Source organism: Silene latifolia, chromosome Y, assembly GCF_048544455.1.
Source record: "Silene latifolia isolate original U9 population chromosome Y, ASM4854445v1, whole genome shotgun sequence".
Lineage (NCBI taxonomy): Eukaryota > Viridiplantae > Streptophyta > Magnoliopsida > Caryophyllales > Caryophyllaceae > Silene > Silene latifolia.
The window spans coordinates 132,512,489-132,656,667 of NC_133538.1; the positions used below are offsets into that span (position 1 = coordinate 132,512,489).

The 144,179-nt window shown below is 35.7% G+C and overlaps 3 protein-coding genes and 1 non-coding gene across 5 annotated transcripts; 2 read left to right on the forward strand and 2 right to left on the reverse strand.

The window, feature by feature from the left end:
- Nucleotides 1-21,186: 21,186 nt before the first annotated feature.
- LOC141628942 (uncharacterized) lies at nt 21,187-21,666 on the reverse strand. The gene has a single exon (XM_074442025.1). It carries the CDS (start codon nt 21,664-21,666, stop codon nt 21,187-21,189), a length of 480 nt encoding a protein of 159 aa, XP_074298126.1.
- Nucleotides 21,667-25,077: 3,411 nt separating this feature from the next.
- Nucleotides 25,078-87,026, forward strand: LOC141633090 (protein FORGETTER 1-like). 2 transcript variants are annotated; one of them, XM_074445575.1, is made up of 32 exons: nt 25,078-25,731; nt 26,694-26,759; nt 26,863-27,036; nt 27,117-27,247; nt 27,451-27,527; nt 29,454-29,638; nt 29,730-29,807; nt 33,411-33,543; nt 35,339-35,399; nt 35,489-35,570; nt 53,119-53,247; nt 53,357-53,500; nt 53,781-53,880; nt 53,958-54,092; nt 56,975-57,045; nt 57,117-57,286; nt 57,949-58,042; nt 61,328-61,425; nt 61,950-62,085; nt 62,960-63,066; nt 64,649-64,744; nt 64,817-64,904; nt 64,997-65,117; nt 65,529-65,640; nt 65,723-65,846; nt 66,508-66,585; nt 66,662-66,780; nt 67,435-67,488; nt 67,572-67,674; nt 67,995-68,123; nt 85,813-85,924; nt 86,636-87,026. In XM_074445575.1, the coding sequence occupies exons 1-32, from the start codon at nt 25,258-25,260 to the stop codon at nt 86,665-86,667; spliced, it is 3,813 nt and encodes a 1,270-aa protein (XP_074301676.1). In that variant the 5' UTR covers nt 25,078-25,257; the 3' UTR covers nt 86,668-87,026. The 2 variants fall into 2 exon arrangements, with proteins under 2 accessions (XP_074301676.1, XP_074301677.1); XM_074445576.1 differs by having other exon boundaries at nt 33,411-33,504.
- A 26,078-nt stretch (nt 87,027-113,104) lies between these two features.
- LOC141628943 (protein FAR1-RELATED SEQUENCE 5-like) lies at nt 113,105-114,358 on the reverse strand. Its single transcript, XM_074442026.1, has one exon. It carries the CDS (start codon nt 114,356-114,358, stop codon nt 113,105-113,107), a length of 1,254 nt encoding a protein of 417 aa, XP_074298127.1.
- Nucleotides 114,359-135,368: 21,010 nt separating this feature from the next.
- Nucleotides 135,369-135,475, forward strand: LOC141635541 (small nucleolar RNA R71). Its single transcript, XR_012540221.1, has one exon. It is a non-coding gene; the product is annotated as a small nucleolar RNA R71 (small nucleolar RNA).
- The last annotated feature ends 8,704 nt before the right edge of the window (nt 135,476-144,179 follow it).

The window sequence follows — 144,179 nt, forward strand, 5'->3', positions numbered from 1 at the left end:
TGTGGTAAATCGTTTCTGGAATCCTCAGGTGTGAACAACTTGGTTTTCTTCAAATCTAGGTGGTTTGATTCAATTTTAGGGGTGCATGATTGGATTGTTCATGTTTTTGTGTGTCTGCTTTGTTGGTTTTTAAAGGTCGTCACTTAACTTTATCTATTTTGTGTGCCTCATTTTTGTTTGCCGAATCTTATGCCAATCTATGGTTCTTAGTTTGTCTGTGTTTAGTTTTAGAGGGTTGTTTGTTTTCATGCCCCTACTTTGTGTGAGTGCTTTGTGTTGCGTTTATTGGATTTCTTTTAACCTAACATGTTTGAAGGCCCTTTGCCAAATCTTATGCCGGTCTATGGTTCTTATCCCAAATCTTTGGCCGATTTATGGTTCTTATCCCAAATCTTAGGCATCTTATGCCGATCTATGGTTCTTATCCCGAGTTTTAAGCAATTCCAATTTGTTTTATTTCTGCATTTTGTTTGCTTTCTTTCTTTCATACGAGGCTGACTACAGGTGCAGCTGTAATGGTGAGTTTATTTCGTGGTTTATTCAGCCATGTCCTACCTTGTTTCGGCCCTTAAAACATCCGTGAAGGTGATTCTGCCCATGAAACATACTCATGTCGGCTTAAGTAACCCTGGCTTTGTGATATCTGGTATTCTGTAAGGGCCAATTTACAATTAGGGTGACTCTGATCGCCGTAACTAATTTATGCCTTTGTGTGTGTGCGCTTTAATCAGATGGTTGTGATTGCAGGTGTTGTTGCTGTAGTTGTTGAGGGCAACGGAAATCGGCCATAAGTTCAGGTTCTAGATTCACCTTTTTTGAGTTTTAATTGGTATACTTGTCAATTGTGTTCTAGGTTCTATGTTTGTTGTAAATATTCATAGTTCTAAGATATGTTAGTGATAGGATTTGTGTAGTTAACTTAGTAGGTCACATGTAGATAACTTAGGAAACAAATGTTGGCAATGAAGATGTATAAATACTATAGGTGTTTAAGTGAAATAGAGATTCTTGTGATGATTAGACATTAGTATCATCACCATTTCCTTCATTTCTACTTTTGACAGGTTTGAGATTTTGAGTCGATGTCTATGTCGGTTTTAAGCCAAATAGTGGGCAATAATGAGCAGTTATGGTCCAAGTTAATTCGTGTTTCAGGTTATAAGGATTTGTTTGAAATCCTGTTTATAACGTGTTGCAAAGGTTTTGTTTGGGTTGGGTCAACTCTGCTATCAATTATTTTCGGGATAGGTCTCTCCCTAGAGTCCAGATTGCTTGTGTAATTTTGTGTAATATGCAGTGGCCGCAATCGCTGAAATCGCTGATGGTTTACAGGATTACATGTGTGGGAAATCCTAAAAAAGCGACATAGTAACATAGATCTCGTATTGACTAAATTGGATTTGCCTTCAATATCTTGATATGCACTCCTCACATTGATTATGAACATGATGCTTGCAAGCATATTCCTTTTATAAGTGAGTCTCTTGATGGAAATTTTTTACTTAACATGCTTTGACATTGAGGTTATCTGTTGATATCACAACAAACATTTTTCTTTCTTTTTTCGTCTGTGGAGCTAATGAAGAATTATTTTTCTATCATCCAGAGATGTCATCTCAAGAATCTATTAGCATGTTATTGAAGTACATGTTAAAGGCTGCAGCTAACTTTCTTATAAAGCATATAAGAAAAAATGCTGAAAAACCTGTGGCGTTATGTTTAGGGAAGGCTTACTGTGAGTGTTTCCCCTAATACTTATTTTTTCATATTTCTCGCTATCTTGAGTTGTAATTATGTATCTAACCCTTGCTTTTCTTCTTCCTTATTTTATTCACAGATTATATACCTTACTTTTAAATTTTTGCCATTTATTTCACGGGTGGCGAAAAAAGCTACTGATGCTTAAGAGAGGTTCTCTATTTGGTTTTGTTTATGATTGGTGTATACCGACTCGATTGTCATGGATTCTCAAGGGAGATAGGTGGAAAAGGAGGAGGGAGGTATAAAGAGGTTGCGCTTGGTTTTGGTCAAGTAGACTTGGTCCTTTGTTTTGTTCAGATTTAGAGGGATGGAGAGGGATACGTGAGGGAGAGCGTCTCTATTTGGAGTTGTTCAGATTGTTTCCCCATGATCGGTATCTGACTTGCACGACATGGATTCTTGAGGGAGGGAGAGAGGGACAGTGTATGTGCTTGGTTTAGTTAAAATTTTCTTCTCATGTTTGGTGTATACGTCATTGATTCTTGCTTAACGAGATGGATGGGGGACGGAGGCACAAGGCATATAGAGGGAGATTGATGGAGGGGGAGAGGTAGGGAGGCATACAGGTATAAGGAATTTGTGTTTGATTAGGATTGAGATTGAGCTTACTCTATCGTCATGAGAGGGAAGGAGGGAGAACGTATTTGCTTGGTTCTGTTCAGATTGTTTTCTCATGTGTGGTGTCCTCGTCTTAAAGAGATGGAAGGGGAGGGGGGGCACAAGGCATGGGAAGGGGGTACAGAGAGGGGAGAGGCAGATCATAGGATTCACAGAATATAAATTAAAAGTGGGATTTTGTTTCTTTAATGAATTTTGGCTCAATAGTTCTTTATCAGATTGCTCTCAACCCTTAAATTCGATTGCGTAGCATATAGTCAACTTGATTTGTAATATTTATACTTGCTGCAGCTTTATTCGAAGAGAAGAAGAAAAATGGGGTACGGAGAGGGGAGAGGCAGATCATAGGATTCACATAATATAAATTAAAAGTGAGATTTTGTTTCTTTAATGAATTTTGGCTCAATAGTTCTTTATCAGATTGCTCTCAACCCTTAAATTTGATTGCGTAGCACATAGTCAACTTGATTTGTAATATTTATACTTGTTGCAGCTTTATTCGAAGAGAAGAAGAAAAAGGGGCTACAGAGAGGGGAGAGGCAGATCATAGGATTCACAGAATATAATTAAAAGTGGGATTTTGGTTCTTTAATGAATTTTGGCTCAGTAGTTCTTTATCATATTGCTCTCAACCCTTAAATTCGATTGCGTAGCACATAGTCAACTTGATTTGTAATATTTATACTTGCTGCAGCTTTATTCGAAGAGAAAGGGTGCAACTTGTCAAAGGAGTTAAAGAGAGTATCGGAGTTGGAAGAGGCGAAGAAGGATCTAAGGAACTGTCGCAGCATACTTGGAAAGCGGACACTGACAGGACAAAAAGGATACAAGTACCCAATAATCCGAGTCTGCTCCAAAAGAGTTTAGATATAGATAAGTTGGAGATTACTGAAATGCTTAAGAAGGCAAGACAGTGGAAGAGGAAGGTTAATTGCCGGCGAGTAAGGTTTGTTATTGAGTTCTTTGAACTGAAGTTTAAGTCCCTACTACTACTTTATGATGTAAATGTTATTTATCAACAGGTGGGTCATTCGATAGTAGAAACCTTTGGACATGGTGGTAGACAAGTGACACGCTTAAAACGTCGCAATAAAAGACGGCCAAATTAACAATTTATAACCACAATACGTACTAATTAATACTAATTCTAAACTAGTAAAGTAGTAAGCAAAGGATCGAACTCAAGAGAAGATGGGTTTTGCAATAGTGAAATTAAAAGAGCAATTAGAACAATTGTGACAAAGTAACAACAAATATGTAAAAAGGGGGGTATTTGGTTGAGTTTTCAAGGACAATTAAAGGAAATTCAAACAAGAGTAAGCAACAAGTAATCAAACAAACAAGTGAGTTTTAGGATGGAAATTAATCAATTTGAGAGAGACTTAATTCGACCCAAAGTTAGGCACTTTAGTTGATAAAACCACTCAATCAATCCTTCTAATTAATATTATTGTCTTATTAGTGAGATTAAATCTCCAAATTTCCTTAATTAGAAGTCAATCACAAGAAAATCACACTTAATAATTGACCCAACTTATCAACTCTTCTAGTGGAAATCACACACAGATTAATTAACAAGAAGATAAAGCAATAGGAATCTAATAGGTGTAATTACTCACAATGAAATCACAATTAATGAGCAATCATGATGTATCACTTTCATATATACTTTTATAGCTCCCTTTACATCATATTTCATACCGTTTCGTGCCTATTATATCATTTATATGCTTTATTTCAATGAATTGTCGATACTGCCGCTATTTTGTGTTTTGATGCAGAAATGACTCGTTATGAGTATGATCAAGCTAAGATTAGCATGGCGGAGACGGCATAGAAGAATACACGAAGCATGGCACGGGAAACGAGGAATCATGAAGACTAGAAGTAAAAGAAGAGAAGAAAGAACCTGTGAAGAAGTTCCTCGATCGAGTCATCACGACTCGATCGAGCGGTATCCTCGATCGAGTCACCTCTGACTCGATCGAGGATCCTCTCTGGCGGGTTTATTTCCGGAATTTCCTAAAACGTTAATCTTTTGTTATAAATTAAAGACTCGTGTTTTATTAAGAACGGACGTTATATTTTGCTAAGTATTGTTGGAAAACTCTCTTAAGAACCCTAATCTTCCTTTTGTATGGTACTAATCTTTCCTCTTTAATTAAATCATTGTTTTATGTTCTTCAATTATTGTTTTCATCTTGCAATTATGTTTGTTGTTGTTATTATAATCATGAGTAGCTAATCCCCTCATCTAGGATGAAGGGGATCTAGGTTAATTAAGAAGGGAAAATCAATTAGTTGCTATTGATATCGTCAAAGTTGTTGTTTGATTGTTGTAATTCTTCTAGTTAATCACTTAAGGCCTGAGTTATTAATTAGTGTAGCGAATCGATCCTATCGCCGACCGGGTTAGAATTGATATAGGCTGCGATAATCAAATAGAAAGTATCTAATCATAGCGACCGCATGTTAGAATCGATCTAAAGGGCATAATGGAGTCGACCGATCTTATGACCTTAAACAACTTGATAGATTTAGTAATTGATTGATAATCCCCGACTGATTGACCTAGTGAACCTAATTCCTAGACTTTTAATAATATTGTTATTCATCCTTTATTTATTGCAATTAGTTTGTTAGAAGCAACTCAAAACAAAACCCCGAAATTGGTTACTTCTAGACAGTTTAAATACTCTTAGACTAGCTTTTACCGCCTCCCTGTGGATTCGATACCTGTCTTATCACTAGCTATTCTTGTTAGTCCTGAGATAGTTTTACTTTGATTTGGTAATACGACTTTAGCCACATCAAATTTGGCGCCGTTGCCGGGGAGGCAACAATTGTTTAGTCTTTTTGTGTTTATTTTGTCTTTTTGTCTCAGGGAACCCAGTTCCTTGAGACCGTTCTCACACTTTCTTGTTAGTTCTGTTTATGCCCAGGTCTAATAGGTCCGAGATTATTCCTTTTGATCCTGAACCTGAGAAGACTTTTCGCTACAGACGGAAATTTAATCAAGAAGTGAGTCAAGTAGAAGACTTGAGTATACTTGACGTCGAAACGGCGAGCCCTACGAGAGAGTACCGATCGGTCCTACGAAGAGGAAGAGGAAGAAATTCCTATCTCTGATATTCCTATTCTGAAACTCCTTCTCCGAAAATATCATCATGTCTACCCTAGCCTAGTCACTACGAGCCAACCTTAGATTCTATTCCACAAGGTTTCAAGCTGCCCACTTCTACCAATGGAACATTCGAGATTCGGCCATCTTACATTAATTTGGTGGAACGAAACATGTTTGGAGGGACATTCTTGAGGACCCCGCAACGCATATGGAAAAGTTTGTCACTTACTGCTGTTCAATCCCATTAACAGTTGGAGTGACACAAGATCAAGTTAGCGGTGCTCTTTCCTTTCTCTCGAAAGATGGAGTGCTTTGAGTGGTTAAGAGATATGGATATGGATACGAAGGAGTTCTTTGGAATTCCTTGGCTCTTGCTTTCTACAAGAGGTACTTCCCACCTCGGAAGACTAATGCTTTGAGGAATCAAATTACTAGTTTCAAGCAAGCGACCATGAAGATTTGAACGAAGCTTGGACTCGCTTCAAGCGTTTAGTTCGATCGTTCCCATCATGGTTTCCCAAAGTGGTTTATTTGCAACCGTTTTATAACGGGTTGTTTGACGATCATCGTGCCCTTTTGGATTCATTTGCTAATGGGAGGTTTCAAGATAACACACTAGATGGTGACGCGTGGAAGTTGATCGATCAGATTGCTACCCATACCGCGAGGTATGGAAATCCTAGGGAAGCACGCGAGGTGCGGGGTTGATAGTGCTTTGGCGGCACGGTGGAGGCTATTTTTGCCCAGATTCTTTGAGATGAAGACTACCCAATCATTGGGTAGTAAAGAGAGAGTTCATGCTATGAGTCCGCAAGTAGAGGAGACTTGTGCTAGATGCGGTTTAGATGGTCATGGTGCAGGTGATTGTATGAGCACATTTGAGCGGGTTAACGCCTTTCGGGCTTACGGACAAGGTGCACAAGGTACACCTTTCTCTAATTTCTATAATGAAAGAACGAAGGAGCATCCATTCCTTCAATGGTCTAGCCAGAATGTGCAAAACCCCAGCGATCACAACCGTTAAAAAGAATCCTTATATCCCTCCTAACAATCGCGGTAATCAACAACAAGGGGGATATCAAAGGCAAAATCAAGGAGGAGGCAGCAGTTCAACAATCAATATCGTGACCTCCTCAAAGCAAACTCCTCAACAAATTCCTCAACAAGCTCCGAATAATGATATGGCAGAGTTGCGCAATCTTTTGCAACAAACTTTGTCAACGTGAGGCGAGACGGCTCGGATTTCGAGTTGATTGCCCATAACAAGATGCTAGATAATCAAGTGGCTCGGATGGCACTTCAAAACCCATCAAAACAGGCCGTAGGTCTTCCTCCTCAAGGTAAGCAAGCTCATGAGCAAGCTAATGTTATTCGGTGAGGAGCGGTACTTCTTATACGAATCCCGACCGCAAAGTCTTGAGAATGAAGTGCCCATTCTTGTTGATGAAGTCCCTTACATGCATCCCAAAGGATTGGGTAATTTGGAGCTTAGTGATGATGAGAAAGAGCCTGACGAAGTTGAAACACGAGCTGACGATAAAAGTAAAAAAGACGAAAAAGTGAACTCGCAAAGGTTCTCGACCGAGTCACGGGCGACTCGATCGAGGATCCACTGACTCGATCGAGTCACCCCCGACTCGATCGAGGATCCCAAATTGTCAGCAGACGGTGTTTCAAAAGTTATTTCTAAAGAGAAGCAAGCCGAGCCCATAACCATTGCACTACCTTTTCCTCACCGACAACAAAAATCCAAGCTGGATAAGCAGTTCGGTAAGTTTATGGAGGTCGTGAAGAATCTACAGGTAAGTGTCCCTTTTACTGAACTAATTACTCAAGTGTCGGCTTATGCAAAGTTCATGAAGGAGATTTTGACAAGGAAGAGATCCTTTGACGCGGTAGAAACTATTGCTTACACTCAGAAGTGCAGTGCCATGTTGCCAATTAACTCACCACCGAAATTAAAGGATCCAGGAAGTTTTTCTATCCCTTGTCAAATTGGTCAGCTCTCTATTAGTAAAGCTCTTTGTGATTTGGGAGCTAGTGTCAGTGTTATGCCGTATTCTATCTGTAAAAAGTTAAATATGGGTCCGTTGTGATTACTAATATGAAGCTGCAGATGGCCGATAGAATCGTTAAACACCCTCTGGGGGTGTTAGAGGATGTTCCGTTCGAATAGGGAAGTTTTTCATTCCGTTGATTTTGTTGTCATGGACATGGTCAAGACAACCAAATCCCTATCATCTTGGGCAGACCGTTCTTACATCTGCGGGGCGGTCATAGATGTTAGGCAAGGAGATTGACCTTAGGCTGTGGGGATGACACGATTATTTTCAACTTAGAAAAAGCATTGAAAAACCCCATGATAGAAGAGACTTGTCATAGTATAGATGTTGTTGATTTTACTATTGATGAGTGTCTTCCTATGTGTTTTGACAGGATCCTCACGGAGATTGCCCTGGTTTCGATCCGGTGATCGAGACGAGGTTCATGGAGTCCAGAAGTTCATCGAATTGAGAAGCTTCTAACTGGAGAGGAATGCCCACATCAGAAGGTATACAGTTTGGGTGTCACACCTAAGGTAAGCGAGGTAAAGAAACCTGAATTGAAACCCCTTCCCTCTCATCTCAAATATTAATTTCTTGATGGTGTGAGATGAACCCGGTGATTGTCAATGCTAACCTAATGAAGGTCAACTATACGCTTTGTTGATTTGTTTTGAGAACTCATAAAAAGGCAATTGGGTATAGCATTGACGATCTCAAAGGTATTAGTCCCGACTTTTGTATGCATAGAATTCACTTGGAAGAAGGCCACAAGCCTAGTGCACAAGGTCAGAGACGATTAAATCCTCCTATGCAGGAGGTGGTAAGAAAAGAGGTTCAGAAATTACTTGATCTTTGGTATTATTTTCTCTATTTCGATTCTAAATGGGTCGATCTGTCCAAGTTGTACCCAAGAAGGGGGTACTACGGTAGTAAAGAATGATAAAAATGAATTGATTGCTACTAGACTTGTCACGGGATGGAGGATGTGCATTGACTATAGGAAGTTGAACACGGCCACTAAAAAGGACCATTTCCCACTTCCTTACATTGACCAAATGTTAGAGAGATTAGCATGTCATAGTTATTTCTGTTACCTAGATGGCTACTCCGGTTTCTTTGGATACCCATTCATCCCGAGGATCGGGAAAAGACCACTTTCACTTGTCCATATGGTGTATTTGCTTATAGGAGGATGCCCTTTGGTTTATGTAACGCTCCTGCTACCTTCCAGCGTTGTATGATGGCCATATTTTCTGATTACATAGAGTCTATCATGGAAGTCTTTATGGATGATTTCAGTGTATATGGTACTGATTTTGATGTTTGCTTGAGAAACTTGACTAAGGTTTTGCAGCGTTGTGAGGAGAGCAACCTTGTTCTCAATCGGGAAAAGTGCCACTTCATGGTTCTTGAAGGAGTGGTACTTGGTCATTTGGTGTCAGGTAAGGGCATTCAAGTGGATAAAGCTAAGGTTGAGGTAATTGAGCAACTCCCGTACCCGGTTAATGTTAAAAGTGTGCGTAGTTTTCTTGGTCATGCAGGGTTATATCGCCGCTTTATAAAGGATTTTTCTAAAATTGCTCAACCTCTAACTCAGCTTCTCCATAAAGATGCCCCTTTTGTGTTTACTGACAAGTGTGTTCAAGCCTTTGACAGGATCAAACAAGCACTTATCTCAGCTCCTATTATCCGATCTCCGGATTGGAGCCTTCCTTTTGAGATTATGTGCGATGCCAGTGACTATGCGGTTGGAGCTGTTTTGGGGCAGCGCAAGGACAAGGTGTTACATGCCATTTATTATGCAAGCAAGACTCTCGACGATGCACAAATCAACTATGCTACTACAGAGAAGGAGCTTCTTGCAGTTGTCTATTCTTTAGACAAATTTAGAGCTTATCTTGTTGGTTCTAAAGTTATTGTACACACTGACCATGCAGCTTTAAAATATCTTTTAACCAAACAAGAGGCTAAACCTAGACTTATTAGATGGATTTTATTATTGCAAGAATTTGATTTGGAAATCCGTGATAAGTCCGGTCTTTGAAAATGTTGTTGCGAGATCATTTGTCCAGATTGAGATTCTCGGGAAGAGAGATTTTGCCCATCGATGATTCTTTTCCGACGACCATCTTTCTAGTTTGTAGCCGCAAATACCCCATGGTTTGCAGATTATGCCAATTATTTGGTAGGAGGTACGCTTCCTCTTGACTTATCTTATCGCGAGAAGAAGAGGTTCATGCATGATGTGAAGAGGTACTTCTGGGACGATCCCTATCATGCTCCGAGAGTGTCTTTGATGGTATATACAGACGATGTATCCCGAGAGGGTGAGGTACGTGCCATCCTTTCTCATTGTCACTCTTCTTCATATGGTGGTCATCATGGTCCTTCTAGGACATTTGCTAAGGTAATGCAATCGGGTTTTTATTGGCCTACTATCCTTAAGGATGCTACTAACTTTGTCCGTTCTTGTGATGCTTGTCAAAGAACTGGCAATATCTCGCAAAGGCATGAGATGCCTCAAACTGGAATCTCAGAGGTGGAGATTTTTGATGTTTGGGGCATTGATTACCAAGGGCCGTTCCCTACATCTTTTGGGAACCAATACATATTAGTGATAGATTATGTTTCTAAATGGGTGGAGGCAATTGCCACCCCCACTTGTGATGCTAAATCTGTTGTTAAGTTGTTTCAGAAGACTATCTTTCCACGGTTTGGAGTGCCTCGCGCAGTGATTAGTGATGGAGGCACGCACTTCAATGAGCGTCATCTCAATTCCCTCATGAAGAAGTATGGCGTTACACACCGAAGAGGACTGGCTTATCATCCTCAAACCAGTGGACAAGTTGAAGTTTCCAACAGAGAGCTGAAACAGATCTTGAAAAAGGTGGTAAGCAAGAATAGAAAGGATTGGAGTCGGAAGCTCGATGATACTTTGTGGGCTTACCGTACTGCCTTCAAAACGCCGATTGGCACCTCACCTTACCGACTTGTCTATGGCAAGTCCTATCATTTACCTGTGGAGCTTGAGTATAGGGCTATGTGGGCCATCAAGGAGCTGAATATGGATCCCTCACTGGCGGGTGAGAAACGACTGATGCGATTGAATGAGCTAGATGAATTTATTTGCATGCCTATGATAGTGCTCAAGTATACAAGGAGCGAACGAAGAAGTGGCATGACAAGCATATCTTGCAAAGAGAATTTCATGTTGGTGAGAAAGTTCTCTTGTTTAACTCTCGTTTGCGCTTGTTTCCAGGTAAATTGAAGAGTAGATGGTCTGGACCGTTCATTCTTGATGTGAACAAATTTGGGTCAGTTACACTGCATTCTGACACAGGAAAGACCTTCAAAGTGAATGGGCAACGCTTGAAAACGTACTATGAAGGTGCTTTCGTGGGGATCATAGAGGCTCTTGACCTCTTCCCCATTGATTCTTCTCACTGATGAAGAATTACGGTCGTGCGGGACCGCAAAAACCAGCGCTACCGAGAGGCAGCTCGGATTTTGTAAATCATTAGTTTGTAATTAGGATTTAAATTCACGTATTGCTTTTGTTTTTATGTTTCTTTGAACTTTGAGAGGCGAGGAGAGGGTACTTGATATGTTTTCAAGTGTCTTTTGCAGGAATTTTGACGGGATTTGAAGCTATGAGTAACAAACGACGAAGAAAGGAGCCCCAGACTACTTCCTCGATCGAGTCAGCAGCGACTCGATCGAGGAACCTATTTGCTCGATCGAGTCAGCTGCGACTCGATCGAGGAACCTGTGCTGAATTTAAAAAAGTTTAAAACGAGAGTTGGGTATTTCTTAAATTGGTTCCTTGACCGAGTCACATGCGACTCGATCGAGGATCCAAAACAGACCGGGTTCCGCGTTTTTCTTCAGCCGGTTTTATGCTCTAACTACTCTACTTTCTTTCACTTTCCTTCTTCTATTTGAGACCAATTCCTGCATACTTCCTCCTCTATCACTCTTTCTCTCTTGATTCTTCATCAATCATCATCAAAACTCACTTACAATTTGTGCTTTCTTGCTTATTACTTGATTGAATCATTCTCTTGTGCTTATTTTCTCCATTCTATTGCTTAAACTACCAAGGTAAGTCACGTTTTGGTCTTCACTTGTCTCGAAAATTCTGATTTTTCATGCTTAAATCTTGAGTTTATTGTATTAAATCTTCCCTTGCTAGTATACAATTGCTATTTCCTTGCTTTCTAGCCCCTTACTTGTTGAAATTCATGCCTAATTTGCTAATTTGGGAATTAGGGTTCTTCAAAATCCGGGTAGAAATTTTGCATTAAATTGGTTAGAATTGTATTCTATTGCTTGGAATCTTCAATATTTGATATATACTCATGTTCCCCTAAGTTTTTGGATGCTTTCATTGTCATTTGGAGTCTTAAAAATTGATTTTTCGGACCCATAAGTGCCAAAACCGGGAATTTATTTTTGTGACATTGTTGGAGTTTAATTTTCTACTTGTTCTTATGTAGATAATGTCGACTTCCAGGCAAGGAAATAAGCGGTCTAGAGAAAGGAGAGCACCGGTTCAACAACCCGAAGTAATTCCTGAGGAGGTTGTGTCTTCAGAGGATGATTTGTCTCCCTTAGACGATTATCCGTTTATCGAATTTCGTGACAAAGTGCTGAAGGACAGGTTTTGTATATCGTTATCCAAGTCTATGAGTGCCACTCGATGTGTTGATAGGAAAATTTTGCGCACTTTGAAGATAGACGACATTATGTTTGGCATGTTTAATGAAATCGGGTTGCAGGGTCTTTTCACGCTCCACGAGTTATCTTACCCCGCCCTAACTCTTGAATTTCGAGCTCTTATACTTATTTCCCCGGTGATCACCTAATCGATTTCGTTTGCTTAATGTTGAACGGTCTTTAACCTTTGGCCGTATTTCTGAAATCTTGGAGTTGGATAAGCATCTTGAAGGGGACTTGTATGGTGTTGGTGGGTTGTCGCGTTCGTTATTTTCCATTGTTTCTTGGTTATATGGATGCGGACGTTAGTGCTATGGCTTTGTTAGATGTCCAACACGTTTGCCTTCGTATGTTTTTGAGGTATCCGAGTTATTTCTTTGTATGGTCGGGTGATAAGAGCAAGACCTCCACTATTGAGGTCTTAATACTTGCTAGTTACCTGAATCCTTTTAGGGAGGAGACATTCCAATTCTCTCCCCCTGCTCTTGTCTGCTCCGCATTTGATAGGGCGATTGGGCGGTACGGGAACCTTGATTGTGGTGCTCTTGTCACCAAAATTGCTAGGGTTGTTTGTGACTTTGAGGGTGATGACCCATATGAGCCCATGGTCGACTATGAGCCACTTGTTGATGATGACCACCTTCGCTATGATATTTCCTATATTGATATTAAGAATGGGAAGGACCATTCTTTGGAGGGTCCGAGGTGAGTCGTACATGCTTCTTCCTTGCGCCCGTTTGCCTCTTGTTGACCCCCTCGAGGAGAGTACGGTGTGGAGCGACCCCCACCCGTTACTTATCGATTCCCGAGGATCTTTTGGTTACTTTTCCGGGTCTAGTACTACCACCACCACCGGCGGGCGCCGGAGACGTCGTGCACCCACTACCCATCTGTAGGGCTCCTACCGGCCGCTCCTCCTCCTCCACCTCCTTGACCTATTCCACTTCGAGGCTATGCTCCAGGTTACCATTTTGATCCCGTCGTTGAACGGGAAGTGAGGATGCATGCGGCATCAACACCGCTTTGACAGAGAGGAGGATGTGGGAACAGATGGAGGCTATGACTTTAGCTTCCTGGGGGACGGTATGGCGGTGTGTCACCTTCTTAATACACTACTCCCGGTGACGACAGTAGTGTGTTTCATCTTTACGGAGTGACTCCTCTGAGTTTGGACAGTTTAGCACCGAGTTTGGTGCATTAGGCCGTCCCTTCTACACTCCGTCCGCCCCTCTCGGCCTACTACATTTCGGGGGGAGGACAAGCATCCCTTGTTCCCAGAGAGGCCCATTCGGCCGATTTGTTGCTTCTACTTCCACCTTTGCGCTCATTGGAGGCACTCGTGGTCGCAGCCGTGTTCGGAGACCCACTCGTGGTAGAGGCCGTGGCCGCTTGGCGCCGTTCGATCCCGAGCTTATGTCCTTATATGCCGATATTGATGGTTTTGATGATGGTTCGGAGCCCGAATGTTTGGTCACTACATCCCTCTTTTTCCATTTGGTTTGGGGAGGCTCTGCATTACAATTTGGTATTATCTTTCTTTTTATTTTTATTGCATTTCCTTTTTACCCTCTTTCCTTTATTAGTAGTGTCCTATAGGTTCTTTGGATTTCGTGTGTGGTGATATCTTGTAGGCGTCACAATGAGGACACTGTGACATTTAGGTTTGGGGGAGTGTGTTTATTTCTGTTGTGTGCTTTTATTTATTGTTGTGTGAAAAAAAAAAAAAATCAATCAAAATTCCAAAAAAAAAAAATTTGAAAAAAATTATAAAATCCAAAAACATGTCTTTTGTTTATTTTGAGTCGAGTCTTGGTGAATTGTATAGCAATGATGATAACCTGCTTTGTCTTTGCATTTGAGTCTCATCTAGTTGTCCATGTACATTGTTTTGACCTGTTAGCTATGATGAACAAAGCTCTTTACTCAAGTCTTGACCGTCACAATATGTCTTATGCCGAGTAGACTTGACTTTATTTTGTTGGTAAACCACTTAAATTTCTGAGGTCTTTAGAGCTTCCTAGGCCGGGAACATTAATAAACCGGTCTCATTGTTATTTAGGCTAATGAGTGTGGTCTCCTTGTGGTATATGTAATATCAAACTGCATAAGTGTGACATTAGTTTCTTAGCTTTTGCGCGTTCATTTGATTAAGTACATGTGGATAGGCGATTCTTACCGTTCAAATAAGCCTTACATCACCCAGTTTTGTTAGCCCGTTTGAACCATGTAGCCATTTTATATCCTATTTCTTAGCTACATTCTAGAATTTGCCTACCTTTTCGGGACAGTCGCAATTGTTTGAGCCTTATTGTCATAGCTACTTTGGTTGGGTTGGGACTTTTATTGTCATGTGGGTAGTAGCTATTCTTTTTGTAACAATTGTGTGACCTCCTATGTTGAAAAAGAGAAGTATTATGAAGCAGCTAAAAAAAAAATGAAAGTCTCGAAAGAAAGAAAAGAGAAAAGAGAAAAGAAAAAGAAAAAGAAGAAAAAGAGAAAGAGAAAAAAAAAAGAAAGAAGTTTCGAAAAAAAAAAAGATTCAGAAAAAGAAAGAAAAAGAAAAAATGTATGCTTCATTCAGTTTTGTTAGGAGGTCGTGTGTGGTAATTACTGGAGTCTAATGCACATTTGGAGAGCCTTTACATTTCTCTCATATGTTGTCAAAGTTGAGATTATTTCTCCAGTTGGATGTTTGATTTATTACTTATTAGTTTTGGCTATTGGTGTCAGAGGCTGCGACTACCGTCCGAGTCTCACATACCCATACGTGCTTTTGCACAAGCCACTTCTATACCCATGCCACTTTACCACCATTCTGTCCTTGATACATGTACTTGGTCCGTTTCGTGAATGCGTATTAGGCATTTGGAGGATCTCTTATCACATTAGATTGCATGCATATCTCATAAGTTGAGTGAGTGTCTTATTTCTTTCTATCTTGCATAAATCACCCATTATGAGTGCATGAGTGAAACCGCGAGAATCCGACAAAATGGTCTTGCAAGGTTGAAAAGTGTTTGGTTGAGTCTTGGTATCATGTCACATCTTGAGTAAGAGCTGCGTGAGTCTATTACCCGTGCTTTTGAATTTGTTTTATTAGCACAACTTCGGTCATTACTTTGTTATAGATATGGACAGCTGAGTCTTGTATGTGCCTAGACATTTGCTCTGAGTTATTCATTCACCATATGTTTGTTGTCCTTTGTTTTGGTCTGATTGCTTTGCTTGAGGACAAGCAAAGGTTTGGTTTGGGGGAGTTTGATGTATCACTTTCATATATACTTTTATAGCTCCCTTTACATCATATTTCATACCGTTTCGTGCCTATTATATCATTTATATGCTTTATTTCAATGAATTGTCGATCATCTGCCGCTATTTTGTGTTTTGATGCGAAATGACTCGTTATGAGTATGATCAAGCTAAGATTAGCATGGCGGAGACGGCATAGAAGAATACACGAAGCATGGCACGGGAAACGAGGAATCATGAAGACTAGAAGTAAAAGAAGAGAAGAAAGAACCTGTGAAGAAGTTCCTCGATCGAGTCACTGCTGACTCGATCGAGCAGCTGTCCTCGATCGAGTCACTCCCGACTCGATCGAGGATCCTCTCTGGCGGGTTTATTTCCGGAATTTCCTAAAACGTTAATCTTTTGTTATAAATTAAAGACTCGTGTTTTATTAAGAACGGACGTTATATTTTGCTAAGTATTGTTGGAAAACTCTCTTAAGAACCCTAATCTTCCTTTTGTATGGTACTAATCTTTCCTCTTTAATTAAATCATTGTTTTATGTTCTTCAATTATTATTTTCATCTTGCAATTATGTTTGTTGTTGTTATTATAATCATGAGTAGCTAATCCCCTCATCTAGGATGAAGGGGATCTAGGTTAATTAAGAAGGGAAAATCAATTAGTTGCTATTGATATCGTCAAAGTTGTTGTTTGATTGTTGTAATTCTTCTAGTTAATCACTTAAGGCCTGAGTTATTAATTAGTGTAGCGAATCGATCCTATCGCCGATAGGGTTAGAATTGATATAGGTGCGATAATCAAATAGAAAGTATCTAATCATAGCGACCGCATGTTAGAATCGATCTAAAGGGCATAATGGAGTCGACCGATCTTATGACCTTAAACAACTTGATAGATTTAGTAATTGATTGATAATCCCCGACTGATTGACCTAGTGAACCTAATTCCTAGACTTTTAATAATATTGTTATTCATCCTTTATTTATTGCAATTAGTTTGTTAGAATCAACTCAAAACAAAACCCCCGAAATTGGTTACTTCTAGACAGTTTAAATACTTTTAGACTAGCTTTTACCGCCTCCCTGTGGATTCGATACCTGTCTTATCACTAGCTATTCTTGTTAGTCCTGAGATAGTTTTACTTTGATTTGGTAATACGACTTTAGCCACATCAAATCACAACTTAATCTCTCTAATCTTGATTAAACCAAGAAGAAATCACATTCATTAGTCTAATAACAAGTTGTTGCAACATGGGATTACAAGGAAATCACACTTAATAAACCCAACAACATATAAATTAAGAAACTAGGAAATCACACTTAATCACAATAATCTAACAAGGATTCCAAAATTAAGCAATTAAACAAAAGAGATTAAGAACAACAATAATAATTAAGGAAATATTAAGGAGTCTTACAACCAAAGATTAAGCCTTTGCGTCGGATTAATAAAGGGAGATTAGTTCTCCATGCTTAGATCTAAACCCAATTCAAAAAGATGAAAATATTCCCAAATTACAACTTGATTAATTAAAAGTGGCATAAGATAAAGCATAAGATAATGAATCCCTAATGGCATTCACCTATATATAGTCCTAGGTTAAAGAAGAAATGATGGGCTTAAGTTGGAAGGAGCCCGTAATCAAAAACGCATAAAAATCCAGTTAGGGCGCACGGTGCGCCCAATGGTATAAGGAGGGGCGCACGGACTGCTGGACTCGCGCTTCAACTTTGTCCTTTGCTTCTCCTCTTGGATGGTTCTTCCCTTGTTCTCTTGTAGCTTGCTTCCTTGCATCACTTGTGACTTAGAACTACCCCGAGCTTCCTCCAAAACCAATCAAAACCTCCATAACAACTCTACACTCGGAATTGGTTAATAAAGACATAAGTCAAGCAAAAACCGCTTCCTAGTGTTGCTTATTGTGCATAAAACATGGTAAATAGATGGTAAATATATGAGCTTATCAACCACCCCACACTTGAGCCTTTGCTCGTCTCAAGCAAACTATCCAAAACCAAATCATCAATGTAGAGACTCATAAGAAAAGCATGAGGAAGCTCACATGGATGTGCCCTCTTCTCTCGCACCCCTTCCTTCTTATATCACCCTCTTCTTATCACTTCATGGTCACTAGTACATCACAACATGTTCCTCAATAAGTCAAGTGACCCAAATCCTCCATAAAGAGTCGCTCTTCTCTCACGCGCCCTCCTTATACCTTCCCTCTTCTAATAATGTTCCTAAATCCACCGATACAATTCTCACAATTCACTCACAACTCATCACCATTCTCCTTATTGCTCCCCCTTATCACTCCACTTGGTTCAAAACAAAGTCACCATATTCATTCTAAGCTTCTCTTAATTCAACAAGTAGGCAACCTCAATTCCTCCTCATCTCAACAATTCAAAAACAACAAGTGATCACTCAATTCCTCACCAACAACCATGCATAAATCAAACCTAACAAGTCCCACTCCAAACAACAAGTATGCCAAGCATTAGTATCAAAGTAAGCTTCCACAACCCCCCTTCTAATCTTGGCATACCACTAGCCTACCCTTCCAACCTTCTTAACACTTCCACTTATGTCACCAATACATGTAGGAAATAGTAAAACATGTGACAAGAATTGAGAATTTCATTATCTTTCTTTTCCTAGCTCTCTCATTTTGCCTAAACCGTCGCCCTTGCGGGTTTTCGGTTTAGCATTCTCCTCACTTCTACTCTCGTGGCTCGCACTCATTTTTTCTTTTTGCCCGGAGCGCCCTTTCGGATTTTCACTCCGACCTCGGCCACTTTCCCATTTTTGCCTAGGATTCCCTTTCGGGTTTTCATCTTAGCCGGGTTTTTCTTTTCTTTCTCTTTTTTCTTTTTTTTTTTTCCTTCTTTTCTCTCTCTTTTTTTTTTTTTAATAATAAATACAGTGCATGATGTGAATTGAAATATATTACAAGATGTTACAATTTCCCAACTCGTACCCACCCCACACTATGTTCTTCACTTTGTCCTCAAAGTGGAAGTGAGCACCCAATCTTATCTCAAGAATGTGAACTAGAGGCACCCCCACTTCCCGGGTGCCCTCCTCTTCTTCCTTGTCTTCGGGATGAGAACCGTGCCATGGTGACATTGTTTTCATCCACGCGAGTTTTATCATAGCCATGATAAGTGTTAGGAAAGCTTTGAATGTGGAAATTATTAAGAGCCACCAACATGTCATAGTTAGCATTTTGGACAAAGCGTTGTTCTTCCATGTCCTCTTGATAATATTGGTGGCGTTGCTCTAGAATGTTCCACCTTGCATTGGCATCCTCCCTCACTTGGTTGACATTTTGATGAATGGTGGTTAATTGAGAATCAACCCCCATTCTCCATTGATGAAAATCAAAAGGCATTTCTGGTGGAAAGGAAGAGAAAGGAGGTGGTGGGTGGTGTTGTTGATCTTGTGGTACATCGAACATTGGTTGGTCAAAAGGAGGGTCACCAACGTGGGGAAATTCCATACCACCTTGTTGTTGGCCACCCTCACGCACTTCCTCGGCTTGGACAAGATAAGCTCGATCAATCCATAGGTTTGCAAACTCATCATCCGGGAGCATATAGAAATCGGCGGCTCCTCCCCACCCCAAAGGAGAGTCAAGGGGGCGGGGGAGATACATGTAGTGCTTGGCGTTAGAGCCGCCACCCATTTTCCATATGACTCGGAGGGAGTGTTCTTCGATAACCTCAAGCATACCCGTTCCCCTTAAACATTTGTGATCCATTCCACTATTCCCCAAAAGAGCCGACATGCCCTCCTCAAGGGGGATATCTAATGCACTCACTAGCTTCTCAATCATCCCACCAATGTAGATGGTGTCCGTGGGATTCTTTTGAAGCTCCAAACATCCATCAATGAACATCCCGGCCCAATCCGGAATCCCCTTCCCCTCCGGAGTCATTGCCCATAAACAACCCAAATTTTTTTCATTCATTTTTGTGGGTTCGGTTTGTACAAGGTAGTTCGTGTTTATGTGCCGACTCACGGTCCAAAGGACGGGGTGGGGAAGGTTGGTGTTTTTGCTATTTCGGTCTCTTGCATCGCCGGTGATAGCGAGCCAAAAAGCACTCACTCCGGCTAGGTCAATGGGAACGGGTTTGGGGACTTTAGTGATGTGAAGGGCTTGTCGTATTTGGTCAAATGTCATTGTGTGGAGTGTCCTGCAAGCCCGGAATTTGATTCCTGGAACTTTGTCCCTTCCCAATGTAACCTTCTCTAAGGAGGCAAGAAATCAAGAGTGGTGCTCCTCTTTGTGACAACTTCCTCATCAATACAAGTATCTAAACCCACCTTCTCCAATAAAAGTCTAGTCAATGGCAACATACCCAATCTTTCAAGAGTAAAAGAGCAAAGAAACTTAGTGGTCACAACCGAGGATTTAGCATCAAACTTTTTGAAATTGGCAAGGGTCGTGCCCGACAATGCCTCTCGGCCTAAATACTCTTGAGTTGGTTGAGAAGGGGCGGCTCTCTTCTTCCCCTTTGATGAAGAAGCCGCGGTTTCCTTGGTCTTTGCCATAGTAACTCGAAATTCTCAGAAAACACAAGTTTTTTGAAAAAAATTTGGGTGGGGACTTTCAACAAACACTTGGTGCCTACTTGAGTGTAGTGGTATACTAACCATTTGTTGAAGTAAAAATCACCCCACAAGTTAAGAAAATGGCCATGGACAATTAACAACTAATGAAAGCACAAAAAAAACCCGAAATTAAGCAAGTAATTTCGAATTTTTCGGACTAATAATGGACAAGGATAAGAATAAGGTGTTATACCTCCCTTTGATCCTTGTAATTGTTGTTTGATGAGGATTGTGATGCAAGAATGACCAAAGACGTCCCTTAACCCAATAGCAATTCAAAATTTGTCCCAAAATTTGATGAATTCGAAACCCTAAGTTGAATTTCGCGGCACCAACAGCGAGTTTCAGCACCTTGCTCGCGAAAATTGCAGTGGAAACAAACTTGTTGATGCTTAATGATGATTTTGCAATTGATTTTGTTGAATTTGATCAAGATTTGAGGAAGTTAGGAGAATTGGAATTGGGTTTTTGAGTTAGGGAAGATGAGCAAATGAAGAATTAGGGGAAATATGCAGCAAAGTCGGGTGGTGTGTTTTTTTTTACGGAGTGTTTGAGGGGTAGGCGCACGATGCGCCCTTTTGGGGTGAGGAAGGCGCACGGTGCGCCCTACCTGCTGGAATCGTGACTTCCTCATCTCCAATCCTCCCTTTTTCGGCCGATTTTTCTAGCTCGCATACTTCCATTCTTCACGTATTCACCTTAGATTAGAAACCTTCACACTCAAACACACATTAACCCACTCTAAAATGACATGAACGGTAATTTAAAATGCATGCAACATGAAATTAGAAGGAAATTAATTCAACAATGCAATTGCGGAATTAAGATGCAATGTGAAATGTAAATATGCAAATAATGCAAACATGCTAAATATGAAAACAATATGAAACGAGATATGAAATTAATCATGCAAATAATTTAAACATGCTAAAACGGAAGTAAAAATGAAAAATGAAGTGCAAAAATATAATCATGCAAGGGAAAGAAATATGTACAAAGGGTTGTCGTTTATTTAACGTCGATGGCTCGACAAGGTTGCACTTTCCATTAAGCCTCGTAAATGGGATCAATAAGGTGTAGTGTTTCCACTTCACCCGCTTCAATGCCTTCATAATAATGCTTAAGTCGTTGTCCATTCACTTTCAAGACTTTCCCGGTCTTTAAACACTTGATTTCTATTGCTCCATGTTGAAAAACTTTCACCACTTCATATGGTCCCATCCATCGAGACCTCAATTTCCCGGAGAAAAGTCTAAGCCTATTTTGAAAAAGCAAGACTTTCTCTCCCATTTGAAAAACTCTTCTTGAAATCATATTATCGTGCCATGCCCTTGTCCTAACCTTATAGATGGATGCATTCTCATAAGCCTCATTCCTAATCTCTTCTAATTCATGAAGTTGAAGCTTCCTATGAAGTCCCGCTTCATCCATTTGCAAATTGAAGGATTTAACCGCCCAATAGGCCCTATGTTCAATCTCTACGGGTAGATGACATGGTTTTCCAAAAAGTAGTCGGTACGGTGACATCTTAATCAGTGTCTTGTAAGTCGTGCGATAGGCCCACAAGGCATCATCCAATCTCAAGCTCCAATCTTTGCGATTGGGATTTACCGCTTTCTCAAGGATGACCTTTATCTCCCTATTGGAAACCTCGGCTTGGCCGTTGGTTGTCTTGTGAGTTCATACTAAGTATATGTCTTACACTTGTTGAGTCGGTCAATATGAGTTGGTTGACTTGGTTGCTCCATGCCCTTGATTGCATGTTTATTCTAGCATGTCATGCCTATTCTATTAAGGAAGTATTATGCCTGTCTCATCATGATTCTCATTATATCTTCTTGTCCTTCATTATCTACATGTGATGCATGACTAATATGTTCAATTAAGTGTTTGTTACTTGCATTTCGACATATTGTGGCTGGGAGAACCTTGAGTTACTCCCCACTGACTGTGGCGTTCATGTTTACATGAATGACAGGTGGTGAAGATGCTTACGTGGGGAAGACGTGTGGGCTAGCGAGAACTAAATCCTTGGACCTTAGTTTCTAGTTTAGAAACCCCTTATATGTTTATTCGTGGGATATCTTTTCCCCGCTTTCTAGACTTGGGTTGTAATAACCTATATTGGTCTATTTTAGCATTTGTTTCATTTAGTTTTTGGCACCCGCGTTTTAATCCTTAACTTATAACAAAAAGTTTTTAAAAATCTCACAATTTCCGCTTTAATTTATTAGTTATATTTTCCGCTTTATCGCGGGGTGTCACACCGCCACCTCACATTCTCACCACAACTTCTTCACCGTACCCACCTGACCACCACCCTCCGCATCGCCATCTGATAGTAATGTATTGTGTCGGTCTAAGAGGGTGATTTTATCACCCTCGTGTCTTTTAATATGGGTCTTTTGGTACACTTTTCCTAGCATTTGGCAATTGGTTATGTGGTGGTAACTTGTGCACTTTACCTCGGTTGGACACTTCATTTTAATGCATGGAACCCGAGAGGCAATGGAGCACCTTTCAAAGGTCAAGACAAGGCACGAAAGGATCACTTGTAACCCGGAAACCAGTTGGGAGAAGTAGGAATGAAGACTAGAAGAAATGAAGGCAATTGAAGAGGTCTAACTCGTGGAAAATAGAAGTCCAAGAATGCGAGCCTGTGCAAACAGGGTGCGCAGGCAAGAATAGTGGTTGCGCAGCCTGCGCAGCTCTGCTTTACGGGTTTTCTAATCTTCTTTTTGGGCTTCTTAAGTGGAAATCTTTCTAGGTTTTCGTGAAGCCCTATAAATACCCGAGAGTTTGAAGACCTAAAGCATTAACCTACCATCCTTTCATCTCATCTAATCTCATTTTTAGGGTTCTAATCTTGTAATAATTGAGAGACTATTTCCATTCAAAGTTGTAATCTTTCCTTATTTTTTTGGGTTTTGAAGACTATGGAAGGCTAAATCCTTCCCTTCTTGGTGTAGTTCATCCAAAGTCTCCAACTTTGGTATTGTAAGACTCTTTTAATCTCCTCTTATTTATCTAATGATCTTTCCTTATGCTAAATCTTCATGTTGAATGAGTTTATGTTTGGGTTGGCCATCCATGCTTCTTATTTGTTCAACTATTGCAAATTCTAGAGAAATGGTTTAATCTATCTAGGATTGTTTGGAGCAAGCTTGTTGTATGTTGATTTGGTTTAAAGGATTCATGCAATAAGTAGAAAATTTCATATCTTTTCTCATTTGTATGGTTTAATCTTGTGAGAATTGATCTTAGCTTCTTGTCTTGGCACAACTCTTAATGCTCATGTTTTATTTACACTCATGGTTTAATGAATTGTTGATTAAACTTGGAGGACATGCATAGATGGTTTAATTTGTGCATGTTATTATCTTGACTTGAAAGTATTGGGTAGAAATTAGGAGGAGAATTATTTAAGAGTTAAACTTTACCATTGTTGGTTACAAAGGAAGAATTGCACCAAGTTCTCTTAATTATTGAATCATCTTACTCACCAAGTGTTTGTTATATTGCTTGTTAGACTAAGATTGCAAATTTTACTTTGTTTCATGTCACCAATCAACTCAAAAACCCCCTTTTCATGTCTCTCTATTGTTTGCCATTGTGAATAACCATTGTTTGTTTATAATCTTGCCTCTAGTAGTCAATAGTTTACAATTCAAGTATTTAGCTTAAAAGACCTTCTCTTGGGACCGACCTTTACTTGCACTATATTACTTTATCATTTAGAGTAGTCTAGAGTATAGTTTGGCTTATAAATTGTTAATTTGGTAGCTTAATTCTAGTATTTTACGACACCTAGTTTTGTCCTTACCACCATCCTAGACATACCGTTTCATCGCACCACCAGATTTGCCACCTTTCTCACCACGACCTCCAACTTATCGTCACTATCACCCGAACCCACAAAATCCCCTCCCCTCCCACGAAAACCCAAGATCTATTAATTTTGTGGGTGGTGGAGACGCTTTCAAATACGGGTGATGGATGAAGAGTTAACTTATTCCCAATCCAGCCATCTATATTCTCCTCTTCACTATTCTTAGCCGTTTATGGCGGAGAATTGATGGGTTACCTCAACAAATCCGTGCCACGATATTCTTGACGACTAATATTTTTAACAGTGCAGATTGAGCGTTGGCGGTGTCGATAAGGTTGGTGGAAATTAACAAAAGATGGTAGGATAAGGTTGATTATAATGATGATGATGATGATGATGATGATGATGAAAAGCCATACTAATTTATTGTGCTATTAGTGTGTTTGTGCTGCAAACATTTCTTAGGTTTCTTTTAATTTTGGGGGTTTTGTGTTGCAATTCAGTAATTCACAGCTTTTCTTTTTGGGTTTTTGTTTGGAGGATGAAGGTACTGATGATGAATGAATTATAGGGGTGTTTGTGATGGATGAAGGAGTTTATCTTTTAATTTAGTGGTTTTGAGTGAATAAAGTAAGAGTATTTTAGTCATTTAATAGCTTATTAAACTTAACGAGTCGGGACTTAAGTAAATTGATGATCGGGAATGAAATACGGTGGTAAATGGGATATATATCGTGTAATGTAGGTGGTAAATTGTAATAAATAAAATATACTCCCTCCAATTTCCTATTATCTTCCCTCTTTCCTTTTTCACACAAGTTTGATTATCTTCCCTCTTTCCTTTTTTGGTAAGTTTCATTCATTTTTTATTAATTTCTCTCTCCTAAAAAATCAACAACTCTTATTACTTTATGTATTCTTTATTCATCATTCATTCTTTATTATTTTCTCTCACCTATAAATTTCACAACTTACAATACTTTATTCTACTTTATTCCTTCTTTCTACTCCTTTCTTAATTTTTGTACCAAAAAAAGGGGAAGATATAAGGAAATAGAAGGGAGTAGGATGATAGTTTGTAAAATACTAAATATTGGGTGGTAATTGACAGTTTTCACCAAAAATAAAAATTAAAAAATTAAAAAAACCCAAGCTTGCTCACGTTCTGTCTCCCCTTTCTCCCCATCCGACCTTCCGACGTGAGCATTTGACACAAATCCTCCAAAATTATCTGATTTCCTTCCGCAATCCTCGAACCTCTCTTGAATCTTGTGCTTGACACTTCCAAAATGTCTCTCCCAACTCAATCAAACGGCGCCGCAGCCGCAGCAGTTGGTTGTCAAGTGAGGTGCGCCGGTTGTCGTCTCATCTTAACTGTTGCATCTGGTGTTGCTGAGTTTGTCTGTCCCAAATGCCGCCTTCCTCAAATGCTTCCTCCTGAACTACTTAAGAATTTTCGACCTATTCCTCCGCCGCTTCCTCCTCCTTCTACCGTTAACCCTAACCCTAATTTGACCACCACCACCACCCCTCCTCTTCCTCTTCTTCTTCCGCCTCCGCCAACTCCTCCGCTGCAGCAGGTTCAAGCTCAGGGGATCGATCCCACCAAGATGCAGCTCCCTTGTGCTAATTGTAAAGCTATACTCAATGTTCCTCATGGTCTTGCTAGGTTTAAGTGCCCTCAGTGCGCTATTGATCTTGCTGTTGACGTTTCTAAAATTAATCAGGTCATCCCTCCGCCTCCTGTTGAAGAAGTCAATGAGGTTCGTTCGCCGCTCCCGTCTTCGTCTTCTACTTTCCCGCTTTTTCTACCTCAATTTTAACTTCTACACTTATTTTCTTTACGATTGGAAATGTTGTGCTTATCAATACTTCTTCCGTCCCAATCATTTTTTTTAACCTTTGATTTAAATACCTCTCACAAAGAATAAGAAAGGTAAATAAATGATTGGGACAATGGGAGTATGCATTTATTGCCATGGATGCTTGGTTACATGCATTTGCTTAGAAAATTAATTTCAATGTTTTGGTAGCTGGAACATGGAAATGTAAGGGGAACTGCAATTGAATTTGCATGCCTGGCTTTAGCTCTTAATGAAGTTATACAGCAACCGGATAATCTTATGGTCAAGTGCAAAGATTGCGAGCAGGAAAAACATATCGTTCAAAAGTTTCCATCATATATGACTAATTCAGTCGCTTAAGTCTTGAAACAAGCATGGACATAAATGGACATAAATACAAGGTGTACGACAATAAAGAAACTACGGAGTACTACATTTGTTTAGGGATCGCCTACATAAACCCGTCGTAAGTAGAAGTCAAGATGGTTCATAATGTTAGCACTTCCACCAAAAGTTGTACATAAGGTTTTGAGATAGAAACCTAAACACTCTAACTTGTCCACGATAATGCCTTATGTGTATCATTAGGTTGATTTTAGAAATTTACTCCCTCCGTCCCGGTCATTTGTTGTCCTTTGGTTTTGGCACAAAGACCAAGGAAAGGGAAAAGAGGCAAATTACTAAATGACAAGTGGATAAATTGAGTGTGAATGATGAAATTACTCATCAAATTCATTCTTAAAATAGAAAGGACAACAAATGAGTGAGACACCCCAAAATGGAAAAGGACAACAAATGACCGGGACAAAGGGAGTACAATGTAAGAGCCTATATTATCTTTTTCATTCTTTCGGTAGCATAAGAATTTGGCTTTTGTTCAGGTAGCTATCGAAGTTGAGCAAGAAGAAGGTGAAGGTGGAACGACAGGAGAAACGTTTACCGATTATGTGAGTGTTAGCTTGGACTTTATTTTCTTTTTGTTTATGAATATGTATATATTATTGGTGTCTTTGTTATATTGATCTTAACTTAAACATGATCATTATGCAGCGCCCTCCTAAATTGTCTATAGGACCTCCTCATCCTGACCCGATTGTGGAGACATCATCCTTGTCTGCTGTGCAGCCACCTGAACCAACATATGATTTGGAGATAAGAGACGAAATTGAGCAAACGGAGGCATTATCTTGCTTGCAGATTGAAACATTAATCTATGCTTCTCAGGTCACGCTTACAATCACATTTTATTTCCAGTTTATCTTGAGATGCTCATTTGCTGATTGGATAACTTTCGGACCTTACAGAGACATCTGCAGCATCTTCCAAATGGTCACAGGGCAGGGTTTTTTGTTGGAGATGGTGCAGGAGTGGGGAAAGGTCGTACTATTGCGGGCTTAATATGGGAGAATTGGCAACATGGAAGGAGGAAAGCATTGTATGTTTTGGAGTAATTTATATGATTGTTTGAAAGTTAAATTGTCGTTATGGGGCCCTTTTATAGGTGGGTTGGTATTATGGTACCAAGAGTCTTGTGCTGTGTGCATCACTATGCTTCATGGATTGGTTTATATTTTGAAAACATAACTCTCAAATTCTACTTCTGTCATAGTTGTTCTCTTTTTAATCGACCTTGTGTAGGTGGATATCTATTGGTTCAGACTTGAAGTTTGATGCGCGAAGAGACCTGGACGATGTAGGTGCCGCATCCGTGCAAGGTAAAATGCTAATATATTGCTTCTGCTAGCTGCTTGGTTGATGTGTCTTTCTTTTACATTCCTTTTAAACATTTTATTCTTAAATTTGTTTAATGGAGACCTACAAATGAATTATATAGTAAAAAAAATGACATTCAAATGCTCTGCATAATTAGTTAGCAGTCACGTTACCTCAATCATTTCTGTTTTCACTTTATAAATTAATAGCAGATTAAAGTATATAAAGGGGTTGGCGCCTTTGTTCAAAGAGACACAACGGGTGACATAGATTTTGATGCGTAAGCTTATAAGATCTCATGTATCTTATCTACTAAGAGAAGAGAAGCCAAGTTCCGGTGAGGGGGAAACTTGACTCCCAACCACAAAACAGCTTCATAAAGCAGAGTTTAAACTCTTGAATATGTGTACTTTATGCGTTAATGCATCAGAGCTTGAAACTGTTTTTGGCAATACTAAGGATAGAAAGGATATGGACAACCAAAGTTGATTTGCTCTTGATTGTTGGACTAGGATATGAACAAGTGCGTCCAGATTTCCTCATATTTGAACTCGATTAAAGTATTAAACCTTAGACAACCTATCTAATCCTAAGTCTAGAATCTGAATCAAAGCTAGAAACAACTTGGAATCAAGATATCTCTATGGCTCATAAAAAACACAAACACCAATAAGTTTAACCTGAAACATTGTTAGAAAAAACTCTCAATTTTTATCCATCAAATCTTTCGTACACGACTGGTTTGCTCCTGTTGATACTAAATTCTACGAGTATCTCTTATCCCAAACAAGTTGTCTTGCTTTCCAATTAGCTTAGGCACACTGTTCAATTAAAGGCCGCAAATGTGTTCCATTTATTGTTGTATCATAGATTTGACCATAGTTATTCCGACATGGCACATTGCCGGCGTGTCACAAGTCGACACTACATGTGGGACGATACATGACACATGTTCGATTCAACTCGCCTGACAATTTGACACACACATGGTGAAGACGGAAGGGATATGGATGGAACTTGGTGAAGAAGGGAGGGAAGATCTCATGGGTGGAAAGATGAGAACGTGGGGAGTGAGGTGAGAACATGGTGGCAAATGAGGCGAGAAAGCATTATTGCACTTTCAACCATGCTATAAAGTGTGATGTGCGAACTCTTTTGCTGGATTTTTGGAATGATATAACAGTGTGCGATGTGTAAATGTCTGAGATATTAGGTTTTAGTGGGTGGTTCGTATCAACACTCTTCGTTCTGTTTTTGTTAAATAACTTTTATCATCTATCCCTTAGAAAATGATGAGATTATTTGTCGGTTTGATAAATTAAATACTTTTGTTTTTTTGCTAAAAGGCAAGCTTATCTCAATCTCAAATAATTAGCTACTTCACATAACTGACAGTCACTTCAGTTTCGAAATGGAAGTTCAATCTCTATATCCTCTGTAACTTATCCAAAAAAAAAAAAATCATATTTGTGACATGCTAAGGATTTTGAGTGTTTAAAAAATAGACGTGAACACTTTCTTCGTGGCTATTTGACGCATGGTGCACTTGTGATTCATCATTTTTGCACACAATCCCCTTCTCCACCAAAACCCTAATTGTAAAAATCCTAATGAATTCGATAAAAAACAACAAATATTGCAAAAGTAATCATGAAAACGGATTTATTACTTGTTCGATATGAGAATTAAAATTCATAATTAAAGAATTGGGAGTAGCTTGATTAAGTTTTGAGAGAAAGAGAAAAAGAGAGAATTTTTTTTTGAGGGGAAGGGTATTTTATGATAATACTTGTGGAATAATGTACATGATTGAGTAAAACATGTACATGAAAGAGCAATTCTGTTTTTTTTTTTTGTTTTTGTTTTTGTTTTTTCCTTACAACTTCTTCATATGGATGTTGAAAAGTCACTCTTTCTTGGTTTTGCAGTACACGCACTGAATAAACTGCCATATGGCAAGCTTGATTCAAGATCAGTTGGGATAAAGGAGGGTGTTGTGTTTTTGACTTATAGCAGTCTTATCGCCTCTTCTGAAAAGGGGAAGTCTCGGTTGAACCAGCTTGTTCAGTGGTGTGGTGGGCGGGCTTTCGATGGTCTTGTCATATTTGATGAGGTGTCAGTCTTTGTTCCTTTCCAAAGCAGCACTGGCTTGAGGAATCTGATTAACAAAATGTTTAGTTTCTGAAAATGTTTCATGTCAACAGTGTCACAAAGCCAAAAATTTGATACCTGAAGCAGGAGGGCAGCCTACACGAACAGGAGAAGCAGTTCTTGATCTTCAGGTGTGTTATTGATTAGTAATTTAGTACCGCTAAAGATTAAAGTTCATAGCAAAAGTTGTCTGCAGTGTCTTGAGATGAAGAATGAACTAAAATGAATGGACTCAGAAATCATTTCTATCTCATTAAAGTTGTTTCATACACAACCCGTGTATTTGCTGAGGTCTTGTTAATTGTACATTACTCTGCTCACATAAATTTTTTAGTAAAAACTCATCCAAATTCTAATAAAATAAAATCTATTGTAAACTCATCCAAATTCTAATAGTCCTTTACCTTTAATTTAATTAAAGAGAATGTACATATTACAATAACAAAAACAACAAAGGCTTAGTCCCCAATAGGGGTGTTAACGAGACGAGCAAAGCTCGAGCTTGGCCTTGCTCGGCTTGTGCTCAAGAACCAAAACCCGAGCTCGAGCCGATCTCAAGCTTACCCAAGTTTGAAAAAAATGTGCTCGTTATCAAGCTTGCGCGAGCTCAAGCCAAACTCGAGCCTATATATAATTGTTAATTTTTTGATTTTTTTTTTCTTCCGATATTTTCAATCTCAAGAGGTTATATGTAAAAATATTTGGCAAATCAGTGAGACATTTGATATTTTGATATGTGCGATACAAAGATATAATCATGATAAAATATTTTTATAAAATATGAACAATATCTTATCTAATCACACAAGTTTGAGCCGCTCTCGAGTTTTTCGAGTCAAGCCAGTGTTTGCTCGGCTTGACTCGCTAAGCTCGTACGAGCTAAGCTTTGACCGAGCCGATCTCGAGTTGCTCGCTTGCTGTCTCGTCTCATTATCACCCCCTAGTTCCTAACAACAAAATAGGTTTTTATAATAATACCCTCTCCCATAGACACCAACGGTAACATGGGCTTTGACTAAAGTTTTAATGAAAAGTGGAAAAGGTAAGGGTAATTGTGTCAACTAAGGAGACTTAGTTCCACTTGCAAACAAAGTAAAAACATAATGGCATAGGGTGTAAATAAGGAGGGTGTACGAGGAGTCTTTGGTAAAAAATTTAACCAAAAAGGAATGGGTAGTTTGGTTTGGATGGACCAAATAAGGCAAGTGTTACCTTTGGTGTAGATGGAAGGGAGTAGGATTTAAAAAAAAATGTTATTTAATTAAAATGGTAAAAAAGTAAGTAAAGATCTAGAGCTCAAACTACATCTTCAACGTGAATTCTTTTTCTCCTCAATGAATTCATGAAATTCATTGAAGATGTACTTATTGTGTTCGATAAATGCTTAGTAATTCGTACTTGGCTCGAGAGCTGCTATCATCTATAACGTTTAGGTAAATGCAATGTCTATTCTTGAAAAGCGCATAATTCAATTCTTGGAACTTTCAATTAACACTTCTCTTCACCTCTCTCTTATGGTTTTAATGTGTTAAAGGCGGTTTGTTGCTGTCGACTACCTCCATGATGCAAAATCATTGTTATAAAACTTTTTTTGGATGTGATTTTGTTTCTTATTCGAGTATTGGAGTTTATATTTGCTTATGTTCCTACTTGTTGCTTCACGCCAAACCAATCAGGAAAATATATGTAAATAAGTAAATTGCATAGGTAGTGACACGTTCTATCACAAGGTGAAAACGAGTCGTTTTTGCTCTTACTCGTCTTGTGCTCATGAAACAGAAAAATTGAACTCATTACCATGCTCGTGAGCTTTAACCCGAGCTTGAGCTCAACTCGAGCCTATGTATAATTATTTAACTATCTTTTTTTTTCTTTTGATATTTTGAATAACAAGGTTCAAAGGTTATATATAAAAATATTAAGCAAATTAATTAGAACATTTGATATGGTTATACAAAGATATAATCATGATAAATATTTTTATAAAATAAGAGCAAGATATTATTTTATCACATAAGTTCGAGTTGCTCGCGAGCTTTTCGAGCCGAGCCAACGTTAGCTCGACTTAGACTTGTTAAGTGATTGAGTCAAACCCAAGCTCGAGCACAAGCATGCACGTGCCGAGCTTTACGAGCGGTCTCGTCTCATTATCACCCTCTAATCACAACAAACAAAATATGTCCACTAAAATAAGATAGACAATGTGAAACACTTGAATTTACTTTGGTCACCACTTTTGAGAAAACGGAAGACATTAATGCTTCTAAAAAGATGACCACTTAGTAAGGAGCATGGACTTAATTGTTCTTATGAACTTACTAGCATAGACCCTCTACACTACACGATATATATAGAAAATTACTTTTTAATTAAATAAATACAACAACATTATAGCCTTAATCCCAAAATGATTTGGGGTCGGCTGACATGAATCATCCTTTAGAACCGTCCATGGATGATCGCACACCTCAAAAAACGAAAATATAGAAAAGGAAAAGTGAAAAACAAAAGGGGAGTGAAACATAATACAAAAGTCATTTCTCATTCTTGTGTTTTGATCTGATAAAATAAGTTGATACTAATCAAAATAATTAAGGAATGTCATATATGTACTCCGTATTTTAATAAAATGTTACCTCTGTTTTTTATTCTCACATTTTGAGACACCCACTACTCTTTTTAATATCTCTCAAAATTTGATAAATAAATAGTGTGAAATGTATACTCATATTAAAGCTCTTTTCATAAGAAATTTAGATTTATAGTTTTTATAATTTTGAAACTAATATGTTTTTTCTGATTACTCTCCGAAGATTAATATTTCATAGGTGAGGTTTACTCGAGATTCCTTTAGAATCTTCATCAACACTTCAGTACTTTTAACACTTTTATACGGCAAATTTCTCTTATTCGAGATTTCTGAAAATACGATATATTATTATAAGTTATTACTCCGTGACAATTACTGTATCTTGTCTAGTTTATCATTTATTTTTGTTATATTTTTAGAATATATTGGTACGTTGTGAGAGTATAGAGTAAGAATATGTCGAGAGCCATCTTCTTATATGTATAGAACAGACTCAAACATTATTTCTAATGCATAAGAGCCTTGTGTTAGGGACCTCAAATATTAGGCCCAATCTCTGGGCTATAGTGATTTGAGCAGAAAATTTTAGCTTTTCATATTCTCTGAATATATAGGGATGTTAAGGATATTTTTCTGATGATCCTTGATGAGAAATGTAGTGCTGTTTGATGCTGTACAATGAGTTCACTATACTAAATAGTGAGCGTTTTACTCCTGGAAATGAAAAATAGTGTAAACATGACATTTTCCTTTTCTATTGAAGGGGGTTTAAGTATGTTGTCTACTTATCTCCATTTAAATTTTGTGTCCTTAGCTGGCTAATCTCTGATTCTCTGTGACATCAAAGAGTAAATTGGTTACGACAACAGGAGTCCAAATGAATTTAGTTTGTTTACCGAGGTTCATAGTTCAAGCGAACGCCTCTGTAAAAGAATAAATGAGAGCTTATGTGAAGTACTAAATTCTGTATAATAACAGGCAGCTTTATACAAATGAACAGAAAGATTTACAGTAAAAAGAGAATTGTATATTTTTTGGTAGAATGGATGATTATAAGAGCGCATAGAGCAATGACAATGTGTGTTAGTGTAGTTATCAGTGATGGATCTAATAGTTATGAGCTGTTTCGTTGTAATTTTTTCAGGACAAGCTTCCTGGAGGACGTGTAGTTTACTGTTCAGCTACTGGTGCATCAGAACCACGCAATTTGGGTTACATGGTTCGCCTTGGTCTTTGGGGTGATGGCACATCTTTTTTGAATTTTCGTGATTTTCTAGGTTGGTATTAATGGACTAGTTTTTTTAGTCATATATGCTTGTTGTCCCCATTTTTTGTAAGAAGTTAACTGAATTTCGAATGCCTAACCCAAAACCTATCTAATAAATAGAAATAGTGAATTTCGCCTTGTGATACTTCCACTAGCTAAATCAATGAATAATTCTTGACTTGTAGGCTCATGGTTAAGTTCCACCTTCTCTTATTAGATTGCGATCTTGAAACTTGGTATTGGTACCCTAAGTTCTCTTTTGTACGCCAAAATGAACTTTTTTTTTTTTCCGTAAAAATATTAAATGGTTACAGAAAAGAACAACTAGGATGTTGTCATGTCATCTACAATTTATAAGCTCATTTATATGTTTGTAGATCATTTTTTTAAGCAGCCCGGTGCACGATGGCGTCCCCGCTAGGCGAGGGTCCAGGGAAAGGTCCCACCACAAGGGTGCAATTGGGGCAAGCCTTTCTTTGCCATTTTGGCAAGAGGCCGCTCCAAGGACTTGAACCCGTGACCTCACGGTCACAAAGCAACACCTTAACCGGTGCGCCAAGGCTCCTTTGTTAAAAAAAATATGCAGAAGATCTATGGGGACTAGTCAATATTCTTATATGGTTAGAGGTGGCAATCGGGTCGGGTTTGAGTCGGGTCACGTCGGGTCGGGTCATATCGGGTTCGGGTCATTTCGGTCAGCATACCCTTTCGGGCCGAGTCGGGTCGGGTTTGGGTCGTTATCGGGTCGGGTCATTCGGGTCAAATGATGTATCGGATCGGGTCAGGTTTGGGTCGGGTCATTATCAGGTCCGGTAACTTAATCGCATTGCTATAATTTTTTACCATTAAATTTAGTTTTTAACCTAATATTTGGTTTAGTTACTTCATTACTAAGTCAAACATATCAATCTAAACACAAAATCACTTTCATTTTGATCAAAATTAAGCTTAATAATTGTCGGGTCAACAATTTAATCGGGTCAGCATCGGGTTGGGTCAATATCGGGTTCGAGTCATTGATAATCGGGTCGTGTCGGGTTACAAGTTGTTATCGGGTCGGGTCGTTTCGGGTCGCAATATTTCCGGGTTCTGTCGGTTCGGGTCGGGTCAGACTTGCCAGCTCTAAATTGGTGATTCTTGTCTATGAAGGGCATGCTAGTCTAGAGGGAAGGTTTAATCGTTTCACACTTTTAACAGTTAGGTCCATAGCTCAAAAAAAATGTTTGGACTTGTTATACCCAGATTCTAACACTATACTATACAGCCTATGATATGGTATTTCATTCTCTTGTTCAATAAAATCATTTGGGATTAAAGGCTCTGTTGTATTGTTATCATTATTTTTTTATTTTCTGTAAGCAGAGCTGGTGCTTTCTGTACGTCAAGTGTTGTGCACATTCTGCCTGAGATGACAATGCGTTCATGTTTCATGAGCACTGTAAATTTTGCTTCACACTCCATGTGCTTCTTGTACTGTAGAGGTGTAGTTGGGTGAAGCAATTCTCAATGAAATTGTTATTACCTTTAATTCAGAAACAGCCTATTGGTGTTTTCTAACATAGGGGGTGCAGCGATTATCTGACCCCCTTTGTTGTGCTGTAATTATATGCCCATAATATACGATTTCTCCTAACAAGGAGAAAATTTGAACTACCGTAGGAACTCTTGGCAAGTCTGTTTTTTTATACTACTTATAATTTATGGGAAGTCTTTTGAACTTATAAACTGGAAAATGTATCTGTGATTCTGTGGCTGTGAAATCTACAAATGCAACCTAGCTGATTTCAAATTACATGCTATTGCAGGTGCACTAGAAAAAGGTGGTGTTGGAGCTTTAGAACTTGTGGCTATGGACATGAAAGCTAGGTAGTGATTTCTGTTTTTCTTTTATATTTTTTAATTATTTTTGTTCCTTTGTCCTTTGAGTAATGCTAAAATTGGCAATGGGTTTGCAGGGGGATGTTTGTTTGCCGGACACTCAGTTACAATGGAGCTGAGTTTGAAGTAGTTGAGGCACCATTGGATGTTAAAATGACGGTACACTATTTGATTACAGTTTATTTACACTGACTTTCTTTGTTTCCTTTATAAAGCATTTTCCAGTTTTTGACTTTGTGTGTGTTTGTGTGTTTCTTCCTAGTCACAGTCTGGCAGTCAGCACATAGCAAGTTCTTTGATATAGCACATATAGAATGATATATTGCTCTTACGTAGTATTTAAGACAGTTTGGCTTCTTTTAATTTATAAAATATAAATGTTTTTGCTTCTTTAGTGGATAATGGACCTGTTTGGTAAATAGCATGTTGGATACAAATGAGTAGAGTCAGGGTAAAAAGTAGATTAACCAATCAACCTTCTAATTAAGTGTTGTATGGTAAATATAACTTCTTCCTAGTCACAGTCAGGAAGTCGGCACTTAGCAAGTTCTTTGATATCGCAAATATAGAATGATAGGTTGAGCTTACGTGATGTGTTTTTTTTGGACAGTTTGGCTTCTTTTAATTTATAAGATATAAATGTTTTTGCTTCTTCAATCTTCAGTGGATAATGGACCTGTTTGGTAAATAGAATGTTGGATACAAATTAGTAGATTAAGGGTAAAAACTAAAAAGTAAATTACCCAATCAACCTTCTAATTAAGTTTAGTTTGGTAAATATGGAGTAGTAGTTTTTGATAGTAGATTGAAATAGCATATTCAACAATATTTTGGGTTAAATATCATGATATCTTCTATCTACCAAACACATTCTTTTAATTCGACTAATAAAATGACTAAGTCAAACCTGCTAATTAAAGTCTACTAATCATAATCTCTCTGACGTTTTTCAGTCTCAACAAACAATCTAGTACTAGTTAAATCACCAAAGTATAAATCACCAAAGTAGCTTAAGAATTAAGTCAGAAAGATCCGACCTAACCTGATATTTCTATTTGATAGAAAGTTCAAACTGACATGATGCTTATTCAACCCAGTTATGAGTTATGACTCGATGCTGTAAAGTACCTACAGTAACTTATATGAACAGGAATCTGACCAGATTAATTTCGGTAAGCTAGTGATTCAATATTTCTTTTTTTTCCTTTCATAGTAAAGTGGAATGAATAGTGAGCAGATAAATAAGCAAAGAAATGATTTATTTCTCTATTAGTTTCTGTCTTTTATGTTATCTACTAGATTTCATGCCCGTGCGATGCACGGTAATTAAATAATGTGTTTCAAATAGTAAGTTGTAAAGAACTACAAAAATACTCGTCGTACATTGTTTTGTTGACACAAATTACACAAGATAAGAGTGTTTATGAATATGATTATTACAAAATAAGAAAAGTTGGTTACATAACATTGTCTCGATCACCTTTTTCAAGAGGGAATTTGGATATGCCTTTTTATAATAGTGGGGCGGATATGAATTTTAAAAGTTGGGTTTGGATGATTTTTTTTTTTTTTCGGGTCTATTCGGTGTTGGATCGATTTCGGTCTCAATTGCTATCATAAGCATGAGTGAACATAAAGTTGGCTCCCGAACTTTCTAACACCAAATGTTCAAATAGATATTTTTCGGCTACGAACACCGGATTCTTGTTATCATAGGCTGTGTCTGGTGGACCAAGCTAGTGAACAAAGATATGGCAAGTAAGGGTATGGCTTTGGCTGGATAGTGGCTTTTACGCTTGTCGGGATAGATAGGTAGGTTGGTTGGATTAATGAGAGGCAGAGGACTGCCCTCTTCTTAAGAAAGTGGCGAGCATGTTAGAAAGAGTCAGTCTTCCTAGGTAGGATGCCAGCATGTGGTTCAGGACGAGCCCTAAGCTAAGGCCCAACTCTGATTAGACTTTATGAACATCATTTTATAGATTTCATTCTAGTACTCCTATACAGCAAATCATATTAATCATAGGGTCACAAAGTCTTTAACTTGAATGGTCAAATTTTTTGCTATTGTAAAATCAAACACGGTTAATTGTAAGATCAATACTAAAGTTCAACAACAACAACAACAACATCAGAGCCTTAATCCCAAAATGATTTCATTCAATATATTTCATACTATGATATATAATTGATGAGCGGTATTTTAATTAAAGACAAACAAATGATTGGGATAGAGGGAATAGTTTAAGTTAATTTAAATTCTTAATCTATTCCTTTGTGATTTGTGTGAGATATGTCTGAGAGCATCCACATAATACCATCCAAACCCAGTTGTTTAAAATCTATATCCGGTCTATTATTTAAAAACTTATATTCAAACTCACTATTAAAAACCGAATCCGATACGAATCTATTCATGACCGAAACTAATCGGTTCAAATAGGAACAAAGATAAATATACTTGCATACTATTATTATTTAGCTCTTCTATGTACCTTACCCGATATTACCCCGAATAACTTGGGACTTTAAGAGACCCTCATATTTAAACCTCCGTACGTTGTCGCATTTGAGTAAGAGTAGTCCCTTTTTTATTTAGATTTGTTAACTTATAAGCTAATAAGTAACCAATGAAATTTTGTAACCCGGTATTGATTTCATTCGATAGTTCTATTCGTTACATATCACCTTAACATATTAGCATCATAATTAATATGTTAACCTATTTAGATCGATTTTTTTAGTAAATCTTATTTGGGGGTATTTTTACTCATACGCATTATTTTACCATGTGAGTAATGTGACCCTATCATTATTACTTGCCCGATTTCTCCTCTTAATATTTGTTCCACTCTCTTATTAAATGACACTATAATATTGAAAGTATTTATCTTTTTTTATTGAATGTCATCTACTCATCTACATGTTTTTAAGAGGCAATGATGATTAAAATGCATGACAAATTGGCAACACATTGACTTTCTTTGAGACAGAATATCGCATATGGTATATCTTTAAAAGTAATCCCATCAAATATGGGTTCTTTTATTTACGAATTCGTCTCTTCATTAAAATATTGAAGATAAGACCATTTTTCCCCTAAATCCGCAATTTTATTTCTAAGCTTGTTCATGAATTTCATAATATATACTGTCACACCGTCATCCAATTTTTTCATGGACTTTATTGGTCGTTGATGGTGGAGCACCCGATACACCGAACAATTTCTATATACTTTGTTTAATAAACTTGTCTCGTAGATACATAAGTAAAGTAGACTAAAACCCAATCACATAATACGAATATGTCGAAAATAATAAGATTTTTGTAGCGGATTTGGCTAAAGACTCCGATCATATAAATATCTAAGGTCGTGCGTGAATTTACCTTAATTACCTTGAATAAGTATTTGATTAATCCTCTTAAGCATTCAATCTAGTTCCTGCAGAACCATAAATATAGTACATCAATCTTTTAAGAATATCGTAATTAAAGGGATACAAAAACATGCAATAATACACACATATAGGTTATGTAAACTCAATATTATCAAAGCCAAGATGCAACTAGGCAAGAGAGTTGACTAATTAAAGCAAATGAGCAACGTAAATTATAAAGGGGTAGAAAGTTTATAGCCCAAATAGTAATACACATATTTGGCTGCGTTTTATTTTTGCATGTGTTTATATACTCTAATGTTTGTATAAGAGTTCTAGATGTACTATAATTTCAATAAACATTCTACTTCGACAGTGAAACTCTATCTTCATAAATAAATTACACAGTTAAACTCTATTTTATAAATAAATTTAACTTATCTTAACTTTGTTGTATAATTATCTTTACCTTCAAATATTATCAAGATTAAAAAGTATTTAAATAGGTAGTTTAAAAAACTTGGAGACTACCACGTGCTTTGAAAAAAGCCTCTTTTATATATATACTAGATTTAATGCATCGCACGGGCCACTGGTTAGAATCTTTTGTATTTTTATTATGTTTTAAACATTATTGTTTATCTAAACTTTGAGAATGATTTAATTCCTACAAAGTGTCATTTTGTAAGATCGTCCGTTATAATCTCTATTATACTTAAATTGATAAAAACGAACAAATTATATGGTTCTTTCCTAACTGTATGTGCCAAAAAGATACAAAGAAAGAGTACATACACTATTGTATAATAGATGATGTAGGCCTAACTAAAACCGACCCTTCTTTGCATTCATAAGAGATTAGTCTTAAAAGCTTTATAATTTGATGTTTAATATACAATGACCATGTATCTGACTGAGGAAACCTTAATAATCACAATGGCGTACCATATAATATGCCAGTGTCTTGTTTTCATAGCCCGAACTATCTCATTCTTCCTCCTTCCCGAAGAGAATTTATTCTATTTCCGTTTTGGAGTGGATTAGTCAATTGTTATCTATTTGTGTTTTTACGGACCTTTTCATGTACAACTGGGAAATTGGTGATTTGTGTGATCAAAAATCTTGATCGAGATGAAAGGAGTTATAATATATAATATTATGGGAGTATAATGAAAAATATAAGTGATTACAACTTATTTGGAAAAGCAAAAATAGTAGATTCATCTTCTTGGTGGCACAATAGGTATGAATTACAACCTAATAAGACGAAATTTTATTTCACCATCATAGATTAAATTAAAAACAAAATATCAAGTGATCACACTTAAATTGCAATCATACAAATTAGATCTTAAACGTAAATTTCAAAAATAATTTTATAAATTGAAGAATACCTTATTTCATCCTAAAACCAATTGGTTATAGGGGTAGTTCCTTGATTATAAAGTGGTACAATCTATCTTTCTCTAAGAATGTGGGGCACTCACATGCAGATTTATACACCAACATTACAAAAATTTCAGAAAGACAATATCTCAATAGCGTTATTGAGAGACCTCTCACATAATGGAGTAAAATAGATTTTACTTCTTAAAAGGGGTTTATTCACAAGTTACTTTTTGGAAAAGTTTTGGTTGTTTGGCCATACTTTTGTAAAAGCGGTTTATAGAAAATGTATGTGTTTGGCCTAACTACTTTCATACCACTTTTGTTTTTCTTTTTTGGTTGTTTATGTGAAAAGTAGAAGTAGAAGTAGAAGTAGAAAATATCTACTTCTACTTTTGGGGGTGATTAATTAGTTTTTGACTTTTTAAAAGTAGTTTTAAAACTCCTAATTTAGCTTGTTTGGCCAAGCTACTACTTTTTCAGTTACAAAAACACTTTTAAAGCTTGGCCAAACAGCACCTATGTCTCTCACATTAGTGTACATTAATGAATTTCATATGTATAGTGAATTTCCTTACGAATATCATTTTTAAACCAAATGCTAATCAAGAATATTAATGTATATATAAACACACTCTACAAAAAAAAATTGCATAGTTAGGCATAACAATTCAAGTAAGAGCAAACTTTATACTCCCTTCAATTTCATTTATTGTTCCCTCTTTCCTTTTTTGGACAACTTTGTGTGGTACAAAATCAATTTGATGTGGGGTCATGTATATTGTGTGGTCTAAATTGATTCCCTTATTTCTTATGTCAAAAAGAAAGGGGAATTATAAATGAAATTGGAGGGAGTATTAGTTACTCCGTAGTATACTTGTACAGTTGTACGTGTACCATAGTATAAAATAATTAATTAGTGATTGTTCATTATTGTCTAAACTTCTTTCCCACATTTTATTATTCTATTAACTTCTTCGGTTAACAAAATAAAGTAAATAGAAATTATTGACTAAGACAGAGGAAGTAATCAATACAATAAGGCTGAATGAATTTCATTATTATGACGATTAACTTCAGTTACTTCGATTAAACCAATTCTATATTCAAGTATTACCTTGAATTCATGGTTCTAATTTTAATAAGTTGACTTTAAAGTATGAAATTTTACTCATTTGTTTACTTAGCAAACTTTGAAATCTGAATGAACACTAAGCTTGTTATATACTTATATACTAAATACTCTATGAATTACCTTATCAATATTTTAAATGACCTCTCCATAACACATTAACACTCAATGACTCAATTAACTAAAAATCTATAGTGTTATCTAAGTTGTCTTTATATTTGATAGGTGAGATGAGAAAAGGATAGTATTTTACCTCTTTGTGCACGTCAAATGCAGTTTTCTTAATTTCTTCGTTAAAATTCAAACCAAGACCTAAACAACCAAAAATCAAGTTGGCAAAAAAGTAAGACTGAAATAATCCGCTGATGAAGGAATCTTAAACCCACAAAAAAAAAGGTATAAAATGGCAATGATCGAAACGATTAATTGATGTCGAGAGGAATTGGGAAGCAAGTACCAACTCGTATAATCGGCGTACCCAAGTAACAAATTTCGCTAATTACAGAGAATTTTATGAGATTGATAGCAAACATAGGTTAATCATAAGATTCACTTAAAAGAATGGCAAAGTTTAGAAATTAAAGAGGTAGAGAGTATCAAAATATCAGTAAAAGACTATATTAATATAAGTATATGATCGAATGTAAGCCGTATGCTTGACGTATGTACAAAACCATGCCAACTATCATATGCAAAAACCCAAACTTAAAGAGATAATAATCGACAATATAGAGCAAATCATACAAAACATTCATAATAATCACATTGATCATAAAATTAACATTAATTTTGTATAAGAAGAAGCAAGTTTCGCAAGTTTATCGAAACTATATTTATACTCTGGAAAGGAGCGAAAGTATATCGTTGTAGAATTTGATTAGCTTTACACTTGATATCCGGTTGGCTATGACTTTAATGAGATAAAATATTGTCTTTTCCTATTTCTAATTTCTAATTATATACTGGGTAGCCAGTATACGGTTGGCTTAGGACTTTAATGTGATAAAATATTATCTCTGCTATTATCTCTAAACATATTTTTGTTAAAAATTATTTTGCGTATTTTAAAAAAGTTATTCATAAAACATGGACTCTCTGTAATCGCTCGAAAAAAGCTTCCTTTATTAATATAGATAGATATACTAGATTTAATGCCCGGGCAATGCTCGGGCCGATTTGTAATATCTTATGATAATGTACTTATACTCTAAATCCCTGTTTTTATGTAATATTATAGCTGGAAAGTCTTTCGCATAGGTTGGAGACTCTATAATCGCTCGAAAAAAGCTTCCTTTAATAATATAGATAGATATACTAGATTTAATGCCCGTGCAATGCACGGGCCTATTTGTAGTATTCTATCGTGTACTGTATTATATGGAAATTGAAAGTTGTGAACGTGTACTCCCTCGCCTCAGTTAACTCTTTATGTTTGCTTTTTGCAAATATGAACGGATTCATGCTTTATGAAATACAAAAGTAAAATGACAACTTGCAAATAAAAAAAATGTCATAAATTAATAACTAAGACACCCAAATAAGGAAAACGTAAATAATCGTCTGGGACAAAAGAAGTATGATAAAAAAATTCCTGTAAATGAATTTTTAAGTTTTAATATATTCTCACATATTCTGAAAAATGTAACAATTTCAACGAATAGTAATTGATTATTAATCGAAGTCAAAAAATTGTTCTCAATTTCAGATTTTGTAATTGCCTTGGCAAGATAGTCTTGATGCATTCTATAGTGTGTTAGAGTTTGCAAAATGTAATTTCTATTCTCATGAAATGAAATGATAATTTTTTGCAAACAAAATAAAAAATAAAAAGTCAAAAAATCATATGGTACCTCTGATATTTGCATATTTGTAGTCTATATCATGTATAATGTAGGATTTCTAAATTTTAAAGGTCATAATATAAATTTTTCTTTTTAACCTTTTCTTAAATGAATTCATACTCCTTAGGTCATCAACATATTTTTCTAGTAAAAAATAAAATAAATATTTTTTTATATCCAGCACTTCTTCTGGAAACTGATTGAGATATCTAAATATTTTGAAAATTAAACTCCTAATAAAGGCAATTAAAAAATTATTTCGTTAAGAAACACATCAATTATTAATTAACCCGCATTAAAATAAGTTAATATAATACTATGCCATTGTAATTTTTAGAAAGTACTTTGTCATCGTATAAAATTCTACTATTGCATCATGCAACAATTGGCTCAATAAGTTATTTTTACTATAAGTCCTACTCTTTACAAACTTCATATCAAATTAATAAATTATAGTTGCTTCTATCTTCCTGTACTAAAATGGTGAGGATGAATGAGTAAATCTTTCTGTATCTTCCTGTTCTAAAATGGTGAGGGCGCATGTTAGAAGAACCGGTGTTCTTATACTCATTTTAAGTCAATCATAAAATTTTCTTCATATACATTTGTATTCGTAAAGGACAATTCAAATATTTATTTTATTTCTTCTCTTACATATTTTTGATATGTCAAATTGTGTGGGAACGTAAAACTCTTGAAATTAATAATAAAAAAACCAACATAATTCTTAACTTCTTGTTAAGTGTAATTTAGATTTAAATGAACTTTTGATTAATTTCTAAATTAATAAATCTAAACTAATAAGTAAACCATGTATTTAGCAAATTGAAGCTACTACAAATCCATGTGTAAGAGGATTACAAACCTATAAGTGATATTCTTTGATGTTAAATTGGTGATACAATTTTAAAAGTTTACGTAATTATATTATAGCAAAATTTTAAATCTATTCAAGGTAAACAAATAATTAGAGACAGAGGGTGTATTATGTTTCGTAAACAACTAATTTATATTATGAGATGATAATTTCTCACGGAAAGGAAACGGTATCGGGCTATCGGCCTCATGATAAATAAGATGATGACCACCTCATACTCTCGTATGCCCTGATTTACATACACAGAACTTGTTTGTTTGGGAGGATCTATTCCTTCCGCCTCAATCATATGTTTACCTTTGATTAAAATACCCATATAAAAATAACAAAGTTAAACAAATAAGCGAGATGAAGTGCGTAGTATTTCACTTTACCTATAGACAATGAGACGTGAATGAAAAGCAGTATAAAAATATGGTAGATTTAATAAATAATACTCCACAGTAAACATCAAAGAGAAGGGAGAAACCTACCTTAAATTATCCTACTCAAACACAAACATAAGGAAGCTTTCACATGAAGAAACCTATACGAAAACAACAAAGTTATTTACTTACCATTTGTTTACTTTAAAATATCTCTTATAAAGAATAAAAAGGTAAATAAGACAGAGATGAATGATTTTATGTTAACTCAAAATTAGCTCCATAACTCCAGAAATTGTAAAACGATATGCATAGGTTATTGAGCATATACCTTTTTCCAGTTGAACTATTGGAAGATTTTTTTCGTTATGAATTTAACGGCAATGTTATACCCTCGACCATATAAGGTACCTGAAATAATCGAGCACTTATACACTCAATCTCATATTGTATGTACCTGAAATTACAAACCAAATTGCACTATTAGTACTTTAGATAGATCTATAATAAAAATATAAGACATTATAAGCAATAAGCAAACAATAATCACATTGTATATAAAAACAAATAATATGAACAATCAATAGCACAACAAAGTTTATCCTACATCAAAGAAAATAAGCCATAAAATTACTAAGAGGAAGATGACGGGGGTAACGCTGAATTTGTTTGTCCCTGCTTAATAGCTTTATATATATATTTACGCCTATATTTATTGTCGTATACATGTTTTAAGTTGCTGAATAACTATAAAACTCTATCTGTGCGTAAAATTGCAAACTTATAATTTCATTCCAATACAAACACCACTGTGTGTGATCTTATGTTAGCATGATCACATTGTATTTTCTATTTTATTTATAACTTAGAGTTTTATAAAGGTTGGACTCTTTGTAGTCGCTCGAAAAAAGCTTTCTTTAATAATATAGACTAGATTTGCACGGGCCATTTTGTAATATCCTATAATATGATCTAATAATACTCTAAGTACCAATATATGTGACCTTGGTGACTTTAAAAATCACTCTACACTTTTATTCATAGAGTCACAGTGCAACTTGACTCAAATACATAGCTTCGACCTATCGTCAATCTATAACTTATACGCCTACACTTTTGGGATTTGAGAACTTGTAAATGCTTATATTTATACCTAAACGTGATAACTATTTGCATGCTATAATTTATAGTTCGCAGTTGACCATTGTTGTACTTTGAAATAGATATATAGAATGAGAAAAACCGTAGAAATATGTTTCTAATTTATTTAGATAAATTATCGTTATCTATTACTATTTCTGTCTCAATTATTTGTTTATCGTTATCTATTACTATTTTTGTCTCAATTATTTGTTTACCTTTTATGTTCAGTGTGAAGGGTTTTTAATCTTTTATGTTCAGTGTGAAGGGTATTTTAATTAAAGGTAAACAAATGATTTAAATGGAGGGGTAGAATTCATTTAATATTGCATTTTACTCGAGACTATTTCAAGATATACTTAGTTATTTAGTCGTGATTTGTCTTTATTTATGAATGTAAAAAGTCTTAGAATTCTACCAGGAGTATTAGTGAAGCATATTATAGAAATATAAGAAAAAATCCATATAAGAAATATAAGAATCCTCCATGAATGAGAAATTTCCACTATTATTCTTCACTTTCCAACCTGTTGTCTATACACGGTAAATATCTCTGATCTTGACTCTGATCTTGACTCAGGGAAATTGTAGGATGGTAGTCGATAATTGATGCCGATTGCAATATTCAAAACTTAACTTACACCGTGCAGATTTTGCCAATATATATCATCCCCAAACATTCATGATTCATCTATTGTATTTTATACTACCTGAGGAAGAAGCTCATTAACCTTGATTAGGAACTCAAGTTGCTAGTGAGCTCACATAAACCTAAAAAAACAAAAAATAAAATTATTACTCGTATCATTAGTTAACTAAAAAAGATAATTATTTGTTTCTACCTATTGACCAGCCACCATCTAAAATTATTTTACAAAGATAGGTAATGAAAACTAAAGAGTCGTCTAATTTACATATTTTTGGCGTGTGAGAGGTGGTTAAAGAAGCTCACCATCACGTTGATGAAAGCATCTAAGTTAATTATAATACTCGATCTTCTGATAATTATTGTATGGTATCACATGGTCTTTACTCCTACAATTTCAAGATCATTCGATTCTCATTGGTAAAAAAATATACATGCGGACGGAGGGAGTACTTTGTACTTTGTACTTATTTTGTGAGGGAGAAATCAAGCAAGTGTAAAGAATTGATTGAAACGGAGGGAGTACAAATTAGCAAGGTTAATAATACTTATAAACTTTATGAAGAATAGCATACTTATACATATCTCGAAACAATAGAAAACAATCCCTTAATTAGAATTAATACCAAAGATTCATAAGTCATAACACACCTATATTAACATAGAAACTTCATCATCTTATATTAATAATAGAAAACTTAATCATCATATATTAATTGTCTCATGATTAGATAGGGGAGGGTTGGGCGTTTAAATAATGATGGGGTGTAGTAAAAAGGAGTATAAATAGAGGATTAAAAAGTAAATAAGAATTTATGTTTCATCAATTTGAAGTCTTCACATGAGGTATAAGCTTACAATAATTTAATTAGTTCTCAACTTGCGATTTAACTTGCGCTAATTGGAGTTGTAAACTACATAGAAGATTAGAAGGCATATAGCTTGTCCAATTACAATGCTAACGTGATTTTACTAATTTTTTTATCAATTACCTCTCATGACTTTAATGTGCTCGTACTCCGTATACAACCTTAATTTGATGCCAGCATCACGTTGTTTTCTCAATAATACCTGAACAATTATTACAAAAGGCTTGCATGCATTAGCAACAATGAAATAAAAATAATGATAAACAAAAATAGATCAGCGTTCATATAACATGAAAATTAAATAATATGCACATATATAGAAATCCATTGAAAAATGTCTCAAACCAGTCATTATGTGCGCGTACTCCATATACAACCTGGATTTGATATGGTATTTACATTTCCCGTTTTTCAATAATATCTGAACATTGATTATTGGAGGTTAGGGCATCAATTAGAAACAACGAAAAAAAAAACGATAAACAAAATAGATTATAGCTAGTCGTACAACATAAAAGTTCATACAGATAAATTAGTAACAATATAATAAAACTCGTGAATCATAATATCAAAAATAGCTAAGCTAACGTAATTTAAAAACTTGGCTATGGTCCTAAATAACACTAATAAAGAATCATGGATGAGAGGTATAAAAAGAATTATGTTTGGGAAAAATATAGCCATGCGGCATATTATATAGGCATATGCATTAAGAATTAGAGTCCTACATAACTACATTAATTTAATGCTTATCAATCTCTATCTTCTATGGAGTAACTGTAATTGTTTATCTTTTTTGGTCTTTCAGTAGCATAAACACTCTCTAGTTCAATAGTTAGACAAATTGTAGAGTCCTTTTAGCTCTTACCTAAATTGTATTTGTAATTTAAGTAATTTATTAACACATTTTTAAAGGTTTAATTAAAAAGTATTTCGAGAAACTTGGACTCTGTGTAATCACTCGAAAAAAGCTTCCTTTATTAATATAGATAGATAGATAGATACTAGACTAGATTTAATGCCCGTGCATCGCACGGGCCACCTCGTAGAATCTATTGTAATATTTTAGTTTATTGTAATCAAATATTTCAAACGCGAGATCGAATGCTTATTGCAAAGAAAAGTCATTCGTTTAGTCAAATTGCAGAAAGTGTTTTAACACATAAAGTTCACTCCTAGATATAGGAAATCACTCAAAGCAAGTCTTACACAAGTTCATATGCCTAAAAGAATTATAGCTACTGATCTTATGTATGATTGAGATAATAATTTAATACTGACCCTTAATAAGGTTACGTATAAGTTAATTATATTGCAGTAAAATAAGAGAATAACGACTCGTCATGCATAACATATACAACTAATAACAACATTCAAACATTGATAAGAATTTAAGATCAATTTTGCCTAAACATATTAACAAATGAGGCATCATAACTAACATGCAGTAGTAAAAAATTACAGAACACCTAAATGATGTAAATCGACTAAATACCCTAGAATAAAAGCCACCAATGAAGCAGAATACTTGACCACCTTTATAAATGTGTAGTTACTTAAATCTAGTACTTGCCTTTGGAACTAAGTCTTGCATATCTTAGTCAATCATGCATCTTGATCTCACTGTCGGATCATCTCTCTTTTTAAGACCTCAAGAGACTAATACACAATTCATAACCTAAGACATATCTAGAGTCCCTTATTTAAGACAATTTATTACTCCCTTCATCTTATTTTTATTGCCCCCTTTCCATATTGGAAGAATTTAAGGAAAATAATGAACTATCAACTTCACCCCTTAATTAAGGAAGAGTTCAGATCTTAATTTTATAGAGGTTATGGTGATAATTAGTTATCTAGGGACAATATTGGATAATTAAAATTTTTCTGTACCAAATTTGGAAAAAGGGGACAAAAATTATGGAATAAATTTTGGAATATTTACTATGAATTATGCGACCATAAGGCTAATACGTGCAGAATTATAGTTCTACACAAGGTTCGTGAAAGGTGGACAGATGATAAAACGATTCACGTGAATTTCTGCTTTGTTACGGTTTACCCGTTTTTCTTCCTCATATTTTTCCTGAAAAGAAAAAGAAACAAAACCACTCAAAAGCACGAACCTGTACGACAACGGTAATCAATACGCAAAATATGAAATTGGAAATATGAAATGAACCAATGTCAAACTCACTTACGTTCCAATATAAAAAATTACACACAAAAACATGGAATAAATGGTCTCCGATTCTCACTAAGTTGTTGAGATACTACTATTTCATACCTATTTATGTGTTTTGCGTTGCCGTTCTATAGTTGTGTCGTTGACGATGATGTACCTGATCGATGACAAAGGAAACAGATATATAAACAACAGTGTAAAAAGTAAAATAATGAACAAATTACAAAGCTTATTGAGAATCAAGCAATACCCATTAAAGTATTAAACATTAACAATTTAACATGAAATTATACGGTAGTAGTACACCGATTGCAAGGTCATACCCGGGGAAAGTGCCGCAACACAACATAGACTAGTGGTTCTTGATTTTCGAGGTAAGAGAGACTTGAGGAAGAGAAAGATAATCGGTGAGGCACGGATCAAGTGGTGGAAGCTACAAGGGGGAAACCAACAAGCGTTTTTGGATAAGGTTGGAAGTAGCGATATTTGGTCGGATTGTGAGGAGAAAGATATTGATGCAACGTGGGATAAATTGGAGCATGTTGTAAAGGAGTTAAGCGAGGAGGTATTAGGGGAATCTAAAGGGAATAGACCATCAGTAAGGACACATCTTGGTGGAACGATGTGGTGAGACAAGCGATAAAGACTAAACGTGAATGCTATAAGGTTTTGGGGAAATGCATGAGTGATGAGAACTTTGAAAAGTACAAGGAAGCTAGACGAGCCGCTAAAAAGGCCGTACGGGATGCGAGGGCAAAAGTTAACCAAGAAGTGTATGCCAGGTTGGACACGAGAGAAGGAGAGAAGGATATCTATAAACGTGCTCGCATAAGAGACCGAAGGACGAGAGATATTGGGAGAGTTAGGTGTGTGAAAGATATGGACGACAAGGTTAAGTTCGGGATAACGAGATAAAGGCTAGATGGAGTTCTTACTTTGATAATTTATTCAATGGACATCGGGAACAAGGTTTTGGGGATGTAGAGGTAACACCAAGCATGGTTAACCGGGAATTTGTGCGTAGAATACAAAAGAGTGAAGTTAGAAAGGCGTTAAGGAAGATGGGGTCAAAGAAAGCGGAGGGACCGGATGGTATACCCATAGAAGTTTGGAGGTGCTTCGGGGAGAGAGGGATTGAATGGGTAACCATGCTCTTCAACAAGATTTGGAGGAGCAACAAGATGCCATCGGCTTGGAGGAAAAGCACTCTTGTCCCTTTGTACAAGAACAAAGGTGATGTCCAAGAGTGTTCCAATTATCGGGAAATTAAACTTATGAGTCATACAATGAAGTTATGGGAGCGGGTAATCGAGCAAAGGCTTAGGAGATATGTAGACATCTCGGAAAACCAATTTGGATTTATGCCCGGGAGATCGACTATGGATGCGATTTTTATCATGAGACAGTTGATGGAATACCATCGGGACAAGAAGAAGGATTTGCATATGGTTTTTATTGACTTGGAAAAGGCATATGATAGGGTACCAAGAGAAGTACTTTGGTGGGCTTTGGCGAGAAAGGGTGTGTCGCGAAAATATATTGACCTCATAAAGGACATGTATGAGGGGCTAGTGCAAGTGTTCGCACTAATGTTGGGAGAACGGAAGAATTTCCTATTACCATCGGGGTGCATCAAGGTTCCGCACTTAGTCCTTTTCTCTTTGCTATAGTTATGGATGAGTTGACAAGGGATATTGAGGACGACATCCCTTGGTGTATGATGTTTGTTGACGATATTGTGTTGATTGATGAGACAAAAGAGGGGGTGGAGAGAAAGTTGGAATTGTGGAGGCGGACTTTAGAGACTCGTGGGTTCAGTGAGCGGGAGTAAGGCGAGTATTTGAGGTGTCGGTTCACTAAGGTGGCGGGGTTGAGATCGACAGAGGCGGGGAGTATTATTTTCGATGGGAATGTTGTTGAGGGTTGGATTTCTTGGATATCTAGGATCTATTATTCAAAAAGATGGGGAGTTAGACGGAGATGTGGCTCGCAGAATTAAAGCGGGATGGTTGAAATGGAAGAGTGCTTCGGGGTTTCTATGCGATAAAGATATGCCCCAAAGATTAAAGGGAAAATTTTATCGCACGGCAATTAGGCTTGCCCTACTTTACGGCTCCGAGTGTTGGGCCGTGAAACATTGCCACATTCAAAAGATGAGTGTGGCGGAGATGCGCATGTTGAGGTGGATGTGCGGACATACAAGGAAAGATCGGCTAAGGAATGAGGTGATTAGGGAAAAGGTTAAAGTGGCGCCAATAGAGGACAAGATGATGGAAAACCGACTAAGATGGTTTGGCCATGTGAGAAGGAGACCTATGGGACGCACCGGATTAGAAGGTGGAGACTTGGAGAACGAGAAAAAAGGTCCCTAGAGGCGAGAGGAAGACCGAGACAGACATGGTTGAGAGTGATAGAGCATGATATGAGAGTTCTGGGGCTTGAGGAGAGTATGGTGACGGAGAGGGCACAATGGAGGGAAAGGATACATGTGGATTTTTAGTATTTGATGTTTTTTGATAGATTTAGTGCTTTTTTATTTATTTAATTTAAAGAAATTAATTTATTTATTTTTCTCCCCTTTATTACACACTTTTTCAACAACCACTTTCTTATAGATTTTACCTGGTTCATTCCGGATCCTTAACTCTATTTCGGTTTTTAAAAATCGTTTTAATCTTTTCTCTCGATTTAAATTTTAAGTTTTTATAAAAGAAAGACGGAATTCGATTTTAAAACCCCTAAGTTCACCTTGACTTTCCATTACATTTTCGTTCTCCCTTTTGTTTTTTATCTTCCCTTTTTTTATTCGCATTTTGAGGCGTGCGTGCACCCATGGACGGTTCGAAAGGATGATTCATGTCAGCCGACCCCAAATCATTTTGGGATTAAGGCTCTGATGTTGTTGTTGTTGTTGTAGTAGTACTGACAATGACCAATGTAATCATTCTCATAAACTCAAAGAATACTTAAGTACTACAATAATCAAGAGAACAAAAATATCGGCTAATAAGGGGATTGAAATACGAAAACAGAGAACAAGGCACTTATTTTCCTTTATCCCTCGTATAGTCATATAGCCACCACCTGCACAGACCACATTACACTTCGACTTAGGGAGCAAAAGCTGGCTGTACCGGTGATGATACCATAGAGGAGAGAGCGGTGCTAGGCAGGATGGATGGAAGTGATCGGAGCTTAGGAGACATGAGAAACAAAGCTTGGAAGTTACGTTAAGAGAAGAGTAAATTAATGGCTGTCGGAGGGGCTTGTGGTGGGAGGAGTGAGAGAGATAACTAGTGGAGGAATGTTGCTAGTGGTCGTTGTGGGGTTGGTCAGCCGTCTGTCATCAGCATAAAGTCAGCGTAGGGAAAAGAAAGGGTGGCTGGTGGTTGGAGGAGAGATGCCGATAGGGTTAAGGTTAGTGGAGGTTAAGGTTGGTGGATCGAGGTAGATTGGGCTATTAGGTTATATAATGAAACAAAATAAGAAACTAAAATACATTGAGTGTGGTATCACTTTTAATTATAGGTTTGCTAACAGGGTAATATGGCTATTTCACCTACAAAAACTTTCTTTAATAGGCAAAAAAAGAAATGGGAACAAAGTTAAGCACCATGGGTAGAACATTATTTATGGAAGGAGTACCTATTATGGTTGTTTTTGGTGGATTTTCTCTCGTCTGAAATCTCTACCCTTCTACTTGTTTTGATGAGGGAGATTTTTTTATGCTGCAATGTGTCTACCCTTTTGCTCGATACGATGTGATGTATTAACTACTTTCAGAGAAGTATCTGTGGGTTATCTTTTCAAATATACTTCTGTTCTTTGACGGTGGATCGCACTTGATTTCTTTTTTCCCGTCAATTTTTTGCTCATTATATAATAATTCCAGGAAATGTATAAGAAGGCAGCTGAATTTTGGGCTGAATTGCGTGTAGAATTACTGTCAGCTAGTACTTTTCTTCCTGATGAGAAACCTGCTTCCAGTCAGCTGTGGCGATTATATTGGGCCAGCCATCAGGTTTGGAGGCTCTATTTGCATAGCGTCTGATTTTTTTATTTCCAATACTTTCACATTTTACATTGGTTTTTTGGCTGTCTTATTTTGATGTTCATTACGGCTGCTACAGCGATTTTTCAGACACCTATGTATGTCAGCTAAAGTCCCAAAACTGGTAGAACTTGCTAAGCAAGCATTAATGGACTGTAAATGTGTTGTCATCGGCCTCCAGAGTACCGGTGAGGCACGTACTGAGGAAGCTATATCAAAATACGTGAGTAATTGTGTGGAGTTTTCTCCTGTTCAGCTGATTTACCACATTCATCCTTAAATTTAGTGTTCCCATTTGACTTTCGTGGTCCATTGATATCAACTTTGACCTTCTATTTTCTTGTAAAGAAACAATGGAATTTTGACATGTTTGATGTATCATATCAAAACATTTATAGGTCAAAGTCATTTGAACAACAAAGTCAATTGGGGACAATATTTGATGTGATGAACGGAGTATTTGTTAAATAAATAACTGAACTTCGTATATCTGTCTCGAATAGGGCCTTGAACTTGATGACTTCGTTTCTGGGCCTCGTGAGCTGTTGCTCAAATTTGTTGAAGAAAACTATCCTTTGCCTGAGAAGCCCGAACCACTTTCAGGTCCTGCTCTTTTACTGCTGCTTCACGCTTTATGTTTTCTGTGAGATTAGGCTTTTATTCTCTTAATAATTCGACAGGTGATGATGATGATGTAAAGGAGCTGCCTCGGAAGAGACGTTCAGCAGATCCTGATATTTCTTTTAAAGGAAGAGTTAGGAAAGTTGCCAAGTGGAAGGGTGAAAGTGATGACGAAAGCTATGAACAGTCTGAATGTGAGCATTTGAAACTGGTTTTTGTTCTCTTCTATATTTGTTAGATGTTAGAGTATCAACCTTAGACTTTTCTCATTGCAGTTTTTTTTTTTTTTTTGTTCGACTCAACCACTCAGTTGTGTTATTCTTTGTAGATATATTTAGAGTGCAAGTTGGCCTCTTTGAAGAACAAAAAACTTTTAAAATAATTCAGTGATGACCTTTCCTTTCTTTGATATGACCAATAACTCGAATTTTTTTATACTTTTTCCGTTGATCATTTTAGAAGTTGTAGTTCAATAAAGTCTGATTTCGTCTACTGTATGATTGTAGAGGGTATGGTGAAGTATATATGGTTTTGGGCCTTTGGAGGTCTTTGGATTGACATTCATCTGTCAAATCTTGGTGTAGACACCAAAAATTTTATGGTTTACAAATTGGCACGCCCGGTAGGATGAAATTTTTATAGTTTAGTAGCTTGGAGGGTAAAACAATAATAAAATATATTCTGTAGTATCTTAAGATATTATCACAATCTTTTTTGATAATTATCCCTAATACTAAAAATACCATAAATTAAATACGGAGTATATATAAAATTTTGGTGTCTATAAATGCATCTCGAGACTGGTTGTAAAGATTTTGATGTCGGCTGCAACTTTGTCTCGAAACTTGCTACTAAACTTGATTCCATCTCTAAGGGAACAAAATAGTAATTAAACCTGCAATAATAATTAAAGAGAACAAAATAATATGGAAAACAAGATTTTTATTTTATAACTGAAAGATTGAGGGTTACAATTTTCGGGGCTCTCTTGATTCCATCTCTAAGGGATTTATGGTTTTGATAGTACTACGGGGTCTTGTCGACTTAATCCCGTGGGGAAATGATGGGGTCTTTTTTGTGGCTTATTCCATCCTACCTACAATTTGGTAGTAGGAAGACGGGGTCGTTTATTTGAGACTTAATCCATCTATGCTCCCTTAAACCCTAAACACAACAACTGTATTTATAGTTCTAGTAGCTTGGAGGATAAGACTATGAAGAAATATTCTATAATATCTCGAGATATTATCACAATCTTTTTTTGATAATTATCTCAAGATACTAAAAAATACCATATAACAGTCAGACACAAAAATATAAAATTTTGGTGTCTACACTTGGCATTTGCTTTCTATAAAATCTTAACATAGTTTGGTAAAACCCTAGGACAGCTTAGTTCTGAAGCTGATAAAATGATTTATATTGGAATAGAATAAAACATGGTATTGAAAGAGGTGAAGACGGAATTTTGTTGAAAAGCTTCATTCCTGCAAGAAGTTGATCGTTACCCTCTTAAAGTTTTGGATAACAGGTGTAGAGTCTTCTTTGTAAGAACAATGGTTGATTTTTTTTTTTGATTTGATAAGAATGCTTCATGGTCGCATGAGGGCATTATAAGTTTAGTGTTTCCTCTCTATTTGCTTATGAATCACTCCTATGTCTACTTTTATTATAATAAACAGTTATCTTTATCTTTAAGAAAATAAATAGAACTTCGTATACTATAAATAAAAGCCTTATCCCTTGTCCTTGTCTGATAATATTGTCAATGTAATGACTCAGGGTCAGGGACTAGAAGAAAGGATAGAATTTGGAAATCATTTAAGAGTACTTCAATAAGATAGACAATATGACTTTTCAAAATAAAAAAATTGACTAGATAGGATTATATGAGAGTTTTAAAGTGTCATCCACCTCGCATCATGTACACGGGAATCACATTTAGAATTTCTTTTATGTTCATAGCGGTTACCCCCATTGTGTTTTTTTTTTTTCTTTTTTCTTTTTGATGGGTGCCACTATGATATCTTTTGTACATGGGTGCTCCCCCCATTGGTGTTTAATTAATACAATAATAATCTTAATTATTAACAAGAAAACATTAAGATAGGCAATATGAAGTTTTTACTGTAGTTCTGACAAAACCGCTTTGAGGAGGTGGCTGACATTGTGTCAAATCTGGTGAAAATAATTGAAGTATTGGTGATGTTGGAGTTAAAAGCTTTAATTCTGGTTATCTGTATTAGATTCACCAAGGAAACCCACACCTTTATTGTGCTTCAATATCTTTCCCATATTTATCAAAGTAGCTGTAGGTGTATAGCAGATCTGTGAGCTATCTTGGGTCAGTGCCCTTTCTTTGAAGCGACACATGTTGACAATTTTATTTTCAGGACAGTCAGGCACCGACTGCGCTTCTCTCTCTCTCTTTTTTTTTTTTTTTTTTTTTTTTCATTCAATGGCAATTCTTGATGGAATTTTCATTTTAATGAGCTCTTTGTGCAATGCACACTGCAATCTAAGTAACAAGATATTTCATCAAATGACTGCAAAGAACTCGGTAAAATGAAAATTGCGTCAAGAAAAAATGTAGTGTGAATACTAAGTTGGAATATTCTTCCGAGTTCAGTAGGATGAAATGGCCAAGATATCTTTCGGATGCAGTCATTTTGTTGGAGTACAAAAAATGTTAGGGACTGTTGAAAATAAAGTAAAATGAAAATGAAATTCTTGATGCAGTTTTCAACAATGTAATTGCAATACAGAGAATGTAGTCTTTGCTGATGTCAACGCTATTTTCAACTGAACTATTAACGTGAATGCTTGTTGGAAAGCTAAGATTCTAAACTTTATTTTGCAGCCCCCCCCAATAAAAAAAGAAAAACATTGTAATCTGAAAGATATTACTTGTCAATTTTGAGTCTTTGACCCACAAAAATGTGAAGATATTTTTTTGATCAGGAAATTCTTCCGGATTTGTATCAGGAAATTCTTTAGTATCCTCTTTTTTCAAATGTTAATAAAATGTGACCCCTTACCAGCCCTATTAATAATTGTCTTTATTTGATATGTGCAGCTGATGTTGATGATGAATCAATTGAATCTGATGACGAATTTCAGATTTGTGACATCTGCACTGGTGAAGAGGTAATGCCCTCTGAATTTGTTGGATGATATACAGTCTCTTTATGTTTACGAAGTTGCATTTTTGGATGCAGGATAGGAAAAAATTGCTCAGGTGTTCCTGCTGTGGTCAACTAGTTCATCCTTCTTGTTTAGACCCTCCTGTATTAGATATCGCTGAGGAGTGGACATGCATTTCATGCAAGCAAAAGACAGATGAGTATCTTCAAGCGAGACGTATCTATATTGAAGAACTCACAAAGAGGTTTTCTGATTGCTGCCTCACTCACTGTGATCTTATTCTATTGTTTCGGTAACGAAGTTGTTAAAAAGTATGAGGGCTTATTGGGGTTGCCGAAATACCCTTGAAAAAATATTCTATGTTCCTGTACTTTGTTGCATGTGGCACTTTGTTAAAATAGGCTTAAGAGCACCAATCACTTGTCCATTATTACAAACTCCCGTGAGTAAACTGTCTTTGTAAATTCTGATGTGTTTTGGTGTGGAATGCGCAGTCTGTCTTCAGTTTTTATAGTTGATGTTAAAAGCAGTTGGGAATAACAAACTACTAATAACAAAGCATTTTAGGTAACCCGATTAGTTTTTTTTCCCCCTTTCTTGTCTTATATATATAATTGGAAGAATCAAAGAAACTTCGAGATAAATGGTGGACATTTTTATAGTGTTTGATTAACATTTTGCATTAACAGATTCTGATCATACATTGTCAGAGTGGTGCTTGTAGTTTCTATTTCGCAAGTGATGGGATGCTCGAACTATTTACTAATGCTATCGTGATGATTTTATGATTTTTATATATTTACCCTTCTCCGCACATGTATCAGTCGTTGTGAACTTTATAGGCGCAAATTTTGATAGGTTAAGGGGCTAGGAATTGTCCAATAAACGTTCTCTTTATTCCTGTAGGTATGAAGGAGCTATTGGGCGGAAAATGAAAATCTTGGAAATTGTTCAGTCTATGGATCTTCCTAACAATCCATTAGATGATATTATTGATCAGGTGATGCCAATATTTTAGTCCACCCTCTTGCTATTGGTTTTTATCTTTGTTGCTGTGAGTTCTACTTCCTCCGTTCCATTGAGTTGTTTACGTATTCCATTTTTGGCCGTTCCACTTGATTGTTTACGTTTCTAATTTTGGATATGTTGTAAGCCGTGGAAAGACCAAGTTACCCTTATACTAATATGCTCATTAACTTCAATTCTGGCCCACCATTATTCATTCATACATGCCTTCACCCACCTTTCCTACCATCATGATGGCATTGCCCATCTTCTTGCTCACCTCAAGTCTCATCCGCACCACCACCTACACCACCTTCAGTACCACCAAAACAAGCCAACCCCACAACCAGTCTACCACCACCATTTTTTACTCCTATTACAGCCTCGCGACAACCGCACACCGACAACCCACCCAGGTATACCTTATTCACGTGACACATACAAGATCTCCGGAGGTGGCGGTGGTGGTTCGAAGTAATTAATGGGATCTAGCGTTCAGTGGTGATAAATCAATGGCTGACCAAGAAATCCATGTAGTGAGGGAGTAGGTGACATGATTTCATCGTTGGTGATGTCGTGATTCCGACGACTAAGAAATCAATGCCTGACTAAAAAATAAATGTGATCGTCCATGGAAAGAGTGAGTTAGAAGACGTGATTCTGTCGCCGGTGAGGTCGTGAGGCAGTCAACGAGGAATCCATTGCAAAGGATGAAGAGAGAGTGGAGTAGGTGAGGTGGGTTCGCCGGAGAAATCGACGGGCGGATGAGGATGTGGGGGTGGCGGTTGACTGTCGGACTTGGTGATGGAGCTTAATTATGATGTTGGTTGTGAAATCTGGTGAAGAGGAGAGTGTGTCAGTGGTAGGGGTGACTTTTTGGAGAAGGATAGAAAAGTAATTTGCTTGTTTAATGGCCTCTCTACCCCACAGATTTTGCCTTTTCTTAAAACTTGTGCAAAAAGCAAACTTAAACAATCAAATGGAACGGAGGAAGTATTAGTTATTTGTAAGTCTAAATTCTATAGCTGAAGTGATTATTATAACCTGGATGTTCTGTTGCCTAATTTGGATCTTGTAAGATGTGCATAAAATTCGTTGAGATGCAGTAGTGATAGAATTTTTGATCCTCTTATGGCGTTGGCTTATATGGCATATTGTTATAGTTTATCCTCAGCACTCAGCAGTTACCGGAAAAATAGTTTTGGCACAGTTCAAAATCTCTGCCGAGATGTATTGTATCGGTCAAGTTGTATCGGTTTTTCACTTTACCATCACGAGATATCGCCCGCGAAATTAACGAGAATTGTCCGATTCATCCGCGACAACTGATTAAGGACTGGTTATACCTCCACCGCGACTATGACCGATACCGAAATTTTGAACCATGAGTTTTGGTCTTTGTTACCATTTCCTCGAGTTGGTGTGTTTTGTTTGCTTATCAGTTTGCATGCCCATGGCTATTAACAGGCTTCCTTAAGAGTTAGCAAAAGCTTAACTGACTTGACCCAAATCGCTTGAACCCAACAATTTGGTGAATGAGAACTGACCCAACTCAAGCCAAACCAATAAACAATATAAACTGCTTTGTCGTGACCCGTTAAGAGCAAATATCAACCCAAGGTCAAATTTTGAAAGCAGTTTAGGTCGCATGGTAACGGTATCATGAAACGTGTTTCCCATGTCACGGCTCATCCATACTTCTCTACTGCCCTGTTACCTTATTAGAACCATTACTAGTAATCCATAAGGAACCAATTTTTCACCTTGGATGTAAATGTAGTAGTACTTACATGTAGCAGCAAAGAGAGCCCTTGACTCGAAATTCGAAAGTTGGCTATGACAAAAATGCTCTTGATTTTAACCATGCTCTCAGGCCCATACTGTGCTTCCTATGCACAATGCCAATTTTAATCGTCATCTCTCTCATGGTATATCAAACAAGAGCTAAGGATTTCATATGGTTCAAAATATCATTAATATCTATTGTGTGGATCTCTAGATATGATCGTTTTAGTGCGGATAAGTCAATACGGATCAGAGGAGGTCTTGTGTTCTCTCTGATTGTTATGCTCAGATATTGTATTTTAGAGCTGCGATGGCTACCATTCAAAAGCTATTAGTTAGCTTAGATCTCAATCTTTCCATCGACATATTGATTCGTCAAATTTCATTGAGTAGAGCCTGAGATATGATGCAATGAAGATAACCATTGTTGGTTCAGAGCTCCTAGGATTTGCACTAAGCTTTTAGACTGATTCCTTGACTGCCCCTTTTGTTTGTTTTGGGGCTCCTTTGCTTTGTATTGCTGCGTTAGCCTTGAGTAAACTCATGGTAATTGTGGTAACCCTTCTTGTCGCGAAACGTAAGTTTGACCCAAACCAAGCCTTATCTGACCTGGCACAAGAATTGACCAACTTAATTACCTATCTGGTAATGATCGATCTAAACTCTTAAGTGTCATGAGGATTGATCTAACCCAGCAAAGACCCGAGATGGACGCTAGTGGTACGGAAGGTTTATATGAACTCGAAAAAACCAAACGCGAACCAAACTTCTTCCTTTTTCGTAGCTAGATAACTAAAAACTTGTGAAGTCTTAACAAAGGTAGATTTAGCTCATTTGGTAAAGTTTTTTGTAATCCTGCATTGGCTTCGATAAGTTACATTATATTTGACATCCCAATAAATGTTTTCTAAGTGATTTGCAACCGGTACTCAATGATAATACCATGCTCTAGGGAGGGACCCAATACACAAAGATAAAGCTGATGTATAACGTTTTGAATTTAGCTAGGAATAATGAATTTTGAGTTGCAGAGTACGGAGTAGGAGGAACTAATTTTGGGGGATAACGGGTTTGAGTAATATTTTTTTCCTACTTAATTTGATTCCTTTTGTTTGCTCAAACCTTTTTTTTTTCTTACTGAATCTCTTATTTTATTCATCTTTTTGTGCTAGTTTTTTCTTTCAAATTCATATACTTATTTCTCTCATTTAATTCTCTATGCAACTGTTTTTCAAAGGTTCTCACAGTTTTATGTCATTCTTTTGCCTTTTTACACGCTTTATTTTTCTTTTCTTTTACTTATATGGACTATCACTATTTTACCTTAATGTTAGCCAGCCACAAATCATTTTGGGTCCAAGGTTTTGTTGTATTTGTTGTTCCCTCATTTCCATGTTCTAATTAGCACAGATTTTTTTGGGAAAATAATAATAAATAATGGCGATTTCTGCTGCTAATAATGCTAGTCTATGTCTAATTTAGTTTATTCTAGCAGCTTGGAGGACCAGATAATGTTGCAGAAATAACAGGAAGGCGAGGCATGCTGGTTAGGGCTTCTTGTGGTAAAGGTGTCACTTATCAGGCTCGTAATACGTAAGTTTAGGCTTGATGTTTTTCATTTTATGGTGTTCCTCTTGTGCTCTATTTATCTCAAGAAGAATACTCCTTGGCCAGGAGTAACTTTCTGTTTATTACCTGTGGTGCTTGAAGAGCCTATTCAATCAAAATAGTAACTTTTTTGGATTGGATGGGGAGGAGGAAAAGAACCCCTCGGTGTGGGGGTGGGGGAAGCAAATTACAAGCCCTCTTTGACTTATGATTCATACTGTTTCTCGAAGTGAGCGAGTTCATGCTTGAAGCTATAATTTTTTCCCCTTGAAATCAAGACCACCGTTGTGCTACACCGCTGTCAATTGTTTGATATGTGTTACGATCGATCTTATTCTTAGTTTGATCGTCGGGCAGAGAGTGTTGCATTTGATGTTTGCTAGAAATCAGAAATCTGCAGTGTTAGTTCTAGCTAGATAAAGATGCTTGTGCTACATGTTGCAAATTTTGTGGATGCATTTATAGTGCCATTACTACTGCAATTATTTTCAGTTATTTATGTACTATAGGAAAGAGATTACAATGGAGATGGTTAATATGCACGAGAAGCAGTTGTTTATGGATGGTAAGAAGTTTGTGGCTATCATATCCGAAGCTGGATCAGCTGGAGTCTCTCTGCAAGCTGATAGAAGGGCTATAAATCAGGTAACAGATAAAATTTGACGGATAATTTTCTTAGGTTTTAGCAAAGTCCTGCACCTCATATGAAATGAAGCTTTTGCAACTGTTTTAAGTTTTTCTTATTTATTACTCTCCCTGGTTCTAAAGGACTTACCACTTAGACATGGACACAAAGATAATGGAGAGGATAAATAATGATGTGACAAGTGGGTTGCTTTGGTGAAAATTAACAATGATTCACCTTTTAAATGAGAAATCTGAACAATACTGGAGTGAGAATTCAAGCGAACCCAAACTTTTGAATTTAAGATGTAAAGAGCAAGTCTTAGTGAAACAATCGAAAATGAAAAAAAGTGACAAGTCTTTTGGAATTGGACCGGGGGTATTTTTTTGCATTACATTTTCGCTCTCCCTTTGTTTTTCATTTTCCCTTTTCTATTCGCATTTTGAGGTGTGCGTTCACCCATGGAAGGTTCTAAAGGATGATTCATGTCAGCCGACGCCAAATCATTTTGGGATTAAGGCTCTGATGTTGTTGTTGTATATGACACTTTCCATATTTCCAATGGAGCCAAAGACTCATTACTCTTTGGTTATGGATTATAATGGAATAAATCAAAATGACTCACTATAGTGGCTGTGCTTCTTTCTTTTGTAAAGTGGCGGTCCTTCGATGCAGTTCTCGACGCAATTTTCATCTTGGGTCATTTGGAAACAGCCTCTTTGTGTTGCTAACACAAGGGTAAGGCTGCGTACATCCGATCCCCCCCTTACCCCGCAATTTGCGGGAGCCATTGAGGCACTAGGGTAATGTTGTTGTTGTTGTATATGACACTTTCCAATTTGAGTTTTTCATGTACTAATCCTATCCTTTTGCTGTAAATAACTGTTACATCAGAGGAGGAGGGTTCACTTAACTTTAGAGCTCCCATGGAGTGCTGATAGAGCCATTCAGCAGTTTGGACGGACCCATCGGTCTAACCAAGCTTCTGCTCCTGAATACAGGCGAGTCATCTGCAACTATTCTTCACGTTATGTGTTGGCCATAGGTTAAGATTATTATATGCTTCAAAAATATCAAAAGCGAGTTCAGAAGGTACAATTTTCAACATGACTTTTTTTTGTTTGATCATAATTGTGCTTAGAATCCTAGGTCATATGAGAAACTGATGCTAGCCACACCACACTATAACAATAGAATAACAAGAAAGTGATGAGTCAGCCCAATCTCATAACATGGCTACGACGCTACGCTTAAACAGCAGAATAAAATCAGCAATCCCTCCGTCTCCAGGATCCAGTCCTGGCGGTTTGATTTGAGACCCATCGTGTCGTAGATGGATTTCCCTAAGAAAAGAGTGAAAAAGTTGGAAATAAATCAGTAAAAGTCCCAATAGTTGAGCTGGTTCGTTCCCATTGGAAAAGCCGCAAGCTTCTTAGCTTATTTTTTTTAAAGAGACAAAAGTCAAATAAGTAAAAGATAAGCGAAAAGAGAGTTAGAAAATTTGAAAGAAAAGATTTTCTTGGTATTTGAATGCTCCTGTGACCCTGTCACATTATGTAACACCCGTTATGTAAAAGAAGTCCATGCCGCTGGCTGTGTATATCATCCCAAAATACTTCAATATTTTGGCCGTGATTCAACTGATATTCCATTATATTAAAATTACTTGATTGATATTACCGCCACTTTTTTTAGACGACGATTTGAAAAATGTGTATTTGCAAATGTTGGACGTATTTGTGAAAAAAGAGGGCATAACTGCATAAGAGAGAGCAGATAAACTACAAAAGTACTAGGATTGAAAATCAACTGAAATTTGAGATCTTAAGACTGTAAAATTATGAGTGGCTGCAACTGGTTGTTACATCCTCAGTACTCCCGTTAATTTCATGACCATTATCTCTGCCTTGTTTGATACCATAGTGTAATACCATGATGGGCACACATCCACTGTAACATATGCATTTGCACCACATCCAGTATTTAAACATGGCAGTGTACTATGGCTGTACACTCATTGCCATATAATAACAGTGAAGGCCTATTGCCTCACATTAGAGTTTTCCTTCTAATACGCGAGGAATGCCAGGATTACGTAGAACCCTTCAACACACTTATATTTTGACCACACTGCTTTTATTTAACAGCCACATCTCCACCTAATTCTCCATATAGCTATTAGTCTCAATAAAAGTTCGTACCTTTCGAAACCTAGATCAATCTTCACAGCCTAAACACGCAATCTCCCCCTAAAGCATCAGGATTCCAAACTCTGCCTTCACTGTTCAAGCTCCCTTTCAATACTTCCCTTTGTAGCAATAATAAGCACAATAAACACAATACCATTTGTGAACATCATACAACGTGGACTAACATCATAAATTGTTAAATAGACTCCGATAATAATAGGAATTTCTTTTGTCTTCCAAAATTTAGTTCACACACTCGTATTAACTCCCTCATACATGTCCTTTATGATTTTAGTATATGAAGATTCACTTTGATTTGGAAGCAATCACAATTCGGTTATTTTATTACTATTAAGAGTTGGCTTCTGAGGTTTTCCCCTTATTCCTATTCCAGACTGCTTTTCACAAATCTTGGCGGTGAACGACGTTTTGCGTCTATTGTGGCAAAGAGATTAGAATCTCTTGGAGCATTAACGCAAGGGGACCGCAGGTATATGAAATGCCTACACTAATTTTTTAATTGAACTGCTCGTTCTCTTATACATTTTGGTTCGTCTTTCAGGGCGGGACCTTCTTTAAGTGCCTTCAACTATGATAGTGCTTATGGGAAAAAGGCTTTGATGGTGATGTATAGAGGAATCATGGAGCAGGTACTGAATTCTTACCTTCTTTAGTGAGATTGAGCTGTTCCTACATTATGCTTGAGTTTTCGAACATACCTTTTCTTCTCTGGATATATCAGGGTTCCTTACCGGTTGTGCCCCCTGGGTGTTCGTCTGAAAATCCGGAATCAATTCAGGAGTTTATTTCCAAGGCAAAAGCTGCTCTTGTATCTGTTGGCATTATTAGGGAATCAGTTATAGGTAATCTCTTGTAGTCAGTTGTTTTATCTTGTCTGCTTCTGCACCCCCTGCTCTATTAGTCTGTGACCCATTGTTCTCTTTGCTAATTATATGATCACCAGCGGTGGTCTAATGTTAGGACTACTGTCGGTAGTTTATTGAGAAGGTAGTGTTGCTGACTTGCTGTCATCTGCAGTCTTATAGATCAATGTTTTTTTTTCTTTGATAAAATAATAAATTAAATAGACTTTACTACTCCTGTCAGGCTGTCAGGTAGTTTATGTAAATCAATTTGATTTTGACTATTGAATTAGCTTACCGGAGTTTACAAAGAGTAAAACAAATGCTCGTATTTCTTTGTTTTGTTTTGTTTTGTTTTGTTATATGCTGTTTATGTTTCTTTTTTCTGTTTGACCATTGTTATTTTTTCAGCCAATGGCAAAGAATCTGGAAGAATATCTGGCCGTATAGTTGACTCAGACATGCATGATGTTGGCCGCTTTCTCAATCGGCTGTTAGGATTGCCTCCTGAGATCCAGAATAGGTATTTTGTTTGTCTGCTTCTGTGGCATAACCACCTTTGTTGACGGAGTTATTGATCATAAATTAAAAAATTTCAATTGCAGGCTGTTTGAATTATTTACCAGCATTCTTGATGTGATCATTCAGACTGCGCGAACTGAAGGAAATTTAGACTCTGGAATTGTCGACATAAAAGCTAACATTGTTGAATTACAAGGGAAGCCAAAGGTTTGTGCTTATCCGATTGTTTGTAGGAGAATGTAGTTTAATTCTGTGCTAAGTATTATGAGGAAAGATCGTCTCTTGCTGAGCCATTATGAAAATTTCTTGAGAATTGCATCGAACGATTCTTACTCAACAGCACTAGTAATATTGCCATTTTAGTGAGCCATTTTAATTTATCATTCCCTCGATTAGTTTCAAATCAAGCACAGTTGCTTATGACACCATTTTTACGATAGTCAAAGGTAAATAGTGGCAAGTTGCCTTGTATTCTGGCCAGTGGATGAGTCAATTTAGTGGACCCCCTTGCTTTTGTAGGGGTGTTTTGGTCTTTTCAAGGGGAATTTTCATCCATTATAGGAAATGTAGTGAACTGGTTTGAATAAACCAAAAAGATTGAATTTGACCGAATAATGGGAGTTTGTATTTATGTAATTTTTCTAATATCCCAAGTCAGAATTTTGTGTCTTTGGTTAAGTTTACGGGAGGAAGTTAAAATGAGTGTGAAATAGTATGATTTTATTAATGAGATGGTGCATTTTATCTTGTTCATATTTCATTACTTGAATACTTTCTTAGTTGTATTATTACTTATCAGTGAGATGTATTTAATCTGTTATAGCTAATTGTAATTAATAAGTTTCTCTTTTGTTTTTCTCCTTTCCAGACGGTACATGTTGATTACATGTCTGGTGCACCCACTGTGTTGTTTACATTCACTCTGGATCGTGGCATAACATGGGAGGTGTGTTTATGGGCTTGAGAATATTTCTTTTCTGGTGACTACTTTCTGGTATCTTATGTGCTTATGTTGGATGCAGTTTGCTTCTAATTTGCTTAATGAAAAGAAAAAAGGAAACGTTGGTTCAGCACATGATGGATTCTACGAGTCCAAGAGGGAGTGGCTTGGAAGACGCCATTTTCTTCTCGCTTTTGAAGGGTATGGACCTTAATGTAATTTAATGTTCATGAAGCAATGACTTCATTGACCTGGCTGCTAAAGTGATTATGAGACCATTGGGCCATCCTGGGGAAGAAAGACCAGATAACATCATTAAATTAGTTTTTTATCAGTATGATGACTGATGAGTAGGGATGCCTCGAATATGTATTCTGTGTAATCTCTTATCTGGGAGAAGCACATGAACATGTACATAAAATTTGGATCCGCATACGGGTCGAATTCTGGTTACATGTGGCCTGAAATCCGCAATAATTCAGTATCCAGGAGTTACGAAACTTAAACGGATTCCTCTTAAATCATATCAAGAAAATCTGCTTCCTGTCCTTGGACCTTTTTATATAACTGATGAATGGAAGAAAAATCTCTAATGCTTGTGTCACTTGTCAGCTATGTTGCTCAGACTCCATGAGAAGTATCCAACACGGGTGCGTGTCCAAGTGTCGGACTCGGCGATTTTTATGGAAAATATGCATATCTTGGCTTAAAATGAGGTGTCAAAGTTGTCAACCCTTGTCCGAATGTGAGTGTCGGACACGGGTACGTGGGGGAATCAAAAGAATCGGAGTAACGTAGCTTTGTCAGTAAAAGATCACATATCTTATGGTTTATCGTTTTTGCGCTCTTGTCCAGGTCTACTTCTGGGATGTTTAAAATAGTCCGTCCTGCTGTTGGGGAGGCAATAAGGTAAAAAATATGTGTGTGCTAGTCTTCTTGAAATATTGTGCACATGTAAGTATATCTCAATTGCATCTGGTTTCATTTGACAGGGAAATGCCTTTAAGTGAACTTAAAAGTAAGTATAGAAAGATGTTATCTCTGGAGAAAGCTTGCAGTGGCTGGGAAGATGAATTTGAAGTTTCATCAAAACAGGTCAACTATAACTTGTTCAAATGATTTTTAGTCTAATCGTCAAAATATAACTCAAATCTGTACCAGCTTTCAGAAAATTTGTGATCTAACTTGTTTCAAATTTGAATCCAATCATTGTAGTTTGGTGCTAGCATATTGTTTGATGCCGCAGCTGCGGTCTGGTCAATGGTTATCGTTTATTTGTACTGGCTATGGACGGGTTTATCCCTTGGTTTTGAAATTGTATTGCTTGAATGATTTCCGTTGCCAATTTGTATTTATAATAGTGTCATTATGAATTCAGAAATTGTAAAGCTTTTTAAACATTTGATTGCTTGCAGTGCATGCATGGTCCAAAATGCAAGGTTGGTAGCAGCTGCACAGTGGGTAGAAGAATCCAAGATGTAAATGTTTTGGGCGGTCTTATCCTTCCTATATGGAATGTAATCGAGAAAGCCCTATCGAAACAGGTATCTTCGACTTTATTTTGGATGTTGAAATCAGGGCTACCAGATTCTTTATACCCGGTACGAGTACATAGTAATATAATATGAATACACAAGTCGCTCTTGATAGGATTATTAAACATAATACACTAATTCTTAATTGTTAAGACTCTCGGATCTTTAAAAGATATCACAAAATATTATTTAGAAAAGTAGTTTTAATATAAAGAAAAAATAATACAGTATTAGAATCCTATTGCATACTCTCTTTGATATTATTGTGTGATAGAGTGGATGGATGTTATTCCTTTTGCATCTCCTTAGTTTTTCATATCATAAAGTAGTTAGTGGCTATGACTCACCTATCTTTCACCTTTTCAAATATATTTTTACTAGATTTCATGCCCGGGCGTTGCCCGGGTTATATCTCGCAGTGGCTTCAAAGTATTGATCATGATGTTCACCTTAAAAATGCTTATATTTTGGGTATTTTCTACAGCGTATATCAATTCGTGTAGGTGAGAATGTAAGACAATGTCAACAATCAACATAAGTAATTCATGACTATAAAAGTAAGTTTTTATATATACTAATTTATTATATGATTAAGAGTCTTTGGTTTCGTTCAACATAGGGGAAAAAATTGCTTGCTAATATAGCTTTTCGTATCAAATGACAGAATTATAATTCAAATAAACAAAGCATACGACATTGATCGATTTTTTTTGTGTGAGCTAATACTTAATAGCGAAAACTGAAAAAGGTAAATTAGAAACAGAAAAAAAATCAATTTTTCACTTTCCCTGCCCTCCTGGCTCCTACCCTGTCATTAGTTACATAAATAAGTTGTTTACTTACGATTATTTGACCTAATATAGTCTCATTGTAGTGTAGTTTAAATTAATTTTATTTAATATGGACTAAACTTTCTTTTTATTTTATTCAACATAGCATTCACCGTATCTTTTATAGATCAATGAGAGGTTCTTGAATAATTATTATTCATATTTCATAATACAATGATCGGGAAGAGGTTAGAGCAAATTCGATGTGTGTGTGTGTAGTAGCTTATACTATGTATCATGTTATCCCATGTGTAGGATAATGCTTGCAAAATCACTCAATTTGACACCTTCTCTTTTACGTAACTAATTCCCATTTGTCGGAATTACTTTTTTTACATACGGATTTTACTCTTTCACATACATTTTATCATTAAGTTTCCATCTAATATCCTTCTAACCTTAAACCTAACCAATTAAACTCTTCCTTCTACCTTTTTTCCTTCTAAAACATAATCTTATTGGTCAAAGGACTACTAATTAATTAAGTAATTCATTTGTTTATCAATCAACTACTGTTAATATTATTTGTTGCATTTTTTTTAATCAATTATTAAGAACTCTTTTATTTGTTAATCATAATTATTGAAATTAGGGTTTATAAGATAATTGTTAGAGCGGGTGGTGGTTGTGCGGGTTGCTAAAATATAAGCAAATTTGATACACACGGCATCTTGAAATCTTTGATACAAACAATTATTGCAACAAAACAAGTAGACGTGCGTGTAATTACTTGATGCCATAACATGCCATTAAGCAACTTGTAGATCAATCAATCCATTATTGCAGCCAATACACGAAATGATAAGCCACGGACCATTAAGTTATGGAACTACTCTATGGTTCAAATTTTGACAATGGATCGGAGGCCGGAGCAGGGCAGAGGACACCGGTGGTGCGGTGGAGCGGGGTTGGGGAAGGAGGGGTGCTTGAGTTCTATTAGGTTTTGAGGGAGGGAGATCAGAACAAATGATAAGGGTAAAATCGTAAAAACCGTATGTGAAAGAGTAAAGTTCGTATGTGAAAAAACACGACCCATTCTAAATGTATTCAAGACTTATCAAGATATTTAGAGGATAGGATAATATTTAGTTTATTTTTTATATATTTGTTCAATGGTGCTTTGAGAGTCTAAGCATGATTTCAACTACTCTGAAAAGAAACATTGTAAAATTTGTAGTAAACACATTCGATTTATATTTTATTTAAGATACACGTATGGTATTTAATGTACGGAGTAGCTTTTAAAAATAGAGTTATATATATACTCCCTCCCAGTCACTATAATGTTTTCTCTTTCCCGAAACGGATTATTCAACTAATGTTCCCTTTCTATTTTTAGAAACTTTTACTTTTATTTTATTCATTTCTCTCTCCTATCACCAAACCCTACACAACTCTTTTACTCCTATTTTATTACTTTCCTTTATGTTTTGGCCCTACAATTCTTTATTTAACTACTAATAATTCATTCCTCTCTCCTATCACTAACCCCATACAACTCTTTTACTCCTATTTTAATACTTTTCCTAAAGTATTGTGCCAAAACCAAAGGGGAAGATTATGATGAATGGGAGGGAGTATATATATATATATATATATATATATATATATATATATATATATATATATATATATATATATATATATATAGAGGAAGGATCAACTAAGGTCCTCTATATATTTGAGTCCATAAGTCCTATTGTGAGCCATTGGATGGAGGGAGATGGATGGCCAAGATCAACCTCCAAAAGTGTGTTTATGTACTAATATCACTCATTCTCTCCTCCTTCACTAATCCTTCTAATTAATCACTAATTCACTATAACTTCTTTTCCTCTCATCCACTTCTCTCATATATCACACAACTCATCTTCTCTCTAAAACCCCAAAAAAATAAAAACCCAAAAAATCCAAATAAATAAAAAACCCAAAACCCAAATAAATAAATAAAACCCAAAAAATCCAATTAAATCAAAAAACCCAAAAAATCCAATTAAATCAAAAAACCCAAATAAATCATTCATTCTTCTCTTCCTCATTCACCACCACCCACCACTATCCCACCCGACACCAACTCACCGCCCACCACCGCCGCCACCGCACCGCCGCCACCGCACCGCCGCCAACTTTTTTTTTTTTTTTTTTTTTTTTTTTTTTTTTTTTCGCGTTTGGTCTTTATTTTCATGTTTTGAGTTGTTTTTTCTATTCATTTTTTGTTGTTGTCTTTTATTTTCTTTTATTTTGTTACTTCTCCTTTTTTATTCATTTTCTCAAATCTCTTCTTGTTATACTTTTTTTTAAAGATTTCGGGTTTTAAATCTTGTTATTTGGTTTATTTTAGATTTCGGGTTTGGTTGGGTTGTTGGTTTTTTGGTTTTATTATTGTTATTTGGTTTTTTGTTTTTGTTATTATGAGTTTTTTTGGTTTTTGTTATTATTTTTTTTTTTTTTCATATTTTTCATATTTATTGTTTGATTTTTTAACTATTTACGACTAAAGTTATACATTTTATGACCAAAGTTATACAAAAATGCACCAAAGTTATACAAAAAATGGACTAAAGTTATACAAAAAATTGGACTAAAGTTATACAAAAATGAACCAGAGTTATACAAAAATGAACCAAAGTTATACAAGAATGAACCAAAGTTATACAAGAATGGACCAAAGTTATACAAATATGGACTAAAGTTATACAAAAAAGGAATGAAGTTATACAAAAATAGACCAAAGTTATACAAAAATGGATTAAAGTTATACAAAAATGGACCAAAGTTATACAAAAATGAACAGGAGTTATACAAAAATGAACTGAGTTATACAAAAAATGCACCAAAGTTATACAAAAAATGGACTAAAGTTATACAAAAATGCACCAGAGTTATACAAAAATGCACCAGAGTTATACAAAAATGGACCAAAGTTATACAAAAAATGGACTAAAGTTATACAAAAATGGACTTTGGTGCATGTTTGTATAACTCAGTGCATTTTTGTACAACTTTGGTGCATGTTTGTATAACTCTGGTGCATTTTTGTATAACTTTAGTCCAATTTTTGTAGAACTTTAGTCCATTTTTTTGTATAACTTTAGTCCATTTTTTGTATAACTTTGGTGCATTTTTTTATAACTCTGGTCTATTTTTGTATAACTTTGGTTCATTTTTGTATAACTTTGGTCCAATTTTTGTATAACTTTAGTCCAATTTTTGTATAACTTTAGTCCAATTTTTTTTATAACTTTAGTCCATTTTTTGTATAACTTTGGTGCATTTTTGTATAACTTTGGTTCATTTTTGTATAACTTTAGTCCAATTTTTGTATAACTTTAGTCCAATTTTTGTATAACTTTAGTCCATAATTGTATAACTCTAGTCCTTCATATGTATAACTTTAGTCCATATTTGTAAAACTTTAGTCCAAAATTGTATAACTTTAGTCATATAATGTATAACTCTATGCATATGATGTATAACTCTAGGCATATAATGTATAACTCTAGGCATTTAATGTATAACTCTAGTAAAAATATTTATAATTCTAGTCAAAAGATGTAAAACTCTAGTCACAATCAGTATAACTCTAGACATACAATGTATAACTCTAGGCATTTGATGTATAACTCTAGTCAAAAAAAAAATAACAACAAAAAAACAAAAAAAATAATATGAAAAATCTAAAACAAATCTAAAAATCTAAAAACTAGATCTAAATAAATAACAACATAATAAGTAAATAACAAAAAAAAAAAAAAAAAAAAACCAACAACCCAACCCAACCCGAAATCTGAAATAAACCAAATAACAATAAAAAAAAAAAAAAATAACAAAACCAAATTTAAATATCGTGTGTATAACTCTAATGCACATAGTGTATAACTTTAATAGACAAGATGTATAACTTTAGTCCAAAAAATCAAATAACAACAACAAGATTTAAATAACAATTAAAAAAAAACCAAATAACAAAAAAAAAAAACCAAATGTAAATATCGTGTGTATAACTCTAATGCACGCAGTGTATAACTTTAATAGACAAGATGTATAACTTTAATGTTTTAATTGTATAACTTTAGTCATAAATAGTGTAACTTTTATAAAAATCAATTAAATATGAAAAATTAAAATCAATAAGGAAAAAAAAAAACCGTTAATCTAACAAAAAAACTCGTAAATCTAAGGAAAACAAAATCAAAACAAAATAACAAAATAAAAAAAACAACAAGAATCAAAACAAAATCAAAACAAAATAACAAAATAAAAACAAAAAAGAACAAAAAAGGGACATAACAACAAAACAATAAACGCATAAACGCATAAACAATAAACGCATAAACAAAACAAAAAAAGGGTACGGTTTTGTAAACAAAACAAAACAAATCGAAAAAAGAAAGTTAAAAAAAAATTGCAGATTTGAAGGAGAGGATGGAGAAATGAGTGGTGGGCTCGGTGGTGATGGGGGAGGAAGGAGGGCGGCATGAGACGGTGGTGGCGTTTTCCGGGTAGATCTGAGACAAGAGGGAGACGACAGATGGCGGTGGTTTCGTGGTTTGTGGTGGCCGTCCGGTTTGGTGGTGGGGTCGATGGTGGATGTCCGTTTGGTGGGGGTGGTTTTCGGAGGCGGAAGGAAGGCGAGAGGCATGACGGAGGGAGAAATGCGGAGGAAGGGCGGAGAGTCATGACGGAGGGAGAAATGGTGGATGTCCGGTTTGGTGTTGGTGGGGTGGTGTTGTGGTGGCTGCAGGAGGAGGAAAGACGGAGGGGTAGAGAGCGTGTGGTGTGGTGGAGGTCGTCAGTGGTGGTATCGGCGTGCGGTGGTTGAAGCCGGGTTAGGAGATGTGGTGGATGGTTTGGTTGGTGAGCAGTGGGTGATGAGGGAGGGAGGTGGTTCTCGGTGGTGGTGGGTCTGTTGTTCTCTTGTTTTTCTTTTTTTTGGTTTTTTTTTTGTTGGTTTTTTTTTTGTTGATTTGTTTTTTTTTGATTTTTTTTTTTTGAGAGAATGAGAGAGAAAGATGAGAGAGAATGAGTGTATGAGAGAAATGTGAATGAATGAATAATGAGGATGTGAGTTGGGAGATTAGAATGGTGGTAGAGTTATACAAAATTAGGTAGAGTTATACGATTAGGGGAAGAAGATTAGGGAGGGTGAATTGTGACCCTTGATGAGATGTAATCTCATCCCTCCATCCCTTCCATCCAAAAGCCCTTATAAGGACTTAGGGACTTATATGATAAGAGGACCTTATAAGAACCACTCTCTATATATATATATATATATATATATATATAGAGAGAGAGAGAGAGAGAGAGAGAGAGAGAGAGAGAGAGAGAGAGAGAGAGAGAGAGAGAGAGAGAGAGAGAGAGAGAGAGAGAGAGAGAGAGAGAGAGAGAGAGAGAGAGAGAGAGAGAGAGAGAGAGAGAGAGAGAGAGAGAGAGAGAGAGAGAGAGAGAGAGAGAGAGAGAGAGAGAGAGAGAGAGAGAGAGAGAGAGAGAGATATATAGAGAGAGAGAGAGAGAGAGAGAGAGAGAGAGAGAGAGAGAGAGAAGAGAGAGAGAGAGAGAGAGAGAGAGAGAGAGAGAGAGAGAGAGAGAGTCCAAAGTCTATAAAGGGCCATTGGATGGACTCAATGGATGGTTGAGATGAATTTGATTAAAGACATTAAAAAGAAAAGATAAAAAATGTGGATGGTTGGATTGAGATGGGTGGTTGAGATTGAAAATTACCAAAAAAAATTACCAATAATCAAATTTCTATACACTAATTAATTTTTCTTTCTCTCTCTAGCCCCGAATTAATCAGTTTTGAGTTTCAGATTTCAGAAGTTTTCAGAAGTGTAAATGTAATGTTGTATGAGTTTTACAAGTGTAAATGTGATGTTTTAGGAGTGTAAATGTAACATTTTAAGAGTGTAAATTTGATTTTTTGTGACGGAAATTTTGAATTTATATAATTTTAACATTTTACAAGTGTAAATGTGATGTTTTACGAGTGTAAATGTAACATTTTAAGAGTGTAAATTTGATTTTTTGTGACGGAAATTTTGAATTTATATAATTTTAACATTTTACAAGTGTAAATGTGATGTTTTCCGAGTGTAAATGTAGTATTTTAAGTGTAAACTTGAAGGTTTAAGAGTGTAAATTTGGTCCTTTGAGTGTGACTTTGGTCCTTTATAAGTGTAATTTTGGTCCTTTACGAGTAAAACTTTAGTCCGACTACTAACGAAACACAACCACCAGTCGTCCTCCACCACCAACTCATATCCACAAAAATATATTAGTGCAAATCTATATAAATTTAACAAGTGTAAATGTACAAATATATGAGTGTAAATGTAAAGAAATATGAGTGTAAATGTAAAATTTATGAGTGTAAATGTAAAGAAGTACGAGTGTAATTGTAAAGAAATATGAGTGTAAATCTGAAAAATGGGTGTAAATGTAAAGAAATATAAGTGTAAATGTAAAGAAATATGAGTGTAAATGTAAAGAATTATAAGTATAAATCTGAAAAATGCGTGTAAATGTAAAGAAATATGAGTGTAAATGTAAAGAAATACAAGTGTAAATGTAAAAAAATACGAGTATAAATCTGGAACAATAACAATAACATCAACGAATAACAAAAACAGATCTTAAAAAGACCAAGTATCTATTTTATAGATCTAAAAATAAAAGTAGATCTAAAAATTTTAAAAAAGTTCTTTGAGTGTATTTATTTTGAAGATATAAAAGTATCTCACAATATAAAAGAAGACGGATTTTTAAAAGACGAGATCTAAAAATATAAAACAAGACCATAAAAAAAAACAAAAAACAAAAAAAAAAAACGTTTAAAACTGAAAACAAAACATGTAAACGCAAGATCTGAAAACCATAAACAAAAAACAAACCAAAAACCACATCCACCACCATTCAACCAAAAAAACGATGTAGAATAGTTTAAAGTAGGAGGATTTTGTCGTGGTGGTGGAGGGCAAGAGTAGCACCGCGAGCAGAGGAGGAGAGAAAGGAGCGCAAAGGGAGAGGAAGAGAAGCGGTGGCGGTGGATATGTTTGGTGGCTCGGATCGAAAAAAAAAGAAGGGCGCGGGAAGAGGTGTTTCGGGCTGTGGTCGGAGGAAGGACGGTGGCTTTTGGAACTGGCTTTTTATGGGGTTGTGTGTGGTGGTATTGGTCAGACCTGGAAGAAGCGGGAGAGAGGAGTGCGGTGGTGGGTGGGCGTTTTTCGGGAGATGCGGGAGAGAGAAGGTGGCAAAGGAGGGGAGGAGATCTGGTGTGTGGCGTTTTTGGTCGGGTCGTGTGAGTGGTGGTGACGGGTGTGCGGGGAGTGGTGGGGAGTGGTGGTGACGGGTGTGGGTAGATGGTGGGAGTGGTGGTGACGGGTGTGTGGGTGTATGGTGGTGTGTGAGTGGCCGGCAGGAGAGGTGTGTCCTGGTGGTGGCGGGTGTGTGAGTGGTGGGTGATGACTGATGAGGATAATGAGGGGGAAATTTTTTTTTTTTTTTTGATTTTTTTTGAATTATTTGGTTTTTGATTTTTGTTGGATTTTTGAGAGGAATTGAATTTTTTTGATTTTTAGAGAGATGAGAGGAATGATAATTGTGTGAGATGAGAGAGAAGTGAGTGAAAAATAAATGTTATATAGTAAAATTAGTGGTTGATTAGTGAAGGTAGTGAGGAAAAGTGATTAATTAGCTTCAATCCCCTTCATTTAGCATTAATCCCTCCCTTTTCCCCTTCAATCTCAACCCTCCATCCTATCTTTTCAATGGCCCTTAAGAGGACTTATGGACTCAATGAATTTGGGTGGACTCACTTGATCCTTCTTCTATATATATATATATATATATATATATATATATATATATATATATATATATATATATATATAAAAAAAAAATTGGGTTGAAAGCTTTGTGGATGCGCCACATGTCCTATACTGCCTTAATGACAAGCATTAATTACATTTAATCATTTAATATGAGCATAATAAATGTTGTGTAATATCACCAAAATATTCATTAGAGTTTAATAAATTTATTATACAATTATATAAAAAATTACGGTAATTTGATTCTAAATTTAGTAAAAAATTATTTTGATAAAAATTCTAAAATATAAATAATTACGTTCATTGCAAAAAATGCTTTCAATTGAGTATAATTTTGATTATATTTATTGAAATATTTTGATATTTTATATTTACGTAAAAAAATATTTTCAGAAAGTTATAAAACTTAGACCTTTAAATTCGGTAAGAATATTTGGGAGAGTCAATTGTATTTATTAAAAATAGAACTTAATGAAAACTGCTAAGAGATAAGTTTTTATAGCGTAAGAAAGAAAAAAATTATATTACGAGAAAAAAATTATATTACGAGAAATTGAATACATGTGAGATTTTGATAGGCTTAAATAGTGTGATAAGGAGTATGTATGTACACGGTAACACATTGATCGCGAGTATATTTAAATAATCAAAACAAAAGTAATGATTATTAAGTAATATAGTATTATAAACGCCATGAAAAAGTAGAAAACACGTTACATTTTTCTTTAATATCTTCAATTAAATATGTATGTGTCACGTATAAAATATTGATTATGACTAACTAAATATTACTTTTAGTTAAATATTTTATATGTTATTTTTCAAATACTTTGAAATTAAACCTCAAAAAAAAAATTGAGAAAGTTCAACCTATTTCATTTACAGGTAATTTATTGAACATCATTGTAGAAAAATAATAATATAATTGATAGTTGTTTAAAAAAACAAAAGGTGTAAATTTCTTATAAATATGTTTGACACATAGCACTTGCAGAACACAATCAAAAGAATTAAATAAGTTGAGTTTGGACGCTATATGTTTGATATATAAATGTCACACGTTGTACATAAAAAAAAATATATATTACATAAATTATGTTCACATCATTTTGAACAAATATTAACTGATTCGGGAGATAATGTATCGTTAAATAATATAATGTGAGAACTCAATGTTCATCGTTGCGTTATTTGAATAAATTTTATTTTAATTAATATGATATTAGATAAATAACAAATTTATTTATAAAACGTTTATCATGCATAATTAATTATCACTTATTAGTTTTAATAATTAAAATTGCATGTATTTTATTTTAAAACATTGAACTTGAACCTAAAAAAAGTAAATTTGAGAAAATTTTTTTTATTTTTATTTCTAAGTAAAAATATTAAAGATCATACATGGATTATATAATTTTCCTTCAAATAAAATAATAAAATTTTAAAACAGGCCGCGCGAAGCACGGGATACTACCTAGTATATTCCAAATTTCAACCAAAACTTATCTTTTATTTATCTACATTTGATATTAATACCATATTTTGATTTTTCTTATTACTATATTAAGTTATTTGACTTAAAAGATCATAAGAACTTCGAATAATTTTTAATACAATTTTCATCTTATTACTGATTAATAATTATCGAGCCATGCATAATAGTTCTCTTCCAACATTTTGTGCTACATTAAAATTTGTAATAACTACTTCACTTAAGAAAACACAAATAGTTCACAATTAAAGTCCATAAAGACATCTGAAACACAAATAGCATACACTATGATTTTTTTTTTTGGTGCGAAACACTATACACTATGATAATACGGAGTATATTACATTATTACTTCTTATGTACCAATTATTTAACATTTATTTTAAGTTTTAATAAAACTACACCTATTAATTGTTTAAACTCATAATTTGATGTTCTACCACCCAAATCATAAATACTCATTACAGTATGTATGAGTGTATGACAAAATTATTAATCCACCTTTAATAAAACAAAAGTGTTCCTTGGATATAAAAATTATTAATCCACCTTCAATTATTTATCATTTATTTACCTAATAGTTTTAAGAAAACTTCATCTTATTGAGTCCTTGTTCTCAAAACAAAGAAAAGATGTCATATTCGCTTTTACGTTCTCACCAGCATATCCATTTGACTCCCGCAAAATAACCGTCCCATTGTGAAAATGGCACAAGAATTAAGAAAGTGAGTTTAGACCACACAAAACGGATAATGGGACAGTTATGTGAATAGAGGGAAATGGAATTGAATTTGGACCACACAACACTTACCAAAAATAGACAATGGACAGTTACCCGACTAGACGGAAATAGACAATGGGACGATTATCTGGAATAGGAGGGAGTATATATATATATATTCTCATGAGTCTCTCATATTATATGAGTCCCTAAGTCCTTATAAGGGCCTTTGGATGGAAGCATGAGATTACATCTCATTGAAGGGTCACAAATCTCCCTCCATAACTCTTCCTAATCGTATAACTCCTTGCCCATTCTAATCTCCCTACTCACTTCCTCATTATTCATTCTCCCTCACTTCTCTCATCCCATTCTCTCTCATTCTCTAAAAAAAAAAACCAACCAAAAAAAACTAAAACCAAAACACAAAAAAACAAACAAAAAAAACCAAACAAAAAACCAAACACAACTTCATCAACAACACCAACCTTCCACCACCACCCTTCCACCACCACGAACCACCCCACAACTGCCATCACCTGCCACGAACCACCCTTCACGTCGTCTAGACCCACCAACACCTGCATCCACAACCGGCCTTCCCCTCGCCACCACCAAACCCGCCTGCCACCACAAACCGCGAAACCCGCCTGCACCTTCCCCTAGTCACCCTCCTCTCTACCACCCCCGCCTTCCTCCTCCCTCCACCACCGCAACAACTCCACGAATACAACAACAACAACACAGCCACGAAACCGGTTTTCGATTTGTTTTTTTGCTTGTTAATTTTTTTTGTTTCTTTTGTTTTTAGCTGATTTCGATTTGGGTGTGTGGTCTTGTAATCGTTCCTGTTAGCCGTGTATTTCAATTTTTTTTTTTTTTTTTTTTTAATTTGTAATTTTTAATTGGTGTTGTTATTGTTATTGTTGTCAGGGTGGTTGTTTTCGTTATTATTTTCAGAACCGGTTTTGTACATTTTTGTTCTTTTTTAAAATCTCATATTTTTAGATCTAGTATATTTTTTTCATATCTCTTATGTTAAATATCGTCTTATTTTATATTCTCTCATTATGTGTAGTTGTCGTAGATTTAATATAGTTGTTGTCGTTAATTTTTGATTTTAGTCTTGCTATATATTTTTATATAAAAATATGAATTAGTGTAACTTTATTTTAGATTTTAGTCTTGCTATATATTAATTTGATAATTTTTTTTTGTTTTAGAACTTTGTTGGAATTAAAGTTTTACTGTTTCCGACTAAAGTTGTATTCTTTACGATTAAAGTTATACCATTTACGATTAAAGTTATACTCTTTAAACATTAAAGTTACATTATTTACCACTAAAGTTATACTATTTAGTACTAAAGTTACACCCTTGAAATATTAAAGTTAAGAGATTTAATATTTTAAGGGTTGAATTTTAGATCTATTTTTTTTATATTTACTTTTTTTTTTAAATTGTTAATTTTTGTTGACAATATGTGCAACTACAATCGCATTATGTACAATTTTGGTTGCTATTTAATTCTTTTTTGTTAGATCTTTGTTTTTTTTTGTTTTTTATTTTATTTTAAATTTTTTTTTGGACTAAAGTTTAGATGGGTTTTTTTTTTTTTGCAATATTATTGTTTTTTTTTTTTTTTTTTTTTTTTTTTGTGTTTTTGCAATTTTCAGTGTTACAAAACTTTCAGATTTAGTTTTCAGTATTTCGGTTTTTTTATTTATATTTTTTTTTAAAGTTCCATATTTTGGACTATTATGGACTTTAATCTCATCTTCTTATTGTGTTGGTTTTAAATCTGAATTTATATTCCTAAAGTTATACAATTTTGGACTAAAGTTATACAAATTTGGACTAAAGTTATACAAAAAATGATGTTGATTGGACTATATGACTAAAACTTACACAAATTTGCCAGTGAAGTTATACGATTTTGGACTAAAGTTATACAATTTTGGACAAAATTTCTAATTACTTGTATTTCTTTGGTATTTGTGTGTCGGTGTTGGACAAATAAGGACTAAAATTATACAAAAATGGACTAAAGTTATACAAAAATCGACTAAAGTTATACAAATAAAGACTAAAATTATACAAAAATGAACTAAAGTTATACAAAAATTGACTAAAATTATACAAAAATGAACTAAAGTTATACAAAAATTGACTAAAGTTATACAAACAGTACTTATGTAAATTCAAATTTATAGTGTTGGTTTTTATTTGTTATTTTTTGTTGTTATACTTATATTTTTTTTATTTGTCAACAAAGAGAAATGAAAAAACAAAAGTTATACTTTCATTGAAATTACACACATTCCTACTGGAGTTATACATTCATTGAGTAGAAGTTACTCATATCGTTACTAGAGTTATACATTTACGAGTATAAGTTATACATTTACTAAGTGGAGTTATACGTTTAGTCCATATTTGTATAACTTTAGTCCATTTTTGTATAACTTTAGTCCATATTTGTATAACTTTAGTCCATTTTTGTACTTCCTCCATTTTTCTAAGTTTGCCCCATTTCATTAAAATATACCTCACATTTCATTATTTTATGGGGCAAACATAGGAAATTGGAGGGAGTATAACTTTAGTCCATTTTTTGTATAACTTTAGTCCACCAAACTACCACCACAAAACGAGATAATAAAGTTATTTTTTCAAAAAGATTAAAATTAACTTATTATATGAGATTTATTTTACCTAAAATCTTAAGAAAAAAAAATGTAAAAAAAAGCGAGAATTGAGAAAATAGATAAAAAGACAAGAATAAACAAAATAAAAGACAACAAAAATAACGAATGAAAAAAACACAACAAAAATAACGAATGAAAAAAACAACTAAAAACATAAAAAATAACACCAAAACGAAAGAAAAAAAATAAAATAAATAAAACGCTGCGGTGGGGTTGGCGGCGGCGGCGGCGGTTGTGAGACGGTGGGTCGTGGCGATGGGTGGTGTCGGGTGGGGTGGTGGTGTAGAGGAAGAGAAGTTTTTTATTTGTTTGGATTTTTGATTTTTTGGGTTTTTGATTTTTTTTGGGTGTTTTGGGTTTTTTTTTATTTATTTGGATTTTTGGGTTTTTTATTTATTTGGATTTTTTGATTTATTTGCGTTTTTTTTTTAGAGTTTGAGAGAAGTGAAATGTGTAAGATGAGAGAGAAATGGATGAGTGGAAAACAAATATATAGTAAATTAGTGATTAATTAGGGTGGATTAGTGAAGGAGGAGAGACATGGTGAGATTAGCTATTAAACACACTTTTTTGGGGTTGATTTTCGCCATCCATTTTCACCATCCAATGGCCTTTAATAGAACTTATGGACTCAATACATATACATTGACTTAGTTGATCTCTTCTATATATATATATAAAATTAACAATTTGACAACTTCATATACCCAAAAAAGATGAAAATAAGAAGACGCCTTTAATCACCTATGTAATATACTACAAAGTTGATAAAGAACTACTCCGTACACATTCTCCTCTCACAATTCCTTAAAATACAAATATGCTCATAAAGAAGGCTACAATAAAGAACTACTCCCTATACCTTCTCCTCTCACAATTCCTTAGAATACAAATATACTCATAAAGAAGGATTTGATAAAGAACTACTCTACTCTCTATACCTTCTCCTCTCACAAATCTTTAAAATACAAATATAGATTACGTCATCCATTTGACTTCCAACCCCACACCTAGGTAGCATCGAAACGGACACGTACACGGACACATACACGCGACACGGCATCCCATGAAATATAGGACACGGGACACGTTATTTAAATTTAATAAAATATACTCCCTCCTATTCACCATTTTCTTTCCTATTTCCTTAAACGGATTATTCAGGTTTTCTTTCCCTTTCCTTTTTTGAAAACTTTTACTCTTATTTTATTTATTCTTCTCTCCTATCATCAAATCCACCCAACTCACAATTCCTTATTTAATTCTTAATTATCCATTCCTCTCTCCTATCACCAAACCCCACCCAACTCACAATTCATTATTTAATTCCTAATTATTCATTCATCTCTCCTATCACCAAACCTCACCCAACTCACAATTCATACTTTATTCCCTCCTAAAACCTTGTGCCCACAACAAAAGGGAACAAAACGGTGAATAGGAGGGAGTATATTTTATAGTCATAAAAGTTCGATTTTTTTTTTCCATAAGTATTTGATAACAAATTTAGATAAGTGATGGTAAAACTTGGCCTTAAATACAACTCATTTTCATTTCTCACCCAAACCCAACTTCTAATCAATGTCTTTCGACAACTCATTTCTCGCCTAAATAACATCATTCACACCAAATGATGTCCAAATACCAAGGACACGGATCAGACACGTGCCCAAATACCATGGACAAACGTCGGACACATGCCCAAATAAAAGAAGGTTAGACACGTCTTTATAAGCGTTCGACACGTTTAGGCGTGTGTCTGACGAGTGTCGGACACGGGACGGCTGATTATGAGGAGTGTCCGTGCTACCTAGCCCTATATATTTATGGTTTTTTTTTTTTTGTGAAAGATTTTCAAAGTTTGACAATCTGCTAATGATATATAGTTAATAATTATCACTTTATTAACTAATGATAATTCAAGATTTAGTGGACCTAACTAAATGAATGTGTGAGTATAGTTAATTATTTGAGAAATACCTTTTGAATCATTGTCGATCACCAACTTAAATCATTATTATGTCAAACATACCATTAAACATGCACATAACTTGACATGTTTAATTAACGACAAATCAAAATAAAAAAAGACGACGTATATATAAGATTAATAATTAACGACAAATCAAAATCAAATGTGACGACGTATATATAAGATCAATAAAAAAATCGAGATATATTGCATACAAATTCATAATAACATTAATATAGCAAGAAGGATAATGTAAAACGTGCATACCACATAGCCAAGTAAGAAAGAATAGAAAGATCCAAATAATTGAATGAGCAATGTTAAATAAAAGCAATCGGGTATAAATAATCATTGTTGGATGCAATTACACTTGCAATCATGAGCAAACATGCAATTGACGACAAAACAAATATATACTACAATTTTTAGGCAAAAATTTGATTTACACTTGAGTTCTAGAAGAAACCAAATACATGTGACGTTAGCATAACAAGAATTCATTATTTTGTATTCCTTATTTAGATTTATTTCTTATATATAATTATTTTTTAAATTTATCATTTTATAATTTAAGTAGTTTGCAAAAGCTTAGACCAATGAAATTGCTCGAAAAGTTCCTCTTTTGAAGTATATATATTGATATATTATTTTGGTTATCATTTTGGACATAGTGCGTGGGTAACTGGGTATTGGGTGTTAAAAATGAATGAAAGAGCATTTGTTAGAAGGGAATCGTCGGGGACTTCCTATTGAGGATGGGTTTAGAATAAGGAATCATACCAGGGTGGTAATTTGATTCCTCATACCTTGTGTTTGTTACACTTCTGGGTGGTTAGGGGGATTGGGGTTGGAATTCGATCAAAGATAAGAAACTTTAAAATACAATATTTTAAATGATTCTTTTAAATATTATAAAATCATGCAAATAAAGATACACTCGAATAAATATATAAAATATTTCATTTAGAATATTCCATATAAGTTTTTTTTTTCCACATTTTTTAATTAACTAATTAATTTATTTTAACAAATACCCGTGGGTATCAATCTCATACCCATCCCCTCCTATGGTATGAGAAACATTTGGTATGGGTTGGGCTCATTCCAAACTCATACCTCATAATTATATTGGATAAAACAAACACCCCCCAAGCATCATATTTTTCTTTATCTACAACAATCCTAATTCACTGATTTGGATATCTTTCTAGCGAATCAGTTAGCAAATTGAGCGAATTGATTTGTAGGCTGCTTGAGTGAATCAGCTAAATCTGATTGAAATATTTGTGGGATCTCTTGGTTTGAGTAACAGTTTGCTCTGTACTTATTTTTGAGTTTTGGCAAGTCCAATAACAAGATATATGTAGCATACTAGCATATGACGGCTGCTGTGGAAGACAAGCTTTGTTAGGCATTTGTAATTTACATTCTAGTCAAATACAGCCCTTCATATAACAGACACGGAGTATATGTTTAGGACTGTAGTTAAATGCAAAATAATGCATAACGTTGTTTGGTAAACTTTCTAATGGCAGCTTTTATGGTGCTTCGACTCTGCTAATTGCCGAGTTTCCTGATATTTTAAGCTTAGAATGAAGTGCTAACTGTCCATCATAATTTCACTTTAACATTTCACTTTGGCTATAATGCTATATGTTGACGCAGCACCTTTTCTGACATGACTAGTAGAAACTATATTTACGACTAAACATGAAAATTTTATACAAATTTGCGATGTCGAAACGTCTGTCTGACGCTTTCAACCAAGTGTGACCAACATGTCCATAGTCCATACCCTAATCTATTATAGACTATTATGTTGTCTTTTGTTTAAAAGCTTTATTTAATGGTGGTGATCAGGTAAAATCGTTTTGTGATGTTTCTCCAACTTTTTAGCAATTCACAGTATCCAATGATGTGCTTATATCGTGTTTGAGTAAACAGATTCTGTGTAGGAGCTGTTAGCTACTTGAAGTGTTGCCTGAAATCGGGTTTATTTTCTTGGGATGAATATGTCGTCCAAAGTTGGATACCTTACAATCTAGCAATCAATCACCTTGTGACAACATTGTTTTAAGGCCATTCAAGCTTGCTTATATATTTTTTTTCCTTGCTTTTTCCTATGCAAATAAATTATCAGGCCCGTGAAAGCCACAGGAGGATTCGGATTGTCCGTGTTGAGACAACGACAGATAAGCAAAGTATAGTTGGGTTATTGATACCAAATGCTGCTGTTGAAGATGTCCTTCAAGGTTCTCTCTCTCTCTCTCTCTCTCTCTCATGCTGCTGTTGAACCAAAGAAACGTCAAGTTTTTAGTAGAGAAACGCACTCAGAAAATAGTTTCAAAGTTGATCAAGTATTAATTAGATGGTCACATTACAAATGGAATCAGAGACATTTTCATTAGGGCTTAAACCATTTACAATCTAAGTTGCTCGGACTCGTTTAGAAGTATCCGACACGGGTGCGTGTCCAAGTGTTGGACTCGGCCATTTTTATGAAAAATATGCATATTTTGGCTTAAAATGAGGTGTCAAAGTGTCATACCCTTGTCCGAGTGTCGGGCACGGGTATATGGGAGAATCAAAGGAGTCGGAGTAACATAGTTTACAATTGGCTATAAATATGAATTTCCTCCATGTAACTCTTAGATCTTTTTAATATACAAATATAATTCTGGATTGGCCTTTCCTCAATGACTAGATACGATTCTCAATTGGCCTGATTCATGACATTTCTGCCCTACGGGAAGTCTGCAGTCTGCAATGTGCTAGCTATCTGGATTTCTTGTTCTGATCAAACACTCTGAACAAGTGTCGTAATATCTTCACGATCTGCAATTGAGAGTATTTACAGTTTGCATTATTGGTCTAATTAATTGTGTTAAATTTTGATCATTAACAAATTGCTTATAAATATTGTTGGTTGCCAGATCTGTATATTTTTTTTTTATTGATTACAGGCTTGGCTTGGGTACAAGATATTGACGACTGAGCATATCCAAGAGGTTTTTTTTCTTCAAGTTGCAAAAGAAGAGAAGTTACAAGTCAAAGTGGTTGCTAGTCCAAAATACACCAAAAGCTAAAGGCAGTTGGGATTTCACAGTAGTATATAGGAGAGCCGTTTTGTTTTCCTACTCCTGAATCTGAATTGTATCACCATTTTTCGGCCCTTTTTTGTAAATCGCCCTTGTAATTATAGGATGTCCAGAAGAATAGTCTAGCTGATAAACTAATCCCAGCGATGTTGGTGGACAATTATTTATTAATGTTACAGCAAACAACTTCTCTTATTACTTCGTTTCATATTAAACTAGTTTTCATGAGAAATAAGAACATACATCGGATGCCTCATACCTCATTTGTTATTGAGTTTATGTGTATTTTTTCCGAGTTTTTTAAAGTTTATAAGTTACATTTTAATTTTTTGCCGTCAAAACTTAAATTTAATTGAGCTTATATGTAATGTTTTTGAGTTATATTGTAATTTGTCGAGCTTAATGTTTAAGTGAATGAACTCAAAAACTTTATAGTAAAATTCAGAAATATTAAAACAAAACTCGAAAACTTATTGAGTTTTCATGCCCGTGCGGTGCAACGGGTTAATTAACTTCGTTATAATTAGGATAAATTGATACTTATGCCTATTATAATATGTTTTTTCAAATTTTATATCTAGGATAATTTTTTTTTCAAAACTTATACCAAAAATCTCTATTTTTTAAATTCTTGATACCAAATCTTTAAACTTGACCATTTTACTCTTACTATTAACTATCATCACCCATTTCCAACCTTATTAAAGTCCTTATTTTTCTCGGCTTATTTTTTCACTCACTCTAGTTCAAATTTCAATTTCTATTGATTAATTTCGATTCAGTTTATTTATTCTATTGATTCGATTCATTTCAACTCAGCTCCATTTAGTTCAGTTCAGCTCCACTAAATTCAGCCAATTTCAATTTTGGGAATCTTAAACTTAATAGTTTTTATTAATATTATATATTTATTATTATTATTATTATTATTATTATTATTATTATTATTATTGTTATTATTGTTATTATTGTTATTATTATTATTATTATTATTATTATTATTGTTGTTATTACTGTTATTATTACTGTTATTATTATTATTATTATTATTATTATTATTATTATTATTATTATTATTATTATTAGATTTTGGATCATATGAGAATGGCACAAGCGTGAGAACGGTGAGAACGCGCGTCAGTCGTTGGATCTTGTCTGACGCGGCTAATCTAAGGGCCTATAACGCGCGCTCCTTTACCAAAACTTGAGGGCTTTGTCTTTCTTTTTCCCTGAAATTTACCTCGCGCTTCTTCGTTAACCTTTCAACCATGGATTCTGACCTTCTTTGTTAAGCTTTCAACTATTTCTCTCTCCTTATTCTCTGTAGAGTTGCATTTTCGTCTTTCTGTTGGATTTTCTCTTACCTATTTCGTCATGAAGGTATATACTGTTTAGCTTCAAGCTTTTTTCGATTTCGTCCTTAATTTATGTAACTCTACTGTAATCTAAATTAATGTTTCTTATGTTCATTTTGCCGGATTATTCATTTATTGATGAATTTTGAGTTCAGTATTGTTAAAATCGAAATTTGCTTTTTCATTTGCATGCTATCGGAATTTGTATTTGTCGCATTGTTTGTTGATTTCGTAACTTGCTTATACATTTCGATTTGTTTGTTGTTTTTTAGTTTGATCTAATTTGTGCTTTTTTGAATTTTTGTTGAATTTTAAGTACTTTTAACGTAAGTAGCATCAATTTAAGACCACATGCAAAAGGTCATAATTGCGTGCACATTATTGTTGTAGATCATGCACATTTCAATAAAACTGATAGGACATTTCTTCGTGAAACGTGTACAACACAACACAACTGATTAATATTACATGCAAAACTACTTTCAGTTATTGAAGCGCAAAGGCGATCCTGGAACTGTTACACGCCGTATTTCTCCGAGGTTGAACAACCTCAGTTCTACTGTTGATGATCCTACTCCAACGTTCTCCCGTATTAGCACCCGGATGTCACCTAAAAGTTTTGTTGATGTCCTTCGATGCCTTGATTACAATCAATGGTGTGCTCTGGAAGAGATTGGTTTTTCTTCATTGTTTTGGCTAAGGGTTACAAGGCTTCCTTTACGCCTTGGTTATTGGTTAATTGAGAACTACAACCCGTATTCGGATTTCATCATTCTACCTGATAAACAGCGCTTTCGTGTTTCTCCTTCTTGTATTCATGATGCTGTTGGCCTCCCAATTGGAGGAAAACCTGTTTTACTTTCATGCTTTAGTGATGAAGATGCAGAATGTGATGCGTTTTACGCGCATTGGAAAGCTCAATTTCATGTTGATGGTCAAGTGGATATCAAGACCCTTGCAGAGCATATTATTTGTCATGATGATTACAGTGATCAATTTAAGATTAATTTTGTGGTGCTTGCTGTGTCTTTGTTAATGCGCAACAATCAGAAGCCATTCGTCAATTACCATGTATTAAAATCGCTGAGGATTGTGTTTGCCATTGGTCAGCTTGATTGGCGTCAATTTGTCATGGAGAGTTTGCGGTATAACACAAAGGATTGGGTCAAGAAGGGGAAGAAGAATCACTTTGGTGGACCTTTCCTGTTTCTAATGGTACAAATCTTCTGGGTTACATTTATTGTTAGTTATTATGGTTTTAAAACCTGCCATTTTTCAATCATAATCCTGTTTTTACTTGCAGCTTGTTTATGTTGACCGTGTTGTCCATGAAAAACGATTCGTAGAAAGAGATTACTATACTCTTTTGAATTGGACATCTGCTGCACTTTTCTCAAGGGAAAAGCGGGAGATGGAAGTCGGTCGTTTGGTGTTGGTCGTGTAAAAGGTCGATTGATGGAAAGAATTAGATTTTCTAAACCATGCAGACAAGTGGTTGAAAAAGTGCGGAGAGTGTCGAGGGATGTTAGTACTGATACAAAATCTCCAATTCCGTACTCGTCTCCGGAGGTATATCCATTAATTCTCGAAGTATTCACTATTCCTTTTCAAGATTCACTTTGAAATATTTTCTTTGTACCTTCATAGTACTAAAGATGTACCTTCATAGTACTAAATATGTACCTTCATCTTTTGTGCCTTGTCCAGAGTTTGCGAGATGACTACACGCTTCAAAGAAAGAGAGCCATGGAAGATATGGTTGTGTTAGATGAGAAATACGCGGTTGGTTTGCAATGTTTCCAAGGTGAAGAGTGTGTTAAACAGGCCCATTCAAAGCAATCTGAGAATTTGTATATTTGACATATGGTGGTGGTACCAGAAGATATGTCGTGTGCACCGCCGTGGGAATCCGAACACTAGATGAGGATGAACAGGTTTATTCTTTGTAGCAAATGCGGTGAGAAAGCGTACAAATTGAAACTTGCTCGTGCTAAACACAGAGAACAATGTGCTAAGTGGAGAAATTCATTTGTACCATCCTTTGGTGAATTTTCGTTCGATTTAGGGTTGGAGAAAGACTTTGCTGAGAGTGAGGCAAGGTTAGCCGCAACTAAAGGGGTTAAACGGGATCGCCACATCCTTTGGTGAATCTTCTTGACTACCAAAAGGGTTCATTTCATGGCAAGTGCTTCTTATATACCTCTATCCAAAGAACAAGCAACAGTCATCTCGTTTTGATCCGCTGTTTTCCGCTATCCAAGATGACACCAATGTGTTAACACCTCTTACTGCGGTGCACCTTCAAGTGGCTGATTATGTTTTCAGTGACCGGGGCACTAACAATCGTCGTTGCAGGTAATCTAAAATGTGTACTTGCTAAATTACCATTTTGTGTATGTCATTTTCGAGTGTTTCACACGACAAGTAATTTGTTATATTTTTGCTCTAGTGACCACTTATATTCGTACAAGGCTTATTTTGCAACGCGAATGCATTTGTGGTCATTAAAGCCGTCTGAACATGTTTCGAGTGTTGTAATTGATTGTTGGTCATCATATTTGAATTGTAAAGAGGAAGAAAATAATCTTGGTACTCCGAAGCGGTTCTTTTTTACCACGCTTGTGCATGTAAGTACATTTACATACACTCTTAAATGCTGTGTGTAATATGTATTTTGGAAATATTGTTTTTCACTCTTTCGTTACTTTCCCATGCGATCGATTAGCGAAACGACCCAGGTTTAAGTGATGAAAAATTTATGAATTATTCGAGGCTCGTGCAAAAATGGAGTTGCGGCTTTTTCAGGGAATAGACATAGCTTCAATCGCACTCGTAAGTTGTTATTGTTTGCTTGACATACTTTGCAATTTTCTTTGCCATTGTTGTATTGCATTTTAAAAAAATTGAGACATACTATTATCGCATAAGTCTTTTCTTTTTTTGATTAATTCCAACTACTAAACTCATTTGAACCTCAACTTGTATATACCCATTTTATATTAAAAAAGTTCAGATTAGGCCAAATTAGGATAAATGGCCATTTAACACAATGTTAATTCTTTAATTTCTCAATGTACTTTCTAAACGTACTAAATGTACTTTTTAAACATTTACAATGTTAATGTTGTAATTTCTCAATGTGGGGAATATCTAATATGCATGAGCAGTTGCAACTATATGCACACGTTGGGAACATAGACCATGAGTCATACTATCATTCCATGTCTGCATTCTGCTTTTGTTTTATTTCAACTGCTTGAGTCAAAGGGAATTTTCTTTGCGTTAGTATTAAATAAGGTCACTTTATATTGCAATGTACTGTTCTTATTTTTTACATGTGCCTCATGATTAGTTAAAATGTACCCTTCGAAGAGTTTGACTGTACTTATGGTTGTACGTCATTTGTTTTGTAATTTCAGTTTTTTTTCCCAATTGTACACGAGAAACACTTTTTCTTATACGTGGTTGACCTGGTGAGGAAGCGTTTCGTCATTCTTGACAATTCACTCTCAGATGAAGACGCCATCAAGAAATATGGTGTATCTCCACCTTTATAATGAGTATGTTTGAATTTGACACATTTTTGTTGTTCTATTGAATTTTGACTATTAGTCACGCTTAACACTGGTTTAAAATGTTTTGTCATAGATTGATGCTCTTGGAATGTTTTTGGGTGAGAACCCAAAAACTTCTGGCTCTAGCAACGTTGTGTTGGCTATGGATCCCATTATTGCAAAGCTTAGTTGGAGAAATAACTACAATGTTGATGACTGTGGTATATACACAATGAGACACATGGAAACATTTATGGGATTAATCTCTTGGAAATGTGGCCTGATGAAAAATGATGTGAGTGTTGGTTCTTATTTTAAAGAAATTCATGTTCATTGTGTTTTGCCTATCTTGTTAATTGTTGGCTTCTGTTTTGCAGCGGAGCGTGCTTAAAGTGTTACGATACAAATATCTATGCACATTACTTATGTTCGACCACAACGATTGCCATGAAACTTTCGCTGATCATGCGAAGAAGGGTCATTTTCCTAAAGCTAGTGATTACATTTAATGTTCAAATATTATCTACGCAGTACGTTAGAATTTGTCTGATGACATCCCTGTTCATGTAGTATGATGTTTTAAATTCTAGCGTACGTTAGTATGTGTAATGATTTGTAATTGCATAAGCAAAATGTTGAATTTGTGAACCAATGTTTTGTTGCACTTAATTAAAGTACTTTTTTGTCTATTTTTGGCGTGCTATTTACTTGAACGTTATTATCTCCTTAAATAGCGACTTATGATGTACTGAATTAGCAAAATAATATAATGTACATTTCAGGCCTGCTTTTAAATCTCTTTTGTAAAACAGTACATGCACATTATGAACATACATAATGGACATTTGAATTAAATTGAAAGCACATTTATTTCTATTATACATTGAAAACAGGAAAATAGGTCTAAAATCACGTCAAAGATCTATCTATAGCGACATCATAATCTAAGTATATGAATGAACTTTTGAAATTTTCTATCTTATTAAACGATCACATGCATTACAATTTAATTAATGTTTCATGTTCTTTTTAAAATAATTTAATGTACCTTTAAATATAATATAATGTACATTTTCCAAACAGTGCTTAATGATATTTTAGTTGCACCTAATTATCAAAACATGCACATTATGAATATAGATAATGGACGTTTTAATTAAACTGTTTACATAAATTACATAATATATACAGTGTAAACAGGAAAACCTGTTTAATAAACTGTCAAAGATCTATTTTTAATCCCTTCCCAAAAAATGGATTCACTCGCCCCTTGTTGGGTGTCTTTTGGTCTTGCGGCTATACAAACCACATATAAGGGAAAGGGTTTAGAGTTGGATTAAGTGGATTCGCGGTAGCGGTCTGTCTAATGCAACCCTAAACGCTTTCCCGTCCCATTTTAGAATACCTGACCCCCTAGATTTAATCCCGTCCCCAAAAAGGGTTCAGTCGCCCCCTCTAGGGTGTCTTTTGGTCTTGCGGCCGTTCATAATCCAACCGTAAACCCTTTCCCATGCCGTTTTAGGATACTTGGCCCCCTAGTTTTAATCCCGCCCCAACAAGCGTTCACTCGGCCCCTCTAGGGTGTCTTTCGATCTTGTGGTCGTTCGTAATCCAACAACTTGAGCTAATTTGTACATTATGAATGTCGAAAAAGTACATTTAGAACTTTTAGAAAATACATTGACAAATTATACATTACCATTGTGTTAAATGGCCATATATCATAATTTGACCTAATCTGAAGTTTTTAAGTATAAAATGGGTATATAAAAGTAGAGGTTCAAATGGTTCTAGCAGTTGGAATAAACAAAAAAAGAAAAAAAAAAGAATGGACTTATGGAATTATAGTATGACCCAAATTTTTTTTAAAAAAACCGCCACTTTAAACTTATTCTCTTTAATATCTTACTACTTTTTGATAAACCTGTCAATTAAATTGTACCTGCACGTTTTCTCATTCTCAGATCGTTCACTATCGGAATGAAGGTTATACTCTTTGCCTTTAATTATTTGCTAAAAACAACTGTGTTTACTTTTCATCTACTTCGAATTTTATATAGTTTCCTTAGCTGTTAATTTTCGAAGATGTTCATTATAAATCAGTCCTAATATTATTTCTCAGGTGCATCAATATGTCGGAATTTATACGCATTGTTTCCTAATGATTTTGATGTACTTTGCTATGGCTTAATATTTTTAAATGTTTAGGATGTATTTTTTTCATGTACTTTTTTAATGTTTAGCATTTACTTTCTGGATACGTGTCCTTCATATCAATATGTCGGAATTTATACGAATTCTTTGCTAATGATTTTGATGTAGTTTTTTTACTAATGTTTAGCATTTACTTTCTGGATACCTGTGCTTCATATTAATATGTCGGAATTTGTAGGCATTATTTCCTAATAATTTTGATGTTCTTTGCTATGGCTTAATATTTAGGATGTATTTTCTTCATGTACTTTCTTAATGTTTAACATGTTCTTTCTGGATATCTGTATTTTTAATGGCTTTATGTTTCTGTCTTATATGTTTTTTTTCTTTTTATTTTAAAAAAAAAACAACATTTAAAACTGAAGAACACAGATGTCACTATGGTTGTGCAAATCAGTCTTGATTCACCTCTTTTGTTTGTCAACCTCCATCAAGATTCACCCAGACTCTTCTTTCTATTTGAGATAATTGAAGTTTCGACAGTCCTACAATAGGAGTAGTACATCATCCTAGCATTTGTCATACTTTACAAACAGTTGACAAAAAATATTCTTCTGTTGCGATAATTGATGTTCCCGACAGCCCTACAATAGAAGAGATTGTTAATCGTCCTAGAGTTCGCCGCACTTCGTGTAGCAACTTAAAAAACTCCTCTTATCCTTTGTTGATTGATGTTCCTGACAGCCCCATTGAAGATGGGATTGTTGATCCATCTTGTAATCGCCACGCATTAAACAGATTTGTGAGGGACAAACATGATATTGTTAGGGCTACCTTAGGAACAAAGTCATGCGAAGTGCCACCGATAGAAATTCTTGCTCATTTAACTGAAACACCAATTCAAACGTCATATCAAACAGACCAGGTTTTCAACAAACAACCCACTTCTGCTATCAAACACATAGCGGCTCTTGGTAAAGTGAGAAAATTAATTGCTGAGAGGAATAAGGATGCGCCTACAAACGCTGCTGTGTCATTCAGTTTAGGTGTGTTCCCAGAATATGAGGAATCTTCTGTTTATGCAACACCAGAGCGGGGTAAAAAAAAGAAAGAAACTGTCTGCTGATCGTCCACCTTTATATCCGAAAACAGGGAATCAATATCATTTTAGTAAGAGTCCTTCCTGGAACCTCTCCTTGATGCTATTGACGACACGAATCCCTTCATACCTTTGACATCAATGCAATATCAGATTTCAAATTATGTGTTCACTGGCCAGGGCTCTATGGATAACAGTTGGTAATTACATACAGAAGATTTAATATTTTTATATTCATTTACATAGTTCATCTTTACATATCTGCTGCTAATCATAATGCTATTACTATTTTTTGTGCAGTAATACGTTATTTGAGTTCAAAAATAATGTCCTTGGTTGGGATCAACTGTTGTCATTAAAACCGTATCACTATATCTCAAGCTTTGTCATAGATTCTTGGTCGGCATATCTAAACTACAAAGAAAAGGATGGGAATCCAACCAATCCCACACGATTCTTTTTTAGTACACTTACATATGTAAGTTTGGTCATTGTTTTCATATATTTCAGTTTACTATTTCCAACATTTTCACATTACTAAAATTTTATCTTCATTGTGCAGTTGTTATTAATGAAGAACACAGGTGCTTCTATTGATGATCATCATTACAAACCTTTTAAGCGTCGCATCGAAGTAGAATTAAATGAGTTTGAGTGGATTGATCTTCCATCCATTGAACTAGTGAGTCCCTTACTTCATTTAGTAATTGAAATTAAATTCAGTATTATTGTAGTAGTCTATTTGAATAGAAGTCAGTGAATGTACTGTCAAAGTTTTCAAAATGTGCTATTACTTAACATGAAATTAACCTTTACCTGTCAGTGACCTTACAATTGTTTCTTTCCCTGATGCTAGTTCTTCTTCCCTATTGCACTTGAGAATCATTTTGTGTTGTACGTTTTCGACCTGCCAAGGAAATGTCTCATTATTCTTGACAATCGCATTAGAAGGGGGAGTGTCTTAGAAGAGTATGGTGATAGTGTACTTGAACTGGTAAATTTACATTCTCCTCAACTATGAATTATTATCGTTCACTTGCATTGGTAAATTCATGTATATTATGGTTCATCTCGTCTAATTTTTATTATTGTGTTACAGGGTGATGCTTTTGCACGGTTTTTGGGTGAAAATCAATCAACTATGGAGAAAAGTAATATAGTAATGGGCATGAATCCTACAATAGCAATGCTTCCATGGAGAAATAACAGAAATATTTTTGACTGTGGTATTTACACCATGAGGCACATGGAAACATTTATGGGAATAGCCACTTGGGACTGTAGACTGTCCAAAATTGATGTGAGTTTTACATTTTAATTGTAACATATTTAGAACAAATCAATGTTATTTTGTTGGTTATTAAATTCTAATTTCATCTTTTTTTTTGCAGATGAGATCGTTGACAATGCTGAGATTCAAGTACCTATGCACGCTACTAACATTTGAGCACAACAAACATCATAACAACATTATTAGACATGCATTAGCGTGTAACGACATTCACAAATAGTTCCTGAATATGATTTATTAGTTTTCTTTTGTGCTGTCGACATATCTGGCGTTATTTAATGTCTATTGGGTTTGCTGTATTGATAATGTACTTTTGATCTTTGGCGTATGTACATCGAAGTTGTACTGGATGTGCATTCACCCAAGCTACTTGTTATAATGTACATTCTATAATGGATCAGTTTTCCATTTTAAGGAAAACAAATGTTCACCAAAATCAATGATGTTCTTGCTTTAATACGAGAATGTTCATTTTAAGGAAAACTAATTTACATCCTGTGTAACTTTCTTGCTTTAGGATCTCACAATTGATACAATTAATTTATATCGTGCATGGTCATTTTAATACGAGAATGTTCATTTTAAGAAAAACAAAAAAATATACTCCGTATACACTAATACTCCGTATACACTAATAGCAATATTCTAAATTGAGTAAATATGTACAATTAGTACGTAGTATTTTAATTTAACTATTACTTCTATATCATATGTTGCACACAATTTTCCTACTTGCCCAAATAACCCCAACACACGTAAATCTAGGGTGGACCTAATAATACCTATTATGGAAGTATAGCCAATTTATGTTCAATTATAAAACACACAATTAGGTGTAAATCTAAAATAGATAAAAGGAATACTTCTTTCAAACAATCTTTCCAAAGAAAATACTTCTTTCAACTACGGAGTATTAGGTAAATTCTCCATAAATTTTGGTTATACTCCACCTTCGTTTTCAATACTTCTTCATTGCCAGGTAATCACGTTCATTTACTAAATTGTCCTGAATTTCGTCCATTCTTTTGGTGTGTTTCTTATGTAATTATACTTGGTTGATTTAAATCATTGACAAAATCACCTGAAAATCACGCCTCTTTTGTTGGTTACATTTTCATCGTTTTCAGTTTAATTGGATGTTCATGTCAAGTTTAATGGGATGTTATTTATTAATTACAATTGTATGAGATTTTACGTGTGTTGGGATAATTGGGGCAAGTAGGAAAATTGTGTAGAGTAATAGGTAAATTAAAATACTAATTGTACAATTTACTCAATTTCGAATATTGCTCACAATGTTCATCGTTTAATTAATAGTGTTTTTAAAGTTTACAGTATGATGTTCTAAATGCTATCGTCCAATGAACATTTTGGAATAACCATTTTAAATCTGTCTACAAAGTAAATCATGTCATTATTTTGCTTGGGATTGGTAACAAATTCTGAAGAGGAAGACAGAAAACAATTCATTGCACATCATCTTGACGCAAAGAAGACAATGCTAGGATGGCTATTCAATGGGAAGGACGCCATAATTGCAGGGGTGGAGGGCAACTATGCAAAAAACACAGTACTACAAGATGAAACTTACATGCTACAAATCTTTCAAAAAGTTAATCAAACTGACAAACATAACATGGAAGCAGTATGCAAGTGTTGGGCTAAGATGTTTATCTTACACAATGAGGAAGCTCGTTTAAGAGAGGAATATGAAAGCAGATTATAGACAAGCATTTCATTTGGGGTTAGAACGACTACCAGGGATAATGTAGTGGTTTTCCGAAGGTGTCTTTGTTACTTGACAGAAAATCTCTTAACAAGGAGGACATCGCACCTGTTTCAATATCATTTGGCACCCGAGTTAGAAAATCTTGTTGTTGTAGACAGTGAAGAAGAAGATTTTGGCTCTATCCTTACATCAATTTCCCGACCAGCGGTCGAACTTGCTTTTATCCTATTAAATCAAACCGAATAATACTATATATAAACAGCTGAGATACATTTGAGTATAAGTTTTATATTTACCTCATACCCCTTGTACCTAATGTTGATTTTCAATGTCCATTCAGAATATAAGAATATAAGTACATTGGTCGGACTATTTCGGAGCTATATTCTATTTTTTTTCGGAACAATTGTCGTTGGAAGCACCTAGACCAAAACACAATTTATAACTTCACAAAAAACTCTACAATTAGTAAAGAGGCAAGTAAAGGTCGGATCCCAAGGGACGAGAATTGAGATGAGATTTCTATTGAAACTAGTGGTGTCTTAGGGGTGTCACAATTTGGGTATTTGTAGAAGGTCACTAACTAGATAGCAATGAAAATAAATAAGCGAGATCTCCATTAGACATTCCATTCTCATAGCATATTCAACTTGTTCTTCATTCTCATCATCCTCATCATATTCAAATTCCATGATGGGTTCCTCTTGCTCTTGAGCTTGTAAAATATCTTCTAGGATGGATTGCTCATCTTCTATGGGTTGACATGCTTCCACAAGGATGTTATGCACCAATACGGATTGTGCATGAGTAAGTTCTTTGTTAGCTAGAGCGGCCTCAAAAAGATCCACCTCCAATTCCCAATACATATTTTTAGCCTCACTTGCTTCCAAGGCTTCCAATGCTTGCATGTGATCTTTGAAGAAAGGTATACTTAAGTGGTCCTCTACAAAACAATCTATAAGGTCTATCTTGCAAAATATCGAACAACTTGAAAATAATTAGAACAAACCTTGAGGAGTTTTACTTCCCCAAGGCAAAGAAAGACACAACTAATAACAATATAAGAAAATCTAAATCAAGTAACACCGTCTCCGGCAACGGCGCCATTTTTGGTCGGACTATTTCAGAGCTATATTCTATTTTTGAACAATTGTCGTTGGAAGCACCTAGACCAAAACACAATTTATAACTTCACAAACAACTCTACAATTAGTAAAGAGGCAAATAAAGGTCGTATCCCAAGGGACGGGAATTGAGATGAGATTTCTATTGAAACTAGTGGTGTCTTAGGGGTGTCACAATTTGGGTTGATGTAGAAGGTCACTAACTAGATAGCAATGAAAATAAATAAGCAAGATGAATTGAAAGGGTTGTAAACAATTGATAAAAAAGCACTAGGGTATCATGGGGTCATAGGGGAATCATGAGAATTGATCATACAAACATGTTCTCAAATTATAAGCAAGCAATTATTGTTGTGATGGATTGAGTTGGGTTATATCTTACAATCCTAGGAAAGTTTGGGTCCCGGAGCCGAATCGATTAGATTGTACAACACCTACAAGTCGACTTAGTCTTTCCTACTCAACAACATGCATGGTCTAATGAGACTCGAGTTGGTTTATGTCTTAGAAGTCTCATTGAAAAGATAGGTGATGGGTAAAAAATGCAAGGATTCATAGGCTCACATTTCATCAAACATAACATGTGCATGAGTTGAGATCAAAACAAGCAAGCAAATAAACCATGAAAGCATATTAATTTAAGCATGAATCATTCCCCATGTTGGTTTCCCCTAATTACCCATTAACCCTAGCTAGGTCACTACTCACTCATTATCATGTTGATCATGCTAGCAAGGTTGTCAATCATACCAACAAAATGAAACATGATGAACAAATGAAAGTAATTAACAATAATTAAAAAGGGATTAAGAGAATTATACCTACTAATGATTCCAATAATAAAGCAAAGAATAAAAGAAGTACTTGATGCTTGATTGAGAGGTTGTCAATCTTCCAATAATAACCCAAATAATCTTCAATTACCCAAAATAAAGGATGAACAAAAGAGAGATTAAGGAAATAAAACTTGTATTAAAACTTGATTAATTGTTGATTACAATACTAAAGAGAGATTTGATTGATATTAACTACTCTAATAATTGATAAGAAGAACATGCTCTTCTAATTAGACTAATGGGGTATTTATAGTGGAAATTAGGTGGATGCATTAGGGTTAACTAAGGGCTAAACTAGTAATTACACTTTTTAGATTGAGCAGGGAGACGCCGGTATTTTTCGAAGGAAGGGCTTCTTTCACGGATGCTTGAAGAAGACGAAATTGTGCTGGACTGGAATCCGTGCGTCTTAGGCTCGGGACGGGCGGATTCAGGAGCCTCTGCCCGGGCGTGTTCAAGGGAATCCGGGCGTCTTCTGGGCTTGCTGCCCGGGCGTCTTTGAAGGAAGACGCACGGATTGTGCTGTGGAGGACGGGCGTCTTCCAGTCAATCCGCACGGGTTGCTGGACAGCTTCATTTCTTTCTTCTTTTCTTCCTTTCCTTCATAAAATCCTTGGGGATTTTCTTGGGGATGCAAGGATCCTTCCTCGACATTGCTCATCTACTATAATATGTACAAAGGCCTTCTAATCTTGTCTCTCCTTGATGCTTGGTCATTGAATTCAATCAATTTCGTCTTGTTTTGCCATGAAAATGCAAGATTTGCACTCCTTTCCTACCAAGGGATCAAAATCTCAAAGAATATGCAAAACAAAGAACTAAAGACAATAAATGACCCAAATATGTACTAAAAAGCATGGGAACAAGGCTAATTCGGGGGCTAAATATGCGCTAATTATGGTCACATCATACATTCTCTTATTTGTTAATGATATTTCATTATATTGACGTAGTACCTTTTGTAATTTTTGAATTTTCGATACATCATGGAAAGAATTGTCCCATCACTGTATTTACAATGTCCATTACGTGCATTAACAATATACCATTTAAATTAAATAATACAAATTAATGCATCTAATAATTACACTCTTAGATGCAAGTTGTAAAATAATTCAGGTGAAAAGACACCACTATTCATGATTATTTGATTAAATGAGACATGTGTCAAATGGCAGTTGTAAACTAATGCATGTGAAAAGACAAATAATACTACACTCATAAATTGTAACTTCTCCTATTCTTATCCAAAGCAGTTTATATATAAAACTCACTATAAATACTTACCTAAACTAGTGTGCTAATTACAAAATCTAAGGAATAATCATACAAACCGTCTTCACTGCCTTAAAAAGGTACTCTAATTTCTGTTTTTTTTTTTTTTTTTTTTGTTCTTATTATTTTTTCCATGCAAAAGAAATGCATATCTTCATGTAAATAAGTATATTGAATATTAATGCAAGAATAATGCAGTAATGAAATTGTAATATGCTCTGGTAATTTATTTCTTACAAATAAATGTTCCTATATAATGTATTCCTGTCAATGTCCATTGTCATGCCTTTAAAGGAACATTTATTTTATTGATAATGTTCATAGGAAATATTGATGTGCACTTTGATATAACATATATAAAAAATGTATTGAATGTTAATGACAGTAAACGACACAATACTATTTAATTAATATTAGAAATACTTACAAAAGCCATTCAAGACTGTTTCAAAATCAGTTTAAATATAAAACTCACTATAAATACTTGTCTAAAGTAGTGTGCTAATTACAAAATCTATGGAATAATCATATAGAAAACGTCTTCACTCCCTTGAAAAGGTGCTCTGGTTTGTGGTTTTTTTTTGTTCTTATTATTTTATCCCCGCAAAAGAAATGCATATCTTTATGTAAATAGTAGCCTATATAACATTCAGATTATTTCATTTATAAGTATTATTTGATTAATCAGTATGTTTTTTTATTTTGTGAAAAGAAATATATACTATAGTCCCCAGACGAATTAAAAGTTGTTTCAGGTCTGAAAATCAAACTGCATTTGTGGCTTGAACGTTTTGCCAAAATTAAGTATAGTAGATATTTCAATCTGGCAATGTGCTTAATATTTGCAAGAGAAGATTATTTTACCTTTTGCTGTAATCTATTTTCACAATAACATTGTTTGCTCTTTGCATGATTATACAATGTGAAAGCCCACGTTAATTTGTTTTACCCTATAGTATGGCCTTAAATATGGTTGAAGTTGGTACTTCCCATAATGCCTTAAGTTTATTGTCACTCTTTTTAAAATACGTTTATTTTTTGCCTGAACCAGAATATGAGTTCCGTTACGAATGTGGAAATAATGTTGGATATCGAGCAAAAACTCGCTAACGTTGAGTATGATCTCGCTGAAATGAAACGTGAAAGAGATTCACTGGATCAATATCTTATTGAGGTGCTTGGTAAAAACGAAGTATTAGAAGAACATTAGGAAGGGCTGTACGAGAAACTTGACATAGCTGAAGTGAATGCAAAGTCACTACAACAGAGATCGGACATTCTTCAAGCGCAGATGAAGTTTATCACTACTGAAAGAGACAAAGATAGCCCGACAACTTGAAGCTAATAGACAAAAGCAAGATACGAGGCCGACATGAACCGTCGTTTCTCACCGGTGTCACATTGTACGAGAATCATATGCTCTTCTTGATGGTGAAAATACTATACCTTGGCCAGTATGATCGTGAAGGCTATGGAATTAATAGACGGTTATAAGAAACATCTAAAGGAGGACTTGCTGGAGGGTGAGAGCAGTGTTCATCCATCTGTTTGCAGTAAACCCAGAAAGGGTTAAGAACTTTAATGTTAATTTATGTATAATTATAATATGCGGTTAAGTTTAGAAACATATGCGTTTTCATTAAGTATTATTGTCAGAACATATTAGCAGTTTATTATGAATGTTTATTTGAATCTAAATTATTATCATCTACCTAAGCTTTAACTGTTTAGAATTGACCCTTTCTAGTTTAAAGCCAGTTACAAGACTGATCAACTATAATGTACCTTCAACATTTTACAAATGTCCATATTACTATGTAACGATGTACCAAAGCTTTAAACCCGCATTTCTTTCAAAGATTATCCTCTTAAAATAAGGGAATGGGTTTAAGGTTGGAATAGGCAGACCGCTGTTTGCCTAATCCAACCATAAATCCTTCACTGTCCCGTTTTAGGATACTCAGCCCCCTAGTTTTAATCCCGTCCCCCAAAAGGGTTCACTCGGCCCCTCTAGGGTGTATTTTTGTCTTGCCGCCTTTGAATGAGAAGCAAGGGAAAGAGTTTAGGGTTTGATTAGGGGGATCCGCGGTAGCGGTCCGCCTAATCAAACCCTTTCCCGTCCCGTTTTAGGATACCCGGTCCCCCCAAAAAGGGTTCACTCGGCCCCTCTATGGTGTCTTTTTGTCTTGCCGCCTTCAATTGAGAAGCAAGGGAAAGGGTTTAGGGTTTAATTAGGAGGATCCGCAGTGGCGGTCCACCTAATCAAACCCTAAACCCTTTCCCGTCCCATTTTAGGATACCCGGCCCCCTAAAAAAGGGTTCACTCGGCCCCTCTAGAGTGTCTTTTTGTCTTGCCGCCTTCGAATGAGAAGCAAGGGAAAGGGTTTAGGGTTTGATTACGGGGATCCGCGGTAGCGGTCCGCCTAATCAAACCCTAAACCCTTTTCCGTCCCGTTTTAGGATACCCGGTCCCCCCAAAAAGGGTTCACTCGGCCCCTCTAAAGTGTCTTTTTGTCTTGCCGCCTTCGAATGAGAAGCAAGGGAAAGGGTTTAGGGTTTGATTTGGGGTATCCGCGGTAGCGGACTACCTAATCAAACCCTAAACCCTTTCCCGTCCCATTTTAGGATACCCGGCCCCCCAAAAAAGGGTTCACTCGGCCCCTCTAGGCTGTCTTTTTGTCTTGCCGCCTTCGAATGAGGAGCAAGGGAAAGGGTTTAGGGTTTGATTAGGGGGATCCGTGGTAGCGGTCCGCCTAATCAAACCCTAAACCCTTTCCCGTCCCGTTTTAGGATACCTGGTCCCCCCCAAAAAAGGTTCACTCGGCCCCTCTAGGGTGTCTTTTTGTCTTGCCGCCTTCGAATGAGAAGCAAGGGAAAGGGTTTATGGTTTGATTAGGGAGATCCGCGGTAGCGGTCCACCTAATCAAACCCTAAACCCTTTCCCGTGCCATTTTAGGATACCCGGCCCCCCAAAAAAGGGTTCACTCGGCCCCTCTAGGCTGTCTTTTTGTCTTGCCGCCTTCGAATGAGAAGCAAGGGAAAGGGTTTAGGGTTTGATTAGGGGGATCCGCGGTAGCGGTCCGCCTAATCAAACCCTAAACCCTTTCCCGTCCTGTTTTAGGATACCCGGTCCCCCAAAAAGGGTTCACTCGGCCCCTCTAGGGTGTCTTTTTGTCTTGCCGCCTTCAAATGAGAAGCAAGGGAAACGGTTTAGGGTTTGATTAGGGGGATCCGCGGTAGCGGTCCGCCTAATCAAACCCTAAACTCTTTCCCGTCCCGTTTTAGGATACCCGATCCCCGCAAAAAGGGTTAACTCGGCCCCCGGGTCCATGCATTCTCGCACCAACACATGGACCATGTAAGCTACCCCTTTTGGGGACTGCAGTGGCCAAGCTTTTTTTTTTTTTTGGGGAAATGTAAGTAATTATCATTAATCAGAAATTTATCCCAATACATCAATATGAATGACCCAACCTAGGTACTGAAGCTATAAGGCTGGGTACCTCATAGCTTCTTCACCCAATCAAGTACAGACCTGCTATTACACTTTAAATCAAGCAACTGCAACCGAGCTCTAACATCATGTTTCACTCTCTGAACAAGACACACAGGTGTCATTACAACTTTATCTATCCTACTAGTATTACGGTGTTGCCACAAATGATACATGAGACTTGCTAGGATGACCCCAATTATCTTATTTTTAGTAGCAGAACTAATTCTCCATTTGATCCACCACTGAAAACAATTCTGTGCAGGCACCAGTACATTGCACCATATCTGCACCAGCAAAAGACACTTTGTACTGAATGCACAGCCAAAAAAGAGATGACTGTGATCCTCTGCCATAACTCCACATACTTCGCAACAGTTAGTGTCAAGAATTCCCATCCTTACCAGACGATCCTGAGTAAGTAGCCTGTTCTGTGCCACTAACCAGCAGAAAAAAGAATGCTTTGGACATATCCAATTGTTTAAAATCCAAGGAAACCAGACAACCTTATCAGTGAGGGGTTTCAGAAAGAAGTACCCCTTTTGATTGTATTTATCATTTCCCCAAGGTAACTAACTAACTATTTTAGGGTATTAATTGTATTTATCATTTCCCTTATTTTTTAACAGTTACATTACAATAGTAACTAACTACCTACAAGAAAAAAGAAACGGAGTAAAAAAAATAAAAGTAGTAACCAGTTTTTAGCTCAGTCGTTTTACATTACCAGTATAGACGTTGTCATAGGAGAATTGTTCAACAGAAGTATAATTTTGAAGTTACGCCCAATTTCCTCCGTTATACTAAGGTATTTTCTTTTCAATTTCGTTTCTTCTCTATCATAACTCTAATATAATGTTTAATTTGGATCACTTAATTATTCAATAGCAGTATAATTTTGATATTTTGATTTCAGATATTTATACTGCTTTACTGTTAAAAATTAATTCGGATTAATGTGCATGAATTATTTTTTCTACCTTTAGAAACACATTCGCATTGTTCTTCCCCAATTTTATATCTCTGAAGTATTCTTTTAACATTTACTTTCTAGTTTTTGTTAATTTTGAATTTTTAATTGAAGGTAATAATATATATTGTTCATACAGTTTTAAATTAATGTGCGTATTGTTTTTAATATAGAAATTGTTCCGAATCATCTAAAAGTACATTATCTTTGTGACTAATGTACATTTCCTAAAATTAGGTAACTGGTGATTATTTCTACTTGTCAATTTTGTATTTTCAATTGAACGTAATAATATAATACATTCAGCTTAAAATAATGTGCCGTTTGTTTTTAATATAGGAACTGTTCTGAAATATGTAAAGAACATTATATTTGTTATCAATGTACATTTCGTAAAATTAGGTAACTGTTGATTATCTCTACTTGTGAATTTTTGGGTTTTTAATTGAAGGTAATAATATAATGTACATTCAGCTTAAATTAATGTGCCGTTTGTTTTTAATATAGAAATTGTTCTGAATCATCTAAAATAACATTATATTTGTGATTAATGTACATTTCCTAAAATTAGATAATTGCTGATTATCTCTACTTGTTTTGTAATTTCATTTTATTATTACAGACTATGGAGCAGGAACATAAAAAATCTGAAAAGCGAAGAAAAGTTACTTTTATTTTTCCACCAACTGAAAGTTCCACTGATGGTAAAAATGAGTGTGCTCCATTTACAAGAAAGCGTAAATCAGCTATTATTAATAGTAAATCTAAGTCTATACAATCTTTCGCAAAGAAGATAAATGAAGAAAGTGACGATGATCTTGCAGTTAAGAAACAAATTGTTTCTGTTAATAAACAAATTGTTACTGCAAAGAAAGAAAGTCCTCAAAAGGGTAAAGTAAGTAATAAGATGGTATTGGGTTCCAAGTGTAAGCAGAAGTTGGATTTCTCTTCGTTTAAAAGTGCATATACGAGAATGTCTCCTACAGGAGTAGTTGAGGTAGTTGAACGTTTGTCATACGAACAGTGGTGCGCGCTAGAAGAGATTGGATTTAGTGGGCTGTTTTGGTTAAGAGTTCGTTCCTTTCCTTTAAAGCTTGGGTACTGGTTAATTAAGCACTATAACTCATACCAAAACTGTATCGATCTTCTTGATGGTGAGAAGTTGTACTTGAAGGTTTCTGATGTAAGATCAACATTTGGATTTCCAATAGGCCCTAAAACAGTTGAATTATCCAAAACTTATACTGAATCAGAAGAGTTTCAAGAGTTTTATGGCAAATGGAAACAACAATTTGGTATAAAAGATGGACAAGTTCCACTCAAAACGCTTGAGAATTGGTTGATAAATCATGATCATGGTGGTGATGAATTCAAGGTTAACTTCGTTGTGTTTGCTGTTTCTTTGCTAATGAGAAACACCCAAAAGCCTTTGGTTAATCATCATGTTTTGAAATCGTTGATGAATGTTGATGAAATCAAAGATTACAATTGGTGTTACTTTTTGTTAAAAAGTTTGCAAGAAAGGAAGATTGAGTGGGTGGAAAAGGAGACTCACTTCGGCGGGCCACTGTTGTTTTTAGAGGTAAAAAGTCCCAAAAAATATATTTGAAGTTCATAAATTAATTTAACATTGTAAGGTACGTTTTCATTCTCTTGTAATTAATTTTTTTTTTTGCAGCTCATCTATGTTGAAAGAGATTATCATACGTTGGTAGGTTGGACTAGTAGTTTGTTATCATCGAGACAGAAGGATGAGATGAAAAGCGGTATGTTTGGAAATGGTAAGTTAGAAGCACCAATGGAGGAGGTGGTTGACAATATAGGTGTCGAATCTGTCTATCAAACAAAGGACTACACTGAGGAGTATATTCTTGATCTTGCTAAATGTATAACTAGTTTAGCTCAGAACATATCATCTGTTAAGGCTAAGTTAGAAAAAGGAGCATCAATAATTAAGGAGAACAAGACCGCTCGAAGCTCGTGATCATGCATTTAGTTTACTCAATTTGTCAAATGAGCACGACTCCGTGATAGTGAAAGTCTTGTTGGTATTAATGTTGCTTGATATTACAGATTTGTTCTCGCCGCCTTGAGAATGATGTTAGTAATCATCCTTTGGTTGTTGAAACTTTGAATAATGTAAACATAACGTTAAAAATAGTATTCAGGTTGAAAGCATGTCATTGAAGAGGCCGATTTTTTATACATACAAAAAGGTAAATATGTTGATCATATTTTTTGTTATATTATGTTAACTTGGTGTTTAAGTATATTGTTCTTTAATTTGATACATTTCAACTACTCCAGAAGCCTTGTGCATTGAGGAAAGAAGGTGAATTAGTTTACAATGTGAATGAACATAACAAGGTTGAAAATGGGAATGAAGACAACAAGAAAGAGGTGTCAGAAGGGGAGTGTGACAACAAGAATGAGGTGTCAGAAGGAGATTGTGAAAATGGGAATGAAGACAACAAGAAAGATGATGACAAGAATGTACGAAATGATTCGAACCATCTTTATGTTGATAGTGACGTGGAGAATGAGGAAGAAGCCAATACGGATAATCTTATAAATACCCTTGTATGTAGCATGTTATCTGAAGATTATAGTGAAGAACCCAAGGCAACCAATCCCAATCCAAGCTTAGATATTAATACTGAACTTGATTTACTAAGAAGAGACACTGACCCATGTACAGAGCCATCTGAGTTTCAGCACTGTATTGCTGACTACGTCTACTACACCAAGGGAAAAGGCACTGTTCTTGCTAGGTATATTTTATTCTACTCATTATGTTTCTTTTATTTAATCATTCTGTACATTTCGTTTGGGTATTATGTGCATTATTAATAAAGATAATGTACATATGTGTAATTAACTGATTTGTTTTGTGTAACGTCTGAACCAGTGAGAAGCTATTTGAGTTTAAGAATGTCGTGGGTACCCGATATCTTTTTGCATCTCTAAAACCACCTCGGTATATAACAGATGCTGTGGTTGATTGTTGGTCAGCTTACTTGAATTTCAATGAACTTGAAAGAAAATCTTCAGCACAAAGTCGATTCTTTGCTTCAACCCTCGTATTTGTATGTAAAATTTTATTTCATTCTATATTACAATAATTTTATGTTATACAAGTGTATATTAATAGAAGAATATTATGTTCGTGTGTGCGACAAGCATTTCAAGGGCAAAGGAAAGAATTCAAATTTGAAAGACAATTGGAAGTATTCAAGAGGCATTTTAGAAATGAGTTAAATCATGCTGGGATTATTGATGTGACAAAAGTTGATATGGTTAGCTCAAACAATATATATAGTCAATAAAAAGTGTTTTCTGCTGCTAATTTACTCTCGTAACAAAATTTATGTCTGTTGTATCTTCTAATCTTTTCTTATATAAAACAGTTTTTTTTCCCAATAATATCCGACAAGCATTTTTACCTGTTCGTATTCAATATGGAGAAGAACAAGTTTGTCATTCTTGATAATCAACAACATGATGAAACCCCAAAAACTCGTTATGGAAACAAACCTTGGAATATGGTAATTGTTCAGTTGCCTTTCATTGGTTATTTTTTCTTTTACAATGTCATATTTTTTGCACAATCTCTCTAGACAGTTTGATCTGAATTTTTCCATGCAGCGTAATGCTTTGGCAGAATATTTCAATGACATTGGTGATTTGAAGGAAAGAGTAAGAGCAATGGAGCCTATTGTATTGAAAATGCCTTGGAGAAACCATTAAAATGTTGTTGACTGTGGTATTTACACAATGAAACACATGGAAACGTACAAGGGGTGTCAGTATTGGACTTGTGGGTTGACAAAAAACAACGTAAGTTTCTAAATAATTTATATCCAATAATTGTAAATGTACTTTTGGTTTAATTAAATTATCTTTCTTAAAGTATTAAAAGCACATTCTTGTTTATAAGTTACCTATCCTCAAGATATTTTAACTTTTGTAGATGGATGGACTTCGAATATTGAGAATCAAATATCTTTGCACTTTGGTTTCATCCAAGTGCAACATTGTTTGTGATGACGTTTTAACAAAGGTGAAGCAGTATCAAGAGAAGCCATTCCCAAAGAAATTGGATTCATCTGATGAAGAATTATACGAGGGTGATGAGACTGTTGGGGATGAGAAGATAGAAGAGGAGGTAGTTGGAAAGAAAGAGAAGAGTACCGATGATATTGGTGTCCCTGACAACAATCAGACTGTTAGGGTTAAGAAGAGAACAATGGAGGTAGGTTGTACAGAAGGGAATATTATACCAGATGGCTATTATGCTTGTGAGAAGAATGAGAGCATGACAGATGTGAGTAATACAAACGACAAGAGTACAAATGAGCATAATCTGCTTGACAGTGGTGACACTACCAAGGGCGAAGTCATCAACAATGAAAATGTTCATGAACATGAAAGAAGTCAAACAGAGTCTCTGAGCATCCTTGCAAATCGTAATTTACTAAGCACAGATACATGCATTATTACTCCTCTTACTGAGTTTCAGAATTGCATTGCTGATTATGTGTCGTATAGTATAGGAAAACATACCGATTTAGCCAGGTATATATATATATATATATATATATATATATATATATATATATATATATATATATATCTACTAATGTACAATATTTAAATTTAAAATGTTCTGTATCCTGTTTTGAGTTAACACTGGTAGTCCTGAACCAGGGAACTTCTTGTACATGTGGGTGAAATTTCTCTTCGGCGTATTGAAATGGCAACGCTACGACAATCTAAGTATTTAACGAGTGATGTGATCGATTGTTGGGCAAAACTTTTAAATGCCAAGGAATCTAGAAGAAACTCTTCAGAGCCTTATCGATTTTTTTTCACCACAACTGTGTGTAAGTCAAATATTTATATAAACTTATTTCAACAAGTAAATTTTGTAATGTTTTTTTCCCTTGATTAACATCAGAAACTTTACTTGTCTTGCATACAGATGATGCTTCATGGAGAACTGGACACTGTTGAAATTTTTTTCGTGATTAAGGATATAATGAAAGAAGAGTTTACCCAATTCTCGGTTAACCCAGATAGAATTGATTTGGTTAGCATTGACAATATACACTCTTTCTGCATGTTATATTTAATTTGCTTGTTGCCTAATTAAATCTTTTAAAATCTACAGTTCTTCTTCCTAGTTATATATAAAAGGCATTACCATTTACTAGTCATTGACAGCAACAAGAATAAGTTCATCATCATTGATAATGTGCATCGTGACGGAAAACCAGAAGAATTTTCCATGATAGACCACTGTCTTTTGTAAGATTCTATGCTCTCTTTTGCTTAACAGCACTACATACTGTTCTTATTCATTATTGTGAATGTACAATGACTTTACATAGAGTGTACCTTCCCCAAAAATTTTGTGCCTTAATTTTCTTATTTTTGTGATATTGTACCTCATAATTATTAGTGTCCTAATGTTTTCTTGCCCCCCTTCTCCGCCAGTGTAATGTTCTAGTAGAATACTTGAAAGACATCGGTGTTTCAAAGGTAAAAGTTGATCGCATTAAAAAACTGCAACCTATTCTTGCAAAGATGAAGTGGAGAAACAACACTAACAAGACTGATTGTGGTGTTTACGTTATGAGACATATGAAGACATTTAAGGGTAATCTAAATTGGACCTGTGGGTTTAAAAAAGGCGATGTGAGTTTCAGAAGTAATACAATTATTTTTAATACATAATTCAGTACACATTTGTACATGTTCTAACCCCTTGTTTTATTTATTTTTCTAGGATGTTCCTCTACTAATTCTGCGGAAGAAATACATTTCATATATGATTTCAACAGAAGGCAATGTATGTTTTGATGCTGTACTAAAGAAGGCAATGGATTTTCGTTCAAACCCACTGTCATGGGAAGAATATGGCGATGAAGATGAAGAAGATGCTGAATTGAAGCTGTAAAAACTTTTTTTAGTTTCGTTTGTGACATGTGTGTGAGTAATGTAACATATATTGAGGAAGCTGCGAGTCGTACAACCTGAAGTTTGACAAAATTTTAATTCAAGAGAGTGTTATATTCCGGAAACAAATTTAAATAAAGTTTATTATGTTCTTGCAGAACAACAATAATGTTTATTGTGCAAAACGCCTTAAAATTATTGTACTCTGGGAAAATAATTCCAATCAAGTTGATGATGTCCCTGCAGAACAACAATAATGAACCTTTAATACAAATGTAATATACTTTGGCTATAAGAGTAATGTACTTTGGCTATAAGAGTAATATACATACAAGCCTTTAAGAATGTTCCTTGCAGAATAACAATAATGATCCTTTAATACAAATGTAATATACTTTGGCTATAAGAGTAGTGTACTTTGGCTATAAGAGTAATGTACATACAAGCCTTTAAGAATGGTCCTTGCAGAACAACAATAATGATCCTTTAATACAAATGTAATATACTTTGGCTATAAGAGTAATGTAGTTTGGCTATAAGAGTAATGTACATACAAGCCTTTAAGAATGTTCCTTGCAGAACAATAATAATGATCCTTTAATACAAATGTAATATACTTTCCCTATAAGAGTAATGTACTTTGGCAGTAAAATCGAATTGTGCATACAAGCCTTTAAGAATATTCTCGTAGTGTATATTATGGATGTCTATCCTTGAATCAAAAATTTGCACCTTCCACTTCGTTATCAGATTCATCTTCTTCATCGTCGTCCTCCACATCATCAGATTCATCTCCTTCATCGTCGTCATTTTCATGGTAGTATTTGGTGAATATGCAACAAAATGTAAATTAAATATCAGATTTTATAAGGAGAAAATGGCCAAAATGAACAACTAAATTGATAATAGATTTAATGTTAACCAAAATACACATTCTTTGAAATTCTCATATGTGCCTTCAGAACAACCATAATGTTCATTGCACAAAGAGCTTATGTGCCTCCATATAAGAGTAATGATTTTGGAAGGTAAACACTATGCGCTATGCTTGTATAATTTAATAATTATTTAACATTAATGTAATATGCTTTAACAAGAAACCAAATTATACATACCTGTCAGATGGTTTGTTTCTTTGCAAGTCCTAGAGTTGTGTCCTTGGCGGCCACATGTTTTGCAATACCTCTTCTCTTTTCCTCTATTCTTTAGGGCTTTTAACATTTGTGATTCAATTCTCTTGCCCTTGGTCCTACCCTTGTTTTTAGATTTTTTAGGAACATGAATCACCAACTTCTGAGGTATTTTGCAGCCCACGTACTTTTCTATTTCTTTCATCTTGTCTTTCTTTCTTCTTTGGTACACTTCTGTTACTAATCATATCCAATCTAATATCTCTCAGTTTTTCAATCAAAAGCTTCATGTCGTTATCATCACACTCAGCTACGCTGACACAAGAATAAACCTCTTGCCACAGCTCAGTACTCAAACTTTTCCGGTCAGAAAACTTTTGAGAGACATCTATCAGTTTGCCATCTTTGCATTATGTACTGTTCTGGTATTTTCTGAAAATCTTGGTTGTGTAGAATCCAAAGGCAGTGCCTGCACAACAAGCCCATTTTTGACTCATCGATCTTCTCCACATCTTTAAAACGGCAATCAGACAAAGCTGCAACCAATTCTGTTTGGAAGTCTTTGAAAATGTTGTGCGAGTACATTTCAGAAGCATGGACTTCAAGGTTTGACTTTGTTTTCCGAGGGATTTCAGAGTGTTTGTTGTCACTGTTCAATTTGGACTGCTTGTGTCTTTGTGCTTCTAAGGCACTCTCATAGCACACCCAAAACTCAACAAGGGTCAAATGAGGTGTGAGGAACCTGTCAAAGAAACTGTTTTCACTCTCATACCTAGAAGTAACCCTCATCAAGCCAGACATTGAAACATCTTTAAAATAGGAAGGGATCCACTGTTCCCTGAGATCGTACAAATCTGAAAACCACTCGTGTTCTACAAGTTGATAATCAGTCATTATCTTCCCCCATTGTTCTTCGAATTCATCAGGCTCAAGTTGGTTGTTCCAAACACACCTATTGAGCTTGGTCTTAAAATCCTCATCTTGAAACAGTTGATAACTGACTTTTTCTTTTAGTTTCTTCATTATGTGCCACATGCACAGTCTGTGTGTTGACTCCTTAAACACTTCCGGGACTACCGACTTCATTGATTTGTCCTGATCAGTAATTATAATTCTCGGCTGGCACCCGCCCATTGCTTCCAAAAATGTCTTGAATAGCCATGTATAACACTCAATACTTTCATCACCTATCAACCCAGCTCCAAACGTTATGCACATTTTGTGGTGATCAACTCCTGTGAAAGGCAAAAACACCATATCGTACTTGTTTGTTCCATATGTAGCATCTGCTGATAAAACCTCACCGAATAGCATGTAGTTCTTTATGCAGATCAGATCTGCCCAAAACACTCCAGCCAGGCACTTGTTTTCATCTACTATAAAATCAAAGTAAAATGAACTGCATGTGTCTTTTCTCCTAATAAGATTTTCAACAAACATTTGTGCATCAAAATTACCAATGTAGGTTTTTATGTCCCTGACAAAGTTTTTGAAATCAACCTCAGTAGTCCCAATGTTGTCGTAACCTCCACACAGCTCTTTCCAACCTCTATAGGCTTTCACACCACCTAGTTTTAACACCTTTACCTTTGTGACAAATTGCTTCTGTACCTCTGTCATTTTTCGGTTTCCTTTCAAGAATATTGTAGATTCAGGCGAAGCAAGTGGATGGTTATGCGCTTCATCGAATCTGGTAACAATATAAGTTCCATTTTCTTGGTATATAAACTGCACTAATGCACGACAGTCAATTCTTGTAATCGGCCTCACACAAACTTATATGTCACATCGATTCTGCATCATTCTCGCGATGTAGACGTATCATCAGATCATCCTCTTCCTTTTCCTACTTTCCTTTACACCTTGCCTATTGCAGACAACATTTCTTAATGCAAAACTGTTTGGTAACTCATTGCCTTTAATCCTTTTTGTTGTTGCAAGTCTTGGCGTAAACCCACAGATTGTACAATATTATTTGTAGAATAACTCTGCTGAGTCTAGCGTTTCGAATACTTGTCCTACTTTAGGTTTCTTTTCCTCTGGACAGAATGGAATGTACTGGAGTGCATTTAATGCTTCAATTCTTGTCCTTGGTGTTTTAAAGCTGTTATTTGTAGAAGAAGACGTAGTTGCATCACTTGTACTCATTGTCTGCTTCAACAGTAGTTAAGTAAGTAAGTATATTGAATATTATTGCATCAATAATGCAGTAATCCAATTCTAATATGCTCTACAAAGATTGGCAATTTATTTCGTACAAATAAAGGTTCATATATAATGTATTCCTGCGAATGTCCATTATCATGCCTTTAAAGGAACATTTATTTTACTGCTAATGTTCATAGGAAATATTGTTGTCCATTTTGATATAGCATATATATAATGTATTGAATGCTAATGACATTAAACAAAGAAATAGTCATAATATTATTTCATTAATATTAGAAAAATATTTACAAAAGCCATTTAAGGCTTTCAAAATGGTAAAGCCTACTAAGGCTTATACTGAAAAAAAAAAAAACACAAGATAATACCTAACAACAATAAACACAAGATAACACATGATATTTCTAAACTAATCTAACAGCCGGAGTCATAATAACCCTCATCCCCAGACTGTTCCTCAATTTCATATTCTTCTTCTCTTTGCTTTAAAAATTGTCGTTCTTGTCTTTTGTGATGTCTAATTATTTCTGCACGACTAGACATAGTCGTGCATATGTAGAATCTGTCCAAGGAGCCGATTATTCTTTGTGATATAGATTACACCATTTTCATTTCCATGAACCGCGCCTCGGTAATAATCCCTCTCCATTACCTTTTGCTTTCTCCCTATAAGGAACCACTTTGACCAGCCCTTGCACACCATGGCCATGTTTCTCTTTTCTTCCCTCCCAAGTCGATTAAAAAAAATCTAGAGGAATGCCTGATTAGTAAGGAAAGGATGTAAAGGACGACAATGAGATGGTACATCCACTCCACAGGAATGTCATCTCCATCAAACCAGTTTGAAGAAAACTGGCTTACTTTCCATTCCCAATAATGGTCCATGAAATTTTGTTTGTAAGCAGCATTCGTGTAGGGAACTATTGTGCATTTGGAGTAAGACATTGTTTTTTTTTTTTTAATAAAATTAACTAGTTTTCTGGACAGATTAAAAGTTTTTCTTATTGGAAAAGGTAGGATGGAAAACTGGTTGTGTACTCTTGGGTTTATATAGTGGATTAATTGATTATAAGAGATTAAATTCTGTGAACAGTTGTGTCTTTTCAACTGACACAAACATAATCATGGTAATTAATAAATTGGGTGAAATTATCTATGTTACTTTAATCTATTGCATAAAACAGTATATGCACATTATGAAAATACGTAATGGACATTTGAGTTAAACTGAATTCACATTTTTTTTTCCAAATAATGTTCCATGTTCTTTTTTAAATAATTTAATGTACCTTTAAATATAATATAATGTACATTTTTCAAACAGTGCTTAATGATATTTTAGTTGTACCTAATTATCAGAAAATGCAAATTACGAATATAGATAGTTGACAATTTATTTTATGGAACATGTTTTTTTATAATTAATATAATGTACATTTAAAAGTAATATTCAAATTAATGTGAATAATTGCGTCTTTTCACCACATAAGCAAGTTACAAACCGTCATTTGACTTATTGTGAACAGTTGCAAGACCACTTGCAAAAGGTAATAATTACTTCCACGTCCTTATTTTATATAATGCACATTTCACTAAGACTGATTGGACATTTCCTTATGAAACGTGTACAGCACAATACAACACATTATTTTTACATGCAAAATTACTTTTCAGTTACTTCAAATTGCACACTTTTCCTTTCTCATTATTTTTAGTACATTTTTTCTCACCACAAAGTACATTTGCATTTATCATCCTCCTAAAATCAAACAAACAAACTATAAACCCTAATTTAACACTTTTCATTATAAAATTAATGTTTTTGTGGTTCTGTACATTAAATCTAGTTAACTAAATTTAATCAAATCCGAAATTAAGTTGAATTTGATTAAATTCAACTTTAACATCATCATAAAATCAATTCAACAACGATTCAGAAAGGAATTAAATAACATTAAATGAACATACCTCAATATTGACTGTAGAAAACAATAATTCCAGATGAATGACGAAATCTATTCCGATTTTCCTTACAAAGTTTTGATCTTGAAATAACTGAATAGCTGATGAATGCAAAAGTTTGAACAAATTGACTCTGATTTGCGCTTCGAACACAACAATTGATGATGAATAACCGATTTTAGATCACTAAATTTGATATGGAAAGACAAAAATTTACAAATTAAGGAAGGATTAATGATGAAATCGATTGATTTTGTTTCGTGTGGTTTGATTTTGTTACGTAGGCTTGATATTGGTGACATGTACAGTCTTATTTTTTGTTTTCCGTGAAATTCTAAGAGAAGCGCGCCTCTAATCTCAGCCGTCAGATAATTTGATGGACGGTTGAGAGCTGTTCTCACGGTTCTCACGATAAGCCCCGTTCTCACCGGAACTCTACCCTTATTATTATTATTATTATTATTATTATTATTATTATTATTATTATTATTATTATTATTATTATTATTATTATTATTATTATTATTATTATTATTATTATTATTATTATTATTATTATTATTATAATCATCATCATCATCATCATCATCATCATCATCATCATCATCATCATCATCATCATCATCATTAATTTATTATTAATTATTCATAACGTTCTATTTTGTACCCTTTTCACCTAAAACTGAACCAAGTGAACTCTTAAATAAATATTTTTCTCTAAAACTTAATTTAATTTCTCAAATGACTTAAAACTTACAAGATGGATTCTAATTTATCAAATAATAAACTAATTTACTTGTTATCAATTATTAATATTATTTATTGAATTTTAATTAATCAACCAAATTTTATATATTTGTTAAAGATGAAATTACGGTATGTCGATTTTTATTTATCTAATTAATTAAATTAGGATTGTTGGTGCTTTGTGGTGGCTACCTAATCAGTCAAATTAGGATGATAGCGGCTAGACTTTGAACATCAATCTAGCAAATCGGTGCTCCATTATTTCACCTAATTACATTGATGGTGAACTGTGGTTCATGGTGGCTACCTAGTTAATCACTCGAATTAGTATAATTACTATTATTATTACTATTATTATTATTATTATTATTATTTTTTTTTTTTTTTTTGCAAGAAAGTTATACTCATCTATATTCATCCACAATGGGGAAATAAATGAGAAGGATCTTACAAAAACCAACCACCAACAAAAGCAACTAAAGATCAGACTAACTAACTAGCTATTTGCAGTCCAACATCTGAGCTGATGATCTCTACTAACATAAAGACGAGTTTTTAATACCCACTGAAGTTGAGTAGCTACTAGGTCAGGACTCCTAGCACAACCTCTGAAAACGCGGTTATTCCTTTCCTCCCAAATTGCAAAAACCAACCCAGCTAGGCAGCTTGAAAAGTGGATGAGCTTCCACTTAGGCAGGTGTGTCTGATGCAGAAGACCATAAAGCCAGGCCTTGAGACTCCTAGCAGACCATGGGCCATGAAATCCTAGCCACTGCAACATCAATCTTCTAACATGCTGAGAAAACTGACAGCGAAAAAAGAGATGCCTATGAGACTCAAGGGCACTCTTACATAAGCAACACCAGTTAACCAAAGGGTATCCTCGTGCATTTATCCTGTCAATTGTAGAGAGAACCTGTAGAGTAGCCTGAAAAGCGCAAATTCTATGTTTAGGAAGAATCTCAGGACATGCCAACACTTTAGTCCAACCAAGCTTCTGATTTTTGGTCCTAAAGATGTCATAAGCTCTCCTGACAACAAAATGACCTTTTAAAACGCATGAGTTAAGCATATTCTGAGCAGCTCTCTGATCACCAGCAATATCCAATAGGTAGTCTCTCACTTTGAGGATAGCTCTCCAACTTTCAGCATGATGAGGCTTACTTGTGGTGATCCACACAGAGGATCCCATCATATTATAAGCCCTAGTCCATTGATCCCAAATGCCCTCCCTGTTCTGAGTTAGCAACCATATCCATCTGCATATCAAGGCTTTATTCCAGCTCAAAAGCTCTTTAATATTAAACCCTCCTTCATTCCAAGGCAGACAAATTGATCTCCAACTCTGGAAAATCATTTTCCTTTTCCCAGTAGGCACGCCCCAAAAGTAATCCTTGCACAGCTTATTGACCAGCTTATTAACTATTCGAGGGAGAAGAAGTGCTGAACACCAATAGTTCTCTAGACCGAAAAGGACAGAGTTTATGAGCTGAATCTTTCCAGCATAAGAGAGAAGATTACCTGTCCAGTGATGAATATAAGACTGAATCTTGTCCATCATGGCTTTGTACATGTCAGGGGCCAGCCTTCCAGGATTCATAGTGACCCCCAAATACCTGAAAGGAAATCTCTCCTCAGAGTAGCCAGTGAGCTCCTCAATCTGCCTCCTAACCCCAACATCCACCCCTCCATAATAAATGCTTGTCTTGGCAGGATTAGCATGCAACCCAGAGATCTTAGCAAAATCAGAGAGACTCTGAGCCACAGCAGCAACAGAAGGGACATCCCCCCTCACAAATATCATAAGATCATCCGCAAAAATCAAATGGATCAATCTGAGTTTTGCACATTTAGGATGAGAAGAAACCTGTGGAAGGAGGTGGAGTCCTCTTAGCTGCCTGGAAAGAATTTCCATACTAAGTACAAACAAATATGGGGAGAGAGGATCCCTTTGCCAAACACCTGACTTGCCAGGGAAAAAACCACAGACAGCACCATTAATCTTCAAAGAAAACCAAGTAGAAGAGATACAACCAATGACCCACTTAACAAATTGAGGAGGGAAACCCAATCCCTGTAACATTTGCCTAATGAAATCCCACTGGAGAGAGTCAAAAGCCTTTCTAATATCAACCTTAATTAGGCACCTAGGTGATATTAGCCCCTGATTATACCCTTTAATAAGATTCTGAGACATCATGATATTCTCAAATATATTCCTACCTTTGATGAAAGCAGCTTGCTCCTTACCCACCAAGTCAGGCAAAATTTGTTGAAGCCTATTAGCCAGGATCTTACTAATAGTCTTATAAACAACTGAACAGCAAGCAATAGGTCGAAAGTCCTGAACAGTGAGGGGAACCTAAAGAGGGATCAAAGCTAAGAGGGTAGTGTTTACTTTCCTCATCAACTTCCCTTTCCTGAAGTACTCCTCAATTGCAAGACAAAAGACCTCCTCAATAAGATCCCAAGATTTCTTAAAGAACCTAGATGAAAACCCATCCTGCCCAGGGCTTTTAGTTGAAGAAATACTAAATAAGGCACTTTTTATCTCACTTCTGGTGATAGGAACAATAAGAGCTGCACCTGCTGCAACAGAAACCTTAGGACCAGCAGAGATAATACTGTCAGGGATAGGCTCCACAGGAAGAGATCTCCCAAGAAGCTCAGAATAATACTCCACGAATGCACTATTGACATCTTTAATTCCATATCTGAGGGTACCCTTACTGTCCTGAATCATACCTATTGTGCTGTTGTGCTTCCTCAAGGCAATTTTAGAAAAGAAGAAGCTTGAAGAATAGTCTCCTTTTCTTATGTTGTGCACTGTAGCTCGTTGAAATAAGATATCCATTTCCTGTTTCCTTAAATCAGCATACTGCTTAGCTAACTCTTTCTCTTGAGCTATCAGTCCAGGGGAGAACAAGTCAGTTTGTAGAGCAGTCTGACAGTTTCCCAACTGAGTCTGTAACTGTTGAACTCGATCAGAGATATTGGAGAAGTCTTTTTTGTGCAAGAGATTAAGAGAATGCCTCACAGTCTTCAATTTATGGAACAACTGAAACATGGGTGTTCCAAAGCTAGGAGTAAGCCAAGCATCAGCAATAAGGTTATTATAATATTTAGTATTAATATTAATATTAATATTATTTCAGTTCAATTCAGCTCCAATCAGCTTTGTTCAGTTCAGCTCTATTCAGTTCAGTTCAGTTCAGCTCAGCTCCATTCAGTTCAATTCAGCTCAGCTTTAGTTCAGTTCAGCTCAGTTCAGTTCAGCTCCATTAAGTTCAACTCAGTTCAGTTCAGCTCTAAAAAGTCAGAAAGAACAGGGCCTAACTTCTTTCCCCATCAGAATAAAACACATCAACCTTAAACTGCCTCTTCCCCCATCCAAGACCGACCTCACAACATTCATCGCCGAACCTACCGCCCTTCCATGTTATCGACAATAACACTCACGCAAATTTGGTATGATGGTGCTGGGTTGAGCATATGTTAGGAGAGGATGATCTTTTATCCATTCGAGCGGAAAACCATGTTATGATGGTGTTGGGTTGAGCATATGTTAGGAGAGGAATTAAGCTTGCTCGTTACCATCGTTTCGAACAGAGAAACGAACCCATGTTGAGCCTTGGCTTGTCCCCTTTAATCGCTACCACCACCTTATAACACCATTATTGCTTTTCTTTCTCCACTCCAAAAGACACAACTTCCACTCGAATCACTAATTCACCTCCACCACAATCAATTTCTCATTCGATAATGATTAAGATTGTTTATTCGGCAAGACCAAGTGTAGAGTATTTTTCGTTTTATTTGAAAATTGGGATGTGTAAATTTGGTAACCATTATATTGCAAGTTTAATCACTACCTCTTCAAAAATTTCCCCATATTTTATTTAGTTTATTTTTAATTGTTATTTTGGTTCTATAAGGTGTGGTGTAGGGTGAAGTGACTGATGGTGGTTATGGTTAACGAAGGTGGTAATTGTTAGTGGTGGTGTTATGGTAAATGAAAATGGTGATGGAGGGTGGGATAAGAAGGTGGTGATGCGGTGATTTCGGAATTGGTGGGTAGGGATAGGTTTTGTTGGAAGAGGAGGTCGTTGATGGTGGTTGTGGACTTGTGGTATATTCTGGATTTCTGGTGGGGAAAGGGGACCGAGGTGGTTGAGAATGGATAGGGACATGTTAATAGTAAGGGTAAAATAGTCAATTTTAAAGATTTGGTGTCAAAAATGAAAGAAATAGAGGTTTTTGGTATAAGTTTTGAAAAAATTTTATCCTAGGTATAAAATTTGAAAAAACGTATTATAGTGGGCATAAGTTATCAATTTACCCTTATAATTATAATGAAAAAAAAGGTTATAAAGTTTTAATATTACATCCTATGTCTAATCAATTGTTTACATATAATTAAAATATCTCTTTCAAATAAAATAAAAGATAAATAAATACATGAGATTAATATCATAGAAAACATTTTGTTGATACTTAACATTGCAATTAGTTTAGTGATAATATGAAATCAAGTCGTCAAATAAATTACATATACGGAGTAATATTTTATTGGTAAGGATATTGCTCTCTTTTCAAATAAAAAAATTAATTAAATATATCATTATAAGTAAGACTTTCATTAATATTGAACATTTTATCGCTCTTTCTGCCACCTAAAAAAATGTTACAACTTTAAAAATTAACTATTGATGTATGTTCGTTATTTAAAAATTCGGGTTGAAAACTAAAAACATAAATAACCTATTGTTAAACTACTAAATATGAGTAGAAAAGGAGATGATATAACAATATGTAATTATATAATTGTGAAAACGCCAAATTTAAAAGCATAATTTGTTTAAGCTTATAACTATTTATCGTTTTATAGAAAATAAAAATAAATTTATATCTTTCCGTTTCATTTTATTATTCGTTTTAGGATATTGCACATAGATTAAGGAAATGCTAGGCTTATTAGTTATATGCAATTATTGATCTTTGGAAATATAAAATAAATATTTTCCACCAATCTAATTGTTTAAATTACATATTTTTTTCCTAACACGACTTTTAATATGAAATGGAGGGAGCAATAAAATGTATAAATAAATGTAAAATGTTTTTTTTTCCAGGAGCGATTTTGATTAATGGTTAAAAATTACGATGTATTTTAGTTTTACTCAAATGTCATGAGGCATAATAATTACCTATATTTGATAGTTAAAATGATTTAATTTGACAATTTATCAAAGTAAAAAACCTACTTATTGATTTGTTTGTGAATTCACTATCTTTTTATATAACACCTGATTTTATTATAATATATTAATTTTCTATTTTAGAGTAGAGATTATCATTATTTATAAAAGATTAATAACAAATTTAGGTATATTTAGCACCATTTTATTTTAAATTGTGATTTTGTCTTAAATAAAATTATTATACTATTGATTGTCATAAAATAAACATATTATAATACCACTAATATGCAATCGCCTTTATAAATATTTACGTGATTAATATTTGCATGTTATTTTTTTTGTGGAATGTGAATATATATATATATATATATATATATAGAGAGAGAGAGAGAGAGAGAGAGAGAGAGTAAGGTTCAAATGAGTCCCTCAAATCTATTGAGTCCCTAAGTCTTCATATGGACCATAGGATGAAGAAGATGGGAGGTTGAGATTACATCTAAATGAAGGGTCAATCATTCAACTCCATTAATTTTCTTCTTAACTCAACTAATCATTCATTCATCTCCTCTCCTTCTAACATCCTCCTTCATTAATCATTCAACCTCCCCTCTTTCTCTTTCACTTCTCTCTCAATAAACAAAACAAAACAAAAAACCCAAAACAAATCAAACAAAAATCAAATCTGAGAAAAAAAAAACTCCATCCCTACTTAGCTTCCTCACCCCGTCCTTCCTCCGACCAAGGCGGCTACCACCGCAACCCATAACCACCATTCTCTTCTCCTTTTTTTTTCTTCTCCTTTCTTCTTCCTCTTCTCCCACCACCGCCACCACCACCACATCGTCCTATATCAACCGCACCACCACCATTCTCCTTCTCACCCACCGCCTGTTGTACCACCAACAACGGCCGATCCGACCACCGGCAACATCGTTTTTTTTTTTCAGATCTCGTTTTTTACGGTCATTTTGTTGTCGGTTCTCGTTTCTTTTTGCTTTTGTTGCAGGCATGGGGTGGTCGTGGTGGTTGGAGTCATGGGATGGTCGTGGTGGTTGGAGGCATGTCGTTTTTTTGCTTTTGTAGCTGATATTTGTGTGTGTTGTGGTGGTGGTTCAATGGTTTTTTTGGTGGGTAGTAGTCGTGTGATTTTTTTGTTCTTTTTTTTTTTTTCCTTTTTTGTTCTCTCAGATCTCCTATATTTCTTTTTTCGAAAATTCAATAAAATAAATTGATTGTTCGTGATTTAAGGCGTCTTTTTTTGCTATCTCAGTTTTTTAAATCTGGTTTTTAAGTCCACCATTTTCATACTTATTTGTTGATTTTTTCCAGATCTAGTTATTGTCCTCCTTATTTCCGGTTTTATTATTATTATTATTATTATTATTATTATTATTATTATTATTATTATTATTATTATTATTATTATTATTATTATTATTATTATTATTATTATTATTATTATTATTATTATTTTAGATCTAATATAGTTGGTTTTTATTTTGGTTTTTTGATTAAAGTTGCATAAACTTTCATGTTATGGTGGTGGTGGTGGTAGTATGGTGTATGTTAGTTGGGGTTTAAAGTTACATTCATCCTTATTAAAGTTACATATCTTCTATATTGGAGTTACATTCAAATTTATATATTCAAAATCACTTTAGTCATTAGATATATTAATTTGAATTTATATTGTGTTGGTTTAAAATTTAAATTTGGACTAAAGTTACTCGATTTTGGACTAAAATTACACAATTTGGGACTAAAGTTATACAAAAAATGACTAAAGTTGCAGTGGGACCAAAGTTACATAAATTTCAATTAGTTTATAAAAAAGGACTAAAGTTCCTCAAATTGGACTAAAGTTTCACCTATAAAATACTAAAGTTACACATATTTAGACTAAAGTTACAGTCGTCAAACGCTAAAGTTATATAAAATTGTTTTAAAATTATATAAATTCAAATTTATATATTCAAAATCAATTTAGTCATTGGATATATTAATTGAATTCTTGTAACTTTAATGCTTAAAGGGGGTAACTTTAGTCAATAATACTATAACTTCAGTCATATAGTCCATTTTATACATTATATTGAGTTTATGTAAATCTACTTTTTTCTGAGTGTAACTTTAGCCACTGACAGTGTAACTTTAGTTCATAATAGTGTAATTTTAGTCCTTTTTGATAAATTCATTGGAATTCATGTAATTTATATATTTTTAAGTATGTAACTTTAGTCATTAATACTATAACTTTAGTCATGTAGTTTATGTAACTCCATTTATTTGAGTGTAACTTTAGTCCACTGACAATGTAACTTTAGTCGATAATAGTGTAATTCATTGGAATTTATGAAATTTTAAGACAAGCATATAATTTTAGTCCCACTGTAACTTTAGTCCATGACGGTGTAACTTTTGTCCGGTGTAACTTAAGATAAAAATAAACAAATTATATGAAATCTATATTAGTAGATCTAAGATCAAAATAAAAGCATCTCACAAAATAAAAACGAGATTTAAAAATCCGAAATCTAAAAAAAAAGTATAACAAAACGAGATTTGAAAAGAATAAATAATAAGACAATAATCAAAATAAAAAACAACAAAAATTAACAAATAAAAATAAACCGACTCAAAAAAACAATTTAAAAAAAAAAAAAACGAAAAAACGAGACCCAAAATATGGGAAAAAAACGAAATTTTAAAAAATACTTGTAGTGGGGTAGGCAGTGGTGGGGTGGTGGTGGGGTTGGCGGCGATGGTGGAGGTGGTGGATGGTGGTGAATGAAGAAGAGAAGAGTGGATGATTTATTTGGGTTTTTGGGTTTTTGGTTTTTTTTGGTTTTTGATTTTTTGGGTTTTTATTTTATTTATTTGGGTTTTTTAGTTATTGGGATTTTTGTTAGGATTGTAGAGAAATGAGAGAAGAGTATTTTTTTGTTAGGATGAGAGAGAAGTAAGTTGAGGAATAATAAGGTAAGAGAGAGAGGGGGGGAGGGTATATGTAGTGGGATTAGTGTTTAATTAGGGAGTAGATAAGAGAAAGTCTTAATTACCTCTATAATCCTCATTTTACCTTTCAATCTAAGCCCTCCATTCTCCAAGATCCAAGGGCCTCTTAGAGGACTTATGGACTCAATAGGGGAAGGAGGACTCCCTTGATCCTTATACTATATATATATATATATATATATATATATATATATATATATATATATATATATATATATATATATATATATATATATATATGTATATATATGTTATATTTACATATATAGATTTGGGATCCGGTGAGAACCACCTACATAGTGAGAACAGTGAGAACTCCACCTTATGGATTTGTTTTTATAAAAAATAACGACATATTTGGATTTGGCATAGAATTATTTTACTAGATAACACATTTCTTGGTCAAAAAAGTATAAATTATTGACGGAAATCTAGACGAGTAACATTTTATTTATTTTCATGCACCTACTACTCATTTTATGTATCTAATAATTTTCTTGCACCTAAAACTCGTTTTCGTGCACCTAGAGCCTGGTATTTTCATGCATCTAGTAATAATTTTCATCCATGTAAAAATTTTCATGTACCTAGTTTTCGTTTTCGTGCATTTATTGCCATTTTAGTATACCTAATTGTATTTTGTACATTAGTGACACGTCTGTCGTGTACCTGTCAAAAATAAACTAACTAGACTAACTATATAGTTAGGGAAGTCAGGTCGATCTCCACAGGGAGGTAAGATATCTGTAGAAGTCCGTCTATTTGGTCACAAATGGGGGGGGGGGGGGTTGAATTGTTATCTAAGCTACGAGTTTTAAAGGAAAGAGAAATAAAGGGCAAGAGCAGTAAGAGTAGAGAAATAAGATTAAACTATCAGATATAGAGGGACATGTCAGGATTTCGGTTCACTACGGTAGTCCAGTGACTCAGCTGTAAATGACTCAGACGAATTAATGTAAGACGGATGTTGAAAGGTCCTTTCGGTCCACTTTCTATCCTAAAATACCACTAACTTAATTTTCATTCTCGTCAGGGTAGTCTACTATTCATAGCAGGCCTATTTAGTCCAATATTTCGATCTAGGATTAGTTTTAGCCAGATTAAAGGTTAACTCAGAAGTGTGCACTCTACTAAGTCGAATAAATACAATTAAATTGCTATGGTGACAGAGCCTTATAATCAATTCATCTAATTCATTCACTACATCGTCACATTCCTACCGCAGATCCCCTAATCCCAACATGAAGGGGTTTAGCTACTCTTGTCGCTAATTAAACTAACAGCAGATAATTTTCCAGCAGTAAACATAATGAAATAATAAGTAAATTGCATAAAAGAGAAATTAGGGCAAAGGAATTAAATGGAGTAAACAAGAAATTAAAGCAAACAATGATTAATTATTAATAAGGAAAGAGAAAGGAATTACAATCCAAGCGAATCCGGCGTAAAGAACACAAAATCCGAGTGAAATAATCCCAAGAACAAAGTTACAGTGAAGGGAAATAAGCAACGCAGTAAAGTTTACAGTACAAAGTTTCAGATAATAGAAATATAAATGAAAAGATAGATCCTAATGACCTAGTAAAGCGTGCTTAAATAGCAAGGTATTTGAGTTTAGCGAAATAAACATAACACGAGATGTTTTAAAGCCCAAACCAGCAAAACCACTCGATCGAGTGGATTAAAACCACTCGATCGAGCAATTCTTCAGCAGCATCTACTCGATCGAGTAGATAGTTAATCGATCGAGTAACCCATCTTTCTGCAAGCTAAGGATCGAGTGCAAAACCACTCGATCGACCACCTTGGGACGTAAAAACCACTCGATCGAGTGGTAGAACTGCTCGATCGAGTACTTTGTCTTCAAATCAGCTCAAGTCCGCGCCTAAATTCCTCGTAATCCATGCCATGACGCTTCCCAATGCAGTATCTCACTCTGGAAAATCCCGTCTCCTCTAAATGCATGAAAAAAGGACGAAAAAGAGTACGATTCACCTACTTTCGCGTTCATTTCTACAAAATGGACAAAACGAACCAAAGTAGCCAATTCGGGGCAAAATACTATAAAAACAGTATAAAAATGCATAGAAATACGTGCTAAAATAGGCTAAAAAGACTATATAAAAAGCACGTATCAAATCTCCCCAAACCGAACCTTTACTCGTCCTCGAGTAAACTAAAATGCAATTAATGGAACGCAAATGATAACTCAGAGCTAGCTTAACTTGTCTACTTGAACCAATTTAATGCAACAAAAACTAACAGTTAAAGCTAAGCAGTCAATACGCAAACGAATTATAAGCTGTTCAGAAATATAGCCAACCTATCGACCTTGCAAGACCAACAAAATCGGACTCTCTCGTGGTCACTCTTCTCTCATGAAGCAAAGGGTGAATAATATGTAAAAGAGAGAAGAAAAGGCAGTCACTCACCTAACTGCGACCTACATAGCATGCATGCAACAAAAATGAAAGACAATTCAAGTACTAATGCACACACTCCAACCAATAATGTCCGTCACAGCCGAGGGCTTACAAATAATTTGGGAATAGTGAGGTTCAGGTGAGAAAGGCAAAACATGTTATGGAAATGTGGAGGTAAAAGCGTCAAGCTAGTTCCTAACAGGACCATAATAAAAACCATCCGTCTCAACTGACTGAAAAACTAAGTACAAGTGCCCTTCATTTGGCACAAAACTCACTAAACTCAAACACAATCTCCTCAAAAATATAGAATAAGAATGGAGGAGTCAGACGGTCACAAACTTCCCTTTTGTAAACACCGTCTGAAATAACTAACTGAAACGAATCAACTCTTTTTTTTTTTTCAAACTTTCTCTTTTTTTTTTCTTTTCTCACGTTCCAGCTCTTTTTTATTTTCTTTTCATTTTTTTTCTTTCTTTCTCTTTCACGTCTTTTTTTTTTCTCAATTCTTTTTTTTTCACTTATTTCTCCTTCCTTCATTTTCCAACAACTCCAAACACGGAAATACGGGCCAAAATGCAATCGGAAAACTCATACCTAAAAGAACATACTAACTAGCTTGACTAGGCAGTCTTAATTTGGAAAGTAGCTAATGGGTCAAAAAGGCAAATTTGGCTAATGTGGAGCTAAATGGGTGAAAATATAAAGAAAGGGAAATTTAAAAGCACCTCCTTGCATGTGACACCAACCACAAACCCGAATATGTGCATTTGACGAGAAATTGAATGTCATAAAAGTGCAACAATAATGAACATGCTATGCAAGGAGTACTACTCTCAATTCCTAATGAAAACTGGTCATGAATGTCACCAGTTATAAGGCTCTAAAACTCAGAATTTTCAAGTAGTTTGCCAATTTATCAGGTCAAGTCTAAACAGTCAGTTATATTTGAACAAAAACTCGTAGACTATGCGTATGACAAAGCTAATAACTATCAATAAAGTGCAAGGCTCAAGTAAAAAGACAAGTTATAGTGCATTATCATCATGTAAATCTACCGTTCCGACTCAACCTATATGCAAAAGTAAACGTGGATTTTTTTGATTTTGTTTGAATTTTTCTAATTTTTTTTGGATTTTTGGTTTTTGATGAAATAAACAACAATGCAAGCTGAAAAATAAACGTGAATGCAAAAACAAATGCAAATGCAGACTCAAAAGGATGCAATACCCTCCCCAAACCAAAACGGACAACGCCTTCGTTGTCCTCCAGCATACACCAGCAGATATATACGGGGAGATGGGAACATACAACCAAAAGAAAATAAAAACAATAAATATAAAGGAGACAAAATAAAAGAGTAAGAAATACATACAAAATACGAACTTCACCAAACCGGCCAGAAAACTGGTTAGTGAGTAGACCAGTAGCTACTCGTCGTCGTCGTCGCCGTCACTGTCACGAACGTCCTCCACCCTGAACTCCGGGTCTCTCTCCTCCTCTGTGCGAGCTCTCTCCACTGCCACCTCCGGGTCCTCGTCCTCCTCCTCCTCAGACACCCGGTACCCCTCAGGTGGGTACCGGAAGAAGGAAGGGTGTGGCCAACCCTATGGGATTGGTCGGTGTCGCCGCAAGTGGTACTCATATAGAGAGTGCAAGGCTAGAGCCAAGTCCCTCTCCATACGAGCCTGACGCTCTACGACCTCAAGCAACAAACCGTAAATGGCGCCCCCTTGGTCCAGGACCGCGGGCGCCACAAAGGGAGGAGGTGGTACGAAAGTAGCCAGTAGGTCCGGCTGAGTCCGTGTCTGGTCAGTGGGAGTGGGAGTAGGAGTGGTAGTAGTAGTGGGAGTAGGTGTCGGAGCGGGAGTAGTCGTGGAAGGCTGGGTGCTCCCTGAAGGTGTGGACCCCTCTCTGGTCTCAAGACGCCGCTTCTTGGCGGTAGGTGCATCAGGAGGTGGTCGGCGTGAAAGGTGAAGGTTAGGCAGTGGTGGCAGGCGGGCGCCCCTAGCAACAGTAGGAAGGGGCTCTAAACGGGGGAGAGTCTCACAAGGTAAGTCTACAGACAGGAAGCCATCTATCTTCAATGTCTGATAGTTTGGGGTAAGCTAATGCTGAGAAAGCATGGCATCCAGACTCAGTAGCCTCTCTCCCTGGAGGTACTGCAAGTCACGAGGCCAAACGGGGATGAGGGAACGGGCAAGAATGGTGGCTATGCCACCGCAGGCAATGGTTCCCGTCTCCTTCTTCCCCTGGCTCTGAAGATACTGGGCGGTCAAGTAAGCTATGTTGAGGGTAAAGGGACCCTCACAGTCGATGTTCAAGTAACCGCCCAGGATGGAGAGCTCGGTGTTTGTGATGTTGTTCGGCTCCTTTCGGCCGAAAATAGTGCTCCCCATCAGTCTAAGGAAACAACGGACAGCGGGGAGGTGGACCTGTTGGAGCTTTCGCTCCTTAAAAGTGGTGTGGGCCAGGGTCCTCCAAAGCTGAAGGTAGACCTTCCTAGGGGCGGCAACCGCGCCCGTAGAGGTAAGGCCAAGTAACCTACCAAACTCCCCTAAGGTCATCGGAAAGGTCCTGTTAAACAACCGGAAGGACACTGAAGAACTAGAGGGGTCAGCGTCGCGTGCCCCTGAGGAGAAGGTAAAGGAGCTGAGAAACTCGAGGCTCAGCTCCAGAAAAGTGCGGCCGCTCATAGTGATGAGCCCGGACATCCCCGTGGCCCGTAGTAAGTTACAAACCGACTTGTAAATGCCGAGTCGCACAAGTGTCGTTTTCTCTAGAAAACGGGAAGGAACATGCACACAGCCTAGCAGTTTATAAAATTTCGTACGATGTAAAGCGTTAACAAAATGTACCTGCAGATAATCTGGGTGAGAGTCGAGGGAAGTGTCCCCTCGGAATGTGACTGTGCCAGAAGTAGAAGCAGAAGCAGTAGAAGTAGAGGTGGCTGGGGCTGGCGTAGAACGAGACTGTCTACGACCCCGGCCTCTGGAACCCAAAGTAGTAACCCGTCCAGAGACGGTGTAAGGGACCAGGGCTGCTCTAAAGGCGGGCATGTCAAGCGAGTCCACCACAGGAGTGTGTGGTGGTGTAGGAGTAAGGCTGCTATGGCCACCATCGAAGAGGAACTAGCGGTGCTAGCGTGGTGGTGACCGTAGAGGAAGTGGCATCTCGAATCGAGCTAGCGAAGAGCTAGTTGGGGCAAAGACTGCACTGCCCCTGAAACTAGGAACACTGGGCTGCAGTAGTCACTAAAGTGGAGACAAAGTGGCAACAAGATAGGGCCACTTGTCTCCTTTACAGAGACGGACTAGAGGCGGTACTAGTAGAAGGTAAAGAGCTAGAATCTATCATGTATACAAAGGGTAGGGGGGTATGATAAGAAACAGCGGCTAATAGTGGCTAAAATCAGCACGAAAAACCAGCAGAAACAACATGTGAAGCCCCTACCAGTCGGAAATTTCGACTTACAGCATACAATTCCCAACAATCCTCAAATATTTCGAGTCACAGTAGGAAAAAAACGATAGGGAATGGGGATAGCAGTTAACAACAGTAGCAAGTAACAACAACTGAGGTTAAATAAGGCAAGACAGCATATAACCCGTCTGACAGTCGAAAAATTCGACTTAAACAGCCCTAATCGCGAAATTTTGCACAAAATTCGAATTGAAGCATGTTAAGGGCGACATGGGTGTGATAACAGTCTAAACAGCAGCAATTCAGCGACAAGGAATGCTAACTAGACGAATTGCAGCAACAATAGCCAAAATGACAGTCGAAATTTTCGACTGTCTTGAACCCATATCGCAAAAATCATGTAGAATTCGAACTAAACATGCAACAGCAGTGAGGAAGGGGAATAGATCATCAAGCAAGACAAGTAAGGGCAAAAAAAGGCAATTAAAGTCGAAAAATTCGACTAAACCAAAATTTCGAACCCTAATTCCTAATTTTCCTCATAAAATCCAAAATAATCGAAATTAAATGCAATGAGGGAGTAGAAATCACTTACTTGATGATAGAAGTCCTACAAAATGCAATTAATCTTCAAGAAACAAGCAAAACAAGCGATTTTTTGGAGCTCAAAACCGCAAACCCTAAATCCTTCTTTAATACCGTGTAAATGAGCACGAAACAAGGGGAAAATATGGGGCTTTGAAAGATTAATAAGCAGGAATCAGATTATATGTGGCGGATTTGGAGATTGGGCAAGAAAATATGGGATTTGGGGATGAATTGATCGCAAAAGGGGAGGTGTTAGACGAAAATTAGGGACAAAATGAAATTAGAAACAAAACTTAAGAGTTTAAAGCAAAACTCCCTGTCTTCTCTGCGAAATCACTCGATCGAGTGGTTTTAAACTACTCGATCGAGGACTTTTGATGATCCAGTTGCTCGATCGAGTAGAATTCTACTCGATCGAGAAGTCCCACTTATTGCTGTAGTCGATCGATTAAAAGAAGCACTCGATCGACCAACTTTCTACTCGATCGAGTACAAAAAGTACTCGATCGAGCTCTTTTCTCGCGTAAGCTCTTGAATTTCGTCTATTCTTCCCTTGGAATGCGTAAAACTTCCCCAAACCTGCATAAAAACACGTGCAAAAGTATCCCAACATACCAAATACGCATATAAACAATCTATAGTCTTAAATCTACGCTAAAAACAGTCTATAAACTAATTGTCCTAATAAAAGCAATAAAACAAATTCAACGAAAAATTCAAAAATTATCTATTACAAAGTGTTACACGGGGCATTTCCCCGCTCAATTCCCATTGCAATTCAGTAGCCCCTTGAAGGGCTCCTGACTGAAGGACGTCATCTCAGCAAAGTTGATTGTCCTCTTCAACTTCCATGAGCATGAATTATCAATTGAAACAGTAGGAGGGGAGTAGTTCACATCCATATAAGCGTGAACTTTAGCATCCTTATCTCCAATTTGATTGACAGTGATTGCACCACACCCTTTGACAGCTCCTTCAATGCTTTCATCTGTACCTGCAGCAACGAAAATAGACGAACTTTCCTCCTTTTTGCTCTCAGTCTGAGGCGGAGGGGTAACAATTGCAGCACAATACTCCAAATTTTGAACTGGAGTGTCAATAATAGCGTCAATAGAAGAGAGAGCATTGCAAGGCTGAGCTTGCATGGGAGCCCTCCGGGACTTAGACTGATGAAAAATCAGCTCCTCATCCCCTACCTGAAAGGTCAAAGTCTTCCCCCCGACGTCTATTCCGCACGGGCGATGAGACAAAAATGGTCTCCCTAAAATAATAGGGGTGTGTGCATCTTCGGGGATGTCTAAGACAACGAAATCAACGGGAATAAAGAACCTCCCGATCCTCACAGGTACGTCTTCTACTATACCTAGTGGCCGTGATATACTACGGTCGGCTATCTGGACTGTCATATTGGTGCAACTCAGCTTTGTCAAACCAAGTCTCTTAGCCAGAGACAGCGGTAAGACACTCACGCTAGCGCCTAAATCGCATAGTGCATTATCAATCAAATAGTTACCGATATGACACGGAATTGAAAAACTACCCGGGTCCGACTGCTTAGGAGGTAACTTATTTTGAAATAGGGCTGACCCCACCTCAGTCAAAGGTACAGTCTCACTATAACTAATACTCGTCTTACGCGATAAAATTTCTTTCATAAACTTGAGATAAGAGGGTACCTTTGTCAGCAACTCGGTGAACGACACAGTAACTTCCAAGCTCTTCAGAAGTTCGACAAATTTGCCGAATTGTTGATTGGCCTTAGTATTCTGCACACGCCTCGGGAAGGGAACCGTGATAGGTATCTCGAGTCCCTTGTTTCTCTCTTCCAATGTATCTTCCGGAGCAAGTTCTGTATCCTTTGGACGCTTCTTACCTCTCGAACGAGGTCTTTCCAGTGATTTATCGCTTAAACGAGCACTAGCAGGCTCTCGAATAAGCTTCCCGTCATCAAAACTACTCGATCGACCAATATACCCATTCGATCGAGTAGAATCTTCAATAATATCACTCGATCGAGTGAAATTTTCACTCGATCGAGCAACTCCATTTTGTTCTTCACTCGATCTAGTAGATAAACTACTCGATCGACCAGTGCCATTTTCTTGTTCACTCGATCGAGTGGAAAAACCACTCGATCGAGCACTTTCTTGCCCAAATCTGCTCGATCGACCACTTGAAACCAATCGATCGAGCACTTGCTTTGTCGTGAGCTCACTTTCTTCAACAGAACACTGTTCATCATAAGTTACAGCTCTCCTCGGGTCTGATTTTTGTAATTCTAGTACCTCATAAGAACGACCGCTTCTCAGATTTATCAAGTTTACCGTCTCGTGTGGATTCTTCTCATTTTGAGTCGGTAATTGACCCTGCTTTCTTGATGATTGATTCATGGCTAGTTGGGCAACTTGAGTTTCAAGTGCCTTTATGGACGCATCTTTCTGTTGATCACTCAGCTGAAACTGCTTTGTAAAAGCTTGCAACATAGACTTAAGCTCACCAATTTCACTCACCCCACCGGAAGAGGATGCACCGTGGTTAGGAGGAGCAAAGGAAGGAGGCTTTTGAAAGCCTTGTTGATTCTTGGGTGGAGGAACATAAGGCTGCTGCTGGTGCGGAGGAGGTGTAGGATTGAGCACATTTTGACTAGTCCACCTCAAATTGGGGTGGACTGCCCCTTGATTATTGTAATAGGAACCTCCTCTTTGCCTATATTGCTGAAAGGCAAGGACTTGTTCCTTCTCCACAAGACAGCCAACAGAAGTGTGGCCATAATTACTCTCACATCTCTCATAAGAAACGGTCTCTCCTCTAGTAAGAACATGGACCGTCTGAGGCTCCCCAGCAGCTTGTAACTCCAACTTGTCAAATCTAGCATTCATGGTCTCCAGCTGAGCCAAAACCTGCTTATCAACTGCATGAATTGTTCTAATCCCATCCCTCGGGTTTCCATACTCAGCACTGTGATTAGCCATCTCTTCAATAAGAGACCACCCCTTATCATCATCGGTGTTCTCCTGAAATTTCCCACTAGATGCCTCATCAAGTATGGCTCTTTGGTCGTCATACAACCCATTGTAGAATTGATTAGCTAGAAACCATGGGTCAAAACCATGGTGAGGGATAGACCTCACCAACTTCTTGAATCGCGACCATGCCTCATAGAAACTTTCATCGGGAGCCTGTCTGAAACTAGTAATCTTGGCCCTCAGCAGATTGGTGCGTTGTGGAGGGAAGTATCTCTTGTAAAATGCAAGAGCAAGAGACTCCCAATCTGTAACCCCAGCAGCTATGCGGTCCAAGTCAGTCAGCCACTCCCGGGCTGAATCAGCTAAAGAGAAAGGAAATAGAACCTCCTTAATCTTATCTTGAGTTTCCCCCTTAGTGGTGGGGATAGTGGAACAGTAATCGGTAAAGGTCTCCATATGCTTCCTCGGATCTTCACCTGCCACACCTCTATAGATATTTCTCTCCACCAGATTGATATAAGAAGGACAGATGTCGAATGTATTCCCATCCTCAGTCTGGAGATTGAAACCCTTCGGAATAGAGGATGCTTTAGGCACTGAATGACTGGAAAGCTTAGGCATCCTTACTGTAGAAATCGGACTGTCTTCGAAAAGAGCGTGATGTAGCTCTGGCTCGAAAGTACTCAAGTCTTCCTTTCGTGATTTTCTCTGCAGATGGAGTCTATGCCTGAATAGTCTCTCTGGCTCTGAATCAGCTGAAACTAATTCAAACCTGTCTGACTTGGGCATAAAAAACACTGAAAGAAAATAATAAGAATGGCCTCAAGGAATAAAAATTCCCTGAGACGGATAAAATAAACGGAACGAAAACAAATAGGCCAATTTCCTCCCCGGCAATGGCGCCAAAATTTTGACACGTCTGTCGTGTACCTTTCAAAAATAAACTAACTAGACTAACTATATAGCTAGGGAAGTCAGGTCGATCTCCACAGGGAGGCAAGATATCTGTAGAAGTCCGTCTATTTGGTCACAAATGGGGGAATTTGTTTGAATTGTTATCTAAGCTACGAGTTTTAAAGGAAAGAGAAATAAAGGGCTAGAGCAGTAAGAGCAGAGAAATAAGATTAAACTATCAGATAGAGAGGGACATGTCAGGATTTCGGTTCACTACGGTAGTCCAGTGACTCAGCTGTAAATGACTCAGACGAATTAATGTAAGACGGATGTTGAAAGGTCCTTTCGGTCCACTTTCTATCCTAAAATACCACTAACTTAATTTTCATTCTCGTCAGGGTAGTCTACTGTTCATAGCAGGCCTATTTAGTCCAATCTTTCGATCTATGATTAGTTTTAGCCAGATTAAATGTTAACTCAGAAGTGTGCACTCTACTAAGTCGAATAAATACAATTAAATTGCTATGGTGACAGAGCCTTATAATCAATTCATCTAATTCATTCACTACATCGTCACATTCCCACCGCAGATCCCCTAATCCCAACATGAAGGGGTTTAGCTACTCATGTCGCTAATTAAACTAACAGCAGATAATTTTCCAGCAGTAAACATAATGAAATAATAAGTAAATTGCATAAAAGATAAATTAGGGCAAAGGAATTAAATGGAGTAAACAAGAAATTAAAGCAAACAATGATTAATTATTAATAAGGAAAGAGAAAGGAATTACAATCCAAGCGAATCCGGCGTAAAGAACACAAAATCCGAGTGAAATAATCCCAAGAACAAAGTTACAGTGAAGGGAAATAAGCAACGCAGTAAAGTTTACAGTAGAAAGTTTCAGATAATAGAAAGATAAATGAAAAGATAGATCCTAAGGACCTAGTAAAGCGTGCTTAAATAGCAAGGTAATTGAGTTTAGCGAAATAAACATAACACGGGCTGTTTTAAAGCCCAAACCAGCGAAACCACTCGATCGAGTGGATTAAAACCACTCGATCGAGCAATTCTTCAGCAGCATCTACTCGAACGAGTAGATAGTTACTCGATCGAGTAACCCATCTTTCTGCAAGCTATGGATCGAGTGGAAAACCACTCGATCGACCACCTTGGGACGTAAAAACCACTCGATCGAGTGGTAGAACTGCTCGATCGAGTACTTTGTCTTCAAATCAGCTCAAGTCCGCGCCTAAATGCCTCGTAATCCGTGCCATGACGCTTCCCAATGCAGTATCTCACTCTGGAAAATCCCGTCTCCTCTAAATGCATGCAAAAAGGACGAAAAAGAGTACGATTCCACTACTTTCGCGTTCATTTCTACAAAATGGACAAAACGAACCAAAGTAGCCAATTCGGGGCAAAATACTATAAAAACAGTATAAAAATACATAGAAATACGTGCTAAAATAGGCTAAAAAGACTATATAAAAAGCACGTATCAAATCTCCCCAAACCGAACCTTTACTCGTCCTCGAGTAAACTAAAATGCAACTAATGGAACGCAAATGATAACTCAGAGCTAGCTTAACTTGTCTACTTGAACCAATTAAGTTTATATTTTGTTAATAAAATCAATAAATTTTGTTTATCGATACTAAAAATGTGTTTGAATAAACTAAACTAAGGGTAAATGATCCATCAAAACTTTCGGAACAAGATTTGATGATGATTTAGTACACGGTTCTCATTATGTTACTGGTTCTCACCGGATCCTGGCCCTATATATATATATATATATATATATATATATATATATATATAGAGAGAGAGAGAGAGAGAGAGAAGTTCTTATAAGGCCATTATATCATATAAGGCCCTAAGTATTTATAAGAACCCTTGGATGAAGGGATTGAATGGATGAGATAAGGAGAGAGGGCGCCTTTTTTAGAGCAAAAAAAAAAAGGAAATGCTTGTTGTATGAGAGAGGGTCCATATATCACTGTTTGTGTACTTCTTCCAGTACAATCCCGCGGACAAAAGGAATAAACAAACACTAATAATTCATTTTGCATGCTTTCCCTCTTCATTCACCATTCAAAACCTCTCAACAAGCAAAACCCATAAAAATCACCATACAAACCATCCTAAATCCTGTAAAATGCATTATAAATCATTAAAAAATAAGACAAATTTCATTCCAACTGTAAAACTACTTCATGTTGCCGTTAAATTTCATTCGCTTTGTTGAAGTTAAATAAATTGTCATTGTTCATCAGAGAAAGACGCTCAAAATGACAGTAAGTGTTTGTGAAATGGATCATATGCAGATTGAAGTTGCCGTCGATGGTGAGTTATTTGCTTTCTTATTTGTGTCTTGGTTATTGTTGTAGCTTGATGTTCAAGAATAAAGTGCTATATATAATTTTTGATTGATGTTCATTATTGTAGCTTGTTATAGCTTGTTGTTATTTCAATTGTGTTCATTATTCTTAATGGTGTTGTACTTTCATGGTGTTCATCAGATTTGTTCTTTCATTTTGGTAGCTTGTTGTTCATGGCAAAAAATGATGGAAATTTAAAAGCTTGATAAAGAACGAATTATAACTTCAGTGGGTTTAAGTAAAACTCTTACCCGTATATGTATAACTTCAATAATACAGTTTGTGTACTCATGCCGTTCTTATATTCATCGTGTTATAACTCCACTGTTTTTTGTATAACTCTTTGACAATTTCCTGCAGCTTCAGGTAACAGAGTACATAACTCCGGTAATTCTAACCCTAAATTTTGCGTAAAAAATATTACTAAACAACCAATTTTGATATAGTTATTCATGTTATAGCTTAAGTTATACATTCATTAAGTGAAGTTATAGGATGTGGAGGGTTATACATTCTCTAATTAGAGTTGTACATTATATGATTAGAGTTATACAGTCTGTGTCTAGAGTTGTATATTATATGTTGTAGAGTTCTTCATTATATGCTAAAAGTTATACATTGTATGACTGGAGTTATACATTCTGAAAACTAAAGTAATACAGTCTACAATGTATAACTCTAGGCATATAATGTATAACTCTTAGCATATAATGAAAATATATATATATATATATATATATATATATATATATATATATATAAGCATATAATGTATAACTCTAGACACAGAGTTATACATTATATGCCTAGAGTTATACAGTCTGTATCTAAAGTTATACAGACTGTGTCTAGAGTTATACAGTATATTCTAAGAGTTATACATTATATGCCTAGAGTTATACAGTATGTGCCCAGAGTTATACATTGTATGACTAGAGTTATACAGACTGTGTCTAGAGTTATACATTATATGCTAAGAGTTATACATTATATGCCTAGAGTTATACAGTCTGTGCCTAGAGTTATACATTGTATGACTAGAGTTATACATTCTGAAAACTAAAGTAATACAGTCTACAATGTATAACTCTAGGCATATAATGTATAACTCTTAGCATATAATGAAAATATATAAACAAATGTATAACTCTAGACACAGAGTTATACATTATATGCCTAGAGTTATACGATCGTGTGTCTAGAGTTATACAAAGTATATGCCTAGAGTTATACATTTGCGTCTAGAGTTGTACAAAGATATGCCTAGAGTTATAAAGTCCGTGCCTAGAGTTATACATTCTATGCTTGGAGTTACAGGGTAAATGCTAAGTAGCTTGGAGTTATATATTTCTTAATCATTTCATGGATGTTTGATTCTACTCAGATGGTCGTATGGAAGCAGAAACTGAGTATTGTAAGCATTTGGCAGCGGAGTTTACACCTTGTGTAGGACAACAATTTTTTGAAATCAACGAGGCAGTGACATTCTTTAAAATTTATGCATTGGCGTCCGGGTTTGATGTTCCGAAGTATACGACGAAAAAATGGCGCGACGGTAAAATCAAGTCAAAGTTGCTGGTTTGCAACAGAGATGGATTCACATATGTCCCAAAAGGCGAGGCAGTAATTAAAAAAAATGAGACCGGGATTAGGGAAGAAGAAATGCAATGGGGATTAACAACTGCGAAACAGAGGAAATATACAGTCAAGAGCGTAGGGTGTAAAGCACATGTCAGGCTATTTATGAATAATGGAGTATTAGTAATTGACCGATTCCACATGGGGCATAATCACGAGCTTGTATCTAGTGAGGATCGTCAGTTTCAAAAGATGTCGCGGAACATAGAAGATTTTCACAAGTACTTGATAATGTACAACTCAAGGGTTAGTTTACTATTAATCAAACCTCCACTAATTGAATGGCAAACTTCTAAAGTTATACACCGAGATCTTAGAGTTATGTAAACCTCGAGTAATTGATTGTGAAACTTCTAAATATTTTTTAAAATTTTAGAATAATTTATAACAGCCTTAGAGTTATATAGAAAGTTGTTAGAGTTATAATTATTCGCAGTGAAGGGTATACTTTCAGATGTAAGAGTTATAACTAATAAGAAGTTGCACAATCAATCAATGGAGTTATGCATATGTTTCATAAAGTTATATGAAAAGGTGTAAGAGTTATAGTTGAGGAATTCTTGATTATTACTCAGCACTGATCAGGATTTGTTGTCCACTGCAGTTGAGGATAGGAGCAACTAGGACGTACAACATGTGTAAGAAACTCGTAAACGGGTTCGAGAACATTTGTGCATCCTTAAACTGATTTTAAGAACTTCCACCAAGATGTGAAATGCTTCATCCATAAACGGGACGGTCAATTGTTCATACACCGGTTCAAGAATATGGCACAAAATAGGCAGGGGTTTTATTTTGATTATGAAGTTGACAAGGATAATAGCCTTCGAAGGGCAATTTGGGCTGACAGAACCGCTAGAAGGAACTACTCCGTTTTTGAAGATGCAGTGTCGTATGACCCAACATACTCAACAAGCAAGTAAGATATGATTTTCATGCCATTCAATGGCATAGATCACCATAAGCGATCAGTAACATTCTGTGGGGCATTGATTGCCCATGAAGACCATGAATCCTTCCAGTGGGTTTTCAACAGGTTTTTGAATGGTATGGGTGGAAAGGAACCCAAGTACATTATCACAGATTAGGATGCGGGCACTATTAAGGCCGTACCCCTTGCCTTCAAGACTACACGCCACCGATTTTGCATATGGCATATGATGAACAAGGTGCCATCGAAGTTCGGGGTGACAAGGGAGGATTATAAGGAGTTCCTTCAGAAATTGAACAGCATTATATGGGACGACAACCTAGAAGCAGATGACTTTGACGCTAGGTGGGCAGAAATAATGGAAGCGCATGGTCTTGTGAACGAAGAGTGGTTTACAGAAGCGTACGATAAAAGGAGCCAATGGGTGATGGCGCATTGCAGGGACTTGAACATGGGTGGTATAATGAGGACAACCCAGAGATCAGAGAGCATTAATAGTTTTTTTAAGAAGTTTGAGCAGAAGTCAGGTACGTTAGTGGAGTTTTGGATGCGTTTTGAAAGCACTATAGACCGTCAACGGCATACGCAGAAGAGACTTGACCATGAAAACCGACACTCAACACCAGAAAGGGGGACGCATTTACCCATAGAGGAATATACGTCAAATGTTTATACCCGTGAGGTTTTCAAGGAATTCCAACTAGAGGTCATTTGCTCAATCGATACATGTAAGACCGGGGGCTATGCTGAAGTCGATGGAGTTGAAGTGACTGTCGTTAAGGATTCAATCAGAGAGAAAAGTTTCAACGTAGAGTACAACCCAGGTAACAACATTTTGGCATAATCTTTATCTATGTGGTAGTTCACATTAGTTGCTAGATATAGTGCCAAAGTTACATTGTCTGAACATAGAAGTTATACAATTGTTCACTGAACTGCAGTTATCTGTTGTATAAATCTAACTACATTTTGAATAACTTTAGTTTTTAGAATGTATAACTCTTGTTATTATATGTATAACTCTACTTGCAGAATGTATAACTCTTGTTACCATATGTATAACTCTACTTGCAGAATGTATAACTCTTGTTGCCATATGTATAACTCTACTTTCAGAATAACTTTAGAAGTTATTCAATTGTTCACTGAACTGCAGTTATTTGTAGTATAAATCTGATTACATTTTGAATAACTTTAGCTTTCAGAATGTATAACTCTTGTTATTATATGTATATTTCTACTTGTAGAATGTATAACTCTTGTTGCCATATGTATAACTCTACCTTGATAATGTTTAACTCTTATTATTATATGTATAAGACTACTATATGGATGGAGAAATTATTTAGATGACAGTAACTTCATAATTTAATTTGATTACAGGGACACTGGCTACATGGTGCAGCTGTATGATGTTTGAAAGGATGGGAATTCTGTGCCGACATATAGTATAGATTTTGTCAGCTAACGGCAAGAAGACAATTCCAGATGATTACGTTTCTACAAGATGGAGAAAAGATGCATTGCAATTCAGATTATCAGAATGTGATGGTGAACAAACGGATTCAAATACTAGCGCTCATGGAAAAGAAGTTGAGATGGTGAAGTTGTGGTCAGAAGTTCATGCGACCATTGGTTTACTTCATGGCATGAGTGTGACTGAAGTTGTGAACTTAAGCTCCTTAATTAGAGAGTTCAAGGAGAAACTTTTACCGTACAAGAAAGATTTAACTAAGCAGCAGGAATTCGAGCAAATTCTTGGTTGCCCCGCCAGTGACAAGGTAACAATACTTCCACCAAAACAATCCAAAAACAAAGGCAGCGGTAAAAGAATGGTGTCAGCTAAGGCTAAAGCCATTGCCTTGGCTTGTAAGCCAAAACGCATGTGTAATAACTGTAAACAAATGGCACACCACGATAAACGGGACAGCCCTAACCTATTTTTTGAGCATCCACCGTCTTCACTAGCATCTGAAGGAGTAGAAGAAGAAGAAGAAGAAGAAGAAGAAGAAGAAGAAGAAGAAGAAGAAGAAGAAGAAGAAGAAGAAGAGGAAGAAGAAGAAGAAGACGACGAAGAATAGAGAAACTTAACATGCTGTAGTAGTAGGCAGTAGAAAAATACCTCCATCTCAACAAATTATTTACAATCTTTTTTTCTTTAAAAGGTAAAAAATTTGGTGAGACAGAAGGGGTATACAGTAGCTAGCTTTTGTCTATTTTGAATGGGGTTTGCACTTAAATGATGTAATTTGGTAACTTCAAATTCCAGATTGTATAACTTCAGTAATATGAGTGTGAAATTTCAAGCTAATGTTGTATAACTCTTTTACACAATTTGGATGACTTTTGTTCATGGCAAAAAATCCAATATTTAAAAGTTTGATAAAGAACGAATTATCTCTTCAGTGGGTTTAAGTAAAACTCTTACCCATATATGGATAACTGTACTTCACAGAGTGTATAACTCTTATAGTTAACTGTATAACACTTCTAATTATGTGTATCTTTTGCCCTTGTTTCTATAATTGTCGATATATTTGACTAAAGCCATGTGTTGTATGACTCTTGTACACAATTTTTATAACTCTTGTTATTTTTTGTATAACTCATAACTGTCTAATAAATTTTGCCTTTTTCATAACTGCAGTCATGTGTTGTATAACTCTTGTACACAATTTGTATAACTCTTGTTATTTTTTGTATAACTCATAACTGTCTAATAAATTTTGGCTTTTTCATAACTGCAGTCATGTGTTGTATAACTCCTGTACACAATTTGTATAACTTTAATTTACAGAGTGTATAACTCTAATTCTTATCTGTATAACTTGGATTTTAATTATAATAGACCTAGATGATATAATAACAATCTATTCCAAAAAAGTTGTCTAAGTTGTTAAGGAGTTTCTTGACAACATACTAGAGTTGCAAAAACAGAGACTACAAAATGAATGGAAATACATTCTATTTTTTCCCAGGTTTTTTATCCGCTTTCCGCGCCATTTTTCGTCTGGCTTCTAGTTGCTTCAAGATATGGTCTTTCTCGCCAATGAAACCGTTGACCTTGGTCAGAACTCCTTGCCCGATGATGTTCATGTCAGCTAG

Bases quoted from the DNA above. Each gene is read 5' to 3' on its own strand.
- LOC141633090 (XM_074445575.1), top strand. From the start codon at position 25,258: ATGTCTCTCCCAACTCAATCAAACGGCGCCGCAGCCGCAGCAGTTGGT. The intron at 53,881-53,957 runs GTCCTGCTCTTT...ATAATTCGACAG, and splicing joins GAAGCCCGAACCACTTTCAG to GTGATGATGATGATGTAAAG. The intron at 58,043-61,327 runs GTGATGCCAATA...TTATTCTAGCAG, and splicing joins TAGATGATATTATTGATCAG to CTTGGAGGACCAGATAATGT.
- LOC141628942 (XM_074442025.1), bottom strand. From the start codon at position 21,666: ATGTCACCGTACCGACTACTTTTTGGAAAACCATGTCATCTACCCGTA.
- LOC141628943 (XM_074442026.1), bottom strand. From the start codon at position 114,358: ATGACAGAGGTACAGAAGCAATTTGTCACAAAGGTAAAGGTGTTAAAA.